This window comes from Tasmannia lanceolata, unplaced genomic scaffold (assembly GCF_043159265.1).
Source record: "Tasmannia lanceolata isolate RefF3 unplaced genomic scaffold, GAP_Taslan_0.1 ptg000044l, whole genome shotgun sequence".
Lineage (NCBI taxonomy): Eukaryota > Viridiplantae > Streptophyta > Magnoliopsida > Canellales > Winteraceae > Tasmannia > Tasmannia lanceolata.
Genome location: NW_027518721.1, coordinates 20545309 through 20649824, shown reverse-complemented (window position 1 = coordinate 20649824; position 104516 = coordinate 20545309). Strand labels below are relative to the sequence as shown.

The window sequence follows — 104516 nt, the reverse complement described above, 5'->3', positions numbered from 1 at the left end:
AAATTCAATAAGACAGAGGGCACGTTTGGCTGCAAGGAATTTGTTTTCACGATAAATCGGTAATCTTCAAGTGGGAAGTCCTGAAAATCAGGAAATAATGTTTCCATGATGAGAAGTTGATAAAAATAGGAAACAAAAAACTCTGCTCAAAACTAGATAAGCAATTTCCGTAATTTTAGCAACCTCTAATCACGGAGACAGCCGTTTCCGCTATTTGGTTTCCTGATTTTCAAGAACTTCACACTTGAAGATGCCAAATTTATCATGAAAACAAATTCCTTGCAGCCAAACGTGCCCAAAATTTGATAAAAAGTGAGCCCATGAGGCTGTTTTCTCCCTCGAAAGTGAGCCACAAAATGGATTGTGCAAAATTGCCTAGAAAATCCCTTTTATATGATGCATAATGCCTACTTTAAAATGTATTTCGTAGGCAATTACGCAAACAAGACGTTTGTCACCGGGAAATGATAAATGCGCTCGTCACTTGGGACACCCAGCTGCATTGTATATGGCAATTAGGTCACTTCATTCCTTCAAATGTGAAGTACATCAGCACCTTTGTAGTCATAGATACACTATAGCTGGGTGTCTTAAGTGATGAAAAGGGGTGCATTTATCATTTCCCTTTGTCAAATCATTTCTGCCGGAGAGAACAATAGTGGTAGTGCTTTTTGTGAAATTACCTAGATAAACCCCTTAAAAATCTATAGTGGGACCTACTTGTTGGAAAGGTTCAAACAATCATTTATTCAGCCTCATAATGTCAATAATCTTCCCCAAAATCATCTCTGGAGGAAGATCCTAATCGTGTAATCTATAGAAGTTTGTACCGAAGACCGGAGTCTCATGTACTTTCTTGGGATTGAGGTGGCTTATTTTTGTAGTGGGCTTTCCTTGTCTTAGAGAAAATATGCGATCATATATTATAATAAATGGGTTCCTTGGAAGTGAAATCTACCGACATGCCCTAATGTAAAGCTATATAAAGATCATGAAGACTAATTAGAAAACCCTAGCAGATACAGGTGGCTGGTAGGCAAATTAATCAACTTGACAGTCGCCCATCTTTGTAGTGTGAGTGGTCATCCAGTTCATAAGTTCGCAACGCACTTCTCACTTGTCTACAGCTATTCACATAATTAGGTACTTGAAGAGTGCTCTTGGAAAAGACATATTTTTTTATGAAAGATGGCCATGTAAAGCTGGAGGGATTCACTAATGCAGATTGGGCATGATATATAGCAGATGGGAGGTCAACTACGGAATACTGCACCTTTGTCGAGGGGAATTTGGTGTCGTAGGAAAGTAAGAAACAAGACGTGGTAACCAGATCAAGTGCATAAGAGGACTATCCATCAATGACACACATGCAAGGAGCTGAGTAAACAAATGCCTTTCCACCAAATTCCCTAGCAAATCCCATTTTTATAATGTCTTATGCTTAGATTTGCAATGCAATTTTGGGGAAAGCCATTTTGCGGGTCACTTTTAAAGGAGAGAACAGTCACCTCTTTATGAATTAATTGAATAAGACAAAATTTGATTAAAAGTGAGCCTGTGAGGATGTTTTCTCCTGCAAAACTGATATGCAAAATTGCCTACAAAATCCCTTTTTATCTGATGCATCATGCCCAATTTAAAAGGGATTACTTAGGGAATAATGGAAAAAAAGTCATTGGGCAGCGCACTTTTGCAGGGAAGAACAGTCACCTCCTAGGAGATCTTGTCTTTATTGACTTATTCATATGAGGTGGCTGTCCTATCTTACAAAAGTGACGCTTGAAATGGCTTTTTGTGAAATTGCCAAGATAGTCCCCTTAAAAATCTATAGTAGGACCTACTTGTTAAGAAGGTTCAGACATTCCTTTATCTCCGCATGATGTAACCGTCTAATTTTGTAGAAGTTCTCCCTCTACAGATAAGAGGGCTAGGTTCATCGTATGGAGTTGATTTTTATTGCCACAACTTATCTTTGTTGTTTTCCAACCATGGTTTAAAATTTCAGTTTCGGTAACCGTTTCGGACCCTACCGAAAACCGACATTTCGGCGAAATCCAAAATTTGGTAATTTGATTCGAAATTCCGGACCAAATTTCAAATTAATCCGAAATTTGGTAAATGGCGAAAAATGAAATTTCGGAAAATTTCGGTTTCAGTCGAAATTTAAAACCATGGTTCCAACAAATGAATGGTTTGGATCTTCAAACAAAAAAGGCCCTACTGTTTTTGTAAAAAGATACATGAACTATAGGACACCATGGTGCAGCCAGAAAGAAAAGAAATAGATAAACATTAAAGGGCGTCGTGACTAATAAAGGAGGTGAATGAATTTGTAACTCTAATTGTTATAAACAATATACTTTGTATCAGAATTCTTCTCTATTAACTTAAGGTTTTCAATTGTATCTTTCTTCAATTATTAGTTGTCAACAGTTCGGGGTTCCAGATTAAACAATCCCCATGTTTACTCTTTTTTAGTTGTGATTTGCTAAGCAGTTTCACGGAACCCATTCTAGGCTCACTATTAGATGAATCAAATATGGGATTTGCTAGCGTCCGTCGCAAAAGGCATTTCGCAGATGCTCGGTCGCATGTCAGAGCAGCCACCTTGTGAATGATGCAAAATCTGCTGAAAAGTGAGCCTCTGTGGTGCTTGACATGCGACAGAGCATCTGCGGAATGCCTTCAGCGATGGATGATAGCAAATCCCATCAAATAAATAAGACAAAAACTGCTAAAAAGTGAGCCTGTGTGGGTGTTCTCTCCTGCAAAAGTGAGACGGGTAATGGCTTTCCGCAAAATTGCCTAGCAAATCCCATTTTATTTGTATTCCACAGGACAAGGCATCCAAAAGCTTTCCCTACATCTTCTTAATTAAGAGCAATAAACTTACAAGACCATTTCAATTCAGCATTTTCCTCGATAATCTTCCACCCCGGTTTGTTTGACTCTGGGTTGTTCCTATATTACTTTCTTAATTACTCTTACAATTGGAAAATAATAGAGGAAGTTGCATTTGCAGCTTCCCACCCCAAAACAGCCAAAGTAGCTTATGCCGTGTGGATCCTTTTATGTGTAGATAATCAATGGAAGCTGCAAAATGTTGAAGTCTGTTTTTAGTTCAGATGAAATTTAAACAAGAAAAGTTTAAGACGAAATAATTTTTATCTAAAACATGAAATTTTGGGAAGTGATATATCCGCCCCTTTTGATCACCAGGAACACCCTCTGTCAGTATACATGGCAATCAAGGGTAAGGGTGTCAATTTTGGCTTGAGCTCGGCTCGAATCCTTAACGAGCCGAGCCGAGCCGGCTCTCCAGGCTCGTTAAGCTTAACGAGCCGAGCCCGATTTAGGCCAGGCTCGGCTCGGCTCGGCTCGTTAAGGCTCGTTAAGAATTTAATATATTTAAATATATATATATTATATATTAATATATACACTAAAAGGGTTGTCTAGGGAGTAAAAGGGAGAGGCAAAATATGTCACTTCATTTTAGGAACCCCATTTGTTACTTGGACCACCCCCATAGTGTAAAAAAAGTAGTGAAATTACACAATATAGGGCTGTCCAGGGAAGATGAGGGGTGTGAAAAAAAGCTCGGTAAGGCTCGCGAGCCTGGCCGAGCCTGACCGAGCCGAGCCTGATTCGAGCCCGAGCCGAGCTTTTGAGCTTAACGAGCCGAGCCGAGCCTGGCCAAGCTCGGCTCGGCTCGGCTCGTTTACACCCCTAATCAAGGGCATTGAATTCTTCTGACATCAAGTACAACAACCTCTCTTTAGTCATTGATACACTGATAGGGGGTGTTCCTGGTGATCAAAAGGGGCGGATATATCGCTTCCCGAAATTTTTTATATGCTTGCCAAACATGCCCTTAATAACTTCCCTGTTGTCCTAAAATTGTGTATGTACAAATTGAAATGGAACAATACAGGTGTGCGCTAGGGGTTCGCAATCCTAAAACATAAGGGGAGTGTAGCACACTCAATACATGCTAGGTCAGATTTGAGGCTTAGGATTTGCATCAAGATGGAGATGATCTTAAGATTAAAACGAAAATTAGAAGAGAATATGGGTGTAAGTTGGTGGAATATGGCGTGTGCACGACATATATGTAGAGTTTTCCTAATATCTCTCTCCTAGGACTTAAAAGCTAGATCTTTCAATCAGATTAAGGGTGTAGATCACTGCCTCGTGTCTCCACCAATCATACATTTCCACCTAAGTGTGAACAAAATGTGAGAAATTATGATAACTTTCACTATCTTTCCCTGAAAAAGCTAGAAATTACCTGCTCTAATTCCCGTATTTGCAGATATTGGAAATGGGTTTGGCTGTTTTTATGTGGCGGCAGTTCCACCACAAAATTGAAGCCGAAAGGTTTTGAATTTTTATATTTTATTTGGTTTTATATGTTCTAAAAATGGCAGTTTTTTCTTGTTATATTATCCTGTTTACCTTTCGAGGAATGATAGAATGAAGGGCGCCCCTATTGGTTATTTATGCAAAGTCAACATGGTTTCCACTTTTTTCGGCGCCATAATTTGCATAAATTAACCAATAGGGGCGCCCTTGAAGCTGATTTTTGCAAGGGCGCCCTTCATTCTATCATTTCTCTTATCTTTCTGCATTGAATTTCAGCTGTTGATAATTTCAGTGGAGGTTTTCAAGGACCTCAAACCGTTGGATCTTCGTGATGTGGAAAATGTGGTCGGTTGGGAACTTGGGAGATAAGGAAGCCCCCTCGGTTCCGACCCTTTACACCATAATCGCCGCCCAAAGAAGCCCCAAACCCCATATTCTTTTGGCTACCTTTTTCACCTGTGTCAGCTTGTTGTACATGTAAGAAAGTAAGAGCCCATTTGGATACCTCGTATTTTGTATTTGGATTTGGGATTGAGTTTTGAATACAAATTGAATAGATCTGCCAGCCCATCTAGAGGGAGAGAGGGAGAGAGAGAGGGAAGGGGGTACTTCCTAGTGGAGGGGAGAGGTTGAGGAGCAAAGAGGGTGAAGGAGCTGCTAGATCTGTGGATTTTCAATTTCTTATTTCCACAGCATATTTGGAAATTTGCTTTTTTTCACTGTCAGTTGCTAATTTGGAAATTGAAGGATTTGATCCAGACCCAAATCACAGTGATCCAAATCAAAGTGCAAAAAGGGCTGCAAATGTGAGAAATCCAAATCAAATTCTTCTGGGCATCCAAACAGGCCCTAAATGTAAATCAATTAAAAGAACAGGATATGATATTACAAGTTTACAACTCTCTTTTCCAGCATTTCAACCCCCTTTTGCTTTCTTTTCCAAAAAAGTACCGAATGGAAATGCTGGAAAAGAGGGTAGAAATATCACCTCACTGTGATGTTAACATGGTTTTAAATTCCTAAACTGTTTGTTTTGGCTTTGGAGTAGTGATTGAGTCTAATAACAAAACCGATTATTGTTCTTAAAAATAAACATAAATTTCAGTCCAATAATCAGTTTTAGAGGAATGTTAAAATGAAGGGCGCCTTGTGAAAACCGGCAACAATGGCAACCCCATTGGGCAATCTCACCACTGTGCACTTATAATGTCACAGTAAAGGAATAATAAGTGCACTTTGGTGAGATTGTCCAAGAGGAGCACCATTGTAGCTGTTTTTTACAAGGGCGCTTGTCAGTTTAGCATTCCTCTTGTTTATAAAGCTCTGTTTCTTTCTACATAAAATGGGTGTAAAACAAATTCTACGCCCATTTTTTATTTATAAAGAAACGCTCAAATGTTTTCTATCACTGTCATTTGGGTGAATGAATTCTTTGTATTATCTTTGTTCCTTCAGGACCACCTCGGTTCTGTTTTTACATATATATATATATATATAATCTGTTGCCCTTTTCAAAAAAAAACAATGATGGTTAGCATAGTCAAAATTCAAAACCATTTAGCAAAGCATGGAGAAAAATATTAGAGGTTACAACTTACAAGCAGATAGAGGAATTGAATAAGAAGAAGAAAATAACATGAAGAGTTCAAACAACAGGCAGGGAAAATATCATAACAACAATACATTTAAAGAAAGAAAGAATGGAAAAAGGGAAGACATAAGAAGGAAAGTAGAGTAAAGTTCAAAGAAAAACTCATGAATGCAGATCTCCTTCAGAGAATCCCCATTTCCTTCCTTGTCTTGCCCACAAACAAATCCTTGGATTTGATCATGCCTGGTATGCAACCGATTGTCGTCATAAAAGGGAATTGTGCCACTGCTTCCTTCCGCCCCAATGAAACAATCGCCAATACGCTTCCAGCCTTATATGTCTCCATCTTGCTCTCCTTTTCTCCATTTATCAACAGCTTTATGTTCTTCGCAACCACCAAAGCATGCTTCTGAGCATAGAACCCTTGCTTGATTTCCTGTTTTTTTTCCCATTCACCAATGGCAATACATAGAAACATATAAATTTTATGCTAAAACAATCTCACTCAGTTCAACAATTTGGTAGGCCAAGGATTAAATATCTCTATAAACCTTTTTTTTATGGGTAAGCTGGGGTTAGGCGGGATATCCCTAAAAACAGTTTGCATATAATCTCATAATATGCAAATAGTTTTATAGTTGAGGCCCTGTTTGTTTTAGACTGACAACAAGCAGGGCCTTAACCATAGGATGGTCCAAACCGTCCATTTGATGGGGCCATAACTAAAAGAGGTTGTGCCAAAAAATATATTTATGTATGATGATTTCAACCCTTCCATCTATAGAGGTTTCCATAACATGCATTTCCTCTATAGATCAAAGGGCTATGACCATCCTTCGGAAATAATATTTTGGGCACAACTTATTTACATTTTGGCCCATCAAATGGACAGTTTGGATCATCCTATGGTGCAGGCCATATGATACTTGTAGAAAAAACAAGGGAATATAAGGGCTTACACCATATAATTTCTCTTAAAAGGCTATCAAAAGGTTATTACAGTTCCCAAGAGGCTCTGGCAAGCCAATTAAAAAACAAAACAGGCTAGGACCACTGAAATATCAAAACATGAAAGTGCTGATATAATTTCCCTTAAAATAAATCTAATTTGCAAATAAAAACCAATTTTTGGTTGCATCAAAGTGGCTCTAAATCAAGGGACATGCAGTGAAGTCATCTACACACACAAGATCACTGCTCGTTCACAGTCATTCTACTTTGTAAAATGAGAATTAAACATTGACTCAACTCAACTAAGCCTTCGTCCCAAACTAGTTGGGGTCGGCTGAGAATTCAACGTTGACATTCCTGATATTTATCTATCATTTATCCATGTGATATTTGCCATGAGATGAAAAGGGAATTGCAAATTCATATCAAAGAAAAACAGAACACTCACCGGAATGTTGGTAATATCTCCGATGGCGAAGGCTTTCTTTCGGCCCCTGACCCTCAAGTTCTCATCAACCATCAGTCTTCCATATTTGTCCAAGCAATCCTTTAACACACTCTCTTTCAACCATGATGAACCCAATGGTTTACCCACACACCGGAAAAAACAATCCGCCGCAATGGTTTCTCCGGCCGATGTTTTAAAAGTTCCGGCCTCATCTGATTCAGTGTCTAAATCTACTGATTGATTCAAAAGGACATCTACTTTCTTCGCGGTCAGCCAATCCAGTGTTTTGGTAGAAGCTTTGCTTCCTAGAAATTCCAACAGCCTAGGCCCTTTGTGAACCAGAGTCACCTTCTTGTCAGGGTAGTCCACGGCTATCTCGCCGGCAAGTTCGACGCCGGTAGGGCCTCCTCCGACGATTAAAACAGATTTGGCTGATTTTATCTTTTGGTTATCTGTGATCAAGAATTAAAGAATGCTGTAATTAACTGACAACATGAATTATGCGTAACATTGAATTCAAATGCACGGGTGTATGATGAGAAAAGTTGAGTGGCCCCAACTTATTTTAAACTTATAAATATAATGTTTCATAGATTTGTTGATCCAAACTGATTGCCATGTTGGATGATGATTGGGAAGACATGGACCTCAAAGCTATGTCTATAATTCGGTTGAGCTTGTAACATTACGCTCGAGAAGACGGGAGCGGGTTTGTGGTCAAAGTTGGAGAGTACGTACCAAACCAAGTCTCTCACAAACTAGATATTCTTGATGAGGAAGTTGCTTTCTTTGAGAATGAAGGATGGTTCAAATATTTACAGCCATCTCAATGAGTTTAACAACATACTTTGTCAATTGGAAGGCGTTGAAGAGAAGAAGAACGATGAAGACAAAGCGGTAATTTTTCTTTGCACTATGCCGGAATCTTATGATCATTTGGTGACTACTCTAAGTTGTAGTATGGGTGATTCTCTTGGATTTGATTCGGTGTTTAGTACTTTACTTGCCGAAGAACTCCGGAAAAAGTTTTCTTTGGGGAGTTCAATAGAGATTGGATCGTAAGCCCATATGATAAGAGGTAAAGGTGAGGATCGTAGTGGCGCTTCAAAAGGTTTTTCTAGAAGCAGATCAAGACCCTGATCTTAGTCGAAGGGGCATGATGGAAAGAATGGTTGTTGGAATTGTGGTGAAAGTGGACACTTCAATAGGAATTGTTTAAGAAGAAGAAATCCAATTTCCAAAACGGCTTTTAACTCTGGAAGTTAGAAAAGTAAAGATAAGATGGACGGAGATTCTAAGGAGGCAAACTAAGTGGAGGTAGTTGCATCCGGTGATATAGAGGATGAGGTGTTGATAGAGGGTTGTAGCTCGGAATTTCATCAAAGTTGGGTTCTTGACAAGGGTGCCACTCATCATATGTGCCCACATAGATCTTGGTTTAGCGCATATGAGCCGTGTGAAGGAGGCTCGGTAAAGATGGAGAATAACTCAACTTGTAGGACACTTGGTGTTGGTTCGGTTAGATTAAAAATGTTTGATGGGATGATTCGCACACTTGAAAATGTCCGGCATGTTCTGGATATGTCAAAAGGATTGATTTCTTTGCCTGCTTTGGAGTTGGAAGGTTGTAAGTTTTCATGTGGAGATGGGGTCCTTAAAATCTCTTATAGCTATTACGTGGTGGATATTGCAATTTTCCATGAATTTCCCATTTGTCGCTCAACAATGAAACTTTGCTTATTTCTTTTTTTATTATGATCGACGAATTAGGGGGCTCTTGTGACCGTGAAGGGAGTTCGGGTTGGGCTCTTGTACAAGTTATTGGGAGGTCCCGTGGTTGATGATGTTACAAACATGCAAACATGGCGGTTGACAAAGGCTGTGGAAGAAAAAATGCAAGCACTTCAAAAGAACAAGACATGGGATTTGGTGGTGTTGCCAAAAGATCGAAAATGTCTTGGTTTCGAGACGGAAGGCTAGTTAGCCGGTGATTATGCATCAAGGTGGAGATTGCTGTAACGGTGATGTATAATCACCACCTCTTTTGTATTTTTTGTTTCTTTCTTGGAGTGGGTCCCACTTGGTCTTTAAGTGGGGTGTGCTGTAAATACATAAAAGTAAGAAAGGGTTGAAATAATGGGTTAGAACTTGAGAGGTTTTGAGAAGAGAAGGGAGGCAAAAATCTAGGGCAAGGAAAGAGGGGTTTTCTATTGGGGCATTAGGAGGGTTTTTTTTTTTGTGATACAAAAGCAAGGATTTCTCTTCTTCTTCTTGGTTACTCAAAGTGGTTCTTCTACTCAAGGGTGAGAGGAGACAATCTACGGCAAGAAGAAGGGGGGGGGGGGGTTCTCTTGGGGCTCTAGGAGGGCTTTTGTGGTGTGGTGAAACAAAAGCAAGGCTCTTCATCTTGAGGGTGAGAAGAAAGGTTATGGCAAGGCAAAAGGGGTTTTCTCTTGGGGGCTATAGGAGTGCTTTTGTGGTGAAGCAAAAGCAAGGTTCTTCTTAGAGGTGTGATCTTCTTCTTCCATTGTTATTCTTCTCCATAGAGTTTTCTTCTTTGCAAGAGAAGCATAGTGTGGAAGGTTTTTCCAAAGGGCTCATACTCGATGTAGAGATTTGAGGGTTGCTTCGGGTTTGCATAGAAGGTTGGAGAGAAGGGTTTTATCGGTGGGATTTACCGGTGGAGGTAATATTGTACTATGAGGAATGCTAGGGTCAAGCGGTGAAATAGCCGCTTGAACCTAGTCAGGCTGTGATTGGATAAAAACCGCACGTTTATTAATGTCCAAAATCCTTCAATTAACTACGGTTAAAAGAGAATCCCTATTTAGTCGGCTGCACTACTTTTTCTCTTTGTTTAGTTTCCCTCTTTAATGAGTTACCTTCTTTACGCTAGTAATTATGTTTTTTTTTCGTTTCCACTACTTTTTTATCTTTCTAAAGTTGGTTTTAATGGCGCAAGCTTGGCATTGTTTTAGTCTAAAAATATCAGAGTGCTTTAATTATAGTTAAAGATCCCGTAAAACCAATTAAAGATACAAAAACGAAAACGGAAAAATAGAGGGCAAATGAAGAATTCGACTGAGGAACAGATTGAAGAATTTAGAAGAACGAGAAGAAGGACAAAATCCAGGTAAAGATCTGAATTCGAGGAATTCCTCTGATAGTTGACCATGGTGAAAGGAGGGAAATAATGAGTGTCGCCTAAAACAATTTGAACTGGAATCTTCATCTATGGAATAAGGCCCACAGAGTCATTCTGCTCCGTCAGACTAAACTAAGAAAGCATAATTTTCTTGATCTTCTGCTATTCTTTTTTGGGCAGGTATTGGATTACAGTAAATTTCACTCTCAAGGAAAGTATTCTAACCATCCAAATTGTGGCCGTCAAATGGGCAGTGAGAAAGCAAAGAAGCAACAGTCTGGATTGACAGTCAAATTGATTTCTGATGAGAAATTATATGGTGCATGCTCGGGCATGCACGTGTTCCCCCACCTTGCCAAAACAGTGGGGCCCACATTTTTCGGTGATCCAAACCGTTCATTTGTTGGACCCTGATGTGGATAGGGTCCAGGAAGAAAATATTCTCCATAGCCGATCTGTGGAAGTTTTTATACTACGCCATCCATTTTAAACTTCCACAATGTTGGGGAAACACGGATACACCACGGCGGATAAATTTCCACCCTTCTTTTTTTTTCTTTTTTTTTTTTCTTTTTTGAAATGGCAAGATGAATTCATTAAAAAGGAAGGGGACCAAGGTGGGCCTCAACCAAATGTACAAGAAAATAAAACAACAATAACAAGAAAGACAAATCTCAGGGAGGAAGGAAGTCAAACCACTCCAACTCCAACCCCCTAACCCCACTTCTAGCCAAGGAGTTCGCCTCCCCATTAGCAGATCGCCGAACATGATTGAAAACAATAGATGAGCCCGCAATTAAATCATCTATTTCATCAAAAATAGAAGAAAATCTCCAAGGAGGCGACACCAACCCCTTCAACCATTTAATCACATTCAAAGAATCTCCCTCCACAATAGTGATATCCATGTTATCTCTCTCAAGCCTTTTTATGCCATGATAAACCGCCCTCACCTCGGCCTCCGAGGCATCACAAACTCCAAGAGGGCCGGCAAAAGCCCAAATAACTTCACCACAAGCATCTCGACACAACCCACCAACACCGGCCGGGCCCGGGTTCCCAATACTCGACCCATCAAAGTTAATTTTGAACATTTCAATAGGCGGAGCCTCCCATCTCTGAACAATCGGATGCCGGATCTTCCTACTAAAGCAAACAATCCTCCAACCCTCCCATAAGTCAAAGGCCGATACAAAACGGAAAGCCGGTAAACTTCTCGCCCATGAAATAGTGAGCGCAATAATTTTCATATATATCCAATACGGAGATTTTGCAACCCCTTCAAAGACACGGGAGTTTCTCTCTTTCCATATCACCCACCATGTTGCAAGAAGACACAAATTCCACAATACTTTGCCCTTCTTCTTCCATGGCACAAAAGTCCAAAGAAGAATCAACTCTGGAATAGAAAATGGAAAAATCCAACATATGCCAAATCTCAGAAATATCAAACTCCATACCTGACGCTTTTAATTTCCACCCTTCTATCTGCGGATCAAGAAAATAGCCACGAGCAAGAAACCACAAAGCACAAAAATATGAATCAACCACACAAATCAAGAACACACGATTTTAACGTGAAAAACCCTTCGATGTGAAGGGAAAAACCACGGGACAAACTCCAAAAGAAATCCACTAATGAAAAGAGAAATACAAAGTCTTTCTTCTCAGATTTTCCCAAAAACTTGAGGCATGCATAAGAATAGAAGATTAACAATCAAATCTTTGAGGAAATACGAGTTACCTCACGAAACCCTTGCGAGAGAACACTTTCCCACCTCAAAGAACCAAACGTGAGAGATCTTCTTCTTCTTCTCCAAGAACCACTCAAAAATCCTAGGTTTTGGCTCTTTCTTTTTCTTTTTTTCTTTTTTTTTTTTTGAAATGGAGGTTTTGGCTCTTTCTTCTTCCCTCTTCTTGCCCCTTTGCAAAGACTTCAAACTTCAATGGAGATTAGAGCTTCTGAAAACCTCTTTAGGATTTACCCAAAGCAAACCCTAGAACACAACAAGATAAACCCCTATTTTCTTTTCTCCCTTTTCTCCTCTCTCCGTTTCTTTTTTTTTTGTTTCGTTGCTATTTTTTCAACGATCCACTCACGACTCTCTTTTATTAAGAGACTTGCGTGAGTGGGTGGGGGCCTACTGCATGGGATGGACCCACAACACATAAATCGAAGGGTTAGGAACAACCTATGGAGAAGATTTTCTTGGACCTATCTACGTCAGGGTCCAACAAATGAAAGGTTTGGATCACGCAATAAATGTGCCCCATTGTTTTTTATGGTGCATGTGCATGCCCCAGCCGGCACCATGTAATTTCTGTAGTTGACTAAAATAGCTAGTAATCCACTGATATTTTAAAGTTCTTGAATTGGTGATTGGGGTAATTTTGATGGTGGTTGTAAGGGTAATTTTGGTAAATTAAGGAAAGAAAAGCAGCAAAATATCAATGGGTCCCACCAAGAAAAGCAATGAAGCGAAAAAAACACAATTACTAGTATTAAAGAAGGTTAACTTGTTAAGGAGCAAAAGAGAAAAGGTAGTGCAACATACTAAATAGGGGATTCTCTTCTAACCATAGTTAATCGAAGGATTTTGGATATTAATAAACGCCAACATGGCGACTTTTTATCCAATCGCAGCCCGACTAGGTTCAAGCGGCTATTTAACCGCTTGTCCCTAGCATTCCTCTTGTACTATTTTGGTTTTAAATAGTGGATTGAGTGTTGCCTTGTCCGTAGAGTAGCCCATTGTGGTAAACCACGTATATTCTTGTCTTCTTGAGGTAACTTGTGTTTTGCTTCCCTTTGGTGGTTGTGGCTTGATGGCATATATATTTTCTCCATCTTGTAGTGCAAGATCTTGGGAATTTCCGTGTGTTCGCCGGTGGTAGACTGGCGGATGTTATTAGCGGTGGGTTTTGGCCGCAACACCATGCCACAACGAGGTTGACAACCAAACACTACCTACCACTATTCTACGAGGTAGGTTTCAAGTAAATCCAATGGCTGTATCCTATTAACTACTTACACCACTAAGCTAGGAGGTAAATACTTGCAACCAAACAGAGCCAAGCGCAACATAGGCTAGGAGATTAGTAGAATAAAAAGTCAAAAGGGAGGAGACAAGCATTGGATTCGTCCGGAATAACCTCTCATAGAATAGTGGAATAAACTACATTACGCTAGTGTTTGGTTGTGCGACATAGACTACGAGTTAATGGGAATAAGTAGGGGTGCCATTACCAATATAGAGAGTGAAGAGAGTGAAGAAAGAAATGAGAGAGAGAGAGAGAGCACCATTTCCAATATTTTTTCAACTAAAATTCTCCACTACTTTTGGTAGAATTTGGTTTGAAAGTGAAAAGGAGAGTAGATGAATGCCACATGCGCACACAAGCAATAATTATGTCAGAAACATGGGGAATCTATGAAAAGTTCAATGCAATGTTGGCAACCAGACGAAGAATCTGCTTTACTTTTCTTTCAAAATTTCAATGGATGCCAATCGTTTGTGCATACAGAAATGCTAAGATAAGAGATAGATGAAGAAACCTGTTTGGAATTGGTGGAGCCTCTGGGTGCGGTCTTCTGGAACGGAGTCCGTGTGACCGGTGGCTATGACGAGATAGTCGTAGGGAAACATATGGCCATCGGCGGTCAAAACCTCCCTATCCGTCACATTTATGGCAGAGGACTTAATAATCCTCCCGTTCCTCAAGTACTCCGTGTGCTTAACAACAGACCTCTCTGCAAACGAAGGCTCCACCATACATCTCAGCTGAGCCCATGGGATCTCAAAATACTCCTTCCTGTTTTCAATGAATTCATTTTAAAAATGACTATAGCTACCAATATTTGCACTACATTGTTATGATAATTGCACTAACTCATCTTCTCTTTTCTTATTTAAAGAGCTGTCAAACGTTATTACAGCACCCAATAAACTCTCACAAGCCCATTAAAAAGAAAAGACAAGCTGAGTTTGTGCAATTATCAAAACATGGTAGTGCCAAAATCATTAGCCTAGACAGATTGACAGAACAGAAAATAAACAAAAAATCCCATTTGTGAGAAATATTGGATCGCATTAAAAAAGAAAAGACAAGCTGAGTTTGTGCAATTATAAAAACATGGTGGTGCCAAAATCATTATTAGCCTAGATAAATTGACAGAACAGAAAATAAATAAATAAATAAATCCCATTTGTGAGAAATATAGGATCACAAGATAGACAAGAAGATCAAAGGAAAATCACAATTCTTAACCCCAGAAAACTCCAAATAAATTTCCTAAGGAAACCCATTTGTAAATTAACAAATATGGGTTATTTTTGGGCTTTTCTTACAATAAGAGAATCATATTCGAAAATGGGTTTTGCCTAATGAAGAATAGCAAAAAAATTGTGCCCCCGAAGGTATTTGAAATCAAAGAAAACAAAATTTTATAAACATGAGGGTTTCAATGTTTTTTTCCCACAAGATATCCAAATATTCTTCATTTTTCTTTCTGGGTATTCTACATGAAAAGAGAGAGAGAGCTTACGGGTCTATGAGGATGACATCTGCAAAGAACTGGAGAGATTTTACAAGGAGTCCACCTGCAATTCCACCTCCAACCACAACAACTCTCTTACCTTCAGAGCCCATGAAAATTTAAACAGACCAAAACCCAACAAGAGAAGAAATAAAATAAGGTTCTGGGCTCTTCTTATTTCATCAACTGAACTTATAAAGTAAGGTTTTGGGCTCTTCTTATATTATCAATTGTGCTTTATCTACATTTATTTAGGGGATTTAACAGCATCCTCGCAAATCACTAGCAAATTTATATATTTAAAGTCATTGGTTTGCTCCCCAGCGACGAGCGTTCGAATCCCCCCTTGCTTACAAGATGCGTGTGGTTTCCGGGTGATTGCGCGCATCCGTAGGGAAATAGTCCTACCCCGAAGGGGGTGGGAACACCCTTCATTACCAAAAAAGAAAAGAAAAGAAAAGAAGGGAAGTGATATTTACGCCCCTTTTGATCACCGGGGACAGCCAGCATCAGTGTATCAATGGCAAAAGGGGGCTAATGTACTTTATGTTAGAAAAATCCAATGGCTTTGATTGCAGAGTATACTGGCAAATGGGTGTCCCTGGTGATAAAAGGGGCGTAAGTATCATTTCCCTTAAACAATCACCATGTCTACCCTTTTTTTTTATTTGCTAGGCTATTTCGGGGAAAGCCATTTGGCGCCTAACTTTTGCGGGGGCCCAAACAGCCACATAAGATGAATTAATGAATAAGACAAAATTGAAGGGAAATGGATTTCTGCAAAATTGCCTAGGAAATCCCTTTTGACGACGCCTAGAAACTCCTCCCCTCTATCTCTTTTGGAGCATGAAACTTATTATGACCTTTCAATTCCGCGTTTTCCTTAATATTCTTCCACCCTGGTCTGTTTGACTCCGAGTTGTTACCATATTCCTTTCTTACACTAAATTAGAATTGGAAAATAATAAAAGGAAGATGCATTCGCACCATCCCACCTCAATACAGCAAAAGTAGCCTATGCCGTGTGGGTCCATTTATGTGCAGATAATCAATGGAAGCTACAGAATGTACAAGTCTTTTGTGACTCCAGATGAAATTTGGCTATGAGGAACATCTAGAGAGGATGATAGACTAAGTCAAAATTTGTCACTACCGACCGCTACCATTACTGGTGAGCGTATAAGATCCAGCCTCCATGCTAGCCGCCAACTTGTCATCACCTGAAGCAGCACGCAGTATACCTAGGGGTGTTCATTATTCGGTTATAACTGAATAACCGAACTGAACCGAATTGGTTTGGTTGGTTGGGTTCGGTTTTTGTTTCCTTTTTGGTTCGGTTTCGGTTATTTTATTTTTTTTGGAAATTCGGTTATTCGGATTCGGGTTCGGTTATCTCAAAAAAGAATTCGGTTAACAGAATAACCGAAATTATGGATAAAAACCATTATTTTTCTAAAAAAACAATGCTATATGGGCACTCCGTAGGATGATCAAAACCGTCCATATGATTGATCACAACTTAATTAGGTTGTGCTCAAAAAAATCATTTCGATAGGATGATCCTAGCCCTCCAATCCAAACCAAGATTTTGCTTTTTCCCTTCTTTTTCTCCCACCATTCGATTATAATCGAATTTTTAATTGGTTCGGTTTCGGTTATCGAAATTTGATAACCGAAATTATTTCGGTTATCAAATTTTGGTCTATTCGGAACGGTTATAACAGAACGAACACCCCTAAGTATGCCTCTTGTCACGTGACCTTCCTAGATCGCACGCACGTGGTTCATAGCATGCCTTCGGTGATTTACAGTGTCACGTTATTCTCACATTATTCTCACACACTCCGAAAACACAATCAAATCTCCAAGCTCGAAGAAACCCCACTCCATAACCGGCCAGGCCTTCTCCCTTGGGTAGACATACCCTCATATGCGCGTATCCCCTGAATATCTAGTGACCTCTCGCCTTTCTTTTAAATTCAACTCTCCTCTCTTGGTGCTTCTTTCTGACTAGAGTGTCTAAGGGTTCTCTCAGAGTTCCAACTCCAAGTGGTCCTTAACCTATTGCGAGTGGGTGCAAGTCTTAGACGCATCGAGGATCCATCCCCCAACTCCTTCCTGCCGTGAGAAACAGAGGGCAGGGCCACACCCTTACGCTCCACCAGATTTGAGCATCATCACTAATTATAAATGTAATTTGAAAATCACGTGACAGTTGGTGTGTGCAATATGTGTCGAGGGTTTGTCATGTGATGAAGATTGTAGTGGCCACAATCTTACCATCACAGATCTCCGATCAAGTTAATGGCCACACAATCTAACACTAAAACTAGAGTAACATCCAATTAACTTGACCCTAAAGGTGTCAATGGACCTAGATGGTCTGATGGATCCAAAGGGCCTGAACATTGATGAAGAAAATTTGGGCACAACATTTGGATCCCTTTTAAGTCTATTGGGCCCCTTGTGAATCCGATCCTAGTTGAAGAAATGCCCAAGTTGCAATGTAAACATACAAGTGGACAGTAATGCCCCTCGCATTCTTTCAAAACTTCCTTTCTAAAACTGGCGGGAATTCTGTATTAGAGATCTGCATTCCCAAAAGCTAGGGCCTCACAAAACCTGAGAGAAAACCCTCCAAAACCCATCAATGCAGGCTAAAATCAGTGCTTTCTTCAAGCCTTCCGCGTCCAAAAACCCTAACCCACCTCGACTTTCCGATTGCCTCGAGGAAGGTAACGTTCTTTCAGAGTTAAAGGAGCAGGAATTTCTAGTGACATACAAGCGTCGAGTTCCAAAGACTAATTCCAACAGGTATTCCATTTTTCTGCACACATATTTACTTTTCTGATTACAACCCATCTATTCGAATTTTGTAATACTATCATTTTATCTTAGAAATCAAGGATTGGGTCTTTTCTAGATTCCCTCTGTGAACGATCTTTTCTTGCACCTAATCTTAAGCTTTGAGAGTTGCATGATGTTGATAGTTTTATTGGGTCTTTTCTACATTGTATAATTTCAGAAAATCAAAGTTTTATAGAACCGGGGATTAAATTGCAAAAGCAGAATAGGGTTTTGTTATGGTCCTGAGTTGGGGCTGCTTAAGTATGGGAGACTAGGTGGGACCCACTCTGGTTTGAGACAGGTTTAAAGGGCCTAACCTAACGCGTTCCATCAGCTCTGGAGCTTTTGGCGTATTGGCATTAGAGTGAAGGGGTGACCTGTGAAAAGGGCAACATGAAAAAAAGCTAGAGTGAAAGCCGTCACAGTGGGCCGCAGAGACGGCAGATGCAGGAGCATGGTGGAATGTTACGGTCCTGTGGGGGCCTAATTAGGTATGGGAATGCGTGGACCCAATCTGATATTGGGGAGGTTTAAAGGGCCTAGCCTAACACGTTCCATCAGCTCTGGAGTTTTTTGCGTATTGGTTGGGTACCTAACATGTTTCTTTTTTTTTTTCATCTTTTTTTTTTTTCGATTTTCTACTACGCATTGGATTATCATTCTTACTTTCTGCTTGGACAGTGATGATGAAGACAAATGTGAAGTGCAAGATGAGCAAGCAAGGGAAGCTACTGTTTCAAAATCGAATGGCCTTTTGGAAAATCATCTTGTAAATTCATCATCCCAGAGTAGAATCCTAAATAAGAAGAGAAGTTATGCTCAGTATCATTTGGCGTTAGGGCAATCTGATTTCCTTCTTCACAGATGCTCAGTATGTGGTTTAAAGTATGCTTGTGGAGATGAAAACGATGAAAAGGTTCACAAGGCGTTCCACAAGAATTACTATCAGGGGATCCAATTCAAGGTTCATATTTGATTAATTGTTTGAATTGAGTCTCTCTTTTTCTTCGACTTTTATCTTTGACATTCCTACAGGGCTGGCGCAATGAGAGGGTTGTCTCTGTGCCTCGGAGTGATGGAGACCGCATCATTTTGGTTTTAGATGGTGACCCTCCCTCCCACAGAAATAAGGTTCCAATTATGTTCTCATTTTTGGATTGTGTAGGCATTCTGCATGAGATTATTCCTGGGCATTTTTTTTGAATGGTAAAAAAATTAGATTAGGCTCCATTTCTTTTCTTTTTTTTATCAGCAAGCTGGGGTTAGGCAGACCCCCACCAGAATATATTAAGAAAGAAACAAAAGTACAAGAGAGAACACAAGAGGACCATAGCCTCCATACAAGCTTACAACCTTACATATTCAATTCCAATCCTATCTAGGTGCAGTATTTGTAATAATTCTTGAGGAGATAAAGGCAGAGGAATATGCATCCCTTTACAAGGGCATGACCTTTTAGATAGTAAGTCTGCCGCTGCATTTGATTCTCTCCAGATATGCGATATCCTCCATGAGGAGAAGGAACTTGGCATAAGCACAATCTCTGATATCATACCTTCCTTCCTCCAGGACTTGTTGACCCGATCTTTTATAGTGTCCACTGCAAACAGGGAGTCTACCTCTATCCACATATGCTTAATACCGAGACCCCGGGCTTGTCGGACCCCATAATGAATGGCTGTGATCTCCAGCTCGAAAATCTCCTCCTTTTCGACGTTTTCAGAAAATATACTGATTGGCATTCCATTTTCATCACGGATAATTCCCCCAATACCGCCCCCCCTCAGCCTCCAGGGACACATCAGTATTTAACTTATACTCCCCTGTTCTTGGCTTTACCCAACTGCTTGTCCGAATCTCCTTTTTGACAGGAGAGAATTTGTAACCAAAATTGCTGGCTATCCTCTTCTTTGTAACGCTATCATCATCAACACGAATCAAACTGTTCAGTTTCACTCTAATGTCAGAGAGAATCTCTCTGAGGATTTGAGTCTTGTGCTTCTTCTTGTTTTCAAATGTTCTCTTATTAGGCTCCATTTCTTTCGATGTAAAAATGGACGTAAATTTGTTTCATGTTCATTTCTACGTCTAAAGAAACGGAGCCTTAAAGAAAAATAAGAGATAAAATCCTGTGACCGAGATGGTCAATACAACGAGAAAAGCAGGAAATAGATACAAATATAATCTCATAATGGGGGGAGAAAATCCAGAATCTCCAAAATTCTCCCTGCTGACCCCATCCCTGGGAAGCCTATCAACCTCACTATTGGCCGATCTTCTAACAGGGTGTGAATACTTTCCAGGCATGTAATCAATAACGTCCTCATGTCAGCAGGTTGAACAGGCTCTAAAGATCATGGAGAGGGAGCTTGGCTTAAGCGATGGATGGCTTCATAAGCTCTGCAAGGTAGTATATTTTACTATTTCCTTTGGAATATAAATTTAAAGAAAATTCTAACATGGGACTAGAGTCAATGACTCATCTGTGGCAGGTATATCTATTCATTTCCAGTCATAGGATTGTTGGATGTCTTGTTGTGGAACCAATAAGAACTGCCCACAGAGTTGTTGCAAGTCCAATGTCTTGCACTATCTCAGATAGTACTGATGCAAAGATTACCAAATCAATTCCAACCATCTCGGATGGCACCAATGCAAAGGCAGCTAAATCAAATTCAACACTGCAATTTGGGCTGGTGAATTTTAAGAGGGAAGTCATAAGAAAGGTTCCTTCTGTGCATGGTCTTGAGAAGGATGCTAATGGAGCTGTCCTCTGTGCGAAAGAAGCTGTGAAAGCCATTTGTGGCATTAGAGCCATTTGGGTTGTACCCTCCAACAGAAGAAACCGAATTGCCACACAATTATTGGATGCTGCAAGGTAGCTCTGCGGCCCTTGTGTGATTAATCCTTGCTTTTGATGAACTTACTGAGAACATTCTCATATGCTCCATTTCTACTAAATTCTTGTTCGGAAGGGATACTGCTAACTGATCAGTTAATATGAATTTCATGCACTCTTTACAAGGTTTCTTTTCCCTTTCCACATTCGATTATTCAATTGACATGTGTTTGTCACTAGTCATCATCTTTTTTGGGCTTATTTTATTTCTTAGGAAGTATTTCCTATATGGGTTTGTCACTTATTTGCTGCTGATCTCTAAACTCACCAATTTTAACCCTATTTTTTCCTCATTATCTTTTCAGGAAGAGTTTTTGCAAGGGTTATGTTTTAGAACCATCGCAATGTGCATTCTCTGGCCCAACTTCTGCTGGAAAGGCATTGGCATCCAGTTACTGCGGTACCGAATCTTTCTTGGTTTATCAGACCAGTATGCTAAGCCACTAGGTAGATAATTTAATCTGCCAGTTTTTAGACTGATTTCTTCAGGTAGCTCTGTAGAAATTATTAACTCATGGATTTAAGCATTTTAATAAAGTACTATCTGCTTACATTACTCTTTGTTGGATGAAATTGTTTCATGAAATGTAAGCAATGATCCCAAAATCCTCAAATTCATCACAACACTTGGCAAACTGCGAAGCTTTTACAAATTAGTTTACTTTCTCCTGTTATTTTCTGAAAATTTTTCGAGCAACTTGAAAATTAAACATTACATCCCAAATCATACTATTTGATTGGTTTTTTATCCTGGAGAAGTGACTTCAATCGGCTCAGCAATTGAAAGGTGTAAAGAAGACAAACATTGCCAACCAGTATGGTTATTCAGCTGGTCATGGGGACTAGCACCTTCTTGCAGGAAAGGTGGTAATTGATGACCCACTCTATTATGTCAATGACTCTATTATCTTCAGAGGAAATGATTGCCGACCACTACAACATTAACCACACTTAAGAAACCTTTTTCTAAGTCAACTGTTGCACTGTGTTCCTAAGAGTCCTTTACATAATATGTTATTATTTAGTGAAGCATTGAGATTTTCAAGCATTTAGCTTTTCAAGGTGTCACCTCACTTAAGTGGTCGTCTTGAGTACAAGATGATTGCAAGTTTCTGATCCAGCAAGGTTCATTGGAATGAGTTCAACACATTGCCATTGCACAAGACACTAAGGTCTAAAATTCACACAAATTGGATGATCCTAGCTAAAAACATGACCAATAGAGTTGGCCATTAAATCTCTCTCTCTCTCTCTCTCTTGAATTGATTGTGAAATTTTCTTTCTTGATTTGTTATCAGAAGGGATGACAGTGCGTTTTGATTGAATAGGAATGTGAACATGATTGATTCTGGCACCAATATCGTGAAGAACATGGATGAGGATATTCCGAATTGGCGGAACATTTAATATCTAACAGAATATCCTAAGCATTATTAGGAGGTAGGATGACAAATCTCCTTGTGTTTAGTTATCATTCTATAAGACCAATAAGTACTTTATCTCCAATAGTTGAACTGGCTCCCTGAGCCAAGATCCCATTGTGAGACCAAGTTCTCTTCCAAATGCACATAAATCCGAGCATGATTTGCTTCCCAAGAGACCCAATGCCTATATGTTCCTGCCTCATGAATCAAGGTCTCATCAACTCAAAGCAGTTGCGTTTTAGTGAGATGGGTAAGAGATGTAACCCATTCAAATCTACATCCATCTCTCTTAAGGAGGTATGGTCAAGAAATTACTGGATATAGCAAATGTTTTGTTTGAATATACCAAGTTTTCTAAAACTACGGGATATGGCAAATGCTTTGAACATGCCATTAAATCTAAGTAGAAATCTGCAGATGATTCCAGGAAGACTTGAATTGAAAATTGCAGAATATAGCAAATGTTCTAAATGTGCCAGTAAATCTAAGAAGAAACCTGCAGATGATTCCAGGAAGACTTGAATAATTTATTAACTTTACAATGCATCTCTGGTGATGTCTTATGATAGATAATACTTGCTCGGACGCTTGAAATCAATCATATATATTGTAAACTAAAGGGAGATTTGCAGAAGTTTATGGTAGCTAATCTTTGCAGTTCTTTTTGGGTAGCAAGTAATTCTATTGCCACTTCTCTGTCTCCACAAGCTAATATCCTGAATGCAGAACAAGGAAATGGGTCATTAACAGTGTTGGGATAGGTGTCTTGTTTCCCACTCTGTGTGGGATTTCCCTTGTAATAGTGACCTAGCGTAACTAGGAATGGGCTGTCTCTTGCTTTCTTAGTTGTACTCGGAGAGAGAGACAGAGAGAGAGTTTCCTTTTGGGATTTCTCCTGTGGTGAGTAATTGAGAGGGGCCTTTATCAAGAGGGGCCATTTTGTTCCTGTTGTTTTTTTTTGTAAGGTCTTGATCGAGAGAGAGTGGGACGGATTGTGGTTTGCGGGTTTTCTGACAATATGCCTTCTCTTCACATGATCGTCAATCCAGTATCAAGGTTTTAAATTTCGACCGAAATTCGAAATTTCGGACCGAAAGTTGATTCCGAAATCGAAATAGGGTAAACCAATTGGGTAAACCCGAAATGTTACTTTATTTCATCCAAAATTTTTAAATTTCGGTCTGAAATTGTAGGGGAATCACGTTAAAAAGTAGAATTTATTAATTATTTAATATTTCCCTGAAATTTTGGGCGAAATTCCGCCAAACTTTCAGGCGGGGATAAAATTTTACTATTTTGATTTTGTGGGATTTCGAACGAAATTTTTTGCTGATGAGTACCGAAACGCATTACGAAACCGAAATTTAAAACCTTGTCCAGTATTTCTTTCATGCTCGCACGGAGCACATTGAGATTGACTACCATTTCGTTCAGGAAAAGGTTTCAATTGGATCTTTAGTCATTCGGTTTGTTCCATCCTGCCACCAACTAGCTGATATCTTCAACAAACCTCCACCTCAACATCTATTTCTTGATCTTTGGTTCAAACCGGGTCTATGGCTTGCTCCAGTTTGAGGGGGAGTAAAGAAGAAAGTGGACCAATAAAGGATCGTATTTTTGAAAGACAAAAGATTCCAGCCATCAAGGATCTTGTTTATAAATGATGGTCATCTGTCTTGGAAAGACAAAAGATTCTAGCCATCACTTATTTTTAAAGACAAAGATGCAGCCATTTCTCATGCAAACAGTTTTGTAAAATATGATATGCAGTCAATTCATACAAGCAATTATAGAATCTGAGGATACAACTCAACTCAACTAAGCCTTTGTCCCAAACTAGTTGGGGTCGGCTAAACTAATTATAGAATATGACGATATCAAGATATAATTGGTTTTAGAAAATTTTGACTTGCAGCCAACTCATTCAAGCAATTCTGAAAAATAAAGATAGAAGCCATCTCATCAAAATTGTACGCGTATTCAATCTATAAACAATGTGTATACTTACTCTTATATAAAGATATTATCTCCTTTAGAATATTAATGGGACTCTCAATTCAATCGAGGAGATCCCACCAAATCCGTGTGTACTCTATAATTATAGTACAAGAACACTCACATTGAGAAAAGAGAACAAAAGAGCTATATACAAAGTTTTGAGATTTCTTTAAAGCATTGATGAGTTTCCAGAATCAATACCAACACGGAACTGCTACCAAGAAGATATAGCTCTATCGAAACAGGGTTGGAGTGGTTGGAGAAACGAGACCACCTTCTTCATCTTCTTCTGAAATCTGAAGAATAAACATAACTGAAAACTACTTTTCAAAAAAAAAAAAAAACCGTAGGTGGAAACTTCTCGTTCATGGTTTTGCTTAGGTGCAGAAACTTGCTGTCTCCTATGCACTCTCCATTTGTCCCCTCCCCATTCTCAAAAACCTGGAAACAGAGCAATTCTCTTGCAATTCCAGAATCGACCTTGTTGACCGATTTGGTCGTGTCAACACCACTCGGCGGGTTTTCGATGGAATGATTCAAAGAGACGCAATTATGTGGAATTTGGTGTTTACTGGCTACTCCTAGAATGGATGTGTCGATGAAGCCCAATCTCTGTTCGATCAATCGGTAGGGAAGGATGTCGGACCTGGACGGCTATCATTACTAGGTACATTCAGAATGGGATTATTGAAGAGGCCCTTCAGTTGTTCAGCTCAATGCTCTAGCATAATGTAATTTCTTGGAATGCTATGGTTAGTGGGATGCACAGAATTGTGAAGTAGACTCCGCTCGGTGGTAGTTAGATGATATGCCTGAAAGGAACATCGTGTTGTGGAATTTAATGATCTCTGGTTACTGTCACTGCCATCGGATGGTCGAAGTTCACCACCTTTTTGAGCAATTCCCAGAGAGGAATTTGGTCTCTCTGTCAGTTATAATATCTGGGTACATTCAGAGTGGTCACGAGTGGACGATTTCAAAGTGATTGAGAATTCACAAATGTTTGAGGGAGACATGGTTGTCTAGATTGCAATCTTGAATGCTTATTAGAGGAATGGAAGATTGAGAAATCTCTGAGGAATGAATTCACCTAGTTTATTATGATTGCTGCCTTTTCTTAGGGCGACATATTTGATGATGTTGTCGTTTTGTATGAGAGAATTTTTGAACAGACAGTTGTTTCTCGGACTGTGATTTTGACAGGTTATGTTCAGAATGAGAGAATTCAAGAACCAAGGTGTCTGTTTGAACAGCTACAGGATCCAAATATGGTCACGCAGAACACTATATTTGCTGGGTATAGGTAGAATGGTATGTTTGAAGAAGCTAGCGAAATCTTTAGGAGAATGTCTGTACGAAATACTATTTTATGGGGTGCAGTGACGCTGGGTGTGTGCAAAATGGAAGGAGTAATGATACTTTGGAGCTGCTTTCCGAGCTTAGATGATTAGGAACGGTGCCAAGAAATTCTAGTTTTACCAGTGCTACCTTCAAGCTGATGACATGTGTGTTCCTTATATCTGTTTTGTAGAGATGACCCTTCTCCTTTCATTTCAGGAAATGAAAAGTGTTTTGGGTATGACTCAACATTAATTGACAACACTGTTTTCATTTCATGAACATGGAATGATGTTCTTAAATGCTTGAATTGTTATGAACTACGAATCAAGCTTTCTAAGCAGTGGGCAGGTTCAATACTTCTGTTTCTGTCTTTAAGGCAGATACTAGTTGGTATTGTCCATCAAGTTTAACAAATTTCACTCACAAATTTAAACTGACCATAACAGAGACTGTTATGAACAGTTAATGGGAAGAACCTTTCATGATCATATATCTCAGTTTGGGGCGTGGATGGCATTCCCAAATTCAAGAATGGATGTATGGGAACCATCAAACAAGATTTCCTTATGATTGGTAGGTAAAATACTTCTGTTTATTCTGTGTTTGGGAATTGGTATTTATTTTGTCCATAAAGGGTCAACTGTTCCTTTCCTTAATAAGAGAGATAAAAGGCTTCTGAGAAATGTGAAGAGAACAAAAGTAATACAACAAAAGCATGGATCCCCTTAAAAGGGGACAAATGGCATTTTGGTGTGTAAAAAGTGCGGGATATATGCATGCTTATTAGAGCTAGTGATGGGAACCATGCCAATTCGTGTGAGTGCCCATAGAATGATTTTAAATCCAACAAGTGGAGTGTCATTTTTAAAACCAAGGAGACATTTTGGATTTGCTGCCCGTGAAATGATTTCAAAGCTAAAAGGGAGGAGTGTCAAGAATCTAGTGTCTCTCGGCCGGTTGGATTTCAGGGGTTGCAGTTGGATTCATGAAAATCACACGCGGCTGTATAGTTCTGGTGAAAGGAGAGAAGTGTGCCTTATTATATCGTCAGGTTGGGGACACAATGACTAGTCTTTCTACGGTCTCGATATCTAGTTGGAAACGGAGTGATAGTGAGTGCACGTGTAGGATCTCTTTCGCAGTTGGTGCATATACGAGTTTCCAAGTTTCAAACAATAGTGAGAAAGTGACACTACCGTTGATCCCTCTCAAGTGTTGAGTAGGCAAGTCACGGGTTGGCAACTACACGTGCACTGACTGTGTTGCTCGAATCACAGGATAATTCGAGAGGTGTGTAGCTAGTCTTTTGGAAGGCCAATGGTGATTTACGGTGATAGTGGAAGCATCAACAAAAAAATCTTCAGGTAACTGGGAAATAAGCGGTAGAGATTGTTGAGAGAGATCAACTCATTCGATGTTGGCTGGCTGCATCTTCGTTTATGAGCTTCAACTCGTTCTTCAGGGATCGCCACCCATTTTTGGAGAGGGGCAGAAGAAGAGTCGAGTGCAATTTCCACATGTTTCTGCTCTTGTTAGATGGAGACAAACAGACGAAAAAGGAGATGACAAGGAAACCATGTGGGCTGACAGGTATTCCACGCTTCTTCATTGAGAGGACAATTTGACAGGAAAAAAACCCAAATTCTAGACTTAGATTGTTTGAATGCCACCTAGGTTTAAGCTAGATGGGGTTATATTCAAGGGCACCTCTTGTTTTTACTTGGGACAATCTCCTCCGGTGTGTTTATGACTACTCTTTTAAACCAGTGAGTGCTGTTCCAAGTGGGAAAAAAGTAGCGAATATATCATTTCCCTGAGGTCTTGTTTGGACTGCTGGAATTTTCTGAGAAGCTTGGAAAGGATAAATACTAGACCTGGCAAACGCGACCCGTGCCCACGGGTCGACCCGACCCACCCGCAAATTTGCGAGCACGGGACCGAGTTTTAGTGACCCGTCAAAACTAACCCGCGGGTGACCCAACCCTCTAAAACACGGGTCGGGTCGGGTCAACCCGCGTGCACCCGCGGGTCACTTGGCTTTTTTAAGGGTGGTGATTTTGTTATGCTAATCTAGTTATATGGCTTTTTTTTCTAATGCAAAGGATGGTGATTTTATCATGCTAATCTATTTTTTAAGGGTTTGATGCCTGAATAGGTTATGGCTAGCACCATAGGTTGATCCCAACCCTTCGATTTGAATGTTAGAGGGTTGATCACTTGATCTTAACCCACCCTCTATAGATCGGTGGGTTAGGATCAACCTATTGAAATGATTTTTGGGGCAACACCTATTTAGCCTGCGGGCCATCTAATGGACGGTTTGGATCATCCCACGGTGCCAGCCATACTGCCCTCATCAAAATCCAGTGATAACATTTCCCAAAATAAACAACTGTTTGAATTTGCGGGTGACCTGCGTGTTGTCCCGGCCCACCCGCAGGCCGCACGGGTCACCTAAATTCTGACCCGCAAAAATGTGGTTCATTTCCTGACCCGACCTGTGTGACCCGCACCCGCAACACCCGCGGGTTGACCGGCCCGACCCACCCGTTTGCCAGGTCTAATAAATACTCTTGTGGGGACCACCAAGTTCTAAATAGAAAGAGGCGGTTCGAGTTCTGCATATCATCCAGCGTACACGTGGCAAAAAACACGTCACGGAAACCCATACATTAGATCTTAGCTTTTTTTCTCTTACCAAAAATACCCCTAACAATGTTTAAATTCTCACTCCAACTTACAATAGCAATGTGATGTATTCAAGGGTAAAGTTGGCCTACTATATAAATGTCAAACCCACCAGTCAATTTGCCTAAATAATAAGGCTATTTTAGTAATTACCTCATCATTTACTGTACCTATTGTGTAACGTAACGCCCAAGCAACTCCTGTAGAAGCATAAAACTCCTTAAAAAATTCCCATTCTTCCCCAAAATAACCCCACCACTTTAAAAAAATTCACCATTCCCCCCTAACTATTTAAAACCCCCCCCCCCCCCCCTTCTTCACCCTTCTCTTTCCCAAAACCCTTCTATTCCCTTTTCCATCCATAACCCCCCAAAAATCTCCCCGTCATTTTTCCGGCGGAATTCCGTCGGAAAACTCCCATCATGACAAAAATCATCTCCTTCCCCCTAATTTTCTCTGACGGAGAGCAAGAAATCAATATTGGCAACGTCGAGATCGATCCAGATTTCAATTTCAGGAAATTACAATCATTCTTAACCCAAAAAATCCAAATCTCTCCAAACCAAATCTCCTTTTATTTAATCTACAGGAAGAAATCAAAATCAATGTCTCAAGCCGAACCTTCTAGAAGGATTCCGATCACTGAGAATGCTCATTTTGCTGGAATTATCAACAAGAAGGATTGTTTTTTCCTTGCAGAATTAAAACGATCGAGAAAGGAAAGGCAAGGTAAGCCACGTAGGATTCTTGAAAACAATGGTTTCTTGCCGCCTTTTCCTAATCCTCAGATCCTTCGTCGTGATTCAACGGCTAGGGTTTCTCCGAGTTTTCAGAGGGAGATGTATTTGATGTCTAGGAATCCGTATGCGTATTCTGAAGAAGGCAGGTACGTATTTTCTGATTATTATCGTATTTCAACCGTATGTGAGGAGTGTTTGGTTGAGAAGGAGAATCCGAAATCGTTTCATTGGTGTGTTTATGATCCGGTTACGGTTGGGTTTCGGTCCCAGGCTGGCCCAATTCAGAGGCCGTCTAAAACCCATTAGGGTTTTATTGGGTTGTGTTCAAGAAGAGTATACAGAGAAAGATACATTCTATATATGATGCTTGTTTGGCAACGATGGAAAAAAATTTCCATGGAAAATATTTGTGGGGCCCAAGAGATAGGCTAAAAGATGAAGAGACTTGAGATGGTAGGAGGCTTCTAAGAGACTTCTAGACTCGTATTATTTAGAATATTCCATGGAATATTTTTTCATGGTCTGGGTTTCCTTGGAGAAGAAGGAAGGTTAGAAATGGGGTGAGATAAAGAATCTGGTGTTTGTTGAAAGGGATAAAATAAGAAAGATTTGGGATTTGTATTTGATTTTTTTTCTTTCTTGACTTGGTTTTTTGGGGTTTTCTTAAGCCTTATCTATACTTGAAATGACAGTTAATTTACACTGATTATTAGTGGATAATTAATTTACTAAGTGCTGGATTTTCTTTTAGCTTAATCAGTAATCATTTGGGTTTTGAATTTGAATGTCCTGTAATTAATTTACTTAGTTGTGGTGGATGGTCTGTTAGCTTAATCATTAAGCATTTGGGTTTTGAATTTGAATGTGAGTTGGAATCTTGATTGTTCAACTTTTTTGTGGAGGTTGGGAAGGGTGGGTGGATGTGGTGGAATTGGTTGGGGATGGGGGCATGTTTTGGACCCATGAAATGTATTAGGCATGGGAGAATAGATGGGATGCAAATGAAGCATGAATAATGGATTCCATTTTTTAAAGGGAAGAGAAGGAGCTGTTGGATATATAACCCATGTATGTTCTAATATAAGCCCAATAGGTAATGGATCAGGTGTAGTGGGCCCATTTGGTCTGGAGCCCATTAACCTCTTATAACCTTAGTGTATCTCTATATATAGGGGTTGGAGGCAACAAACTTGGTATTCCAAACTAGATACCTGGGTGTAATGCTTTAAGCATCCTGGCTTAAGCCCTAATGCTCTAACAGGAGCCTCTTTACAAGTATTCTAGTAATTAGAGTCTGATTAAAAAGAACTCTTAATTACACTTGATCAGAATTATAATTCCCCTTTGTTAAAGGGCAGTGATAAATCAACCCCCTAATATCTTAAATCGACCCCCTTCTCTCTCTCCTCATTCTCTATCTCTCTCTAAGCACCCTCTGTATGGGGTCGATTTAATACACAATTTAAGTGTGCTCCGTACACTTACAACCTTGTTTGACAATCAGATCTACCACAGTAAGTATTCTTTTCAAGCAAATTAGTTGTCTGATATCAATCTAATTGCTTTCTCAATAATGTCCAAACAGATATCATGACTTTTGGTAAACTTGTGAAAGTAGTAGTCACATTTGGTAAACATATGAAAGTAGTAGTTGGCGAACATTAACTTTGGGTGATGATGATAAATGCGCACCACTGGTACGTAAAGTCCACCACAATTCTAGTTACAAGAGGTGCGAATCATCCTACAGGAGGTGCGAATTTATCGTCGCCCTTAACTTTCTAACAAAGTGAAGAAGAGTTGTTGAAGCTACAAGGGTCACCTATGATGCTCTGTACAGTAATAAGTACCAAGTACTAATGCCTTGTTACAACCAAGGTTTAAAATTTCGGTTTCGGTATCGGTTTCGGACCTTGTATCACTAGAAGTTCTCCAATCCTTGTCAGTCAATTCTGTTGATCAGCTGATGGTTTGGTTGTGATTTTGGAGTAGAGTGGAAGAAGACTCTTTTTGCCACAAAATAAATGAAAAACCATAACATAAAAGAAAATGGGATGTGAAACAACCAAAATGCTTAAGCCAATTGAGTAGGGAAAATAAAGGTTTAAGTTAATTGAATTTAGTAGATGATAAATTTAGCATACTGATATCTACACTACCATATTTTGATCGATAATGGCACTACTCACTTTGTTTTACACTTTATCGACTCCCCCAATGGATAAATCGACTCCCCATGTGTCTATCTCTCTCCTCTTTCTCTCTCTAACCTAGAGGAGAGAGAAAGACACATGGGGAGTCGATTTAGCAATTTGGGGAGTCGATTTATCACTCCCCTATAATTTCACACGCATACATAATGTGTGTGTGTGTGAGAGAGAGAGAGAGTTTATATGGTGTTTGGGCGTGCCGACACATAATTAATGAAGGTGTTGCACTTGATATTTGATCCAACAATAACCTACTTTATAAGAACACAACATTTTTGGTGTACCCGCATAAGGTGCAAGTACTTTTGTCTTAACCATGTTTTTTAAAATGTTGGACTGCATAAAATAGGAGATAAACAATGGCCAAGGCGATGTGTTCTTAACCATGTTTAACCCTCACAAGTCAGACTAAGTCAATCTTGGGATAATAAAATATGGAGCTTACAGAAACGAAACACAAAGTGGATAATTTTAATCAGGTGGACTTGAACTGAACAAGGTAGACCTAGAATATACTACACCTGGCAAAAGTTTATAGAGATATTCTTCTTGATTGGACTTTGTGAAAAAAAAACTCAAAAGTGCTTGGAGATCTTCCTCATAGAACCTTTGAACGAGGTTACAAGATGTTTAGTGTGTTTTTACTCTTTAAGCTTGTTTGAATTTTATCTCCATATATGCCCTTTAAAACATTAATTTAAGGGAAATGATAAATGCGCCCCTTTTCATCACTTGGGACACCCGGCTACACTGTATCTATGACTTAAAAGGGGCTGATTTACTTTACATTTGAAGGAATGAATTGACCTGATTGCCACGTACAATGCTGCTGGCTGTCCGAAGTGATGAAAAGGGGCGCATGTATCATTTCCCTAATTAAAGGGCTTTATAAAAAGATGATTTCGTGATCATATGCTGAAAAAACAATTCAAATTTAAAGTTTTCTCCCACATTATTTTGGGAAAATATATTTCAAGATGAGCATCGCGTCTAGGTTATGTTTGGCAACCATGAAAAATTATTTCATGAATATTAGTGGGCCCAACTATGAAATAGAGCAGAAGGAAGGAGGAGAGACATGAGAGGGCAAGAGTAGAGAGAGCATGGACATAGCATGAGAAATCCTTAAAACCAGTGAAAAAAAATTACCTTACTTCAAATTCAATATATTTTGTTTATATTTTTCGAGGCTCTTCATGCCTCCATCACTCCCAACCTCTCAAAGTCTCTCCCAGAGTTTGACTACCTTGCCCACTAATATTCCATGGAATATTTTTTTCATGGTTCCCAAACATGCCCTAAGGCAAAAGACCATGCAGGGCATGTACCCAAAATAGTGGATTCATAAATATTATTTGCATTAGCAAGTTTAGCTTATTATTGCTCTTGACCTCACTGTTATCAGATGACTCTAGATCTTTGTGTTAGTATAGTTAAAAAAGACGTCTTGAAGATGCTTTTAAGCCATTGATTTTTGCAAACCTTAATCTTGTGAATGAGTTCTCTATTTAGCATCAGAGTTGGGCTCATCGAGTCACCTTGTGCTAATGGCTCATCAAATCAACAGTCCTAATCACCAAGCACACATGCTATATATGAATTGGTTCACAATCATTTTCATCCATCAGGACAAGATTGTCTTGCCAGTGGATCCCTTGTTTGGGATAATAAATTAAAGATACTAATAAATATTCTTCCATCTATCTTGAGATTTCACTGGACGTAGAGAGCTTTTAGGACAAGGTGTGCAAACTGATCAAATGTCTCTGCCAAATAAAGGCAAATACCCAAAATAGTGGCAGGCAAACCATGAAAATTATGAATTTTTAGGCCTAATTGTGGGCTTTCTTAACGACTAAGGACAAGTCATGACTAGGCACAAAAGTTAAATAAGTTTAATGAATAGATTCGCATTTTTATCCAAATAGTTTCAAAAATAAAAACCAACTGTTTCCGATGGTTAATATGGCCAGTGTGAATGAGAACTTCAGTAACTTAAAACAATGACCTATGGTTTGAGACTGTTAAGGAAGTGTTTCAAGATGGCAGCCTGTGAGATTCCCAATCTCTCTAAATGGCTTATGCAAATATGAGAGATTGGGGAATCTTTTCATTTTGGCATTGGATGTGCATGTTTAGAATGTGGGAGATTGAAAATCTCTCCGTATGGCAATAAGTATCAATTGACTGGAGCTGCCTTGTATTGTATTTATTATAGTTAGAAATTTCCCATCTTTGTATCTGCCACAGTTAGGCTTTTCCCTAACCTGGCTAGTGACAGATTAGTATTGCCTTGTATAGTCTTGTAAAGTTTTGACTATAAAATATATCTCCCATGCTTTGATTCGGCAATGAGGAGTTCTCTTCCAAATTAAATACTTTGTGGTTTTTTTCATGGTATCAAAGCTACAAGGGTGATTTTTTTTTTTCAAAGGTCCTCAAGCCACTCTTTGCAATACGCTTTATTTGCTGCAAATGGCATCAAAGAGTTCGTCCATCATCTCTATATCTTCGGTCTCAGGGTTGGTGTCCGTTCGACTTAATCGAACAAACTACTTGTTGTGGAAATCCCAATTGGTTCCAGCTATCCATTCTCAAGATCTCTATCGTTTTGTGGATGGATCTTATTCCGCACCACCAAAATTAGTCGAAGGGAAAGATGGTCTTCCTACTCCCAATCCTGATTACACAGATTGGAAACGCACAGATCAACTTGTGTTGAGTTCGATCAATGGCACTCTGAGTGAAGAAGTACTCTCTCAAGTAATTGGTTTGGAGACCGCCAAAGACGCATGGGGGTCCCTATCACGGTTGTTCGCTTCCACGTCAGAAGCTAGAGTGCTGAATTTAAAGGAGCAGCTTATCCACCTTGATAAAGACAAAACCTTGATGGTCGATTATCTTGCCAAAGTCAAAAGCATTTATGATGCGTTGACATCTGCCCAGCATCCCGTATCCTCCAAAGATTTGGTGATGTCTACACTTAATGGTCTCACGTTTGAGTATGAAAGTTTTGTCACTTCGGGGCTAAATCGATCAGAAGGTCTTCCCTCCTTTTACGAACTATCTGAGATGCTATGACCCAAGAGATTCGTCTTGAATCCATGGCCAAAAAGAAAACAAGTGTTGTTGACTCCGTTGCTTTCATGTCATCTCGTGGTCGTAACCACAATACTCATTGTGGTGGTCGTGGATCTGTTGGATCTTCTTCTGCGCGTAATTCGAACCCACGTGGTGAGTTTTTCCAGCGCCCTCCTCATGGATATCGAAACAATCGTGGTGGGCGTGATGGGCGTTATAATCCACGTGGTGGACGAGGACAACCATTCGATATTGATATTTGTCAAATATGTGGGAAACGTGGTCATACTGCCCTTGATTGCTATAGGCGATGGGACCGCGTCTACCAAGCTGATGATGTTCCATCCTCCTTCGCAGCCATGAGCATGGAGGATACGGCGTGGTACCCCGACACTGGCGCGACAAATCACCTCACCGCTGATGGACAAAGTCTTTCAAATCGTTCTGAATATCGCGGCATGGATCAAATCATGATCGAAAATGGTACGGGTTTACTGATATCCGGCACTGGTAACACAACTCTACTTACTCCATCACATGCGTTTAAATTGAAGAATGTGTTACATGTACCTCATATTAAGGAAAATTTATTATTTGTGGCTCAATTCGTTCATGATAATGATTGCATATTCGAATTTAATGCTTTTGGTTTTCGTATTAAGGATCAGCGGACAAAGAAACTTCTCTTCGCGGGACCGAGTAGAGGTGGACTATTCCCCATCCAATCATCGGACTTCGGCTACTGTTTTCTTGGCACCAAAAATAGCATGGATGGATGGCATGCACGACTTGGACATTCTAATTCTAAAGTTTTGAGTTATCTTAAGAAAAATAAATGTATTCCATACATCGGTAATAGACGATTTAATAAAATTTGTTCAAGTTGTTTAGAGGGTAAATCACATAAATTGCCATTTGCTTCTTCTACTACGGTTACTGCCTCTCCTTTTGAACTCGTTCATGCTGATCTTTGGGGTCCCGCTCCTGTAGAGGCTCGCACTGGCCATAAATACTATTTCTTGTTGGTTGATGATTTCTCCAGATTCTCATGGTTGTTTCCATTGACTCGAAAAAATGAAACTATGGAATGCTTTATATCCTTTGTTAATATGGTTGAAACTCAGTTTGCTATGAAAGTTAAAGGTTTACAGTGCGATGGAGGTCATGAATTTACTGCTCGTGCCTTCACTAATTTTTGAAATCTCGTGGCATATTTCAACGGATCTCTTGTCCCGGGACTCCTCTGCAAAACGGTCTTGCCGAACGCAAGCACCGTCATATGAAAGAGATGGGTCTATCTATGATGTTCACAGCTCATGTCCCGAAGTTATATTGGCTAGATGCATTTCGCACATCTATCCACATCATCAATCGTCTTCCCAGTGTTGGCCTTGGAAAGAAATCTCCATATGAAGTTCTGTATAACCGGCCTCCTACATATGACTTACTTCGCATTTTTGGTTGCACATGTTATCCATATTTAGGCGGGTACGTGAAAGACAAATTGGATCCTCGCACTAAGGCTTGCATGTTCATCGGATATCCTACTAGTTACAAGGGCTATTTATGCCTCGATCTAAGCACGGGCCACACTTATATATCTCGTCATGTTGTGTTTGATGAACATCACTTCCCTTTTGCAGGTGCTACCTCCCCCAACCATCTTGGCGAGGAATCTCATTCGCTCATTCAAACATTTCTACCCGCCTCTATCCCGGTTGCTCCACCCTCATGTCAAGAGCTACTATTACCGGCTACAACGACCAACAAAGAACCTTCTGTTACTCAACAAATTGAACCAAAACCAATCTCTACTACTCCAGTGGTGCATCCTATCGAACCGAGCCAACCTCCAGTCACTCTTCAAAGCCCATCCAGCTTATCCCAACATCTCCACACCGATGCTGCTAGCTCCGAGCCCCCTCTATCATTTTCCTTACTTAACAATGGTTCACTCACTACTGATTTGCCTCAACCACGCCATTCCATGGTCACCCGTTCAAAAACCGGCCACCTCAAACCAAAATCATTTTTCTCCCGTTATCCCATTCCCTCTTGTTTTGTGTCCACCATTGATGAGGTAGAACCTACTTCTTACAAACAAGCTTCTACAAATCCATCTTGGGTAGCTGCCATGCGTGATGAATTTGATGCCTTGGTAAAAAATGGTACTTGGTCACTTGTTCCCCCAATGACTGGATCTATACCCATGGGATGCAAATGGGTTTATAAATTGAAGAAGAAATCTGATGGGACTATTGATCGTTATAAAGCTCGCCTTGTCGCACTTGGGTGTCACCAAACTCCTGGTGTCGATTTAATGAAACCTTTAGTCCAGTGGTCAAACCTTGTACTATTCGAACGGTCCTTTGTTTGGCTCATTCTCTTGGATGGGATCTCCGCCAATTGGATGTTAAAAATGCCTTTCTTCATGGTTCCCTTAAAGAAGTTGTCTACATGCGTCAGCCTCCTGGTTTTGTTGATCCCACCCGACCAAATCATATATGTCGTCTCCATTGGGCTCTATATGGACTCCGTCAAGCTCCACGTGCCTGGTACTCTCGTTTTGCGGATTTCCTTTGAGCTTGGTTTCTTCTGCAGCTCGTCTGATCCTTCTATGTTTATTCGACGGTCGGCCCTTGGAGTTATCATTTTATTACTCTATGTGGATGATATTATCTTAACCGGGTCTTGAAAATCTCTCCGTATGGCAATAATCATCAATTAACTGGCTGCCTTGACCAGCTGCCTTGTATTGTATTTATTATAGTTAGAAATTTTCCATCTTTGTATTTGCCACAGTTAGGCTTTTACCTAACCTGGCTAGTGACAAATTAGTATTGGCTTGTATAGTCTTGTAAAGTTTTGACTATAAAATATATCTCCCGTGCTTTGATTCGGCAATGAGGAGTTCTCTTCCAAATTAAATACTTTGTGGTTTTTTTCAGAGACATTCTCTCCATTGACACTTCGACAAACTGTTAGAGGAATTAGGTCAAGCAAGAGGTTGCTTGAAGCATTACACCCAAAGTATCTAATTTGGAATACCAAGTTTGTTGCCTCCAGCCCCTATATATACTAGATACACTAGGGTTAATGACTGGTTAATGGACTCTAGCCCATGTAGGCCCACTACACCGGTCAATTATCTTATTGGGCTTATATTAGAACATATATGGCTTATATTATATACCCAACAATCTCCTCCTATGTTCTACATATAGCACAATCCAATAGATAGATAGTGTGATATTCAAGCAAAATATTGAATCATCCACATCACCATATCATAAAAGATCCGTAATCCATCTGAAAACACGAATACTTTTATGATTAACCAAGAGTTTTAGATATAATCTAAATTCAACCAAAAAGCACTTTCACATATAAGTGAACCCCACTGATCTTAGATGAATTCATTCATGGGGTATGATTCTCATCGAGATCCAAAAATAAAGTTCCACAAAAAAATGAACTCTATACATACTGAAATGAAAGCATAGTCTCACATGACTTTAGAAGATTTATTCATCAAGTAAGTCATCTTCATCAAAGTCCAAATCAAGACAAGCTCCTCATTTTTCGCCAATCCCTGTGAATTACCAAATATGAATTTCATGAAAATGAATCCAATCATTTGTGTAAAACACTAAAGTATTTAGTTATACCTGAAGAAGAACTTAGTACAACTCCATAATTCACGAAAGTACATAGTTCTACCTAAAGAACTTAGTACAATTTCAAAATGACTGAAAAAGTATCAGTATCACTCTCACCATAAGCATCATTGTCAAGTTTCAATAAAGAACAAGACCTAAATAGCTTTTTTTGCAAAGAACCATTACTAATTGTCAAGTTTCAATAAAGAACAAGACCAAATAGTTTTTTTTGCAATAATGTTACAGTCATCTTATCCATATTTGACTTAAGATGTATCATCAAGTTTGGAATGTACAACCTTTCTAAAAAAAGGACATGTCATCAAATGTGGAATGACATACAACAACTGTAAACATCATCAAAACATATCAAGTGCATATCTTGGCCAAGAGATGGAGATTCAAAAAATTCAAAATAACATGGATGTAGGTTAAGACATGTCTACACGGTCTTTAATCCTATCTCCCCCACAATTTTGAATATTCGATCTTTGGTCAGTCCCTTTTGTGAGAGCTTCGGCCTATTATCCTTCGATTTCGCATCAATCAAAGTGATAATCCCGTGTTTGTGAGATAATTCAGCATATGGCCTGTTTCAGCCTAAGATGTCTCCTTTTAAAGAGTGAGTTTTTCACAACCATTGTTGTAGCTCGATTATCACAGAACACACATAAGAAACTAATCCTTAACCAACTAAAGAACTAATCTTTAACCGGGTCAGTGGAATGCCATAACCATAATCAGATTTTTTATCCCGTAGCTTTCATCTATAGCTGAAGTTAGAGCATAAAGTTCCAATTCGGCTTCCACACAACAACAATAAATTTACTGTCATCTGATTCTGAGCCCCATGATACATCAGAATATTCTGCCACGATAAGTGGATGGCCACCATAGTTTAGAGCATACTCTTGAGTACACGAAAGGTATCTCATCAGCCTCATAAGGGCATTTCTATGCTCATGGCCAGGATTGCTAGCAAAACAACTCAGCATGCTATCTATAAAGGCTATGTCTGGCCTAGTGCAACACAAAACATACATGAGACTACCAATCAGTTTAGAGTAATCGAACTGACTCACACTGTCTCTTCCTTAGAAATCAGCTTCATGGTATAATCAAAATGGTGTCTCAATCGGTTTGCACTCACTGCATCATCAAAAAGAAAAGTAGTATTTCATATAATGGGCTAGGCTAAGGGTGATTCCTTGCCTTTCAAAAAACTTACTTTCATACCAAAAATGGTGTGTACAACACCCAGGCTTTTCATGTCGAATTCTTGACCCAAGGTTAGTTTCACATAACTCACCACAGAGAGATTGGAAACAATAATCAACATCTACATACAACCAATAAGTATAACCTTATTCGACATAAAACGATAGTAAAAGCATTTATCCGAGTAATTGAGCAGAAAACCCAAAGCTTTTTACTACTTTGTCAAATTTTGATGTCACAATTTAGGTGCTTGATTACGACCATAACAGACTTTGTATAATCACATACAAATATTTACTTACAGCCCATAGTCTTTGGCTCTTAGCCCCTTTTGGCAAATTAACTAGCTGTCAAGTTAGATTTTCTAACAGAGAGCTCATTTAATCATAAATGACTTCTGTCCACAACAAAGAGTTCCTAGATCTCATCACTTCTTAATAGGATGATGGATCATTCTCCAAATGGTAGGTCACAAAGTCCTCACCAAACTTTTGGGTACTCTATCACATGGAGGAGCATGTAGATTTGTAGGATGTGATTTGCAGTCACAGCTACATTTCCCCAAATTCAACTAGGCATGCCAGCTGTCATTAACATGAGTGTAACACTTAAGTTAACGTCATGTTCTTACGTTCAGCGATGCCATTAGATTGAGGTATCACTCCTAAATCTCTTAACTTGCAAACTCAATTGATTTTCAACACGATTCTTGAAAATTGTAAATTTATCAAAAGCTCCATCTTTCAATTTTAACAGATAAATATGACAATATCGTGAAAAATCGTCTATAAAAGTGATTAAATACTTCCGACCACCTCCAGTAATGAAACTTTTAAAATCACAAAGGTCAGAAGGTATTAACTCAAGAAGGTGTGTGCTTCTAGAAACCGAACGAAAATGTTTTCTAGTGATCTTGGTTGGTGCACATACTTCACATATGTCAAATCTAATCTATGTATCTAAAGGTATATTATAAGTTTTAGCAAGTTGAACCATTTTCCTATAATTCGCATGTCCCAATCTATTGTGTAATAACTTAGGATTAATAACAGTTGAACTAACCTGACTAACAGTTTCAGTTGCTAAACTCAATCTATACATACCATCGATTAAGAAAGCACAACCAAAATAATAGGAGTTAACAGTTAAAGTTACTCTACCACCTAGAAAAGATGAACAAATGCCAGCATTGTCTAAAAGACTAATGGAAATTAAATTCTTTTAAATAGCAGGAACTACTTTTAACATTTTAAAGTTAGTATTTTTCCTGAAGAAAGGACCAAATTCGCAGTACCAGTGTGAGTCACATCTGCTTCAACTCCACTAGCCATTGTAACAGTCTCTTTGGCTTCAACTACATCATCAAGTAGTTTCGTTGAGTTGCAAACATGACATGTGGCTCCCGTATCTAACCACCAGTCTGAAGAGGTACTGGCCTTACCGTTGCCCAACATAACAACAAAACCTTTAGGCTCAGCACTGCCCACCATCATATGAGCGTCCTTCTGTGGTGTATCAGATTTAATCTTCATAGGTATCCTACAATCTGCCACAAAGTGACCTCATTTCACACAGTTGTGGCATTTGCCCTTCTTTTTCTGAAAGATAGTCTTTTTGGCCTCCAACTTGGGTTCACTTTTATGTGCCTAGGATTGCGGAGAAAATTTCTTGGGATTTGATACCGCGTTAGCAGCAGATTGTTGCTGTCTAACCATCTCCAAGTTATTCCTGGTTCGATTCTCATCGTCGATTCGAATGAATTTTTTGAGAGCATCCAGTCCCACTGGTACCTTTTTTTTTCTATACACTTCAGTTTTAAAAGAATGTCATTGAGATTCATCAACTTCTTCAGTCGAGTCAGCAAAGGTACTCAAAACGGTATAAAAAAAATTCATATATTTTAGACCGAATTGAGTCTTTCGCTTCCATGAATTAAATTCAGACCCTCCAAACAATTGAAGTTTGACCATCTCAAATGAAATAGCATTCTTGTCCATCGAATATTTAGATGAAAAGAAAAATTAGAAAGAGTGCACCTGATTTGCAGAAAATATTAGGCCAATGTGGTTGAGCCGCCAAGAGCAACGCAACGCTCCAAAAAACTACAGCCTCGAAAGGTCCCCTCAACCAAAATTTCGATGACTGTGATACGGGATTTCGGCATAGAATTTGTGATCCCAAGGAGGCATGGCCACCAAGATTGCAAGATCCAGAATAAGAAAATTCCAATTCAGAACAAGAGTTCTCTGTTATTCTTTGACCTTGTACACAAAATCGAGAGAAAGAGACAATAGTTTGAATAGGCCAATGAGGTTTAAATTCAATCGCCTCTGTTATTCTTACTCCTGGCATGGAGAAGTGGAGAAATCTCCATAAACATGCTTAGATGAGGTTATTGTCGCTGCTACAACTCGTGCTAGCTTGGATAACAAACCAAACCAAACCCCTTTTGCAAATATCCATGAAGTACATCAAATATTGCAAAAAACCCTTTTGCACGTAACCTCTGTTGAGGAAACTCCTTTTGGACGAAACCCTTTTTGCAAAAAACACCTTTTACAGATTAGCTACATCCAAAGAACCAATTTCAATGGTGTGAAACCCAGATGGGATTGTAAAAAAATCTCCATCGTGAGCGAGGGCAGCAACTTCTATTAATCAAATGATCCGAACTCAAGAAATAGGTAGGGCTCGATTGAAGCTTCTGCACGATTCTCCCCCACACAGAGAAGAACAATAGTAGAGAAATAGACCCACAACCAAAAAACGATTGTGAGAGGGCTGGAACTCACGCCCAAAACAGTGAATGCGAGAAGCCAAAATTGCTCTGGCTGCAAGGAAGTGAGGCACGGCCTCCACTGCCGTGTTAAGAATCCCAAAACCGAGATTTTCCTTTCGCCTAAAACATGAATTGAATTCTAGAGAATTAATGCTTCAAGATTGTTAGAGGAATTAGGTCAAGCAAGAGGTTGCTTGAACATTACACCCAAGGTATGTAATTTGGAATACCAAGTTTGTTGCCTCCAGCCCCTATATATACTAGATATACTAGGGTTAATGACTGGTTAATGGACTCTAGCCCATGTAGGCCCACTACACCGGTCCATTATCTTATTGGGCTTATATTAGAACATATATGGGTTATATTATATACCCAACACAAACAAGGCCTTTCCTGACCTTCTTAGCCGTTGTACCACCCTGTGCCAAGCTTTGAAAACCACTACCTTATCAATTCTCCTGGATTTATCTTCCATATTTGATGGTTTTTCCAAACTCCATCAAACTCCAAAGATTGTAGTTTAAATGATTAATGGAAGCTTTGTCATTGGTTAGCTTATTATCTTCACATGTCTCAACCAAAAATTTAAGTAGTCCCAACCACGTCTCTTTATCTCATTTTAGTAATTACAAAAAAAAACATTTAAGAAATAAAACATGCTTAAGAATTCATGAAAAAACCAAAACCGTTTTTACCAAAAAGAAATTTTGTATAAACCTAGACCAGGACCAACCCATGCCCGTCAAGGTACTCGCTTGCACGTGTTTGTATATATAAACTTTGGTTCATGTAAAACTGGGTCACTCAACAAATTCCAATGACCCATGAAAGGCCTAAGCCTTTCCTCCACTCTACATCTTATAAGGAGGGAAAATTTTCTTGAACTTTCTAATGTGGGACTAAAAGTCGAGCATTGGAGTTCAAACCCATTCACACATAACTTTAGGGTCTGGGTTCAAGTCACAAGATACCACAAAAGACAAGAGCTTTTGAAAAGAAAAGGGAGATTCTTACTTTGAATCTTCCCTCCAAAATTTTGGTTCAAAAGTTCAACTTTTTTACTTCAAAATTTCTAACAGAGTTCACCACTTTCACTTGTGAAATGGTCTATACTAGAGATCCTGCATCAATTAGGCGATTGACAATAAAAGATGGGAATTATCTTTAACTGACATTTACTCGTATAAATTTGGTAAAGTTTCTCCTTATAAATTTGAAAATACTATTTGAAATGCTAATAAAGTTTTAGCAACATTTCTCCAAGGAGAGAATGAAGCAATTCCTTATTACGATACCAATGCTCTCGTCATTTTAAACTTAGATTGGCTATTGATAGCTTCTGGGCAATTGTAATTATAGTTTAAATTTTTGCTGAAATATTTGGGGAACGATCAAAACATTTCCGTTCCTAAACCATCAAAATCAATACCGAAACCAAAATCCTAAGGGTATGTGCGTATTATTTAAGTTGAAATTTAAAAAACACATCATTTCATTGGAAATTTCGGTGAAATTCCTATAAAATCAAGAAAAAATATGAAAACGTTTGAAATCATAGTTTTTTAAGATAAAATTTTCAAAAATACTAAAAAGTTATTTAAAAAAGGAAATAAATAATTTATTATGCTTAAAATAATATAAGTTAATAAATAAGATTTAAAATGATAAAAACCAGAATAGATAACGTAATTTTATAAATAATATGAAATTTAAAATAGTAGTCTTATGCATCCTATTTATAATACTGTAACTTTTTTTATATTTTTAGTAAAACTAAAATTTTTTGAGAAAAATTAACAAAATCAAGTCATTTGTAAATTTAGCAATATCTTGATATAATAGTTATATTTTCTTACTATTTTCTCTTTGTTATTTTTTTTATAAAATATTAAAAACTTATAAAAAAATAAAAAGTGTATTTCTTTGTCATTTGGTCTATGTATTAAAAAATATTTCTCTGAATTACATATGAAATGTGATATGTACTCAATTATCATATATGACAATGCATATCATTGGGTGTTAGATGTTGTTAAATCATTATTAATAATCTTATTGCTTATGTAATAATTCCTAGTGTTCATTTGCGCTTATTCTAGCGTTCTTGAACTTTATATTAAATATCCATCATGCATATGTTTTATTTCTATAATTTTACAGGATTTTCACTGAAATTTTCATCTGAAATTGACATGTTTTTATTTTCAAAGCGACGAATGAATGTTGATTACAATGATGCTGATATCATATACCAATCATTAGTCACAATGAATGCTGATATCATTTCCCCATCATTAATCACAAAGAATGTTGATATTATTTCTTTATTTTAACATTTAATAATCAAAATATACTTGTATTTAATAAAAACATGCGGTTTATAAGATGCTTAAAATGCTTCAAAATATCTTTATATACAATATGTACTTTACGTTTTTACCCCAATACTAATTTAGCCTATCTATAAGGTCAGGATGTGTTTAATCCTTTACACCATTCTTTCTTTGAATAACCAGAATGTCTCTTTAATTTAAATTTTTCTTACTCTATCATTACTTTTTACAATCATATATTACATATTCCATTTTGAAGCAATTTAGGTGAGGTAATTATTCATAATTGCAAAATTATAAAGTTCTATTCAAAGTTTTTTGAGAAATTAAATATAGCAAGGTAGGAAAATGAGATTTTGTACTAAAATGAAAATCATTAAATATTAGAATTCATGACTTATGGTAAAAAAGCCTTTTTGTGGGAAAAAGTTCATGAAGAATCCATGAACGTTAATTTTAATAAATTATTTTATCTAGGATCATTGGAGCACTAACGCATTGACATTGTTCTTTAATAAAAAAAAAGTGTTGATTGTTTTTCTGAACTAGTTGTGATAGATGTCAATGTTGGAAGGGTTTTCACCCCGGGCGAAAATCGTTACGCGCAGCGGAACTAGAAATTGCGTAGAACAAAACTTTTCTCGTTGATTTCGCCCATTAACCGAGGAACCTAGGGTCTAAATGATCTGATGGTTATTCAAATAAAAATACAAGACATAAAAATACATTTGTGACTGATCGTAATATCAGCCTCTGCTTGATCTACTCCTCGAACGGCCACGAACGATCTGATCGTCGCGGACCCGCAAGTTGAACCGATGGATTCCTTCAAATTGTGCGAAGGGAAGTTGAAGAACTTTTCTTCAACCATATGAACTGATCTATATCAGTTCCTTTGGATGGGAATTATAATTTTCTTGATGGAGCTTTGGGTTTTCTCAAAACAATTTGAACTATAATTGAAAAACTAGGAGATAAAGAGAGAAAACTTGAGAGTATAAGAGACAGATAGTCTTGGATAGTTTTCTAAGGAGGGAGCACGAATATTCCAGCCTTGATTAGCCTCCAAAAATGTGCTATGATGGTTCATACAGACTTGGTTTCCTACTTTAATAAATACCTAAAATTTCTCTCATAATTTGACTCGAATTGAGAAAACTAGTTAAGTATTAAATATTGGAAACCAACACAAAGTAGGAACCTATGGAGGTTTCTTGCTAGCATTGGGCATGTTCCCAACCTTGGAAAATATGGTTTGCTTAGGTTGGGCATTTTTACATGTGGGGCCCACCCTGATGCAGGTGATTTCCTCTACAAAGCCACTGACCAATTATTTTATTTTATTTTTGGACTATTAGATGGACGAATCTGGAAAAGTCATAAACTAAAAAGTTGTTGACCTTTAAAAGTTATTCGAAACGAGAACTTGCACACTCATTTTGGCCAAAAGGTCAGAGAGTTATGGCTGTTTTAGTAAAACGGGTCTATAAGCTAAATACACACTTGTTATTTAATTTTTCTAATTAAATAAACTTATTTCCTCCCAACCAATGGGATAAAAACTCCATCCATAATATTCTATAATTTTCAAAATACCCCTAAGTCTACGTAAATCTTATCCCTCGCATCAAATGCGACAAATCTAGTCCGTCCGTGCAATCTAGTAAATACATGACCCTTATCGAAAGGATATAAATGGGTCATTCGAATAATGAGTGGGATTGTTGGAGGGATCCGACAGTCGATCCTACAGAACCCAATAATGAGCTCCACTGCGATTTTGCTTGATAGTCAACAACTACAATCATATTTGATCAGTGGCCTCCATCGAGACGAAACCGAATATGACCATCAAATAATCGTACCCCTAATCACATCTAATATGTGAAAGTCCTTTCCCCATTCCACATCCACCGAGTTGGATCATACGGGAGGTGAACATCTACTACTCCCTGTGCTCACTCGTGGTATACCTTCCAATCAAGCAGTTAGGGCCCGCAAATGCATTTGCAAAATTATTTTAAAATGCAGGTGTTTTTAATAAAATATTTAATAAATCATTTATCAAATCCGCTTGGCCAAGCTATTTTATAGGCCTACTGCTCTAACAAAAACTGTAGATGATATCCTCATAATTAAGGCGGAGAATTCCATGTCGGGTATCTTTATTAGCCACGTAGGTTTGTCCAAGACTCCAGTACTACCTTTGGGTGCTCTCTAGAAGGACCACGGTTAGATAAACCAGGAATCAAGGCCAGGCCCACAGACCAATATGACCCCTCAGGTCTAAGGACATGTAAATGGTCTTGTCTGGTAGAATAGCCTTCATTACTAACTCCTATTCACATGCTATTCTAATTTGTTCTTGTTCAGTGCGCGATCCCATTATCACACCCACTCTTCTTGCTTAGGGTCCACTACCCAAGTGACTAAGATAAGCTACTCCATGACACGTGCATGTGCGCAAGACTGGTGCTGGTTGTGTACTGGAGGAGATGTCTAATTTCGACCCCAACCAGGAACATTTAAGGTCTGCAAAGAACCGGAATACCATATCTCCTTGCTCCTTAGGATATGTGAATCCTTAAGCATGATATTCCTACTTTAATAATAAGCACATCACACATATTCAATATGATAATAACCGATAAATGTCATCAAATATTTCCTTTATTAATATTAATTTGACAAGATATGCGAAATGTACTGGCTTTTAGGGCACTAACTCTAACAGTCAATGCCCTATATGTGAAATGTGGAGCTTTTCCAAAAATGGTTTCATTTACAGATAAAAAATGGTTAACATGAGATTCTCTCTTTGTAACCATTTCTCGATTTGTACGTGTCATCCTTGTAAAGGGACTATGCCAGTCTTCTCTGTATCGTTCCAATTTTATCGGATTCTCCAAAAGAGACAGAGGTGAAACGAATATTTCCAGCTAAAATTATATGTGTAACGTTAAACACAGCTGTAACTCAACAGTTAATCATTTCAAATTTACAGCTCTAAAAATATATTTCCTCGAAACATTGTCGAGTGGAATGCGCCGAAGCTGATTTTTCTAGCCAAATGAAGCTGCTAATATGGACAATTATACCCAAATAGAGAAAAGATCCAATAAAATCGAGCTTCATTGTAAAATATATTACAATAGCTCCAATGGAACATATTTGTATAAGGGATTTGCTAGCATCCATCACAAAAGGCATTTTGTAGATGCTCTATGCATGTCAGAGCAGCCACCTCGTGAATGATGACAAAAACTGGTGAAAAGTAAGCCTCCATGGTTGCTCTGACATGCAATAGAGCAACTTGCTCAATATTGTGAAATGCCTTTTGCGATGGACGCTAGCAAATCCCTTTTGTATAATGTATTAGTGATGTAGGTCATCTTTTAAACTGGATTGCCTACCAAAAGTAAAGTATTCCATATTTTCAATATAAATTTAATTCATTACCAAGAATTCCTAACTTAAGCTCTCTCTAGGGACATTTGCAAAAGGCGTTTTACCCCTTTCTCTACTGATTGTTGCACAAGAGAGCAGCCAACTCAGATGAATTAAATAAAAAGACAAAATCAGCTCAGAAGTGAGCGTATGTGGCCGCTCTCTCATGCGACAGCCAACTGCAAAATGCCTTTATGCGAAAGTCCCTAGCAAACCCATATATTATTACCAGAGTGTTTTATTTTCCTTTATTGGTAGTTAAGCTGAGATTCAACCTCCAACTTCTAGGTCGAAGGACAAAGCCCAAACAAAGCTATTTATAACCAAATTGTAGTTAGTTTAAAGTAGGTTTTTTAAGTAACTCTTAAGTAGATTTTTACATTTACTTAAAAAATATAAAAATAGAAAAGGACAAAAATAAAAAGGAAGGGCAAGAAAAATCAAAGAGAAGCCAAACGGCCAAGGAGTGGAGCCAAATGAGCGGCGCGAAGTAAGGCACGAGTGGTCACGTGAGTACAGGTCTTTTCCACAAAGGAAAAACAAAAAAACAGAGGAAAACCCCTTCTCAAACCCTCTCTCCTTCTAACTTTCACCCTTTTATATAGAGAGAGAAAGCCATAACGTCCTTTTGATTGAAAACCCTCTCTCTCTCTCTCCTCTTCTTGGTTACTGAGCTCTTCCTCTAAAATGGAACTTCCCTCTGAAAAAAACCAAACAAACCCTCTCCTTTTAACTCTCCCTAAAATGGTGGACTCACCTCTAAACTCAGACAACTTAGAGCTCTTTTTACCCTCTGATATTTTCCATGAAGAGTTTTACAACCCTCAAACACCATCTAAAGCTAACCCTGAATTTTTTTCCCCCAAAAAATTTACCCCCAGCTATTTCCAGGTCTTTTAACTTTACTTCTACAACTACTACTTCTAGTATTCTCTTTTCTGGTTTCTGAACCGGGTTTTTTTGGTTTTTATGAACAGTTTGGACCGGATTCTCGTTTTGCTACAATGCCTCCACCTCAACCCCAAAAGGGTTTCCGGTTTAAGGCTGAATATCTTCAGGCCTGTTCAAATCCTACTACTTTTGGCAATGTTGGTTTTCGTACCGGTTCAAGACCGGTTTACCAGTACCACCCGGTTAAACCGGTTCAAGTTCAGGTAGGGAAAAATATTTGAGACTGTTTTGACTGTTGTTTTGCTTTTTTGGGTGTATTTTTTTAAACCGGTTTTGGGTTTTGTTCTTTCTCTTTTTGCAGGCAAGAGATGGGTTTTTTCCTAGGCAACAAAATCTGGGTCAGAACCGGGTTTTGAGGTTTCGGGTTAATGGACCGGGGTCGACCGGTTTTGTGAGGGAGTCTGCTGGAACTGGGGTTTTTTTGCCAAGGGTATTTAACCCAGATGTTAGGAAGAAATCTAGTAAGTTAAACACTAAAAAGCTTTTCTTTTTTTTTTGTTCTTGGGCTTTTATTTTTCTGTTTTTTTAGGGCTTTTATTTGTTTTTTTTTTTTTTTGGCTTTTTCTTTAATCTAGTTATAAGTTCATGAACTGCTGCATGGAAATCCTACATTTCGATAGCATCTATTTCTTCAAAAAAAATATATAATTTCCCTAATGTGGTAGCTTTTAGAAATTCATGCACTGTTGTTTGGTAGCTATTTGGGTTTTGGGTTTTTTTTAGCATCTATTTTTTCAAAATTTTGTTTTTTTTTTTTTCTAATGTGGTAGCTATTAGAAATTCATGTACTATTTCTTGGTAGCTATGTGGGTTTTGGTGATTTGGGTATTTTTAGCATCTATTTGTTCAAAATTTTGTGTTTTTTTTTTCTAATGTGGTAGCTATTAGAAATTCATGAACTGTTGGTTGGTTGTTATGTGAGTTTTGGTGATTTGGGTTTTTTTTCCCCTTTGATTTTTGGAAGTTTTCTTCTTGTACTTTTTGACTTCTGTATAGTGATACAGAAAATCTTCTGCAAAACAGCTAAAGCCAGCACTCTGGTTATTATCTTCATTCTTCTTTTGGATTTTCTGTATCCTTTTTAATATTATTATGCATGTGGGTCTTTCTCTTTATTCTTTTGGCTGTTCATAGTTTTATTTTATTCTTCATTACTTCTACAGTTGTTGCATGCCGCTAAACCCTGAATTCTGCTTTTGTTTTAAACTTTTGAACTTTTTATACTGACCAAAGTATATATGCGTTTCAATTTATTTCAAATTGTCTCAAAATGATTAAGTACCTGCAAAAATTGCTTATAGCTTCCAATGCTTTTGTTGTTTTATTTGGGTTTTAGTAAGTTTTTTTGCAGCTCTTGCTGGATATTTTGATTCCTATTGATTGATTTTGTTAATTTGTATATACCAGGCCTAAATTAAGGCTTGTTTGAGTGATTTGGGTCTTAACCTGATTTTCCCCCCTATGTTGCAGAACACCAAATTTCTTCCCTAATGCCCTGTTTGGATTGCAGGAATTTTCTAGAAAAGTCTGAAAACAAAAAATATTTCTAAAATTTCCTACTAATATCCCTCTAAATTAGCCATAATCATATCATTTTCCTCTAAATCATGGGAAAAAAAATTTCCCCAACAAAAAAAAGTTCTGTCAGAAATGTTTTTCTTTCAATCCAAACAGGGCCAGAGTGTATATCCCATCTTTGTTTCATTATACCGCCCATTCTGTTTTTGGCCTTTTACAAGTGTTAAATTGCTCAGTAACCATTCAAAAGCTTTGCATGTCTGGTATTTTCTCCTGTTTATTATTTGTTTTCATGTTTGCTGCAAATCACTTTAATGCCATCTCAGCTTTATGTTTGTGTTTTAGTACAGCTTGAATTACTAAAAGGTTGAATTACTAAAACAATTACACTAGCTTTAATTATTTTGTTATCCTAAAACGTTAAATCTCAAAATTGTTTGTAGTTTCTTTTTTCACCTTATTATAATGAAAGTGCCCACTACTTATATGTGTATAAGCTTGGATTTTATTGTATTTAATTTGGGATTCACTTTAAATCCTGTTTGGTGTCAGGCATTAAGCGTGCAGAACAAAAGCAATCCAGTGCTGATGAGAAGCAGGGAATGGCATTTCAACACCCATCTGAAATGGGTCTGCCTCAGGACTGGACTTACTGAACATTGCTCTAAAGAAATGGCCTGTCTTTTTGTACTAAAGTTACTCTTTTTTTGAAGATAAAGTCCATGCAAGAGGAAAAAGAGAAGGTGAAAAGAAATAATCTTGTAGGTTTTGTTACAGCAGGTAAAAGAAGAAATGTAGGAAAAGGTGAAAAAAGGCCCAGAAGTGTTCTGGTCTTTCTAGATTCTTATACATACACAAATAAAGTTTTGTAAGATTTCATCTGCTTTGTAGAACTCTTTGTTAGTTCATAATCAGTTGGTTTTGTGAAGCATTTATTGCTCTTGAGGTGGGTCTACCTTGCTTTTCCTTTTTCTGGATTTCAGGGTATGCTGACACATGAAAAGAGAAGTAGGAAATATTTAATGCTTTTTCTCTTTTTCTTTTGCTCGGTGAAAGCCTTTCAAAGTTCAAATTTGAAAGTTTGATTTGTAAATTCACCAATATCAGCCTGTTTGAAGTGTCCTTCACTTTTGAGATTGATGGCCATCCCTTGTCATGGTCAATATGCACTATCATTGCATTTAAGGGACAATGCCAGTGAGATGGCCATCCAAAAGGTTTTCAACTATATCTTATATTCTTATGTGGATGGACATACTTTTTCATGGTATGTCTTATGGCCATGATGTACAAGGACTTTGATGGCCATGCCTACTATGCCATACATGGTGTTTGCGTACAAGTAGCTACATAAGTTATCCTTGAAATGAAGCTACTTTTCTACGGTTTATGTGTTGTCATTCAAGTGTGCAGTGGCTTGTAATGTACCAATAGTGAAGTTTGTGTCATTGACATTTAAAGTTGAGGTCTTGTACTGTGTTTGTATAGGACCTAGGGTCATGGTTAAGGCTGCAACTCGAGCCGGGTTTTACCCGACCCGCATCGACCCGACCTGAAAATAGCCTGGGTTGGGTTCAGGTTTCGGGTCGAGCCGGGTTGGGCTTTCAAAAGCCCGCATGAATCTCGGGTCGAGCCGGGTTTGAATGGGCCTGGCCCGACCCGACCCGAGTTACATAAGTTACTGTATGTACATTTTTTTCTATTGTTAGTTAAAAGTTAAAAGTGAAAACCCACGCACCCACTATTATTGTTATTGTATGTGAGTGTAATTTCTGCTTCTATGAGTTGAGTTGATTCAAGTGTTTGATTAGCATTGTTTGATTGTAATTACAACATTGTTTGATTATAGCATTGTTTGATTCAAGTGTAATGTGAGTGTAATTACATCATTGTTTGATTCAAGTGTAATGTGAGTGTAATTTCTGCTTCTATGAGTTGAGTTGCCTTGCCAAACAAGAATTTTCCTTAAAAAATTGTGTCAACGTGAAAAAACCCGACCTGGCCCGAGATTTATCATAGGTAGGGCCGGATTTGGGAATCGTGGGTTTTCCGAAAAAAAAACCCGACCCGACCTGCCCGATCCGAGTTGCAGCCCTAGTCATGGTGGTGGCTCACTTCATCAACGGAATTTTTGAGAAGAGACCCATCTGTACCATTGTCGGATTTTGATTCTGTTTCTGGATTTTGATTCTTGATTTGGTCTTTTTATTTCGATCATGTTTGTTAATTGACATTTGAAATAATAATAAAAATTTAATTTTTGGAATAAAATTAAATTTAGCTGATGAGATTGATTATTGACCACTAGTAAAGAATTAAAGGTAACACGTACCTTATAAAATGAGTTTGGAATAGTTATTAATATCCCTCAAACATTTCAACCAACCTAGAGGAATACATGCCTTAATATCATCCATCAAAACTGTTAGTAATAAGGGTAATTGATGACTTAGGGTGCGTTTAGCAACTATTCCGATTCCGTCTCTTGATCTTAATTTTGATTCTTGATTCTGGTCCATCTTAATGCTCTGATTCTCCTGTGACCTTTCAAAATCACCACCCAGAATTAGTGTCGACCAGGCTAAATGCAACAGAAATCAGGCCTTAGAAAAGGGACGAAACCTTTGCTCCAAGTCACATGCATTCATCTCAACATGCCCATGGTGTTGGCGTATAGAAGCTTCCTACTGCCTTTTTGGTACATGATGTGGGTTAATGGTCATCACCACAGAGAAGACGGATTTCGCAACACCAGAATATCCGCTTATCAAACCGTGAAACTACAGTATACACTAGTCCAAGATTCACAATCATAGTGATAGAACAAACACTAACAGGATGTACTCCAACAACACTACAAGATAAGAACAATAGGAAAAAGAAACATTCAAAACATAGAAAAAATAGGACAATTTGACACTGCTTCAAATCACAAGCTCGCATGCAATGGAGCTTCAATGGAGCTATCTGTGGTCGACAAAAATCCCAGCAAATACAAGTATATGGAGATTGGCTAATGCCTTAGCGAGGTGGTAGTAGAGACTTAATAGCATAAGGAAGAGTGATGGTGGGTTTAGAGTTTCAAGTAAAGTTTGAATTTGAAATAGGAGGAAAGTTGAAAATTTGAGGAAAAGATGGAGCAAACATGTGTCTCACACATTCTGCAAGCTAAGCCAACAAAATGGCCAAAATACCCTTGGACAAAAATTACATTTTTTTTTCTCGCTACTTCTCTAGAAACTAAAATAAAATAAAATTAAACTAAACAAAAACAGCTTCCAAAAAATAATTTAAAATTTAACAATCCCCTTCAAATGATTTTTTGGAAACAAGTAGAAGCTTACCCCTTGGAAGCTCAAAACGATACCTTGAAAAGTGATTTGGTAAAGATGTTTTGGCAATGTTCTCTTTGCTCCTCTCTTCCACTACACCAATTGTGCAAGCAAGTACCTCTTCACAAATAAATGATGCTCGGTTTCGATATGCTTTGTTCTTTTATGACAAACCAGATTTGAAGTAAGTTTGAGTGCACTTGGTTGTCACCAAGAATAGTAGTCGGCTTGTACATAGGTAAATGTTCATCTTCAATTAACCGCTACAACCAAACAAATTCTTGAGAAGCAAGAACGCAGCCTTATATTCTACTTTCTGTATTGAAAGTGATATCGAATCTTGAAACACCTGCCAATCCACAAAAAAACAAAACTCAAAGTGGATCTCCGATCATCCCAGTCCCCTCCAAAATCAGCACCGTTAAACACAAAATCAACTCTTTCTTATAAATCAATCCCAATGGTAGAACTTATAAACTTCAAAATCTTCTTTGTTGCTTCCAAGTGTGGTTTCCGTAACGTTTGCATATGGCAACTAACGAGCCTAATGAAAATCAAATATATGATCGTGTGATGATCAAGTAGATGAGACTACCCACAAGAACATGATATCACCGAGGATATAAACCAAGCTTTCCTTCATGCCTTATGTTTGTGTTGACATCAAGAGCTGCAGAGGATCACTTCGAATCATCCAAAATGTTCCAACTAATTTCTTAGCATAGCCTTTTGGTGCCATCAGTTATGGCTGGAGTGACCATGGTCGTTCGCTTAATGTTTTGGTGAGGCTTTTGCATCGCAATCATAGGAGTGACCTGATGAATTTTAGGGCCTTAATCATGCAGATCTGATTTGGGGGAGTGGTGTCAGTGATGGGATAATGACGTTGAATTTTGAATAGATAGGTATCATGGGAGTGGTGTGAAGAAGGAAAATGTGTAATGGTTGTAAATTTGTTCTGTTAGCTTTACCCATACTGGTTATGCGCATGCCCGATCCAGGCTTATTGATATTTTGTAACGCAAGACGGGACTCCCGGTCCCCATTGCCTTTATAATATCAATGAAATTGTCACTTTTTTAAAAACAAATTTCTTAGCATAGCCTTTTGGAGTAACAAGCACGCTATCTGTCAAGGTTTCCACCCCTTAGTCAAGAAGGTGACCTAGCTCTTCCAAATCTTTCATTTCAAAATGAATAGATAGCTCTACCCTTAGCTTTGCAACCTCCACATCACTGTTGCAAGTAACAATCATGTCATCGACATAAACAAACACAAACAACAAGCAAGCCTTTCTCTTCATAAACAAACTATAATCCAAATTATAAGCAAAATAATCATAAAATTATTTGGCAATCTTATCACACCATGCCCTTAAAGCTTGTTTTAACTTATAAAGAGCTTTCTTGAGTTTGCAAACATAGGTCATATGATCACTTGAATCGTAATCCGGTGGCATGGTTTTAAATTTCGGAAACGTTTCGGCCGAAATATTTCGGTTTCGACATAAGCTGAAACGAAATTCACATGAAGTCGTTTCTTTACAAGACTTCGCCGAAATTTTACCGAAATTTCACCGAAAAAATTTAGACATTTCGGTCGAAATTAAAAAAAAAAAAACAAAATCATAATCATATTTTTACATGATTTCGGCAGAAATTTTGGTCCGAAACCAAAACATTTCGGTGTCGACCACAGCCGAAACCGACACTGAAACTGAAATTTAAGACCTTGCCCAGTGGTTGCTCCATCATGTAGGTGTCTGACAATCTCTCCATACAAAAATGTATTTTTAACATCATGTTGAAACAATATCCAACCATGACAAGCAGCTAATGAAATTCCAACTCGGACAAAAGTCATCTTTGCAACGGCACTAAAGATCTCACAATCATCTCTAAACTTCTGAGAGAACCTCCTAGCAATCAACCTTGCTTTGAATGTATCTACACTCTCATCATGTAACTGAGTTCACATCCTTGAGCTTTGGAACAAGATCCTTAAGTTTCATTTTTTTTATAGTGCCTTCATCTCATCATCCATAGCATCCTTCAATTCTTTGATTCCTTTTATTTTTATGAAAGCATGAAGGTTCATCGTCATTAATCGAACAGGAAAAGAAACAAGAATAAGTGCTTACCATATTTTCATTCTGATACCATGCCGGCTTGATAATCTTTCTTTTTTATCTTCTAAGATGTGATGTACTACTGTACTCATTATTTTCTTGATTTTGGTCTTCTTGTTCATGACAAGTAACACCACTGCTATCACATTGTCTTGACGTCAGCAACAAAGAAGACTCAGATATCATTAAAGCTTTGGTGTCACCAGCAAGTTTATTGTTGTTCGTGGCTCAAACTCATTAATGCTGTGATCGCCTATACATATACCATTAGTGGAAACATCATCCAACCCGTAATAGAAAGAGACTTCAACATAAACCTCTCTTGAAGTAATAGACTTGTGAGTTTTAAGATTCATGCACTTCTAACATTTCTTCCTTTCATCATATCGGGTAAAAATATACTTCTTCGCCTTACCATCCAACTTAGTTCTGTTTGCATCCGGCACATGAACATAGCACACTAAACCAAATAACTTGAAGTGCTTGACACTAAGCTATTTTCGGGTCGGGGCGATGCGGGTGGGTCGGGTAAAACCCGGCTCGAGTTGCAGCCCTACTTGTACTGTGTTTGTATAGGACCTAGGGTGATGGTGGTGGCTCACTTCATCAACGGAATTTTTGAGAAGAGACCCATCGGTACCATTGTCGGATTTTGATTCTGTTTCTGGATTTTGATTCTTGATTTGGTCTTTTTATTTCCATCATGTTTGTTAATTGACATTTGAAATAATAATTTTTTTTAAATTTTTTGGAATAAAATTAAATTTAGCTGATGAGATTGATTATTGACCACTAGTAAAGAATCGAAGGTAACACGTACCTTATAAAATGAGTTTGGAATAGTTATTAATATCCCTCAAACATTTCAACCAACCTACAGGAATACATGCCTTAATATAAGGGTAATTGATGACTTAGGGTGCGTTTAGCAACTATTCCGATTCCGTCTCTTGATCTTAATTTTGATTCTTGATTCTGGTCCATCTTAATGCTCTGATTCTCCTGCTCTGATTCTCCTGTGACCTTTCAAAATCTCCACCCAGAATTAGTGTCCACCAGGCTAAATGCAACAGAAATCAGGCCTTAGAAAAGGGACGAAACCTTTGCTCCAAGTCACATGCATTCATCTCAACATGCCAAAATTTCCCTTGATTCAATAAAATACAGATAAATATGTCAAAAAGTCCCTTAATTGATTGTTAATATTGATTGGTCTAGTTTTCTGCCCAATGCCAATTAGGGCCCTATTTCATTAGGTCTAAATGTCCATTCAGTTCTTAGACATCTCGCTCTCAAATTGCAGATTTTAAGGACAAAAACTCCATAAAGGAACTTACTTCTCTCATCGACATCTCACTCTCAAATTGCAAATTTTTTACAGAAACACCAAAAGGAATATCATTCTCTCATTTGTTTCCAAGGCAACCTTCGGCAATACTCATCCGAGATCCTGTGCCCCATCTACTAAACTGGATAATGTGTATGCTTTAAAATCAATATGGGGCTAAATTGTAGTGCACCATGGTGTTGACGTATAGAAGCTTCCTACTGCCTTTTTGGTACATGATGTGGGTTAATGGTCATCACCACAGAGAAAGACGGATTTCGCAACACCAGAACATCCGCTTATCAAACCGTGAAACTACAGTATACACTAGTCCAAGATTCACGATCAAAGTAGTGATAGAACAAACACTAACAGGATGTACTCCAACAACACTACAAGATAAGAACAATAGGAAAAAGAAACATTCAAAACATAGAAAAAATAGGACAATTTGACACTGCTTCAAATGACAAGCTCGCATGCAATGGAGCTTCAATGGAGCTACCTGTCGTCGACAAAAATCCCAGCAAATACAAGTATATGGAGATTGACTTAGTCAATGGACATAGAGTTAATGGCTTAGCGAGGTGGTAGTAGAGACTTAATAGCATAGGGAAGAGTGATGGTGGGTTTAGAGTTTCAAGTAAAGTTTGAATTTGAAATAGGAGGAAAGTTGAAAATTTGAGGAAACGATGGAGCAAACATGTGTCTCACACATTCTGCAAGCTAAGCCAACAAAATGGCCAAAATACCCTTGGACAAAAATTACATTTTTTTTCTCGCTACTTCTCTAGAAACTAAAATAAAATAAAATTAAACTAAACAAAAACCGCTTCCAAAAAATAATTTAAAATTTAACAATCCCCTTCAAATGATTTTTGGAAACAAGTCCAAGCTTACCCCTTGGAAGCTCAAAACGATCGCTTGAAAAGTGATTTAGTAAAGATGTTTTGGCAATGTTCTCTCTTTGCTCCTCTCTTCCACTGCACCAATCGTGCAAGCAAGTACCTTTTCACAAATAAATGATGCTCGGTCTCAATATGCTTTGTTCTTTTATGACAAACCAGATTTGAAGTAAGTTTGAGTGCACTTTGGTTGTCACCAAGAATAGTAGTCGGCTTGTACATAGGTAAATGTTCATCTTCAATTAACCGCTACAACCAAACAAATTCTTGAGAAGCAAGAATGCAGCCTTATATTCTACTTCTTTATTGAAAGTGATATCGAATCTTGAAACACCTGCCAATCCACAAAAAAACAAAACTCAAAGTGGATCTCCGATCATCCCAGTCCCCTCCAAAATCAGCACCGTTAAACACAAAATCAACTCTTTCTTATAAATCAATCCCAATGGTAGAACTTATAAACTTCAAAATCTTCTTTGTCGCTTCCAAATGTGGTTTCCGTAACGTTTGCATGTAGTGACTAACAAGCCTAACGGAAAATCAAATATAAGATCGTGTGATGATCAAGTAGATGAGACTACCCACAAGAACATGATATCACCGAGGATATAAACCAAGCTTTCCTTCATGCCTTATGTTTGTGTTGACATCAAGAGCTGCAGAGGATCACTTCGAATCATCCAAAATGTTCCAACTAATTTCTTAGCATAGCCTTTTGGTGCCATCAGTTATGGCTGGAGTGACCATGGTCGTTCGCTTAATGTTTTGGTGAGGCTTTTGCATCGCAATCATAGGAGTGACCTGATGAATTTTAGGGCCTTAATCATGCAGATCTGATTTGGGGGAGTGGTGTCAGTGATGGGATAATGACGTTGAATTTTGAATAGATAGGTATCATGGGAGTGGTGTGATGAAGGAAAATGTGTAATGGTTGTAAATTTGTTCTGTTAGCTTTACCCATACTGTTTATGGGCATGCCCGATCCAGGCTTATTGATATTTTGTAACGCAAGACGGGACTCCCGGTCCCCATTGCCTTTATAATATCAATGAAATTGTCACTTTTCAAAAAACAAATTTCTTAGCATAGCCTTTTGGAGTAACAAGCACGCTATCTGTCAAGGTTTCCACCCCTTAGTCAAGAAGGTGACCTAGCTCTTCCAAATCTTTCATTTCAAAATGAATAGATAGCTCTACCCTTAGCTTTGCAACCTCCACATCACTGTTGTAAGTAACAATCATGTCATCGACATAAACAAACACAAACAACAAGCAAGCCTTTCTCTTCATAAACAAACTATAATCCAAATTATAAGCAAAATAATCATAAAATTATTTGGCAATCTTATCACACCATGCCCTTAAAGCTTGTTTTAACTTATAAAGAGCTTTCTTGAGTTTGCAAACATAGGTCATATGATCACTTGAATCGTAATCCGGTGGCATGGTTTTAAATTTCGGAAACGTTTTGGCCGAAATATTTCGGTTTCGGCATAAGCTGAAATGAAATTCACATGAAGTCGTTTCTTTACAAGATTTGGCCGAAATTTTACCGAAATTTCACCGAAAAAATTTAGACATTTCGGTCGAAATTAAAAAAAATAAACGAAATCATAATCATATTTTTACATGATTTCGGCATAAATTTTGGCCCGAAACCGAAACCAACACGGAAAACGAAATTTAAAACCTTGCCCGGTGGTTGCTCCATCATGTAGGTGTCTGACAATCTCTCCATACAAAAATGCATTTTTAACATCAAGTTGAAACAATATCCAACCATGACAAGCAGCTAATGAAATTCCAACTCGGACAAAAGTCATCTTTGCAACGGCACTAAAGATCTCACAATCGTCTCTAAACTTCTGAGAGAACCTCCTAGCAATCAACCTTGCTTTGAATGTATCTACACTCTCATCATGTAACTGAGTTCACATTCTTGAGCTTTGGAACAAGATCCTTAAGTTTCATTTTTTTTATACTGCCTTCATCTCATCTTCCATAGCATCCTTCAATTCTTTGATTCCCTTTATTTTATGAAAGCATGAAGGTTCATCGTCATTAATCGAACAGGAAAAGAAACAAGAATAAGTGCTTACCATATTTTCATTCTGATACCATGCCGGCTTGATAATCTTTCTTTTTTATCTTCTAAGATGTGATGTACTACTGTACTCATTATTTTCTTGATTTTGGTCTTCTTGCTCATGACAAGTAACACCACTGCTATCACATTGTCTTGACATCGGCAACAAAGAAGACTCAGATATCATTAAAGCTTTGGTGTCACCAGCAAGTTTATTGTTGTTTGTGGCTCAAACTCATTAATGCTGTGATCGCCTATACACATACCATTAGTGGAAACACCATCCAACCCGTAATAGACAGAGACTTCAACAGAAACCTCTCTTGAAGTAATAGACTTGTGAGTTTTAAGATTCATGCACTTCTAACATTTCTTCCTTTCATCATATCGGGTAACTTCGCCTTACCATCCAACTTAGTTCTGTTTGCATCCGGCACATGAACATAGCACACTAAACCAAATAACTTGAAGTGCTTGACACTAAGCTTCACTCCAAGCATCAATTCATAAGAAGATTTCATACCTTCCGCCTATAAGCTTTGGGACAACCAACTTTTATAAGTTTCCATGAGATGCCTAATCTTTCTCTCTGCCACCCCATTTTGTTGAGGTGTATAGCCACAAGTGAGCTCCCCCTATATACCATGTTCACGAAAAAACGTTAATAATTCATTAGACGTAAACTCCTCATCAACAAATAACATTGAATAGATGTCATAAAATATACCCATGTGAATCAAGTAAAATCATCATCAAATAACAACGTATAACGGAAGCGGAAAAATAAACGTATCCTATAAGGTTCCATTACATCGTTGTGGATAAGCTCTAATGGAGCCTTGCACCTTGAAAGAGACCTGTCAAATTAGAGACGATGAGCCTTGTCATATTGACAACCCTCACACATTTTCACTACCAAAGAAATTCAAATTTGGTAGTCCATTCACTAGATTTTTAAAGCACAATAACCTTCAACTCATTCATGCGTATATGACCTAATATAGCATGCCAAAATGAAGCGTCATCATTTGTACTCATTTTATCAACGTATAAGGTTGAAGCTCACCAGACAATAATTTTTTAAAACTTTAACCCTCTTACCTATATGCACAACATCCGCCTTAAAGCTTAAAAAATTTCAAAGAAATTTCACCTCCTCAGGCCTGAACAAAACATAGTGTCCCGCATCCACGGCATTTGCCACCCAGAAAGGATTATTCATTCTAAGAACATGAAACATACTATCAAGTGTAATAGGGTCTTCATTTGTTCCACCAATTGTCATGACCCCTTCTTTCTCTATCGGATGTATGGCATTGCCGGCTCTAATGATAACAACGTTTCCTTCATAATTTCGAAACTTTAACAACTTGGATTCGTCACCAATGGGATGATTTTTATTTTTATTTTTGAATGGTAGAATTCATTAAAAAAGACTGAGGCGGTCAGTATGTACAAATAGAAAAAAAATACAAAGAAGGCAATACACCCTCAAGGGGGGCAGAAAATCAAATTTCTCCGAGGACTCCAAATCAACCCCTCCTGGCTTGTGAATCCGCCTCTCCATTAGCCGATCTCCAAACATGATTGAACCTCACATGAGAATCTCCGATAATATCAAGGATTTCATTAAAAAAATCCACAAATCTCCACGGGAATTTATGAGAACCGGAGAACCATCGGATGACATTTATGGAATCTCCTTCCACCACAATATTATTAAGATTCTCCCCCTCAAGCAGCTTAATACCTTGGTAAGCAACCCTTACTTCTGCCTCATTCGAATCAGCAGAATCGAATTCGAAAATCCAGTCATCCACAAAATTGATTGATGTCAAGGCAACCACCATAGTAGTTTCCATCACAATACATCTTTCTGAACCTTCATTTTTTTTATCATCAATTTTTTCGGCTACATTGCTATCCTTCAATTTCACACACCAATTGCTTTTTATATGCCCATGTTTGCTACATCGATAGCACTTAAAACCCTTTCAGTTTCCGTCGCTCATATTGGATGTGATCCTCCATCTCCACATTTACTTGGAATATTCTTGTTTTTTTTATATTTGTTGAAAGTCTTCTTGTTGCTTGAAAATAATGATTCTCTTTCACTCCCGAATATCAAACAACCCACCATATTTGTCTAGCTAAAGTGCCTTGTGAAGCAAGTAGTTTCTCAAACTCTAATAAAGATGGTCGTCGATCACACACTTAATCAATATAAACATAAGGAATATATTCTCGTTTCAACCCAAGAATGATGAGCCACTTCATTTGTGCCTTCGAGATAGGCTCTTCCACATTCAATAGAGAAATCATCAATTAAAAATTCTTGATCTTCAAGAAGAATTGAGAAGTTGAGGCATTACCTTATGTAATAATTTGTGATATTTTTCTTGTTGAGCAATTCATAAAGTGTACTCTTGATGTAGAACGTACGGCATGGATCAAGTCTTTTATTTTATATTTATATTTTCGTCATTTTATTTGTTGTATTTTTTTGGGCATCAAATCTTGTTCTTTTGACCTGATTTGGTATCTTTAGAAAGGTTTTTCAATTACCTATTTAATGAGCCCAAGATCACATGCTTTTGAAATGATTTGAGCAAGTTATGGACATTTTACAGATATGATATAGGTTAATTACAGAATTTCTATTGTAGGATTATCTTATTCATATCTCTTGCTTTTATTTCTGTTGCATTAGATAGACGATGGAGAATAATTGTGAGGCAAGAATTTACGAATTACGATTGCTATTCTTGGGTTTTGGCTCTCTATATAATGTAATGGCATGCGGAAAGAAAGGAATAGATTGAATAAAGTTTATTTTTGGGACATCAGTACATCACTTGTGAAGAGAGCATTGGCTCTTTCACGTGGGTGAAGAAGCTTCGCTCCTTTCACATGTTATATTCGAGTTTTTCTCCAAAATTGTGGTATGGATTTTTCAAATCCCCACGAGTTAGTTTAGTTGCTCTTTGTGTGATCTCCATCTTGTGTTGCTGCTACGCCGTCCCCTGCATCAACTCCAAATATCGCTAACAATTTACAGCCAATGATGCAGTCAAACAAGTCATGCAAGGTAGACTTCTTCAAAAGAAATCCAGCCTTGGCATTCACCATCATCCATGTTTCCAATGCATCGGCATTTTCTTGTGGATCATCCAGAGCCACATTGGTATTAGGGGTGCAACTCGGTTGGGTTCAACCCGGAAAAAAGTCGGGTCGGGTTGGGTTGAGTTCAGGTTGGGTTCGAGTTCGGATTGAGTTTTCCCAACCCGGGTTGACTTCGGGTCGGGTTCGGGTTCGGGGTTTGGGCTACCCGAGCCGAGTGAAACCCGACATTTTTATGAAATTTTTTATTTTTTAAGCTTAAAAACTCAGGTTGGGTCGGGTTGAATTCGGGTTAGGTCGGGTTCGGATTGGAAAAAAAGGTTCCTCGGGTCGGGTCGGGTCGCGTCAGTTGAACATTGTCAGGATGGAAAAAAGGGTTCCTAATTGGCATTACCACAAACAAACTTCTATAAATCTTCTCCCACTCGATAAGACTTCATGCGTGCTCTTCAAATCTTGTAGTTTGATTATTTTGACTCAATACCGAGTCTACTAACTCTTCCGCTCATATCCATCTTCGAAATACAGATTGAACTTCTTCACCAAGGAAATCACGATATGCATCAATTAGCACTCTCGTGGCTCTGATACCATGTAAAGAAAGACGGATTTCGCAACACCGAAATATCCGCCTCTCAAATGGAGAAGGCAAAGTTTTTACTTGCCCAAGCTCCACGACCTAAGTCGAACAAACGCTAACAAGATGTACTCTAATAGATGCTACAAGAACAACACTACAATATAAGAACAGTAGAAAAAAGAAATCTTCATAAGATGAAGATGAATAACAACACTACAATATAAGAACAATAGAAAAAAGAAATCTTCATAACATAGAAAAAATAGGCAAGTTCGCACTTCAAATGACAAGCTTGCATACTATGAAGCACAGGTACGGGTACGGGGTGCAGGTACAATACGACACGGGTACGTAATTTGCCAAAAAAATCGGGTGCAGGTACGTTCGGGTACACCGAATATAATAATATATTTTAATATTTTATTATATATTTATAAAAATTTTAAAAATAATTGTAGAGCAATCAAATAACAATAACATCACCAAAATGAAAATTTCTAATATTACTCTTCATTTCATAAGTGATTAAGTTCCATATTTTATAACATGAGGCATCAATACATCATTCATTAGAAAAAAAAAAGTCTGTCGCCAGTGTGTTGACCAGTACCTGACAAGATGAATAATTTTTAGAGACCAAATTATGAGATTTTTTTTACCGGACTTTTGGGATTTAATAATGTTTGGACACGATAGATTTTTATGAATTTTTAAATTTTGAAAAATACCCCACCGTTTGGAAGTTAAGATAGTTAAAATTTTGACCTAACCCTTTTTCTTTGAAATTTGTACTAGAACAGGAGAGTTGACTTTGTTTCCTTTTAGATTTGGGTCTTGAAACTATTTTTAATAAATCCAAATGGGAGGGGGGGTATTCCGTTATTTACATGTAAATCTTATGTAAATGTTAAATGGTTTAATATAAATACCGAGTACAGGAAAGGAGAGAGAAGTATAGGAGAGAAAAGAGAAGCAGAAGGACGTGTCGGGTACGCGTGGGTGCGCACCCGACAACCAAAATTGATTTTTTTGTTCTTTTTAAAATGGGGTACATACCCAGGAGGTACCTGCACCCCATACATGTCGGGTACGGGTGCGGGAGCCCCGGGAGAGTACTCGTGCTTCCTAGCTTGCATACAATGCAACTTCAATGGAGGAATCTCTAGATGAAAATCTCTGCAAAAATCCCAGCAAATAGAAGTAAATGGAGATTGGCTTAGTCAATGGAAACTAGAGTTAATGGATTTAGGAAGTGGTGATAGGTATAAAAAGGTGAAAATTTAATTGCTTAAGGAAGTGGTGGTGGGTTTAGAGTTTCAAGTAGAGTTTGAATTTGAAATAGGAGGGAAGTGGGAAGAGTGAAGAAAAGATTAAACAAACATGTCTGACTGACACATGTGCAAACTAAGCCAACAAAATGACCAAAATGACTTCGGACACAAAATTACATTTTTGTCCACGCTACATCTCTCAAAAATAAAACTAAACTAAACTAAACTAAACTAAACCAGCTTTCAAAAAATACACTTAAAATTTTAATAATGGCTGCCTGATGCAGCTGAAAAAAACAACATTGGTTTCTCTATGTGAAATGAGGCGAACAGAGCATGTGGAGCGAGTCAGTCAACAAAAAGAATGTAAGGTGGGGTATTTTCTTTCTTCCACAAGACAATCATTTTCAATATCTTTCCCCTTTCATACCATTTGCCGATCACTAAAGTTGGTCTACATATAGGAATTAAATGACGCAAAGAAACAGATTTGGAGCACCAAAGCAGTGGAAGCATTGCTTTAGCACAAGAAAGAATTGGAAGAATACAACAACTCAGCAGTCATATCATGAAAACAGCTCCATGATCATGTTCAAGTGGTTCTGTTGACATGGCGGGCCTTCTAGTGTTGAATTTTTCAAGATGGATCTGCTATCATTTTTACTGATGGGTCTTCAATTGGATATGTTGAACAAGATTGACAGGTATTTTCTGTCAAGAAATTTTTTTGCATTTTGCTGATACTGATGACATACAGAAACATCCATGTTTTCATTTATGATATAAACATATCCAAAAATAGTTGTTACTGAGCATGCACTGCATTATTAAACTAAACTTTTCACATCTGCAACTTGAACATAAGTTTGCAACAAGCACAAACCGACTGCTAAACCACTGTTAAAGTCATTATACTTCTCTTACGTTTCTTTGGTGGGTGGTAATGTCTCCCGTTCCCTGTACTTCTCAAAAAACAGCTCCTGCAATTCCCATGAAAAAGCCTTGTTATAAGGAAATCATGATTTTAATGGTGTGCGAGAACTTTAATATCTTATCCAAAAAGAAGCATTCCGGCAACACTGGTTATAAAGCTTCCTTTAACCACGCAACAAAAGAAAATTATAATTTTGTAAATAAACTGGGTGTTCGACAATAGAGTCTTGTCCCATGAAAAGTACAAAAAGAAAACAGGAAAAAAAGGGAAAAAGAGAAAGAGAACAATAAAATTTTCTTGCTTAAGTTATGGTAGAGTTGCAGTTTCTTTAATTAGAATTTGTTGGCACCCAATAGAAAATTGAATTAAGAAAATTTTAAAGGCAAGCTTAGACGGGAAAGGGAGCAAAATCACAGTTGTAGCAACAGAATTTGGAGGCAACCTTGGCAAAATATTTTCCCCATCCACAGGCCTTCCTATGGATGGGGCCATGGAGCAAAATCCAACCCCACTGGACGATTCTTCCCTCGATCAATACAGGCGGTTGCTTTTTTCTTTTTTTCTTTACTTTCTCACCATTCATTTAGTGGCCACAAATTGGAGAGTTAGAATCATCCAATGGTGGACGATTTTGCTCTATAGCCCATCCATAGCAAGGGCTAGGAAATTAATGGTTTAGATCATAAAGCATGTGGTCCTCACATGTACTTTTTCCTGCTCTTAATTTTCCTTGCACATCCATCGTATAAGAGCCCTTTTAATAGAAGGTTGTAAAAGAACAATAGTTGACATCACCTATAAAGAAAAGCAACTTAATTTTTGTAAGATAAAATTAGTCGTCATGGAGGTCAGATCTGATTGAGGTGTAAAATCACCCTCATAGCAGTCTTCACATGAATTAGGACAGGACAAAATTCCCTTCTTGACTGTACATATTTCCTAACATGGATCGTGTTTAGCTTTCTAACATTGTACTTTTGCCTGCTCATATTTTTTCCTTGCACATCCAGTTGGATCCTGGCCCATTGGTTCAAAATGCTCATTCATTTCTCTCACAGATCACATCTCTCCTCTCAATTTGCAAATTGATGGGACAAGAGAACCAACATCCTATATTCATTCCCATTCTCTCTCTTCTTAAACCCTACATTCATTTTCCCGCCTTTCACCCGTCCCGATTGGATTTATAAAGCATTCCCTCTTTTCTCTCTTTTCACCCTTCCAGTTGGGTTTATAAACCGTTTCCTCTTTCTTCCTTTTCACCCTTCCTAGATGAGTTTATAAATCATTCCATCTTTTCCTCTTTTCTTCCTTTTCACCCTTCCTGGATGAGTTTATAAATCATTCCATCTTTTCCCCCTTCCTGGTTGGGTTTATAAACCGTTTTCACTTTTTCACCCTTCCCGATTGGGTTCATAAATTGTTCCCCTATTTCCCTCTTATCTTTTCTTTCCTTGATCTTGATTTTTTCTGGATCTTGATCTTGATTTCTTTTCATGATCTTAATCGTTTCTTGATCTTGATCTTTCGTGATATTGATCCTTCTTTCCTTCATCCTTGTCTTGGTTGAGGTTTCAGCCCCTCCTCATATCTCTAGATATGAGAGGGTGTACAAAAGCAAGATCTTGAATTGTTTGATTTCTTGCCCCCTTGATATGGGGCTTTTCGTTGTTTGTACTTATGCTTATATTATGTTTCTGTTGTCTTTGTATTTGCCAGGTGGACTTTCTCAGTCTCCCCTTTTTTAATGAAATCTGTTACCATTAAAAAAAATTGTGTACAGATAAAAAATCAAAATTAGGAAAAGGGTTCCAGTAATTCAATGGCATAGTAGTGAATTGGGTTTATGCACTAATAAAAATCAGCTAAGTTCATTCCCCGCATTGGGATAGCCAGTTATGTTGCTTGGATAGGACTCTTGTGGCGTTTCAAAAAAGTTGTAGCCATTTCACTTGGGGATGATCCAAAACTATTCCACATTCAGGAAAAAACCAGACTGGACAATTGAGAACTAGTGAGATGAAAGGGGTACCTAGAACAATATAATTCAGTATTGATGCCTTAAGTAAGAAGGGCAAGAAACAACTCTTAAGATGAATATCACAAACTAATGATGTTCAAGAGTTGGAGTCGGCAATTAGTATCTTCGATTTCAAATATCCTTTAAGCCATTCAACAAGATGGAAGAAACTTCGGGAATAGCTTTTCTAGTAACAAATACCTTTATTCTAATATATCTGAGTTATTAATTAAGAAAATTAAAAAGACAGTGTAGGGAAAGACATAATTGCTACTCCTAGAAAACAACGCATAGCTAAATTTGAAATTCATAACCCTTCAAAATCCAGCCACTTGCATAGCTCGCAATCCACATAGAATCCCCTTAATAACACTATTGATAAAATCATTTTGTCCCAAGTAACTCACATTCATTCAAAGATAATCCAAAGACAGACTGGGATTTGTAGAGGGCAAATCCAACTTGACTGGCCATGGTTGCTGGCGACAGGGGTAAGCCAATTAGAAAAAAAACCCCGAGGGAAGCATCAAAATTGAAGTTATTAGGGACAAAGCCTAGGAGAGAACTATAGGAGATATTCTTTGAGCGTTTTCGCAGAGTTTGATTCCATTGAGAATGGATCGAGTTGAGATGGTTCAATCTCTTTAATCAATTCATATCCAAGGCAAGCCCTTTTGGATTCATCAAGGCACAAAACGATGTGATCCTTTCTCCCACTATGTTTTAGTCAAGGAAAGGATGCTATTTGAGGCTTAGTCTCAATGAGTCCTTCCCGTTTTAATTAATTTCATGGCTTGTTACCCCTATATGACATCAATGTGCTCCTTACATGAGAGACTGAAGAAGGGACTGTGTAATCAAATTTTGCTAAGAGGATACAATAGAGGAGTAAGCATTGAGGCAAAAAGTGCAATTTAATAGAGAGACTCAAACTTGTAATCCAATAAACCTGCAGAATCACAGATGACTTGTAATGAAATGGTACAAGCTTCATATCTTGGAGTGCCCCACCACGTGATAACTACTCTAGGTAGGGCTTTGAGCCTTTGAAAAATAACGTCAAGGATCAAAGACCTTCCGAAACCTATAAAATTTTGGGTCCTGAAAACAAGGGAAGAAGAATAATGAACAAGTTATCAGGAGCAAAGTTCTAGTTCTTAACTTCCTCCTCTAAGCCATGCTAATATTCTTGTTTATTGCCACTCATCTTTGAAGAAGAAGAATCAACTAGGAGCCAGGTTCTAGTTCTTAACTTCCTCCTCTAAGCCATGCTCATATTCTGGTTTATTGCCACTTACCTTCTTCATTCCAACAGAACTTGAGCTATACGAGACACTAAAGTAAGATCTTAGTGAAATTAGAACAGCTTCAAGAGCAATGATCCAAATATACCTTTTTGTGTGAGACCTCTCATTTGAAATGGGATGTTCACCCCTTTAAACATACTTTGCCATAATAGATAAACCAGGTCTGATGCCAAATGTGTGTAGCTGATATCCCCACTCACAATCAGAAAGTTTGCATTTTAGCAAGTCAAGTCTGAAAGGACATACTTAAGATTGATAGAGCTATCTTATCTAAACATGCCAACATGGGCAAATCGAGAAAGACGTACTACTACGGAAGGGTCTAATTTTCGAAAAGTAATGCTCCTATGAAAAGTGAAGCAATTAATTATAAACAATCAACACTTTTCATATCTTTTATTGTAAGCTTATTTTAATTGGGTTGAAGATGCATGTATTCAGCCCTCATCGCCCCAAGAAATCAAAAACTTTAATCCCCAATTCCATTCAAATGAATCAAGCAACGGAAATATATCTGTCTGGATCTAAACTGTAAGGCTTGAAAATAATTCATTTCATTCAAATCATAAATATTGACTGCCCCGAATATTTGGAAACAGTTAATTTTTCATCAGAAAGGGAAAACCTAGAAACAGTCAATGTAAAGAAAAATTAATTTATCATCACCAGCTTAAAACAATCCACAGTTTCAACAGATTTCAATATTCTCATCAAACACTCAACTAGGAGAAAGATAAATAAAAGTAGTTCCGAACCAAGCAAGAGATGCAGTGGAATGAAGCTAAATTCAGGAAGAAAAAAGGAAAAAAGAAAAAGACATGAAATGCCATTGGAAGAGAAAATGAAATGGATAGAAGAAAACAAATCATACAAATGGATGTTTTTTTTTTTTGAATGAACATACAAATGGATGTTTTGATGAGAGAAAAGTACAAGATGACAAAGAAGGCTTACATTTCCTCCCAAGAAGAAGTTGTAGAAAAAGGTGGCACCTACAACCGCTCCTACAATGGCCGGAGGGGTTATCAAAAGACTCCACCTGCGGTAAATCATCTTTTCTCCTTTGTCTTCTTGTGCTTCCTTCTGCAAATCCTAAACTATGTTTTTTACACAGTTTAGTCCAATACAATCCTCAATTGAAGCACATAGTTTAGCCCATGAAAATCCAATAATTAAAATGTGGCATAAAGCAAAGAACACAGTTACTAAGAATGACATCAACTAACATATTAGTTCAGAGCTGTTTCATGCCTTTGTCAACTTCAGGATTTCACAAATTGAACAATTCTGCTGGGCAACTTTGTGAACCCTTTCACTAGTGTGACAAATTTCTCTACAAATTGTGTTTGCATGATCTTATCAAATATCTCGCAATTAATTTGAATATTATCTTGAATTCGAGACCTTGACGCGCAAAAATCCAGCCTCACCATTCCTTGCCTCCTAGTATGGTATATAGAAAGCAATTCGTATCTATCCTGAAATTGCTAGAACTGATTCATGGAATCGGTATGAGGGTTCACGAAGTTACTCTATCGAACTGGGAAATTCTATGAGAAAAGCTAAGTTGAGAAAGAGAATTAGACTTGCTAAAAGAGAAATATGCCCAATATTTGTTGATGCATACCATAGGTGTCTACAAGAACTACCTAGATCATAACCTATGATAACTCCAATAAGAAAAAACAATATGGAGGCCAAACACTTTTTTCAGAATTAAGAAGTTTAAGTTAGAAACAGGGGTGCTTACATTAAAACAGTGGTGGTTCCAAGTCAGTTCCCAGCAAATATCAAGACAGCTTCTAATTCTTTTTCCTCCACTCAATTAAAGCTTAACATTTTTGTGTGCCCATTTGCATATATTTTTTGTCTTGACTACACTGTATACATATCAAAGCATTGCTGTTTTAGCTTGAAAAACGATTTATCTATGATCCACTCTTGTCAAGGTATTAAAAATGCTATACTCTTTTCATGGTGTTGAAAATTCACATTGTTCTGTAGCAGTTCAAAGATATGAAAATTCCTAGAGAATAGTTTAAGTCAAATAATAATAATAATAATAATAATAAAACTAAAAAGGAGGACCAGATTCTACTACCAAAAAGAGTTTTCAACTACAAGCAATTTTAAGATTCTACCATAAAATATGTCCAAATAGGGAAAAACAAAAAAGATAACTCACATTTTCCGTGGACACTGAATAAATGATATAACAACTATAGAGAAGAATAAAACATCAACATATATGAAGAAACCCTAAACTAACCGAAACCCAAGATGTCGACTGGTATCCCACCATCTAAAATATAATTAAGAAAAAAGATCTTATGATACTAAAATAAGACTTGAGCATATAGTCAAAAAGTCTAAAATGTCCAAAGGCATCCAAATGTAACTAGCATGCTTTAGGTTGTATCTAAATATGCGTGAATAAAATGATAAAAAAGCCAACGGCTGCATGTCTCAAGGCATCCAAATATAACTAGCATGCTTTAAAAATGTTGTACTACTAGATATGTTGTACCTAAGATTCATGAATAAAATGACAAAAAGCTATCTCATTTAACATGAATTGACTGTATGTTCACTGCTGGAAACATCAAGCCATCAGGGTATCATATAAAAATTAATAGTGGTAACTTCCTATTTGAAAATAGTTTGAAAAAATTTAAAAAAAAAACCTAGAAGGTTTAACAACACATTCAAACTGAAAACATCAAGGTATCATATAAAAATTAATAGTGGTAAATTCCTATGAGAAAACCATTTGAAAAATCAGAAAACCTACAAGGTTTAACAAATTTAAACTAAAAACATCAAGGTGTCACATAAAAACTAATAGTGGTAAATTCCTATGAGAAATAACACATAATCAAATAGATCATAAAATATCTCAAGCTAAGAAAAATCATAAAAATTACATGATCAAGGACAAATTCAAACAAGACCAATCCATAGGTAACATTCTAAAATGATAAAAAGACAAAAGGTCCCTCTAAATATCAAATGCTCGTTTTGATCATCCATAAAAAAAAGAAAAAAAAAGAAAAGATGTAGAAGTCCCTCAAAGGCACAGAAAAAAATGTTGATCTTAACTGCAATATCTCAATTTGAACAAAGTGGGTAATGATATATGTTGAGAAAATCCGTCGAGCAAGTCCGATTCGATCGTGCACAAATAAACGGAAAAGAAAAAGTAAACACAAACCACAAGATACCCGTATTTTAAATGGTTCAACCAAGATGCCTATGTCCACAGGCAAGAACACGAACACGATCTTCCACTATGAGAAAAAACAGAATTACAAGGATTACAACGGGATTAACCTGCAAACACGCAAACCGCAACCCTTTTCTCGTCCTCTCAACCAAGACCATACACAAAAGAAACCCGAGAAAAACCCACAAGAGAAAACCCTCGAGAGAAAACCCAAAACAACTCTCCTCGTTCTCTCTTTCTCCCTCTTTTTCTCTCTCGTTCTCACGCCCTTCTCTAGCCGCCACCCCAAGAGACGTGTGATGTGTGTTTTTATATTTGGGTTTTCGAAAACCTAAAAACACACTTTCCTATTTTGGCTTACCACAAAAAAATATGAGAAACAAGGCATCTTTCCCAACAATCTCCACCTTTGCTTGTTTCTGAGCCACCTGAAGATTTTCTGGTGATGTCACCATCGGTCCGTTGTCGCTGGAAACCACCATTGGCCTTCTGAAGTACAAGCTACACACCGCTGAATCGTCCTAGTTATGACTCCACCCAACTCGATCAACATGGCCATTACATGTGTAGTTGTTAACCCGTCGACTTATCCAATCAACCCTAAAGAGGGATCTCAATCCATCCTCCTAAACGCAAGAAATATCATCTCCTAACCATCATCAGCAACCTGGAAACTTGTCTCTACACCAACAGTGAAAGAAACCATTTGCGTGCGCACGTCACCACTCTATTTCCAACTAGCCATCAAGATCTTAGGAACACTACCCGCATGTGATTTTTATGGCTCCACCTACAGCTGAAATCCCCTAGAATCCAATGACCAAGAGACATTAGATTCTTCCGTATCTTTGGGACATACGCCACACCACCCAAAGTATGAACCACTCAATCAAACATTTTGCTCTTCATTATTCCAATTCCTATGACGTCATACGTAGAACTGTCATCCAAGGACACTACGCTTGCCCGTATCTCCTGGGAGTCTAGAACGTATCAAAATATTCACTCTTGGAGTATACATGAAAAGAGCACATGTAGCATCCACTCATCATGAGAAGACGTGTGATTACTACGTACTGTGAAAAAATCTTCTATTGTTCACTCTACTCATCCACTACTGCCACCACTATATTCGTAACACCATTGTCCGACTTGTTACCTCGCTTTGAACAATCCCACTTGATGTGACCGTATTCCTTGCAACGATAACATTGCACGCCCTTTCCGCTTGCCCTTGTATCTTTACTTGTCTTTTCCTGATCCCTGTCAGATGACCTTCCTCTTGGTTTCCACCATGAACAACCAGCCCATGCTCTTGACTCCCATCAAGAATGGGTTTCTTCCACATCTCATTCGATAAGAGCCACACAGTGACTTCCTCTAACTTCGTTGTATCCTTTCCTTACAACGAAGTTGTCAACGGGTTGCAGTTGTCTTCTTCCTTCATCTTTCTCCAACCTTGTGGAGTTGATCCACAAGCCCATTGAACATAGTCATGTGTCCCAGAAGATCTCTGCCTTTTGGCATCTTTAGCCCGTACAATCTTCGCTTCAAATACAATCGGTTAGCCCAGTTTTTTGGCATGTAAAGCTCTTCCATCTGCTCTCATAACTTAGGCGTTGATTCTTCTTCCATAACGCTAAACATAATATTATCCGCCAGTCAGTCGAATTGTGTTGATCGCCTTCAACTCAATGTCTTCTCGCTCGGCATCCTTTATCTTCTCTGGCTTCCCATTCTTTATCTTCAACGCCTTAGTCAAGCCCTATTGAACAAGGGTGTCCTTCACCCTCATCTATCATAGGGTAAAACTAACATTCCAATCAAACACGTCGATGTTGAACTGGGTAGAACTCGATTCTACAGTCATCTCAAATCACTCCGTACTTCTCGTTGTACAGATCCACCTCGAATGAAAAACTCTCGGATGATCTTTCTACCCTCTGATGATATTGTAACCGCGGTCCAATCACAACACCCACGATCACTCCACCCGGCCTCAACAATCGCACCAAATATAGCTCTGAAACCATTTGTTGAAAACATTCGACGGACAAATCCGATTTGATCGTGCGCAAATAAACGAAAAAGTAAAAGTAAACACAAACCACAAGCTGCACACCTAGATTTTACGTGGTTCGACCAAGATGCCTATGTCCGATTACGACGAGATTAACCATGGTCACCATCACTGGATCTATTTCTAGCATTGATCACACATGACATATTTTAACATCATCCTTGCCACCATGGTCACCGTCACTGTACTGTAATTGGATCTAAAGACATGGGATTATTTGCAAATCCCAAGCTATAAGAGGCATACAAATATGGAAATCTATACGATCAGATAAACAATAACAGATCAATCCATTCCAATCACACAAAAGAATCCGTAAAATAAATTTTACAAAAAAAAAAGATAGAAAAAAACAATGAATAGAAAAGGAAGGAAATGAATCGCTGTCAGGGAATCGATCGCAGTGACAAGGGAAAATATCGAACAATCGCCGATAGAGAAACCCTAATTTGAGAGAATGAGGAACCCTAATGCGAGAGAAAAAAACACTAGATGTGCAGAGAGAGAGAGCGAGAGAGAGCTGATCTTACCGTCGGATGATAAGCTGAACGATATTCCGAGTTCGCTGGGCAAAGAGGGTTTGATTCTTGAAGGAGGAGAGAGAGAGAGAGAGAGAGAGAGAGACGTCCGTGTGCACTTAAAAGCCGGCCGGCTCTCGTATTGGCTGCCACGTTCTATGTGCTGATTAGTCATTGGCTTCTTTACAATCTCATCTATCCATCATGTTTTCCATAGAGGGGGGGGGGGGGGGGGCAACTTGGGCTAAATACTATGGGCCCCATCATTTTTAGTGCAGGTCCCTGAAGTTTGCGAATTGCTTTGAGGCTTTAATGGCTAGATACTTTGCTCAAGTAGAGCTACTGAGCTTGGACTTGCCGAGATCAACTCAACCAACTCTGAACGCACTCTCGTAACCAGCCTTGAAACCCAATCCAAAGTCCATCCAGTATGAGGCATAATGATGCCACCCAAAAATCCGCCAAGCACAAAGGCTTGGTCATCCAATATGCAAGATGTGTCATGGACTAATCTGCAAGGTGTATACATCGGGGAAACAACCGATGTTGCCCGGCACGAACTCATGAAAGACCTAGAGATTGGCCTGCCCATAGTTTTAAATTTCAGTCCCAAAATAATTTGCTTGTATTTATTTTTTTAAGTTTATTCGAAAGACTAAATACCCTTATTATTCTTCATACAAAAATGTACACTGTTGGTCATGGCCCTGCATTCTAGTAAAATATCACCATTTCAAAAATAAAAGTACAGTACTGTTTTACTTTAAAATACTACCACATATCCATCGGTATAAGAATCCAAGCTATACTCTAGTGGGTCCCAACATGAATATTTCATAACCTATCATGCAATCCCCATCTAATTATAAAGTTTATTCTGGGAAATGATATGTTCAAACCCTCTCCTTCCCCAGGCCATCCCCTTGTAGTGTAAAAAGAGTAATGATAAATACACTAGAGAAGAGTGGCTCTGGAAAGAAATGGGGGCGAATATGTCACTTCTATTTGTGCTTATTTAATGTAGCTGTTTACTACTTGTATCTTTTCTGTGAGATACTGTATGGTGTATATCCGTACCTGCACCTATTTTTCAAAAATGTAGTGGGGCCCACTTGGTTGGTTGATCCAACCCATTCATTTGTTGGGCCCTTACGTAGACAGGTTGTGACCTCTTCAGATAGGAGGGTTATGATCATCCTATGAAGATGATTTTTGGACCACTGCCTATTTAATTAATGGGCACAGTAAATGAATTGCTTGGATGGTCGAATCATGTAAGATCCTTAAAGGCCCGTTTGGATACTTCATAATTTGCATTTGTATTTGAAATTGAGTTTTGAATACAAAATGAATAGATCCGCTAGCTCATGTTAAGGGAGAGGGAGACAAAGAGGAAAGCAGATGGGAGAGGTTGAGGAGCAAAGAGGGTGAAGGAAACTGCCAGATCTATGGATTTCCAATTATTTATTTCCACAGCATATTTGGAAATCTGATTTTTTTCACCGTCAGTGAAAATCAAAGGATTTGATCCGGATACAACTCACAACTAGACCTGGCAAACGGGTGGGCCGGGCCGGGTCAACCCGCGGGTGATGCGGGTGCAGGTCACAGGGGTCGGGTCAGGAAATGACCCACATTTTTGCGGGTCAGAATTTACGTGACCCGTGCCGCCCGCGGGTGGGCCGGGTCAACCCGCGGGTCACCCTCAAATTCAAACAGTAGTTAAATTCAAACGATTTTTTAAATTTGGCCCACAGCCTCTCTCTGTATTAGGTGTCTTCCGTGAGAGTTTTTTTTTTTTTGAGATATTTTAGATCATGCTCGCCTTAGCTGAACACATGTCCCCTTAGCTGCCATATCTATGCTTGCCTATACAGGTAACTTTCCAAGAATCTGTACTCCCTCCTCCCCGCCATGACTCTATCCGTAGAAACAGATTTTTGGGGACTCTTTCTCTCTCTCTCTCTCTCTCTCTCTCTCTCTCTCTCTCAGAGACACACCGCTACGGCGCTGCCCTTGCCTCTCTACTTCAAACAACTGCAGGCCCATCTCTCTCCGAAACACTCCATCTATCTGGATCTTTCTCTCGCTGGAAACAACAGAGAAAAGGCGCTCCGCTGAGCTCTTTGCATATAAAACCCCAACTTCTTCTAATTTCTATTCATTTAGGTTGACTTTTGCTTCTAAAATCTGAAGATACCTCAGACCCAGATCTCTACGTAATCCATTTGGGGCCCACACACAATAGAAGATTGGATTTTATTGAAGGATTGAGATTGTTTGATTGGAGCAATTTGTGGGACTTTGACCTTTTTATGGTAGGACCCACAGTATGAACGGTTGTGATGTCCCCCCTGTCTTTTTCGCGGGTGCCCGCGGGTTGACCCGACCCGACCGGTTTTTTGCGGGTTGGGTCACCCGCGGGTTAGCTTTGACGGGTCACTAAAACTCAGACCCGTGCCCGCAAATTTGCGGGTGGGTCGGGTCGACCCGCGGGCACGGGTCGAGTTTGCCAGGTCTACTCACAACACAAGAAGGGCTGCAAATGTGAGAAATCCAAATCCAAATCTTCTCGATAATTATATTCACACTCGCATCTCGTTTGATATACCAACCCTCTGCAAATGTTTTTTTGTTTTCATCTTACGGCACGACAAAAGTCTTGGTCGATAAAATCTTCAAGTTCAAGCCAGAAGGACGGCCTGCTCATTGTGCCCATGTGCTCGTTGCTTGCCATGCGGCAGGCAAGCGACAGATGACATCAATGAGAAGGTTTTGGACTTTAATGGTGGCGACAGTTGCGTAAGTTAAGCGCATTTTAACTCCAGTCCATTTCCCAATTGAGATGCTTTACAGGTCAAAGATTCCCAACAAACATATCATTTTGAGAAATCATACCATACCTGTTTTTTTTTTTTTTTTTTTTTTTTTTAAAGTATGGTACCGCCCACTCCATAGGATGATCCAAACCGTCCATTTGTTGGGCCGCAACGTAAATAGGTTGTGCCAGTTGAATCATTTTCATATATCCTAACCCTTCGATCTACTGAAGTTTCCAACTCTATAGATCGGAGGGTTAGTATCATCCTATGGAAATGATTTTAAGGCACAACCTACTTACATTGTGGCCCAACAAATGGACAGTTTGGATCATCCTGTGGAGTGCGACATACCAGGCTTTTTGAAAAATACGGGTTGCTAGGGCCATCCATCTTATAATTTCTAGGTGTGTGGCAAAAAAATTAGCTGAGTTAATGTGGAATGTGGTAATCTTTGCGTTTAATTTCATTTTTTTCTCTAATCTCTGTGTGAAGAATGGCCTTAAGCTTCTAAAGAACGTTTGGTAATAGATTTGAGGAGATTGGTTTGTTCAATTAGCAATATGTCACTTAGGCCATGTTTGGCAATCATGAATTTTTTTCCATGGAATGTTAGTTTAATCCAGTGGTGAGAGAGGGATGGGGAGAGATTTGAGAGGGCAGAGTGCGTAGAGCGTAAGTAGTGGCTACAAAACAGGAAAAAACAAATCATGTTTTGAGAGGAGTTTTATTTTTCCTTGTTTTCCGCCGTGGTTAGCCTCTTCCCACTTAGTAGCTCTTAGGTTTTCCCTCTTCCGCCCTCCCTAAACACTGGGTAAGCTAATCTTACATGGGATAATATTTCATGGTTGCCAAGCATGGACTTAAGCATTTGTATTGTTTCGTTTATGTATCGATCAAAAAATAAATAAGAACGAGATTCACATTTTCACAATTTGGCCTATGGGATCATACGAGACTAGAATTCTTGGCTAAAATAATGGGCCCTACCCCATCCAAACATGAGATGTAAAATGGTGGGCCCCACCAAAATGCATGTGTTTGAGTAGAGTTAGTGGGGCCTACCCCTTCAAATCATGTGTAAAATATTGGCCTCCACCATGAGCAATGATTTGGGTGGAGATGGTGGGTCCCACCCTATCAAAAAATGGCATAAATGGTGCGTCCTACCGTATCAAACATGAGATGTAAAATGGTGGGCCCCACCCATGCTATGCAAAAGAAAAAGACACGGTGAGTTCGACTCATTATCAAAAGAAGGTAGTGCAAATATCAGTAGCTAATTTTTTCAGCTAATTAAACACCTAAATCCTTTTATCAAAACAGCTTAAATAATAATCAAACACCTAAATCATGATTAGACGTGGTAATGATAATGGGCCCACCACTTAGTAGTTGGCCTGTTACCATCCGCTCCTGTAAGGAGGCCGTTATACTAACGTCCCGTTCCGTCGTTCCGTAACAGGAGGAGAAGTAAAAAACAGGAACCGTTTTCTACACTCGCTATCCGTACATATTCCGTAAACAAACATGAAAAGGGAGGTGATTTTTTTACCCCCCTATAGGATTATGCGCCCCACTTGGACCTGATTGTCAGCAACTTTAACGCCTTTTGACGTCAAATTGTTGGACAAATTAGATGTTGTCCAGTAGGGTCTGATATATGGCTTGATTGAATCCAGAAATTAGAAATATAAATAAATCAGTACTTAGCTTTTGTAAAAAACGTTTCTGTAAAACAGATCGAGAAGAAGAAGGCTGAGTCGTGCCACTGGTCACTCTCCTTAAGAATCGTATCCGCCCCCTACCGGTGCAAACCGGGATCCGCGAACCGATGCTCCAAGATAAAACAGCCAAAGTTGGCTCCAGTCCACGTGCACTCGCTGACTGGTCCACCCAGAATCACCGTAGAACTGTGCTCAGATCAGAACAGAGGAAAGGAAGAAGACAAGCAGAAACTTTGATGTTTTTTCTGTAAAAAACTATATCCTCCAATAGTGCTGTTCTCTTCTTTTCATAGATGAGAATATGACCGTTGGAGGATAATTAATCACCATTAAAAGACCAAAACGTTTCTCTTTTAATCACCATTAAAAAACAAAAAAAACGTTTCTCTCTTAATCACCATTAAAAGACAAAAAACGTTTCTCTTTTAATCACCATTAAAAGACAAAAAACGTTTCTCTCTTAATCACCATTAAAAGACAAAAACCGTTTATCTTTTAATCACCATTAAAAGACAAAAACGTTTCTCTCTTAATTACCATTAAAAGACAAAAACGTTTCTCTTTTAATCACCATTAAAAGACAAAAACGTTTCTCTCTTAATTGCCATTAAAAGACATAAACGTTTCTCTCTTAATTACCATTAAAAGACAAAAACGGTTTTGGTTTTGAAAACACACCACAAGCACACTCACCAAGGTCTTGGGTTCAAGTCCCCACAAATAATTTGAATCTTCCCTCCAAATATTTTTTAAACAAAAAGAAAAAGCATCTTTGACTTTTCAAATCTTTTTATTATTTTGTTTAAAAATTTGAACACAAATCAAGTTAACAGGGGGGTGCATCACTCGTACAGGTGGGTGAAAAAATCATCGCCCAGATGAAAAACCCAACTGGGGATCAGCACTCAACAGGCCTTGTCGACGTATAAAGAAGCATGACCATGAGCAAACCCCGTAAAGGCAAGGAGATGATATTTTCACCCCTTTGGAGTACACGCATTCGCCCACTTGTAACGTGAAAAGTTGGCAACTTTAACGCTTTTTGGACGTCAAATCACGTTAAAAGTAGGGGTGCAACTCGGGCGGGTCCGGTTCGGGCAACCTGAGCACCCATTTACTCAACCCGAACCCGACCCGACCCGAGTTCCAACTCGACGAGGTGCAACCCGACCCAACCCGACCCGAGCAGCCTTTTTTCCAACCCAAACCCGACCCGACCCGACCCAACCCAACCCGAGATTTTAAGCTTAAAAACTAAAAAAATTATTAAAAATTTCGGGTTGAACTCGGGTCGGGTTGCCCAAGCCGTCAACCCGAACCCGACCCGAACTCAACCAGGGTTGAGAAAATGCAACCCGAACCCGACTTGAACTCAACCCAACCAATTTTTTCTGGGTTGAACCCGCTGGGTTCGTATTTTCCAAACGGAATCCCGTGAAAATATCATCTCCAAGGCAAATCACTCTCTCAAACTCCGTCTCTCTCTCTCTCTCTCTCTCTCATTTTCACTCCTTTTAACTCAACCATGGTTAACCACAAACCTTTCAGTCTCATTATTTATGCTCCAGTCCACACATGTTTTCTGAAAAAGGAAAAAGGAAAGCAGAGGAAACTGAATAAATTGAGAAACTCACTCCTTTTTCCATTTCCTTTTTTTTTTTCTCTTCTTTTGTTTCTCGAACCCTAAGCTGATGAGATTATGTAAGGCGAATGTTCTCAGATTTCCGAGTTTGAGGAGCATTTTATGTGGAAATTATAGAAATCAGGTAAAAGAAAATTTGAGGATTTATGAGCGAGTGGTAAGATCTAGAGGTTTGTTGCACTTGTGGTGAAATTTGATGAGAATTAGGGCAATCGGACTAGGATTTATGGTTTGATGAGATCTCAATCGGAGGATTGTAAAATTGTAGCATCTGCATTTGGAATTGAAGGAATTCTAGTGAGAACGGTGATGTTTAGAGCAGATATGAGTTATCAGTCACGAATGAGAAATAGTTAGAGAAATCAGGTTCGAGCATTTACTTGTGAAGGCAGATTTGAGTCTGTTTATGAGTTTTTCTTTTCATGGAGTCTCGAATGGATCAGTATGAATTGATGGAGCAGATCGGCCGAGGGGCTTTCGGAGCGGCGATCCTTGTGAATCACAAGTTGGAGAAGAAAAAGTAAGAGCTTTTTTACTCTTTTTTTTTTTTACATTATGTTTTCGTTTGAAATTTGCTTTTTCAGTTTTTTAATTTTGGAAATTTCCAATTCCAGGTACGTTTTGAAGAAGATCCGGCTCGCACGGCAAACAGATCGTTGCAGAAGGTCTGCTCATCAAGAGGTAGGTTGTATTTTTTGTATTTTAACAGATTTATAATTATTTTTGGCGATACGATTTTTTTTTGTATTTTTTTGTAAATTTGAACTGTAGATGGCTCTCATTGCGCGAATTCAACACCCTTACATTGTAGAATTCAAGGAAGCATGGGTGGAGAAGGTGAGAATATCACTTAGGCCCTGTTTGTTTCGGATTTTGAGAACCCATTGTGAGTTCAAAACTGATTATTGAACTCAAATTTTCGTTTAAATTTGAGCCCAATAGTCAGTTTTGGACTCACAATGGGTTGGGTTCTCAAAATCCAAAACAAAGAGGGCCTTAATTGTCAAAATACTGCTTGCTTCCTTCATTTCGTTTGAGTCCGTTGTTTAACTCATCATAGAGATCATCTTGTAGGGATGTTATGTTTGCATTGTCACGGGATACTGCGAAGGTGGAGATATGTGAGTGATACTGGACAATCCGAAGCTCAATATCAAAGGTTTTAATTCATATATATTGTATTTTGACTTCTATAGCTTCTCACCTATGACAGGGCTGAGTTGATGAAGAGAGTGAAAGGCGCCTTATTTCCAGAGGAGGTTTGGTCATCAACTTGCTTATATTTAGAAGTTGATGTCAAATTGCAAATGTTTCTTGATAATTGTTGGCGTTGATCAGAAACTGTGCAAGTGGTTCACACAACTATTATTGGCCGTTGAATATTTGCATTCGAAATTTGTTCTGCATCGAGATCTCAAGGTTCGTGAAGAGAAAATGACGCAGGAATGCCACATTTTAATTTTTTTTCCTAACTGGTAGGGACATAGACTAATTTCCTTTAATACCACTTCACAGTGTTCCAATATATTTCTCACTAAGGATCAGGATATTCGCCTTGGTAAGTTCTTCTTCATGATTTGTTGCTAGTTAAAAGGGCTGGAATTTTTTTCTTTTCCAAGAATGATTAGCGTTATTCTATTGAGCTGGTTTTGATCATATGATTCTTTCGTGAGTACAGGAGATTTTGGGCTCGCAAAAACTCTAAAGGCGGATGATTTGGCTTCTTCTGTAGGTTCATTTCTGTGCTTATACTTTATCCTTTTCTAGTTTTACCTTAATTTATGGTTTCAGTTTATATATTTATTTTGGTTAGCACTGTTCAAGGGATGAAAGAGCTCAGTCAATAGTTTGAAATGCAAGGGATAATGGACCTTGTTTTATTGTCTGAGTTAGGATCGGTTCATCAGAGCATAATTGCGAACTTTGAAAAAGTGGCAAATTTAAGTAAATCATGAAATCCTCAAGTTGGATTATGTATCCTAACTAGGAAGTGAGATTCTTCTGTGAAAGACGAATTGAACCTAGCAGATTTATCAGCACATCACTTTCATGCTATTCTGCTCGTGTTTAAATTTCTAGCCTGCATATGTATGGATGTTTTAACCTCATTCTTGCATTAAAATGTAAATCTGGCCATTCAAAAAAATATAAATCTGTCTCCGTAGGTGATGTGTATCTAGTTTTTGTTTGTCACCTGGCCTATTTGTTCATGTTGGAGTTGTTATTTTGTATCTCATTACTTGTGCTGCTGGAAAGAACTGAGAATAGCAGATTTTGATGTTCATAGGTTTTAACATCCACTTCCTTAGGGTTGACAACTGCTTGCTCTGCATTGAAATTGAAGTATCAGCTGCTATCTACATGGTTATTTCGATTTATTGTTGCATGGACCTGAGCACTGCAACCTGTGTCTATAGAGCTCCTTGTTTGTGCTGGGGTAATCAGTTTGTAGTCACCTCCTTTACAGGGTCTCGAGGAGTATTCATTGTTGTTCTGTTCTTATATGGTGATTTTGAGCCTGGTCATGAGAACATCATATCTTTGATTGCTAGGGCAGCAACGGTGGTGGTTGATTTATTCATTGAATGTGGTGCTGCTGTTTTGTAGCACAAGTTGCTGTGGATTATTTATTTATTTATTATACATCAAAACATCTGATCGTCATATTTTTAGTACTCAAATTTAAAACAGTGCTTAAAAACTTCTTAGAGTGAATCATTGACTTGCCCAAGTCAACTTGGTTTTAGCCCTCTCGAGTTAATCATAAACTCCTTTAATTCACCCGTCAGTAAAAATAAATCGTTGCATCGATCATTGACTCTCCTGGTTCCACATGGTTTTACATTGGCCAGTCTGAGTATGAGTTTTTAAACACTGCTTCTGAAAATTTGAAATGAGATAAGGATATATTTACAGCTCTGGTTGTTCTTGTCTTACTTTGGTCAATGCCGTTGTGTTCCTTTACAAGCGCTTTGGAGTATTCATGATTCTGACCTTGTATTTTATCTGAGTTTGGTTTCAAGCCTTGACATGAAAAAAATAAGATCTTTGGTTGGTGCAAAGCAATGTGGTTGTTGATGTATCTATTCTATGTGTCCCTACTGTTTTGAAGCATGCGTTGCTATGGAATTTTTCTTTTCGTATTTTGTTTGCATAAAACATCTAAAATTCATAATCACAGTTCTTTTAAGAATTTAAAGTGAGATATTAATGTCATAAAACTATTCTTAATGGCACTTTGGTAGTCTTTTCTTACTTTGGTCAGTGTGAGTGATGAAAAATTAGTTTCAGAAACTTTGACCCAAGCTGCTCTACTGCTTTGGTTTCTTGCTCCTGTTCCTTCTTCTAAACCTTCTATCTAGTTCACATCTAGAATTGCTACTCGCCTGCTCCTTCCAAATCTGAACACGCTCACATTTCCAATTTGTGCAACTTAAGGGAGAATGGTATGTTTGATTGGTGGGGAGGTAACATCGGTTGTTAGGGTTTAGGGTTTGTGCTACTCACATTCCCTGCTTGCCCGCTTGCTTAAACTCTTATGAACAAAGTTCTGAGTTTTCTGCAGTTTTCTTGCTGTTAGTCCCTACAAAAACCTTATTTACACTTTTGAACGGTTTTAACAGATGTTGAATTGTTAGGACAGTGCGACAAATCCTCGGTGCCTATATATTATCTTGTGTGACCTTTGTTCCACACTAATCAAGATTCATTCATTTGAAAACTTTCCAAACTGCATCTAGTTTTAGTCCAAATTAGTGCCTACGACTAGTTCAACTCCTACCCAAATTTGTAAGCTTTAAAGCCCTCTCAGTTGGTGAGTGGGTATTTGGGAGGTTTATATATTGGGCCTGGTATTTTGGTCATTTGCAACTCCTTGAATCTATCTGCTGTATTCATTTGCGCCAAAAGAATTTGATATAGAAACATGATTTACCAACATGTTACTTGTGTATTGATAGTTTTTTACTTCTGAGGTCCAGGTAGTTGGAACGCCCAATTACATGTGTCCAGAACTGCTTGCTGATATTCCCTATGGCTTCAAATCAGACATTTGGTCTCTAGGTATGATTTATTTTATCGCTCAAAAAAGGTATGATTTATTTGTGGATATCCCTTTCTATAACGGATTACAATTTTTAATTATATATTGTTGTTCTCGCTTTGATTTGTTTATGACTTTGCAGGTTGCTGTATGTATGAGATGTCTGCTCATCGCCCTGCATTCAAAGCTTTTGTAAGAATTCTGCCATTTATGTTATTTCATGTTATTCATTCAACTTGAAATGGAATTCTACAACCTCAATATCCTGGCTCCCTAAAGTTTCACTGATTTTTTTAATCTTTGGTCAGAATTCTCGCTCTTGATAATTGATATCACTGACTGACTTTTGCCTAAACCACAAGAAGATGAACCATATTGTTGAACAACAGTCGTTAATTTTAGCACAAACAGTGCATGTTCCATCGAAATGCATATGCAAAGTTGGGGCATGACAATCACTCAAACATTTTTATTCAACCAATAGAATAAACAATTTCCATATTTGAATGATATGGGGCTTTTGCATGCTAGTACATAAATGTGAATCAGAAAATTCAAAGTGAATAGTTGCCACATTGTGGGGATGCATAAGCTTAAACCATTATGATTTTTTGTGAATATTCATTATGTAAACAATAGAATGCTCAATATGAGATCTGTTCTAAAATTGAATAGAAAGGGTGCTATGATATGTATGACATGCATGCAAAACTCAGCACACTCCGCATTAAGGTATGTTTGTGACTCTCTGCATAAGCTTGAACCATGATGAGTGCTCACTATGATACCCAATCCTTCAAAAGTGATGTGATTCAGTTATCCTGGTAGCCGTTAGATTTTTTTTCCCTATTGGACTATTGGACATGTGTTATTTTATTTTATTTTCTGTTATTAGCATTTTATTTAGGTTATTTGCATTTTTATTTAGCCTAGATGTGAGGATGTTCACATCACCTATGGCCCATCATACCCTTCTTCTTCATGACCCACCTTCCTCACATTTTCCCCAAAACCTACTATCACTTAAGCCTAAGCCCACGCATCACCCAGTAAAAATTCAGAGTGACTATTTTTAGTAAGTACAGACTTACTATTTTTAGTAAATGCGGACTTACTATTTTTAGTGTGGACTTAATGGCCATCCCATTCCACACCTCCTAGACCATACTCTTGCATCCTAGCTTGGGAAGCCCATTACCGAGGCCGATGTTTTCGTCCATTACACCAAGCCCATTACAGAGGCTGATGCTTTCATCCATTACATCGTGGTACACAAGGAGGTGTTAGAGATATTGCGAATGAGTATTAAGAGAAAAGAAGTGATCCTTCATTATGGGGGGTCTCGTGACGTTATTCCTTCGACGTGATTAGTTTGTGATTGGATTCACTCATCATTCACGTCTTGAAAGATATGCTAGAGCTTACCATCATTTCTTTATTACCCCTGGAGTTTACAATATGAACGTTCGGATGAAGGAGATGCACCGTGGATTTCACTGATGATGCTCCGTTCGTTGGCGAGGGAGTTTACTAATCGATTGGTCGTGGATGCAGTGTAGCTATGACGACTTCATGAGGATGTATTTCACCGTATGGCCGACCTCTATCCGGCTGAGTCGAGTTCTTCCCTCATGGGGAAATTGATGTGATTCAGTCATGTTAGCAGTCGCATTTGTTTTTTTCCCTGTTGGACATGCTTTATTTTCTCTTATTAGCATTTTATTTAGATTATTATCATTCTTATTTAGCCTATATGTGAGGATGTCCACGTCACCTATGACCACCCACCATACTCTTTTTTTTCTCATGACCCCTTTCCTCACCTTTTTTTTCCCCAAGGCCTACCATCACTTATTCCTAAGGCCAAACAATACCTAGTAAAATTGAGTTGGGCGTAAGAGCGATTGGAAAAAAAAGTAGGGAAGGAGCTTTACCAAAATTAAGGGAGTCAAACCGATAACAACAGCTAGCATATCCGCAGGATCCAATATGTAGCAAGGAGTTATGAGCAATTTTAGGAAACTTACGGTGTTACAATCATAGTTTTAAAACTCCCCTGTGTCGTCATGGACTCCCCCGAGTCGACTCTGTTTTCCCTTGGCCGCGTTCCGTGTTTTGCCACCACATTTCGTGTTTATGATCACGTCAACCGAGTACTCAGCTGCGTCAACCGTGTTCTTGGCCGTGTCCGCTCCGAGACTGCAAGGATTTTTCTTGGCCGCATTTGACCTGCTTCTACGTTTTTAAACACTGGTTACAACACTATCTACAGTTGGCATTTAAAAAAAAAAAATATTCCTTATGCAAGAAGAGAATCTTAAATCTAAGAAAATGGAATTAAAGGTTTCCAAATCTGAATTGGAAACGTCCGGTTCCAGGAATTTATTTCGGTTTTCAAAATTTAAAAAGAAGACATCTAGACACATTCGAAGGAGGAAAAAGTTGAGCCACTTAAGTCTGTATAGGAGAGGTCCAATTGGGCCACCTTCCATACCTAAAGTAGGCCGTTCAGCTAGGTGGGGTGTCGGTCAAAGGGTTTCTTAAGAGGTTTCTGTTTTCTTAGAACCACTAGCGAAGGTTCGGCAAGGGATGATCACAATCTGAATTGCAAAGGTAGAACTGGCTTTGGATACATCAGCTGAATCGCTGGATAGAGAAATGAGCATATTGTGCCATGAACAAGCTTTTAATTTATTAGCTGTACCTCTGATTCCGCAAGGAGTGCCATTTTTATCATCAGATAGTGCAGTCCTCTCCAGTTTGAGCAGTAGCATCATACCACCCCTTCCATTGGCAAATGCCGAGAAAGCTGAGTCAGGTTCATCTTTAGTTTCGAAGTCAATTTCAGACTTTTCACTAGCGGAAGATGATTGGTCGTTGGTTTCGAGTGACACAATAATCAAATGGCCATACATTGTTATTGATGGAGGAAGAAGAAATTAGTTCTAAACCTGTATGATTAGCAAAAAGTATACCAGTGGAAGGCAGATAACAAGAGTCATTGGATTTATTCAATAAAGCTAAAGTGGACGAGCTAATTCAAAATCAGAAGAGTCGCAATGTGACAAGGGTAGAGGAGGAAAGGAAAATTCTGAAAATTGACTTGGATTCTAATGAGAATCAAGGAAGAAGAAATGATTTCATGGGAGCTTGTTCTAAGACCAAATAATGATGTCAAACATCATGACTTGGAATATTAGAACAGTGGGCTCAGCCGTTAAGGGTCTGTTTGGCTCCGCAGCGTAGACTTGGAGTAGTGGAATAAGTAGTTAACAAGGAGACAAGCATTGAATTTTCCTGGAATTACCTCAGAGAATAGTGGTAAGTAGTGTCTGGTTGCGCGACATTGACTCGAGAGTAGGGGGTGTCATTACCAATATATATATATATATATATATATATATATATATATATATATAGAGAGAGAGAGAGAGAGAGAGAGAGAGAGAGAGAGATATTGGGAGAGAGAGAGCACCATTTCCAAGAAATTTCAAGCAAAATTCCACATTTTTTTGTGGATTTTGGCCTAGAAGTTATAAGGAGGGGACAAGAATGCCGCCTCAGCAGACATGCAATAATTACCTAGGAGACATCCCGAGGAGTCTCCAAGGAGTTCAATGCTATATTGGCAACCAAAAGGGGGATTTGCTGACGTGGATGCCAAGCAAAATCCCTAAGCCTCCTTGGCTTTTGTGCAACCAAACACGGAAGTTAAAAATTTTAGGATCTCTAAGAAGTTGGACATCCTCTGCTTGCAAGAAACTAAGAAGGATTCCTTATCTAATAGATTAGTGAGGGACTTGTGGGGCCACGGGCATTTTGACTGGATCCATCTTTCAGCGAAGGGAAGATCGGGGGAGAGGGTGGGCATGATCAGTTGGACATGATCATAATTTGGGATGTAGATGTTTTGAGCAAGCGTAACTCCAGAAGTGACAGATTTATTTTATCATTGTGTTTTAAGAATGTGAATGATGGTTTTTGTTTCCCTATGTTTGGTTGCACAAAAGCCGGGATTGCTTGGGGTTTTGCTTGGCATTTGGGTGCCACTCAGAAAAAGCTCTTGTTTGGTTGCCAATATAACGTTGAAATCCCTGGAGACTACCAGGGATGTCTCCTAGTTAATCATTGCTTGTCTGCTGATGTGTCATCCTTGTCTCCTCCCTATAAAATCCAAACCAAAAACCACAAAAATGTGTCTTTTTGCTTGGATTTATTGGGAATGATGCCTTTTATCTCTTTCTTTCTTTCCCTCTCTTCTCTCTCTATATTGGTAATAACACTCCCTCCCACTACTCTACGAGGTTGACAAGCGAACTCTACTCACCACTATTATACGAGATAAGTTCCAAGTAAATACAACGCTTGTCTTCTCCATGTTGACTACTTGCACCACTACTGTACTAGGTACATACAACCAAACAGAGCCGGAAATTCTTTTCGGTGTACAGTCCAAATGAACCCAAACTGAGGTCGATTCTATGGGAAGAAGTGGAGGAAATCTACTAATGGGGCCACCACCCTTGGTGTTTAGGAAGGGATTTCAATACCACCTGATTCAAGTAGGAAAGATCTAGTCCTAAAGTAACTAAAAACATGAGAAATTTTAATGACCTTGTCAACAAGCTGAGATTAATTCCGTTGGAAGGCATGCAATTCTCCTGGACAAATAACCAATTGCGTCTTGTCACGACTCGTCTAGATTGGTTCCTTTTCACTTCAGATTGGGAAGAGCACTTTTCCTACATCTTTCAAAAGGTGGTGTCAAGGCCAATTTGTGACCACTCTCCTATCTTTTTTGAACAATTCCAAATTAAGATTTCAACTCCTCATTTTAGATTTGAGAATATGTGGTTCAGATTGCCTGGTTTCAAGAAGATGATTGCAGATTGGTGGAAGGAATTTAACCTAGAAGAGTGGGAAGGCAAATTGTCCAGGAAACTTCAACCTCTCAAAACCAAAATTACAGAATGGAAGATGAATTCCTTTGGCTCTATCAAGAAGAAGATTGAGATTGAAGCTGGTCTCAAAGTGATTGATGAGGAGATGGAAAGGGAGGATTTTAATTAGGGTTATTTGCCGAAAGAGAATGTTTGCTCTAAACTTGACCAAGTTCTTTTATGTGAAGAAATCCATTGGAGGCAGTGGTCAAAAGCATTATGGCTCAAAGGAAGATTACATGTTTTTTCACAAAAATCACATTACGGCATCTCCTTCAGATCTCTCTCAGGAGGGCGTTCCAGCTTAGAAAAAGGTTTTGAAGAAGTCCGGTACATATTTTTTCAATGAATGGTGACAAAGCGCTAGGTCTGGATGGTTTCACAATGGCGTTTTTCTAAGAATTGTGGTAAAATATAAAGGTAGAGATCATGAGGATGCTGGAAGAGTTTCACATAACGGGTAAGTTAAATCTGTCTCAAAGCTACTTTTTTCCCTTTCATTCCAAAGGAGGGGGCCAAAGAGAGAAAATATTTTAGGCCCATCAGTCTTATCTAACTCATACAAGATTCTAGCCAAAATTATGGCCAATCGGCTTAAGTCAGTCATGCTTTCAATTATTCCCCTTTTCAAGGAGCGTCTGGGGTAGAACGACAAATTTTAGACGGGGTCCTCATTGCCAAAAAATGCTTGGAATCATAGCACAAGTAGAAACTTCAGAGGTTGTCTAAAAAAATAATTTGGAGAAGGCATTATGATCATGTTAACTGGTCTTTTGTGGATTACATGCTAGAAAGAATGGGTTCTCGGTCAACTTGGAGGGAGTGGATGAAGGAATGTATCTCGAACCCCTCTTCCCCTCTTTCTCTGTGATTATTAATGGAAGCCCTAAATGACTTTCAAAAAAAATTAATGGAAGCCCTAAAGGATTTTCCCAAAGCTCGAGGGGCTCAAGATAGGGAGATCTGCTCTCTCCTTTCCTTTTGACAGTTGTAGGGGAAGCTTCGAGCAATACACCTATATAAAAAAAAAAGGCTTGGGCAATATGTTAGTGAAAGCTGATGAAGTTGGACTGATAGAAGGGGTCAAGTTGAGAGGCTTGCACTCCATCTGTCACCTTCAGTTTGCAGACGACACAATCATATTTTGTAGAGCCATCAAGGATCAGATTCTTCACCTTCATGTTATCTTGAGGGTTAGGAGTGGTTTCAAGTTTCAAAATTAACCTAGGTGAAAGCTCAATAGCTAGATGCAATGTGGATCATAGACAATTGCAAAGTTTAGCAGAAGCTTTGGGTTGCTTGACAACTTCTTTTCCGCTTGTGTACATAGGTTTGCCGCTAGGTTTGGGTGCCCCACCTAGCGACAACATTATGGAACCTGATTATCGGAAGGATGGAGTTAAAGTTGGCTGGTGGAGAAGTCTGTGGTTGCAGGTTTGAAATTTAACCTAGGTAAAAGCTCAATAGTTAGATGCAATGTGGATCATACCCAATTGCAGAGTTTAGCGGAATTTTTGGGTTGCTTGACGGCTTCTTTCCGCTTGTGTACCTCGCTTTGCTGCTAGGTTTGGGTAATGGGTACTCCACGCAGTGACACCATTATGGAACCTGATTATCGGAGGGATGGAGTTAAAGTTGGCTGGGTGGAAGAAGTTTTTTCTCTCATTTGGGGGTTGCACCTAGCCAATCTTCCAGTCTATAATATGTCATTATTTAGTATCTCGTTGGCAATCATAAAGAAGCTGGAAAAATTTCCGAGGGATTTTCTTTGAGAAGGTAAGGAGGAAGGAAAAAATTGAAACACTTGGTAAATTGTTCTCAAGTGTGCTTACCAAAGAAGGAAGGGGGTTTGGAAATTGACATTTTTATAAGAAAAAGCAAAGCCCTCTTGAGGAAATGGTTTTGACACTTTGGAACTGAAAAGAAGGCTCTTTGGAAGAATGTTATCAAAAGTATATATGGGGAAGCAGGGGGGGGGGGGTGTTGGTTGAAGGCTCGGGAGTGTGGAGGTCCATTTACCCTCGTTTTGACTCAGTCTACTGGGGGGATTAGATTTAACACGGTGAATAGAAAGAGTGGGTTTTGGAGAGATAGATGGTTAGATATTATTCTGTTGTCCCACACTTTTCCGAGCCTTTTTTTAGGTGTGCCAAGAATAAAAATGCAAGAGACTCGAAGTGTTTTCAAAGGGTACGGGGAGGGGTACTCTGGGGGTAGAAATGTCTACGAACCTTTCAAATCCAGAGTTTATTTGTTATTCTAACCTTTGTAGATCGGATGAGATCTACATTCCTTTAGATCAGCCAGATCGCATACTTTGCGCCCCGGAATCTAAGCGTATGTTCAATTAAATCGTTATTTAGATTTTTCGAGCAATCCCCCGGTTTGTTTATTCTCTTGGAAGAATGTTTGGAAACCTCTTGTTCTGTTAAGAGTTCATGCATTTTGTTGCACGACGACCCTTAGCAGTATCAACACTAAGGATAAGCTGAAAGATTGTCATCTTTAATTAGCAAACAAGTTTTATCTCTGTGATTCAAACGAGGAATCCCCTTCACATATTTTCATCCTATGGAGATTGACGTCTCTCATTTGGGACCAGGTTCTCAGTTGGTATGGGGTCAACGGGTATTTTTGAACTCAATCCTAGATATTTTATGGAGTTGGAGAATAGCAGGTTTTGGCTCTCTTGGTCCAATGCTTTGGCATCTCACCCCTTTCGCCGTACTTTGGATTATTTGACAGGAGAGGAATTTGCGCATCTATGAAGGTAGAGGCACCTCTCTTGATCGAATGTTTAGGAATATTAGATAAAAAATAGTCTTTTGGGCTCTTCAACATCATTCCTTTTCAGGATGCTCAGCAGATATCATTATTAGAAATTGGGACATAATTTTGATAGGACGCCTCTCCAAATGCTTAAAGCGGTAGTGAGATGGAAACCCTCCTAGAAACATCATAAAACTCAATGTCGATGGTTGCTCTCTTGGCAACCTAGGCAAGGCATGAATTGGAGGCGTTTTTACTAGTTCTTCTGGCGACATCATCTATTCCTTTGCGAGCATCACTGATTCCACATAAGTTGAGGTCCGAGCTCTTCCCCAAGGATTGACCATTGTCATCACACATATGGAGGACAATTTGGAAGTGGAAAGCGATTCTTCTAACACAATCTCTCGGACCAAAGGGATATGCGATGTGCAATGGATTGGACACTACCCAATCTTATGGATGAGGTTAAAGATCTCTGTTTGTATGATGTTCTCTCTTTCTCTCTAATTCCTAGAAGTGCCATCTAGTGTCTCATTGTATATGGGGTGATCTTTACCAACCCCCCCCCCCCCCCCCTCCCCCCCCCCCTAACCTTTTATTCCTTATTAAAATTGGTAACTATTTCAAAAAAATATATCAATTTCATCCTTGCATTTGAACATTTGCATGTGATAACGGCTGGTGTTTCTCTAACGGTTTTGTTTCTGAAGCAATTGCATCATATATTTCAAAAAGAACTCAGAATGGGTTACGGTACTGATCCATGTGTACACGAGAAAAGGGGTTGTGCTTTGGATTTTTGTCTTTGTCAAAACTAAGTGCATTCTTGATTTAGAAGTAAATTAGCTGCTCTCTGTGTTGCAAATGAGCTGCATCGACTATTTTTTTAATGGCTGCATCCACTATCATGTTAATCTCTTCCGTAGTTCTTTAGCATACATCAGATTCATGTGATCATGCCTTCACATCCTTAATCTATTTGTAGTGCTTAATGATGCATGGATAAATTACTTTGCTTCTTTGTTGAGTTCAGTTCGTTTTCCTCTGCTCCTTTCGTAGTCATAAGAATCCTTGAGTTTTGGTTGTGTTTCACTATTTAACATCCCTGAATATTGGTGTGGCACAAACTTATACTGAAATATTTCCTAATGGGTCATATTATCTGATTTCAGGATATGGCTGGATTGATTAGTAAGATAAATCGTTCCTCAATTGGTCCTTTGCCTCCCTGCTATTCCTCTTCCCTGTAAGTATGTATAGTGCCACTATCTCCATTGCTAAAAGCTTCTACTGAGTTGGCAGATTAAATTCAAATGTGATGTATTTTCAGAAGGTCATTTTTATATATTGTGTTTACTTCATTATTCTCCCTTATATTTGCATGTAATCTTTTAACCTTTGAGCGAGAACTGCTCTTTTACTGCTCTAGAGAATGGTGATTCATATGCCAAACCTTCAGAATCAAAATCTTCTACAACAATGGTTGGATATGTTGGAGAACTCCAGAAGCAACCTTCCATCTTCTTTCCTTAACTGCTCTAGATCATAGTTATCCAATTTAGTTGCTAAGACAGACTTCACAGCATAAGAAATTTGACCATCTCTATTTTTCTTTTCCTTGCTTTTCTAATATAATATGCCTTTGCGAAAAAGAGAAAGAGACCGCTGTTGACTTTTTATATTTCCTCTCAAATGATCAGCCTCACTGGCTTCAATGAATCTCTTTCTTTAACCAATCTGCACCATGACATGTAAATTTTATTGCCAGGTATTTTTAGTAACAATGTTATGGAATGTACATTTCGACCATGAAAATCTTCCAGAAACTTATTTTTAAAATGAACTTTCACTCCCGAGAAAAAATCCTAAAAAATTTTACTCTGTTCCTGGATGACTTACTGTACCACTAAGTAATGTGATGGCCCATTGATCGAAACACCTAAATCAGCATCCATTTTTTGTTTGACTTCATCTTTGACTCTGAATTAGTAAAACCTAATGTCGTAAGTTGCATATCATTCAGGAAAACTCTCATCAAGAGCATGCTGAGAAAGAATCCAGAGCATAGACCAAGTGTACGCTTTCTCTTTAAGATCTCTTGGTGAATTTTTGATAGCTTTTCATCATAAGTCTCCACAACTTCACGTAATTATTAGATCTGTACTTGATCAGGCATCTGAAATTTTAAGGCATCCTTATTTGCAACCATACGTTGATCAGTACCGCACGTCCTCTGATCCTTTAGTTTCTTCACCAGAGAAATCCATTTCAACTGCATGTCATGGTCAAAAGAACATGGCAGGGAGTCAAAACAGTAGCATCTCTAGTAGTGACAGAGATAGTTTGCATTCAAGTGAGAAAAACATTTCAGGATTGACGACGGAGTATGATTCCAAGGTAACAGAGACAGATATGGCTTCCAGTGGTGATAGAATCGATGGGGATAACAGTTGTATTCAGTTACCAGTGGCTGCTGAATGCTTGGAAAATGATGAACATTGCACTGGCATCTCTACTGTTGAAACAGATGAACCGAATGAGGCAAAGTTACAGTGTGATCAGAGGCCTAAAAGCGAACCAAAGCAATCTAAAATCATTAAAAATATATTGATGGTTCTTAAAGAAGATGGAAAAGTTAGAGAAAACATCCCCTTGAGAGGCACTCGTTTAAAGGCTGGAAGGTTATCGAGCCAAAAAAACAACATAGATGCCCCCAAGTCGACCAAACCCAGTAATGCCATTTCTTCTGGTTTCAAGTCTAATTCAGATACACCGGCTGTTGTACAAGCCAAGGCCAACAATGATTCTGCAAAGCGAGCACAACCTTTGAAACATCTGGTGAGAATTAAGTTCTAGTTACTTTCATTCTTAATGTATCTAAAAAACAAACCGGTGTTTAATTTATATTCCATTTGTTGTTTGTTACAGTTACCAGTAATTGAATTTTCACCAAAGAGTAGAGCTAGACATGAAGGGGGGACTTGTCCTCTAAAACAAGCTACAGAAGATGGAATTTTGGGTAAGCCAAGGCAACGACCTCCACTTTCGAATTTAGCAAGACGATCTTCTTTTCCTGTACTGATAAAACCTTCAGTGACTGACGTTCAAATCCCTGTGAGCAATGGCATCAAGGTAAGTCCAATCGAGATAACCTCGCAGCCTGTAAAGACTTCTAACCTAACAGACAATGGCTTCAAGGAGGCATCAACTGAGATCATCCAAGAATCTGAGACAATTCCTGTGGAGCCTTTTAGAGGAATACATTCCGATATGGGCAATTCAAAACCTCTGTTGAACCAAACTCAAGGTCTCCAGCTTTGCTGTGAGGCAGTCCAGAGTGAGCCATATTCCTTGAACATGATAGATGATCCCTGTGTGAGACTCACTTACAGTGATAGTTCAGAACATGATACATTTTGTTATTCAATTGCTTCATGTATACACTCTGCCTTGTCTGAGAATCCATCTGCAGAAAGCGATGAGCATGGTTACAGATCTGTATCATGCTCAGTTGAGAACTTTGAGACCAATGGAGATATTCGAGATAGTGTTACCAGTAATCACGATGTGAGTTCTAGCCCAGCTCTGCAGTCCTCTTTCCCAAGCACTGAACTGGAATATGTTTGTGAGGATGATTTTCCTTTAAGCATCCCTACTAGATTAGAAGCAATCCCCCACTTGGACCTCACTTTTGCACCAGTTGGGGATGACAAGTTCACTGTCAAAGAACTCCTGTCATCCGTAACGGACATTACATCTACTTCAGCTTCAGCTAATCAAAAGAACTCACATCCAGATAAGCTACCTACATCAACTCAGACTATGGAGAACCCAATGGCCATCAAAGAACTGTCATCCATAACAGACATTACCCAAAAGAACTTACAGTCTGAGAAAGTTCCCACTCCAACACAGAATATTGAGAAATCAATGGCTACCCATCTGCCACCAGCTTTTGATGATGTGATACATGTCATACGACACAGCAGCTTCCGTGTTGGTAGTGAGCAGCCAGTGATGGAGACTATGGAAATGGGTGTCCAGAACATGGATGTAGGTAAACTATTAAATGTGGTAAGGGAGGAAATGGAAGTGAGAAACACTGCATCAGTTACTCTGAAATCCTCGAGTTGCTCGGAAGTTGTGACTCTGAAATCAAATTCTTCGGAAAATGTGGGCATTAAGGAGATGGATGTAAGAAACACGGTACCTTTGGCTCCGACACCCAATCTTGCTGAGAATATGAATTCTTACTGTTCTGAGGGTATAGTTGGTTCAACAGAAGAGGAATCTGAATCTCCAGCAAAGGAAACATTGGATGTGAAGTCTTTCAGGCAGAGGGCGGATGCTCTCGAAGGGTTATTAGAACTATCAGCAGATTTGCTGCAGCAAAATAGGTTGGAAGAGCTAGCAGTTGTTTTGAAGCCATTTGGGAAGGATAAGGTCTCCCCAAGAGAGACTGCAATCTGGTTGGCAAAGAGCCTTAAAGGAATGATGATCGATGATGCTGGGCGTTCATCTTGATAAGATCTAATGGTAAGGTTACAGTTTCTATTATTTTCTTTGATGTTGTGTAGTAGTTTCAAGTTTCATTAGGACATAACAAAACACTTGCTTTTCACTACCAAATTTTTGTATTCTTTTCTTGGCAGAGTATGTTGTATATAGTGTATGTACCATAAATTAAATAAATCTGATTTGTAGACTAGAGACACAGCTGGAACTTTCAGCTGTTGTAAGCACCTCAAAGGTGATATGTCTGTTTGTTATAACTTCATTTTGAAGTAGTGTGATAATATGAACTGAATAGTATGGCTTCTGCTCCTATGTTCTCAGCTGAATCAAAACACAGAGACATTCATTACCATTGCAGTAGGATACAGAAGCAATGGTGGGTAATATTCGGTCCTTCTAAAATATCTATAAATAATGAAAATTTTTTATTTTTGAAATTAAAAACAAGTAAGATGAAAAAGGAGGGGTTTAGTCGAAAATTTAATTTAAAAGGGGCAGAATCGAAATACCATCCATCTCTGGATAATTTATTGCTTGATGGTACAATATGGAAAAAAACTAATTCTTTGATCCTAAACAAAGTTGATAAACAAAAGATGGGATTTGCTAGGGACCATTGCGTAAGGCATTTTGTGGACTGGCCATTGCATGAGAGAGCTGCCTCAGTTGCTCGGATTTTGTCCCATTCATTTAATTTATCTGAGGTGGCTGTTGTCTCATGCAAATGGCTTCTGTGATGGTCCCTAGCAAATCCCCCCCCCCCCCCCAAAATATATATATATATATATATATATATATATATATATATATGAGGAATAAGATTGTACGCTCGACCGTACCTAGAGTGCCAAATCACATGGGTCCCCCATTTTTGGTGGGCATCTAAACCATTCATTTGCAAGGCCCCATCATAAATATGGTGCATACCAAAAATCAGCACCATTGAATCATCCTAACCCCTCCAAATCTGGAGGCCAAAATGGGTAGATTTGTGGACAAACACTGTCTGTCCATTTTGGCCTCCACAAATGGATGGGTTAGGATCATCCTATGGAGCTGATTTTTGGTATGCACCCTATCTATGATGGGGCCTTGCAAATGAATAGTTTAGATGCCCACCAAAAATGTGGGACCCATGTGATTTGGCACTCTACCGTACCTAACTTTAGGTACGGTCGAGCGTACAATCCTTTTCCTCTATATATATATATATATATATATATATATAGAGAGAGAGAGAGAGAGAGAGAGAGAGAGAGAGAGAGAGAGAGAGAGAGAGAGAGAATTTTGGAAGGTTTGGAGGAGAGAAAGAGAGAGGGAGAGATATCTCAGTCTAAAACTTGGTTTGGAAAACTCTTAAGGGTCCTCTCTTTTTACGTCCACCCTCCCCATATGTCATTAAAATTCTCCTTTCTACACCAAAACCGACTAAAACAAAGGCCCTACTTATTCGGTATTTAATAGGAAAATGAGACTTATTGTTTTAAAAGCTTTAACCTTGTAATTTCGAAAGATGAGAGAGATTTACGTGAGAACTAGGGAGATTTAATAAGAGTGAGAAACAGTTTTAATCAAAAAATAGGATAAATGCACAGATGATTTGGGCAAGGGGAGAGTGCCACGTCACCCCTTGGCTTATTTCTATTATACAGTAGATATCAAAATAAAATATAAACATAAATATAAAAATGAATGAATCAGAGAATAATAAAAGGGCGATGATAAATTCGCACCCCGTGTAGGATAATTCGATAACATAGTTGTTGACGGAGACCCATTAAATGTAACAAGTGATTTTGCAAGGGACATGATTGATAGATTTCTGGGACTTCGAGAGACACATTAAATGTAACAAAAGATCCCATATTCCGTGGAGTTTTACAGTTGCAATTGAAGAGATTCAAGAGGGCATTTAGGGCCAAAGAGTTCGTTTTTTAGCATGTCTGGAGGTTTGCTAATGGTGATGCCGGCCAGCTGGCTTGTTCAAGGGTGTCCAGGCTCCATCTTGAAATTTTTTTGATTGCTGGCCTTGTCGACTTGTATCTCAACTTCAGGAACTGATTCCGAACACCGTGGACTGTCGGTGTATAAGCAATAACATGTCTTCTGAACCATGCCAATGACTCTGAAGTGTATTTGAACTCTGAACCTTCTGTACATGAACTCTGAAATCTTCGACTTTGATCCGAACTTAGACTTTGAATTTGCTTTATTGCACCTTCAATATAGAATCATATTTGACATGTACTTATAACTGTTTATGCCTAATGAATCTGCCAAGACCTTTGAACTCAGCTTTGACTTTGACTATCTGACCCTATTGAATCCTGTCATGTTAGACTGTGCTTAGAGTAGTGCTTTATTATGTACTGAGATTTTCAGCTGACTGTGGTTATTTAACATTTTTCAGGTCTTGGCCCTCGTGAGGTTAACGAGGAACATGACGCTTAGCTGGGATTTGGATTCTGGCTCAGAAGACTAATTCAATTTATTTGTTTTCAGTTCTTTAGGAAGTGAGTATTTGGCATAAGATGTAAAGACCTTATTATATTAATTGTTCTGACTCTTGGGGAGAGATGAAATTTGATTTGACTCTGATGGGTCCGCTTAGATTGAATTTGATATACATTTTAATTATGAATGTCAGGTTATTTTTGTTATCTGCTTTGTAGCCTTGTACATTTGTGGGACTTGTCTTGCAGGTGTATGACGCTGTCATGTCCTACGCCCAAGGTGGGGTTTGGGGCGTGACAACTACACTCTAGGGGACACAGGTAAAACAACCACTTTACTACTATTTTACCAGGAGATCACATGAGTTCTGCTCCTTCCTCGCTGTGCATATGGGCCAGACCCATGGAGTGGTTTTTCTGGCCATGCCGTCCTCATGGGTGTCCTGCTAGCATTCTGTACTGAAAATAGGTTCGTCTGAGCTGAAATTTTTCCGTTTGATTTGAATTTGTTAGCCGTTGGTACATTTTCAGATGCTCCATTTCTTTCGACGTAAAAGTGTACGTAAAATTTGTTTGTGTTCATTTTTACAGCATAAAACAAATTTTACGTCGAAAGAATCGGAGCACAAAAGAATCTTGAAAAAGGAAACATATGCTATGGTTTTTTTTTTTTTTTTTTTTTTTTTACTGGGAAAATCTTTTTCTGAAATTTTTTCAAAGAAGAAACTTTTTCAGTGAAATTGTTTTTAAGCATAGCCTGAGAGGTTACCCATCCAAATAGTGGTTGAAAATAATTTCATTCTTTTGTTGGTTTCAATTTTTTCACTTGAGGAAAGAAAAGAATACATTATATCATGCGTTCACACACATTATATCATGGGTAATTCACTAAAGGTTTTTCGTTTTAAGCATGGCTAGAGATACCTTAAATCCCAGAGTTACTATTGTCCAAAGATAAAACAACCTATCTTTTATTTTGAGTCCAATAACGAAATAAATGCCTTGTTTCACTTAGAAGAGAAATTATATGGTGCCCGAGGGTCAAGTCCCTGTGGGTGGTACGATATAAGTACCACCCTTGATGTTTGATCCAACGGCATGCTCTTAAAAATTGAGTTGCTGTTGGATCAAACATCAAGGGCGGTACTGCCGGTGCGGGACTCCTCTCGGGCACCATATAAAAACTCCACTTAGAAATAAGGTAACCTTTTCTTCATTACAAAAGAGTCTCATTGGGTAGAATAATCGGTTTTTCTTATCGACATACATTTTATTGAAGAATGCAAAATGTTGCAACATAACATGTTATGAAAAAACCCCTCTTCTAAAGCGATCTACGATTTCAATGGCGAAGCAAAACTAAAGAGCAAACACAAGCAATCGCACAAAAGATTTACGTGGTTCAGCAAAGCCTACATCCATGGCAGAGGCAACAAGAAAATCCACTATAAGATCAAGAGATTACAAGAGAAGATCATTGTCTTTCACCAAAACCCACATACAAAATCCTACACCCCTTTTCCCCCTTTTGAGCTTTCAACCCTCTTTCCAAGACAAGATCATAAGCCCCTTTATATAATAAAGTGGGCCATAACTTATTCTTATCGAGCCGAAAACACATAAATCAGGCCGGGCCAAGCATAAATGTGCCTTATCCGAGTCGCACACAATATTTCAAACTCAACCAGCTTTAATTCAAGACACCCAACTCAACAGAACAAAATTTTCTTATGAGATGTTTCTCGTCACAAACCATTTATGTGCTTTTTGTAAGAAAATGATATGGTAACCAGAGAGTAAGACCCCTGCGAGAGACCAACAATGAGAATGTGCCATGTGTGCAAAAAAAAAAAAAATCTACTTTTGGTTGATTTTCATTTCTTTCCTCAACTCAACTCAACAAAGCCTGTCCTATATGTGATCAAATATCACCAACAATTGGCTAATACATATCACCAACAATTTCATTTCTTTCCTACATTTGATCTTTTTTTGTCAATCATCACCAACGATTGGCTAATACATATAAGTCTGTCCTATATGTGATCAAATAGGACAACCACACATGGTTGGAAATACCAAAATTTGTGAGTTATTTACGTAGGGTTGGCAATTTCACCCGGAAAAGCGGGGATCCGCCCCGCCCCGCTCGGGGAGGGGATTCCCCGATTTGAGTGGGGAAGGGGAAGGGGATTTAAAAAATTCCCCGGTGCGGGGAAGGGGAGGAGAAGGGGATGGAGTTCGCCCCGCATTAATGCCATTTTTTTCTTGTATTTTTTTAAGTGTTTTTTTTTTTTTTGGGAAAACTACTAGAAACCCCTTGGATCAAAACATATCTACAAGATTCTCCCAAAATTTTCGTAATTTCCATTAGTATAGTTTTGTCCCTGAAATAGCTTTTTATGTTTTCTTTTACCCATAATCCATTGGGCATTGTCCCTCATTATATTAGTATATTACCCTTAGAAATCCCTAAAATCTCTCCATCGAACCATCACTGTAAGGCAACATTAAATTCTTTGAAAATCTCCCTCCCCCAAATAAAGGCAACATCTCTCTGATGAGTGATGAGATTTTATATGGTGTGCGCTCGTATAGTCTATTATTTTTCAAAAAGTAATGTATGGGCTACACCATAGGATGATCCAAACCGTCCATTTGATAGGCTACAATTTAAAAGTACTTTACAGGTCACACCATAGATCATCCAAACCGTCCATTTGATGGGCCACAACGTAAATAGATTGCGGCCCAAAAATCATTTCCATAGGATGATTGCAACCCTCCGATCTATAGAAGGTACCATAATATGCAATTCCTCTATAGATAAGAGGGTTGGGATTATCCTATGGAAATGATTTTTGGGCCACAACCTATTTACGTTGTGGCCCATCAAATGGACAGTTTGGATTATCCTACAATGTGCCCATCAAGTGGAAGGTTTGGATCATCCTATGCCTATGGTAGTATGGTGTGCCCATCAAATGGACGGTTTGGATCTTCCTATGGTGTGGCACGTACACTACTTTTTGGCAAGTGGGATTGGGAATTAGGGATCTGCTAGGGACTATTGATCAATTAAATGAATCTGAGAGCAACCACCTTTGTCCCCATGTTAATAAAATGAATAAGACAAAATCTTAGCCTATGTGGGTTGTGTGGCTACTCTCACATGCAACAGCCAAGCCGCAACATGCCTGAAGTGATTGTCCCTAGCAAATCTTTAGTTTTAAACCTAACATTTAACAAAGTAAAGTGATTGTCCCCGAAGGATGCGGAGCAGGGAAGGGGAGGGGATGGGGATTAGATATTCCCCGTGGGGAGGGGAGGGGGATTCCCTACCATCCCCGCAGTGGAGAGGGGAAGGGGAGGGGGAAAATTCCCCGCAGAGGGGAAGGAGTAGGGGACCCCAACATCCGGCCCCGTTGCCAGCCCTATATTTACAACAACTTAATGGTAAGGGAATTGTTATTTCCACTTCTCTCTCAATATTTTTACTCTCTTTTGCCTGTTTTTTCTTAAAAATGATTTATCTGCAAGATAAACAAGAGAAGGAAATGAAGCCATTTTTAGAAAAAGTCAAACTAAAGTTGTGTAAATATCAATCCCATATTATAGCAATAATTTATAATGGGTCTATGTAACAAGATGAAGAGTAGGCTGCATGTATATGGAGGTGAATGATATCCACATATTTATGTGCTTTTGTTTCTTGCTTTCTTCACTTAATCAACCTGTTTAAGTTTGGTCGTGGGAAAATGACATCCTCTTTGAAAGGTGATACTGGCCCGAGCCTTCTTTTTTAATTGCTTTATTTTGTAGTTTGGAAAAACTAGAAGATCCCAGTGAAATAAATGAATATATAAGACCAATTCCGGGAAAGTCATTTCATGTCCCACTTTTGCAGATGAGAACAGCCACTTCGATGAATTAAATGAATAAGACAAAATCTAGAATGGGACCCACCACTGTGGAAGAGAAGCCAAAAGATTCGAGCCTACTAGACCTTTTCCTCGTTCTTGCTTGAAAGAGGATGAGAAGCATTTCCTTCAAAATGCAGGAGGGGAAGAATCAACCTTTCTTTACATACTACCTGTATCCACTTCCATCTTTGTATTTGGTCTCTCCACCACTTTTCTCTTCCTTTTCACAAAGATTGATAATAGCAAAGATTTCTCTACTGATATCTCAAGCTCTCTCCACTTAAAGAGCCTCAGCAAAACCATGCTTCCTTTTCATAGTAACATTGGTTTTTTTTTTTATTCACTTTTTTCTTGTTCCTATCCCTTTCCATCTCTCCTTTCTTTTCATGTTTGGAGTTTTCTGCCTTTAGAATCTCCCATACATGAAGTATTCTTCTTTCTTGCTTTATTCTTCACATTTTGGGTGCTGACCCTTTTCACTAAACATGAATATTGAACAAGGGTATCCTCGCTTAATATTCAAAATCCCTTGTGAATATTGAGGTTTCGAAGTTTCTTAAAAGGATCTTTGTTGGGACTTTATTGGTTGGAGAAGCTGATAAGAGTCATGTTAGTGTCAGCTAAAAAAGCAACCCTTTTTGGGTTGTAGCCATAGAGCACCTGCTAGAGGGGGGATATCC

General features: G+C 38.5%; 5 protein-coding genes and 1 pseudogene across 18 annotated transcripts; 3 read left to right on the top strand and 3 right to left on the bottom strand.

Annotated features, from left to right (window-relative positions):
* Positions 1-5959: 5959 nt before the first annotated feature.
* On the bottom strand, positions 5960-15452 carry LOC143863909 (uncharacterized). The gene is made up of 4 exons (XM_077374691.1): positions 15047-15452; positions 14057-14313; positions 7356-7807; positions 5960-6392 (listed from the first exon to the last, which is right to left on the bottom strand). The coding sequence occupies exons 1-4, from the start codon at positions 15148-15150 to the stop codon at positions 6138-6140; spliced, it is 1068 nt and encodes a 355-aa protein (XP_077230806.1). The 5' UTR covers positions 15151-15452; the 3' UTR covers positions 5960-6137.
* Positions 15453-17442: 1990 nt separating this feature from the next.
* On the top strand, positions 17443-21458 carry LOC143863710 (protein CHROMOSOME TRANSMISSION FIDELITY 7-like). 3 transcript variants are annotated; one of them, XM_077374466.1, is made up of 6 exons: positions 17443-17851; positions 18566-18848; positions 18920-19015; positions 20217-20291; positions 20377-20762; positions 21089-21454. In XM_077374466.1, the coding sequence occupies exons 1-6, from the start codon at positions 17688-17690 to the stop codon at positions 21228-21230; spliced, it is 1146 nt and encodes a 381-aa protein (XP_077230581.1). In that variant the 5' UTR covers positions 17443-17687; the 3' UTR covers positions 21231-21454. The 3 variants fall into 3 exon arrangements, with proteins under 3 accessions (XP_077230581.1, XP_077230582.1, XP_077230583.1); XM_077374467.1 differs by having other exon boundaries at positions 17447-17851; positions 20220-20291; positions 21089-21452; XM_077374468.1 differs by lacking the exon at positions 17443-17851 and adding an exon at positions 18107-18472 and having other exon boundaries at positions 21089-21458.
* Positions 21459-47048: 25590 nt separating this feature from the next.
* Positions 47049-47172, bottom strand: LOC143864078 (U6 spliceosomal RNA; annotated as a pseudogene).
* A 1133-nt stretch (positions 47173-48305) lies between these two features.
* LOC143863830 (uncharacterized) lies at positions 48306-51106 on the top strand. The gene is made up of 4 exons (XM_077374608.1): positions 48306-48595; positions 48682-48858; positions 48957-49116; positions 50726-51106. Exons 1-4 carry the CDS (start codon positions 48392-48394, stop codon positions 50827-50829), a joined length of 645 nt encoding a protein of 214 aa, XP_077230723.1. The 5' UTR covers positions 48306-48391; the 3' UTR covers positions 50830-51106.
* Positions 51107-52481: 1375 nt separating this feature from the next.
* LOC143863259 (uncharacterized) lies at positions 52482-75200 on the bottom strand. Of its 11 annotated transcripts, none has more exons than XM_077373927.1 (6): positions 75016-75198; positions 70933-71062; positions 70137-70279; positions 65846-65901; positions 60474-60585; positions 52482-52953 (listed from the first exon to the last, which is right to left on the bottom strand). In XM_077373927.1, the coding sequence occupies exons 3-6, from the start codon at positions 70233-70235 to the stop codon at positions 52858-52860; spliced, it is 363 nt and encodes a 120-aa protein (XP_077230042.1). In that variant the 5' UTR covers positions 70236-70279; positions 70933-71062; positions 75016-75198; the 3' UTR covers positions 52482-52857. The 11 variants fall into 11 exon arrangements, 9 of the variants coding, with proteins under 9 accessions (XP_077230042.1, XP_077230046.1, XP_077230045.1 ...); XM_077373931.1 differs by lacking the exon at positions 70933-71062 and adding an exon at positions 53541-53854 and having other exon boundaries at positions 52482-53027; positions 70137-70274; positions 75016-75182; XM_077373930.1 differs by lacking the exon at positions 70933-71062 and adding an exon at positions 53541-53854 and having other exon boundaries at positions 70137-70274; positions 75016-75182.
* Positions 75201-81125: 5925 nt separating this feature from the next.
* On the top strand, positions 81126-97767 carry LOC143863241 (serine/threonine-protein kinase Nek5-like). 2 transcript variants are annotated; one of them, XM_077373910.1, is made up of 14 exons: positions 81126-81711; positions 81806-81872; positions 81963-82028; positions 82266-82312; positions 82405-82450; positions 82530-82610; positions 82707-82749; positions 82870-82923; positions 85176-85253; positions 85376-85425; positions 94118-94191; positions 94969-95020; positions 95118-95783; positions 95874-97767. In XM_077373910.1, exons 1-14 carry the CDS (start codon positions 81614-81616, stop codon positions 97467-97469), a joined length of 3018 nt encoding a protein of 1005 aa, XP_077230025.1. In that variant the 5' UTR covers positions 81126-81613; the 3' UTR covers positions 97470-97767. The 2 variants fall into 2 exon arrangements, with proteins under 2 accessions (XP_077230025.1, XP_077230026.1); XM_077373911.1 differs by lacking the exons at positions 81126-81711; positions 81806-81872; positions 81963-82028; positions 82266-82312; positions 82405-82450 and having other exon boundaries at positions 82593-82610; positions 85172-85253.
* Positions 97768-104516: the final 6749 nt, after the last annotated feature.

Bases quoted from the DNA above. Each gene is read 5' to 3' on its own strand.
- LOC143863259 (XM_077373929.1), bottom strand. From the start codon at position 70,235: ATGATTTACCGCAGGTGGAGTCTTTTGATAACCCCTCCGGCCATTGTA. The intron at 60,586-65,845 runs GTAAGAGAAGTA...CATGGTATATAG, and splicing joins TTACCACCCACCAAAGAAAC to GGGGAGCTCACTTGTGGCTA. The intron at 52,954-60,473 runs GTATGAAATCTT...TGTATACTGTAG, and splicing joins CCAAAGCTTATAGGCGGAAG to TTTCACGGTTTGATAAGCGG.
- LOC143863830 (XM_077374608.1), top strand. From the start codon at position 48,392: ATGGAACTTCCCTCTGAAAAAAACCAAACAAACCCTCTCCTTTTAACT. The intron at 48,859-48,956 runs GTAGGGAAAAAT...CTCTTTTTGCAG, and splicing joins TTAAACCGGTTCAAGTTCAG to GCAAGAGATGGGTTTTTTCC. The intron at 49,117-50,725 runs GTAAGTTAAACA...GTTTGGTGTCAG, and splicing joins AGATGTTAGGAAGAAATCTA to GCATTAAGCGTGCAGAACAA.
- LOC143863241 (XM_077373910.1), top strand. From the start codon at position 81,614: ATGGAGTCTCGAATGGATCAGTATGAATTGATGGAGCAGATCGGCCGA. The intron at 82,313-82,404 runs GTGAGTGATACT...CACCTATGACAG, and splicing joins TACTGCGAAGGTGGAGATAT to GGCTGAGTTGATGAAGAGAG. The intron at 85,426-94,117 runs GTAAGAATTCTG...ATCTGATTTCAG, and splicing joins GCCCTGCATTCAAAGCTTTT to GATATGGCTGGATTGATTAG.
- LOC143863909 (XM_077374691.1), bottom strand. From the start codon at position 15,150: ATGGGCTCTGAAGGTAAGAGAGTTGTTGTGGTTGGAGGTGGAATTGCA. The intron at 14,314-15,046 runs GTAAGCTCTCTC...CATTGAAAACAG, and splicing joins GATGTCATCCTCATAGACCC to GAAGGAGTATTTTGAGATCC. The intron at 6,393-7,355 runs GTGAGTGTTCTG...GAAAAAAAACAG, and splicing joins GAGATATTACCAACATTCCG to GAAATCAAGCAAGGGTTCTA.
- LOC143863710 (XM_077374466.1), top strand. From the start codon at position 17,688: ATGCAGGCTAAAATCAGTGCTTTCTTCAAGCCTTCCGCGTCCAAAAAC. The intron at 19,016-20,216 runs GTTCCAATTATG...TCCTCATGTCAG, and splicing joins CTCCCTCCCACAGAAATAAG to CAGGTTGAACAGGCTCTAAA. The intron at 20,763-21,088 runs GTAGCTCTGCGG...TTATCTTTTCAG, and splicing joins CAATTATTGGATGCTGCAAG to GAAGAGTTTTTGCAAGGGTT.